We start from the raw sequence: 141198 nt of genomic DNA on the forward strand, positions 1-141198 counted from the left end.
GTTTCACGTCTCTTTGTCAAGCTTGTTTGAGCTCCTACCAACATTTTATGAATAAAACTAGAGTCCCAGTGCATGGATTCATGCACTAGTAGGGTCCCTGGGCCTGGCTGAAACTGGCTGACAACCCCCGAAGGGTCCCAGATTATGAGAGGGCATTTTTGGGGTGATACACACTGGAATCAGGCTCCCTCCTCAATGGTTCTGGGTGCATCACCAGAGACCTATTCCTGCCAAGTTCCCACAGCTCAGCAGCCCCTGTATTGACCATTTGCCCCCTGGTGGTCAGTATGTATCATAACTACTGACTGGTAGGTTGGTCAGCCTGTCAGCCAGTCACTTAGACTTTTATATATAGATATAGATATAGATATAGATATAGATATAGATATAGATATAGATATAGATATAGATAGATAGATACTTTCAGGTATGGAAAGACAAAAAATCTCAACCATAAATTCCATAAGATGTGAAACTGTCATTCAAACGCAAAGCAAATTTGGAGTAAAATGAATAGATTTGAGAGCATTATGTTAAGTGAGATAAGCCAGCCATAGAAAGACTAGTACTGTGTTCTATCACATATGTGGAATCTAAAAAAAAGTCAAATTCATAAAATCACAGAGTAGAACCATGTCTGCAAGCAACTGGGAAGTGAGAAAAATAGAGAGATGCTGGTAATGGGGTACAAACTATCAGTTAAAAGGTGAAGTAATGTCAGGGGATATATAACATGGTGACTATAGTTGATAATGCTGTATTATGTAATTGCAATGTGATTAGAAAGTTCAACCTCAGCATTCTCACAACAAAACATAAAGAGGTAAATGATGGATGTGCTAATTAATTCCATTAAGAATCCTTTCAATTGTCTGTGTGTTTCTAAACAACACATTGTTCAATATGAATATATTACAATTTTATTTTTCAATTATACCTCAATAAAGCTAAAAATTAGTGTTTCAAAGAATAAAGATGAAATAAGTACATTCTCACATGAAGGAAAGCTAAATATTTGATTGAGCCTAAACCGGTTTGGCTCAGTAGATAGAGCGTCAGCCTGCGGACTGAAAGGTCCCGGGTTCGATTCAGGTCAAGGGCATGTACCTTGGTTGTGGGCACATCCCCAGTAGGGGTGTACAAGAGGCAGCTGATCTATGATTCTCTCTCATCGATGTTTCTAACTCTCTATCCCTCTCTCTTCCTCTCTGTAAAAAATAAATAAAATATATTTTAAAAAATAAATATCTCAATTGGCATTTTACACTTGAGAATGGTCAGGGAAATACCTTCTATCAGAAAAGAATGGTGAAAGAAGAAATCTGGGAGAATCCAAGGGGAAGAAAGAATAATGAAAGCATCAGGAACATGGAGGTCTAGAAACTGGCTAACTCAGAGATTGCTAGCAGAACAGTAAAAGGGCACAGACTCTCTGGAAAACTGTTTGCAGTTTCTAAACATGCCATTACCATGCAACTAAGTATCTGAACTCTTGGGAAATCCAAACTTACATTTACACAAAAACTGCTACATGAAGGGTCATCAAAAATGTACCTGCAATACTGAAAACTGGAAACGTTCCAGATGTTCTTCAACAGTGAACCACTATACAAAGCGTGGTACATCCATATACCATGGGAAAGTCCTCAACAACAAATAAGAAGGAAGAACCGGTGCATGACACAAGTCAACTGCATATCATGGGACTTAGGCTGAGGCAGGAGTAGTTGTTAAAAGGTAAAGTGATATATTTGAGTGGGAATGGAAATGTTCCATATCTTGAGTGTGGTGGTGGAAATCAAAGCTACTCATGTGACAAAATCAAACAGAGCTAAACACATAGGCACAAAACAATGTAATTAAACAAGAGAGATCTCAAAAAGTCTGTGATTGCATCACTGTCAATATCCTGGTTGAGGTGTTGTGATAGTTCAGCAAGATGCTATCATTGGGGGAAATTAGATCAACTATACTTAAGATGTCTCTGTATTGTCTCTTACAATTGCATGTGCAGTTAAAATGTACTCAAAATAAAACTTTTACTTTTTAATTAAGTCATTTTAACTTGATTTTTTAAGTAGGAAAATCTACCTCTAGCTCATATTAAGGTTATTAATAAATCTACATTTAACAGTGATATTTGGAATATGTATCATTACAAACTCACCAACATCAGAAAGGATGAGGACACGTGAAATATTTTGATCACAAAAGTTATTTCCCAAGAATGGTGGGTTATTCATCATCTGAGAGTTTTGTTCCTGGCTGGTCAGCACTCTGTCCCTTCCTATAAGGGAAACATATTTCAAATGCTATAGGAAAGAGCTCCCAAACTCATATTCTAGATTCAATAAAACAATACTTCAGTAATGAAGTGAAAATAAAGATATTTATACACAAAAGAAGTATTTGTCATCAATTCATGTTTTAGCATAGCTAAAAGAAAATCCACAAACAGAGAAGATACATTGAAAAAAACTCTCAAGCATCTAGAAGGACAAAGAACAAGGGAAAGAACACGAATATAGATGCAGACAAACTGCATCCACTCATATATTACAGGAGGGAATGGAAAATGGCAAAACCACACTAGAAAGCAGTTTGTTACTTTCTTATCCCAAACTAAGGACCCAATTACCAAAAGACCAGAAATTGCACTCTTGGGAATTCCACTCAAAGAAATGTAAACTGTGAGAAAGAGTGAAATGAAGCAAGATTTTAAAATTCAGATTTTATTTAATAGTGAACCAATACACGAAAGAGTAGTATGTCCATACCATGGTGTCTCCTCAACAAAAAAGAAGGAACTACTGATGTATGCCACAAGTCAGATAAATATCCAGGTGAACAAGTGTTATTAGTAGCTTTACTCATTCCCAGAGGAACCTCCAAAAATTTTAAAATATGAACAATAACTATATCATGGACATAAATACCATGAAACACTACTTTGCAATAAAAAAAAAATAAGGAATAAGTGATACACACAAGGACAAGAGTGAGTTTCTAGGAAATTGCCCTGAAGGAAAGAAGCCAATCTCAGTACCCTAGGATTCCATTTATACAACAACGTTGAAGGGGAAAATTATAGATCTGGGGAATAGATTTATTCTTTAGAGCAACTAGAAAAAAATGAGCAGCTGAATGCAGACAGGGGAAGGGAATTGGGAATGAAAATGTCAACCTGAGGGAGGTGTGTGTGCTTATAAAATAGCATTTTAGCAGTCATGGTGGTGATCACACTGTTTGAGGGCTTCACTATGATAGAGGATGTGTGATAAAATTGTATAGAGGTGAACACCCACATTAACAGACGTGAAACTGGGGACATCTCAATACTATTTGGAGGGTGTTAGGTCATTTAACTAAATAGTGATAAATTTTTACCATTTTGCAAGTTCATATCATTGGGCTAATTTGTGTATGGGGACACAGAATGTTTTTGTATCATTTCTTACAACTGCAAATGCTGCTAAATATATCTAAAAGTGAAAACTTTATTTAGAAAATTCTGCCACTATCTTCCTCACTAAGAATGTTGATAAATCTAGATTAAAGGTGCTACCTATCATCATTTCAAATCCTACAAAACTGGTATGAATATAGCAACAAACTGAGGAATTGGTTAGCTAGTGTCCTTTTTCAAGACAACTGATCATTTGTTGTCTCGGGACTCTTTGCAAAGTTGGTTTGAACTTCTATCAATGTTTCTATATGAAAAATACTTTCAGGTATGGAATGACAAGAAATGTCAATCATGAATTCCATACCAGGTGAAACTAACACTCAAAGACCAAGCAGATCCTGGCAACATGGGTGGACCTGTAGTGTGTTTGCTAGAGACAAGTTAGACAAGGAAAGACAAATACTGTATGATATCACATATGTGGTATCTGTAAAGAAAAAAAAAATTCAAACCAATAGAAACACAGAGTAGAATGTGGCTACCTGGGGTGGAAATGTGGGAAAAATAGGGAAAGGATGGTAAAGGGGTATAAACTATCAGTAAAAAAGTGAACTAACAGCTGAGGATGTATATACATGGTGACTATAGATGACAATATTGCATAATTTAAAGTTTTATAGAAAATAAAACTTCATCAATTTCACCACAAAGCATAAAGAGGTTAACAGGAGAAATGATGACTGTGTTATTGACCAGTAACTGGGTGGTGAGAAGCCTTTCACAATGTAAGTGTGTATCAATTCATCACATTATTCTCTATATACATTAAAATTTTATTTGTCAATTATATCTCAAAAAATCTTACAAAATAAATTAAGATTCATTTCTAAAAAAGAAAAAAAAACATGAAATAATGACCTCCCACAACAGAAAGATAGATAGATAGATAGATAGATAGATAGATAGATAGATAGATATGTATATACATACATACATACATATATCACTAGGTAGTTTCCACTTGAGGAAGGCTAGAGAAATATTTCCTATCAGAAAAGAATGATGAAAGAACAAATCATAGACTAAGAAAAAATAAGAAAAGGAGGAACATGGATATTTAGAAACTGTCTTGAGTCACCCATCACTGGCAGGAAAGTAACATGGTACAGTCTTGACAACAAAATGTTAGCAGTTTCTTATAACACTACACATGTTTTTACTATACCATCAAGCAACTGTACTCTTGAGTATTTATCTATGAAAAATCAAAACTTGGGTCCACACAAAACATGTACTGGAATGGTCATCACAGTTTTAGATGAAATACTGAACACTGGTAAAAATGCAGATGTTTTTCAACAGTGAAACAACACACAAACTGTGGTACATCCATACCATGGAATAGTTCTCAACAATAAAAACAAGGAACTATTGATGCATGCTACAAATCAGATAAATATTCAGGATCTTAGGCTAAGGAAGATGTGGTTGTAAAAGGTCAAGAAGACATATCATATTGGAATAGAAATGTTCTGTATCTTGACTGTGGTGGTGGAAATCAAACCTACTGATGTGACAAAATCAAACACAACTCAACACATACACACAAATCAATCCAATTAAAAAAGAGAAATCCAAAGACAATTTGTAGATTGCATCAATGTTAACATCCTTGTTGTGGTATTGTGCTATAGTTTTGCAAGCTGTTATCATTGGGGGAAACTGGATCAACTGTACACAAGATCTCTCTGTATTGTTTCTTACAATTGCATGTGCAATTAAAATTTACTCAAAATAAAACCTTTTAATTAGTTAATTTTAACTGATTTTTTAATTAGGTAAAGCTACCTTTAACTCACATTAAGAGTATTAATTAATCTACATTAAACAGTGATATTTGGAATATATATCATTTAAAACTCACCAACATCAGAAAGGATGAGGACACGTGAAATATTTTGACCACAACAGTTATTTCCTGAGAACAGTGGGTTATTCCTCATCTGAGAGTTTTGTTCCAGGTTGGTCTGTGCTTTGTCCCCTTCTATAAGGAAAATATTTTTCAAGTGCTGTAAGAAATGACTCCCTACTTCATATTCTACATACAATGACACTATCCTTCAGTAATAAAGCCAAAATAAATATATTTACAAACAAAAGAAAACTGAAAGTATTTGTCACTAACTGATTCATGTTTTAGGATGCCTAAAGGAAAATCTTCAACACAAAAAAATAACATAGATAAAATCTTGAGCATCAAGAAGGACAAAGAACAAATGAAAGAAAACAAATATGGACTTAGAGACACAGGTCCATTCATACATTGCAGATGAAAATGGAAAATGGGAAAGCCACACTGGAAAGCAATTTCTCAGATATTCACACACACACACACACACACACACACACACACACACACACACATATGGTTGCTTCTAGTTTCTTGGGATATATTCCTAGAAGTAGGTTGTGACATTGTACTACAGTTTTGTAAGATGTTATCATTGGAGCAAATGAGTCAACTATACATAAGATCTTTTTGTATCATGTCTTACAATTGCATGTGCAGCTAAAATGTCCCAAAATAATCCATTTAATTTTAATTAATATTTTTATTGATTTTTAACTAGGAAAATTTACCACTAGTAAACATTAATAGTGTTAATTAATGTATATTAAAAGTTTTGTTCATCATTTCAACCTCACCAACATCAGAAAGGATGGAGACATGTGGAATATCTTGACCGTTGTTGTTATTTTCAAATAATGGTGGGCTATTCATCATCTGAACATTCTCTTGAGGGTTGTTCTGTGGAATGCTCATTTCTACAAGGAAAATAATTTTCAAATGCTGTAAGAAAAGACTCCCTACCTCATATTCTATATCCAATGACACTATCCTTCAGTAATGAAGCCAAAATAAATATATTTATAAACAAAAGAAAACTGAAAGTATTTGTCACTAATTGATTCATGTTTTAGAATGACTAAAGGAAAATCTTCAACACAAAAAATAAGATAGATAAAACTCTTGAGCATCAAGAAGGACAAAGAACAAATGAAAGAAAACAAATATGGACACAGAGACACAAGTTCACTCATACATTGCAGATGAAAATGGAAAATGGGAAAGCAATTTCCCGGATATATTTATATATTTATATATATTTGCTTCTAGTTTCTTGGGATATATTCCTAGAAGTGGGTTGTGTCATTGTTTTGCAAGATGTTATCATTGGAGCAAATGAGTCAACTATACACAAGATCTCTTTGTATCATGTCTTACAATTGCATGTGCAGCTAAAATTTCCTAAAATAAACCATTTGATTTTAATTATTTTCATTGATTTTAATTAGGAAAATTAACCACTAGCAAACATTAATAGTATTAACTAATGTATGTTAAACAGTGTTGTTCATCATTTCAACCTCACCAACATCAGAAAGGATGGAGACATGTGGAATATCTTGACCGTTGTTGTTATTTTCCAATAATGGTGGGCTATTCATCATCTGAACATTCTCATGAAGGTTGCTTTGTGGAATGTCCATTTCTACAAGGAAAATATTTTTCAAATGCTATAAGAATAGATTCCCAACTTCATATGCCATATTCAATGAAACTATCCTTTACTAATGAAGTAAAAATAAAGATATTTACAGGCCAAAGGAAACCAAAAATATTTGTCACTATTGAACTGTGCTGCAAAATGGCTAAAGGAAAATCTTTAAACAAAAAATGTATTATGGAAAAAATTCTAGAGCATCAAAAACAAAGAACAAAGTAAAGAGTGGAAATACAGATGCAAATAAACTAATCCACTTATACATTGGGGGTGGGAATGGAAAATGGTAAAGCCACACTGCAAAGCATTTTGTCAGTTTCTGATCAAAAACTAAAGTCAAGCCCTGGGTAGTGTGGCTCCATTGGTTGGAGCATTGTCCTATGCATAAAAAAGTTTTGAATTCCATTTGAGTTAAGGGGTTTGCCCTAGTTTTGATCTCTGGTTAAACAACAGATCTCTCTCTCTCTCTCTCTCTCTCTCTCTCTCTCTCTCTCTCTCTCTCTCTCTCTCTCTCTCTCTCTCTCTAATAAAAGATAAAATTAAAAACATAAACACGCCAAAACCGGTTTGGCTCAGTGGTAGGGGGTCGGTCTGCGGACTGAAAGGTCCCAGGTTGGATTCTGGTCAAGGGCATGTACATTGGTTGTGGGCACATCCCCGGTAGGGGGTGTGCAAGAGGCAGCTGGTTGATGTTTCTTTCTCATCGACATTTCTAGCTCTCTATCTCTCTCCCTTCCTCTCTGTAAAAAAATCAATAAAATATATTTTAAAAAAAACACATAAACACTCAGGATGCATTCACAAAAGGACCAGAAATTGCACAATTGCACTCTTGGGCATCCATCTCAGGAGAAATAAAAAATGTGAAAGAGTGAAATGAATGAAATGAAACATGATTAAAAACTATGAATGAATATTCACTTCATAACATCTTTACTCCTAACAGCCCCAAACAGGAAACCAAGAGATTTTGAAGAGGTGAGCAGATAAATGTAGCATGGCATACCCATACCATGAAATATTACTCAGCAATAAAAATGAAGAAACAAGTGATATAAAAAAAAAAAAACATGAGTTAATCTCCAAGGAATTAGACTGAGAGGGTAGGGGGAGCCAATCACAAATACCACGGGAATCCAGTTAAATAACAATACTGAAGGGACAATTTATGTATCAGTAGAATAAATTTGTTGTTACCAGTATCTAGGCATATGTAGTAAGGATAGGTGTAAGGGAATATCACTGAAGGGAGGTGGGTATGCTTATAAAAGGGTCATAGTAGTGATGGAACTACTATAACAACATTGAGTAGACGAAAATGGAAATGGTAAAGCCATTGAGTAGTGATGGAACTGTTTGGAAGCATGCCTATGGTAGAGGACCTGTGATAAAATTATATAGAACTAAACACACATTAACACAAGTGAAACTAGAGACATCTCAATAATATCTGGATGGTGTCATGTCATTGATCTTAGAGGTGATAATCTTCTACCATTTTTCTAGTTCTTATCATTGTGGAAATTTGGGTATAGTGGGGACACAAATTTTCTCTCAGTCATTTACTACAACCGCAAGTGCAGCTAAATGTTACAGAAAATAAAAACTTAAATTAGAAAAAAATCACTATTTTTTCACTAAGGATGTTGATAAATATATATTAAATATGCTACTTGTCATTATCATTTCAAACCTACCAAAACAGGAATGAATATAGCAACAAACGGAAGAACTACTCTTGTTTTCCAAGCAGAATGGATCATTTGTTGTCTCAGGGCTCTTTTCCAAGGTGGTTTCAACTTCTACCAGCATTTCTATAAAGAAAATATTTTCAAGTATGGAAAGACAAGAAATCTCAACCATGAATTCCCTATCAGGTGAAACTATCCTTCAAAGACCAAGCATATTTGTGATAACCTGGATGGAGCTGGAGGACATTATGCCAAGTGAAATAAGCCAGACAAAGACAAATAGTATATGGTATCACATATGTGGAATAAAAATATAAAAAATAATCAAACTCATAGAAACAGAAAAGAATGGTGGGTACCAGGGCCTGAGAAGTGAGAAAAATAGGAAGAGCTGGTTAAAGGGTACAAACTATCAGTTAAAAAATTAACTAAGGTCCCCCTAGCTGGTTTGGCTCAGTGGATAGAGTGTCAGCCTGTGGACTGAAGGGTCCCGAGTTTGATTCTGGTCAAGGCACATGCCTGTGTTGCGGGCTTGATCCCTACCTACTGTGGGGCGTGCAGGAGGCAGTCGATCAATAATTCTCCCTCATCATTGATGTTTCCATCTCTCTCTCCCTCTCCCTTCCTCTCTGAAATCAATTTAAAAATATTTTTAAAAATAAAATTAAACAACCAAAAGAAAATACAGGAATTTTTTAAAATAGTGAACTAAAGTCTTAAAATGTATAACATGGCATTTATAGTTGATAATGTATTGTATAATAGAAATTTGCTTAGAGTACAACTTTAGCATTCTCACCAAAAAAATATAAAAAGGCCAATAGGGTAATGATGGATGTATTAACTCAATGGTGAGAAACCTTTCATGATGTATGTGTATCAAAGCATCACATTAAATATATCATTGTGAAATATATTACAATTTTGTCAATTCTACCTCTATAAAGCTGGAAAAAAAGAAATGAGTGTTCATACCTTAAAAATGAAAAAACAAAGACATTCTCCCACACAGGAAAGCTAAAAGTATATCTCACTAGGCAGATATACACTTGAGAATGACTAGAGGAATAGCTCCCATTAGAATAGGATGGTGAATGAACAAATCTTGGAGCATCTAAGACTAAGAAAGAATATGAAAGCAGGAAGAACATGGATGTCTAGAAACTGGCTAAGTCATCCATCAATGGCAGTCTCTGTGGAAAACTGTTGGTAGTTTCATATAACACTAAACATGCTACTACCACTCAACCAAACATCTGTACTCTTGGTCATGACCTAAGTGAAATAAAAACTTATGTTTACATAAAAACCTGTACATGAATGCTGATCACAATTTTACTTGTTATACTGAACACTGGAAAAAATCCAGATGTTCTTGAACAGTGAACAAATACACAACGTGTGTTACACCCATGCTATGGAATATCCTCAACAATAAAAAGAAGGAACTACTCATTCATGCCACAAGTCAGATGAATATCCAGGGACTTATGCTGAGATGGGTGTAGTTATAAAAGTGCAAAGTGACACATCTGCATGGGAATGGAAATATTCTGTAACTTGACTTTGGTGGTGGAAATCAAACTCACTCATGTGAAAAAAATCAAATAGAAATAAACAAATCCACATAATACAATTATCGAATAAACTGGGGAATTTTAATAAAATCTGTGGATTGCATCAATGTCAATATCTTGGTTGTGATATTGTATTATAGTTTTGTAAGACGTATTGTTCCATGAAATGATTTTTCTTTATATTGCTTCTTATAATTTCGTGTGCATCTTGAATTACTACAAAATTGAAAGTCAAATTTAAAAAACGACTTGTATGCATGCATATAAGCCTAACCAATGGACACAGATAACAGGGGGAAGAGAACATGAGTGGGGAGGTTGGGGGGTAAATGGGGGGATGAGGACACATATGTAAACAAATGTAATACCCTAATGAATAAAAAATTGTAAAAATAAATAAATAAATAAAAAACAGCTACCAATGGCTCACAGTAATGATGTTGATGGGTCTAGATCAAACAATGCTATTCGTAATATGCATTATTTCAAACACACCATAAGAAGCTGGATAGTGAAAGTTGAAGAGGGAGTAGTACCTAGATCACTGTCATCTTCCGATGGATCTGAATGAATTTCCAAGTCAGTTTCTTCATCTCCCGGAACTTCAACAACTATGTAGTGTTCACCTTCTGAAAGAAAAGAACTCTCAATTCAATGTGAAGCCAAACTATCCTCCAAGGAAACGGGTGTATTTAAATACAATCTGAAATAAAGGAAAACTGACTGTCCCCAGCTGACTTACACATACAGAAAGGCTAAAGAAAAGCTTCTAACAGAAAGGATGTGATGGAAGAAGGAAATCTGGAGCATTTGAAAGGAAGAAAGAACAATGGGAAGAACAGAAATATGAACTTGGAGAAACTGGATCACTCATACATTGCTGGTTAGAATGAAAAATGATACAGCCTCGCCCCAGGTGGTTTGGCTAAGTAGATAGAGCGGTGGCCCGAGGACTGAGGGGTTCTGGGTTAGATTCCAGTCACAGGAACATACCTCCATTGCAGGTTCAATCCCAGCCCTGCTCAGGGAGCGTGCAAGAGACAACCAATCAATGTGTCTCTCTCACATTGATATTTATCTCTATGTGTCTCTCCCTCTTCCTTCCACTCTCTCTAAAAATCAATGGAAAAATATCCTTGGGTGAGGATTAACAGAAAAGGAAAAGAAATCAAAGAAAAGAAGAGAGAGAAAGGAAGGGAAGGGAAGGGAAGGGAAGGGAAGGGAAGGGAAGGGAAGGGAAGGGAAGGGAAGGGAAGGGAAGGGAAGGGAAGGGAAGGGAAAGGGAAGGGAAGGGAAGGGAAGGGAAGGGAAAGGAAGGGAAGGGAAGGGAAGGGAAGGGAAGGGAAGGGAAGGGAAGAAAAATGGTTCAGCCTCTCTGAAAACTGTTTAGCAGTATCTTATAAAATATTATATGCTATTACCATAAAGTTCATCAATTGCACTTTTGGGATTCATGATAGAGAAATTAAAACTTATATTTATTTTTAAAAAACACTAGTACATGGATGTTCACAGCAGCTTTACTTCTAATACCAAAACCTGGAGTGAAATAAAGTAATACCCTTCAATAGGTGAATCGTTGAAAATAACTATTGCAGTGAATACATGGAAAACTACTCAGCAATAACAGCAAGTACTGATTTATTCAATAACCTGCATGAATCTTCAGGCAATGGTGCTGAATGAAAAATAAACAACATTCAAAGGTTATGTAGCATACAATCCTCTTTATGTAACACTAGAGTAAGGTGACCAGATTTTAACATTGGTAAAGCGGGACACCATTGACCGGGAGGGGGCGGCAGTTCTTGATTAAAAATTTGGTCTATATAGAGCAACAAAAATTTTCAAAGAACGAAAAATAGTAAGTTCCGTTTTGTAATATATTTTTATAATATATTTTTTTAATTTCAACATAAGTATAATTTGCAAATATAATAAATAAAAAATTATGTATAGTATTATTTTATTCTTTGGCATATTTCTCATTTGAGTGAATTTTTTTTAGTAGATTGCTGTCGTTTAAAAGGTCATGAAATATCAATGTCAATACCCTGGTTATAGTGTTTTATGTACTATAGTTTTGCAAGATGTTATCATTGGGAGAAAAAGGTAAAGTATAAAAGGGTCTCCTTATACATACCTTACAAATAGATATGAGTTTAAATGCATTTAAGTTTAATTTTCAAAATGAGCTACCACTAGCTTGCATTAAGGATGTTGATGCATTTAGATTAAATACTATTACTTTTAATATTTATCATTTGAAACTCACCAACCAGGTGGGTGGTGAATAAATGAAGAACATTGGGCATTATCAATTTTAGGTATTGTTAGGCAATTCATTGCCTCAAGGTTGTTTTCCTGGATGTTTTCTGCTATTTTTTGCATCTCTACAGGAAGAACATTTTTCAAGTGGTTAAGAAAATAACTAGCCGAAACTGGTTTTGCTCAGTAGATAGAGCTTTGGCCTGCAGACTGAAAGGTCCCAGGTTCTATTCCGGTCAAGGGCATGTACCTTAGTTGCGGGCACATCCCCAGTAGGGGGTGTGCAAGAGGCAGCTGATTGATGATTCTCTCTCATCAATGTTTCTGACTTTCTATCCCTCTCTCTTCCTCTCTGTGAAAAATCAATAAAATATATTTTTTTTAAAAAAATAACTCTAAACCATTAATTATATACAAAGTTCAACTTTTCTTAATGTCTGGGAAATAAAGACATTCTCATAGGAAGGAAAACTAAAAGAACTTGTCCCTTGAAAGCTTACCATTGAAGAAAGGTTAAAGGAAAGTCTTCTAATAGAAAGGATATCATGAAAAATAATGGATCAAAAAGAAAGAACAATGTAAAAAGAAGAAATATGCATGCAGAGAAATTGTATCATAAATTATAAGTGAAAGGTAAAATGGTATAGCTCCTCTGAAAAAAAAAACAAACAGTTTCTTATAAAACTAAACCTAGTATTCTGCCGGGACCGGTTTGGTTCAATGGATAGAGTGTCGGCTTGGGGACTGAAAGGTCCCGGGTTCGATTCCGGTCAAGGGCATGTACCTTGGTTGTGGGCATATCCCCAGTAGGGGGTGTGCAAGAGGCAGCTGATCGATGACTCTCTCTCATCGATGTTTCTGACTCTCTATCTCTCTCCCTTCCTCTCTGTACAAAATCAATAAAATATATTTTTTTAAAAAACTCCTTTTAAACCTAGTATTCTATGGGATGGGGGACAGGGGCAGGCTAGAAGGGTCAATGGGGGAGAAATGGGGACATATGTAATACTTTCAACAACAAAGATTTAAACCTAAACATAGAATTATCATATGACCCAGAACTGTCCTTTTAGGCATTCATCTCAAAGAAATATAAACTTAATATTTATACTAAAACCAATACATAATTGTTCATAGAATTTAACTTGTAATAGCCAAAAATTGGAAATATTTCAGATGTCCTTCAGTGGGTGAATATATAAAACAAACAGCTGTATATCCATCCCATGGAATATTACTCAACAATAAAAAGGAAGAAACTATTGATACATGCAACAGTTGGTATGAATCTCCAAGAAATTGTGTTAAGTAAAAAAATAAAAACAAACCCATGCCTAAAAAGTCATATAGTATTTATTCCATTTAAATGACAATATTTAAGTGACAAAATTATATAAAGAAAGTTTCATTTACCACTGGCCAGAGGTTTGGATGGGGCAGGGTAGAAGGGAAGGGGGACCAGAGGGAAGTGGTTGTGGATACGAAAGGACAATATGAAGGGTCCTTGTGGTGATGATGGACATATTTTGTATCATCACTGTGATGGTAGACAGATTCACTGATTCATTAAATAAAACTGCATAAAACTAAATACATACATACATACACATACATAATCACTGTCAGTATTTTAATTGTGATATTTTACTATACTTTTGCAAGATGTTATTGGGAGAAATGGATAAAGCAAAAATAAGATATCTGGATAATTTCTTACAACTACACATAAATTTAAATTTATTCCAAAATAAAAACTTAATTTAAAAAGAGCTACCACTGACTTGCATTAAGGATGTTGGTAAATCTAATTTAAACAATGCCACTTGTAATATGTGTCATTTCAGGCTCATCAGATTTTGGAAGGTGAAGAGACATTTTGCCCACTGTCATTTCCCAATAAAGTTGTTCAATACATGGTCTCATTGCTGCTTTCAAGGCTGGTTTCTACTTTTCCTGGCATTTTTATGAATAAAAAAGTTTTCAAAGGCTGTACTACAATAGTTCTTACCCACAGATTCTATCTTGATGAAATTATCCTTCAGTAAGGAAGAGGAAATAAAATACATTTTCACAAAAAGGAAAACTAAAAGATTTTGTCCCTGGAAGACTTACTCTTAAAGAAATGTTCGAGGAAAACTTCTAATCAGTAAAAATATCATGAAATAAGGAATTATGAAACATCAGAAGAAATAAAGAACAATAGAAAGAGCAGAAATATGGATTTGGAGAAGCTGGGTCATTCATACATAGCTGGAAGGAATGTAAAATGGTACAGCCACATGGAAAACAGGAGTTCCTCATAAAATTAAACATGCAATTAACATATAACCAGATATTTCATTTGAGTATTTGTGCCAGAGAAATGAAAACTGTTGTTTGCACAGAAATGTATAGATGAATATTCATAGCAGCCTTACTTCTTAGTTAAAAACTGGAATAAAAACAAACCAAATTTTACTTTAATGGACGAACAGTTAAATCTTGGAAGATTTATACCATTGAACACCCTTCAGCAATAAAAAAAGGAAGAAACTAATGATACACAGAGAACTCAGTTTAATCTCCAAGGACTTAAGTTGAGTGAGGGGAAAAAAAGCCAGTATTAAAAGGTTACATACTCCCTTGCCAGTGTGGCTCCAGTGGTTGAGTATCACGAGGAGGTCACGATGCTATTCCCAGTCAAGGCACATGCCAGAATTGTGGGCTTGATCCCCAGTAAGGGGCATGCAGGAAGCAGCCAATCTATGATTCTCTCTCATCATTGATGTTTCTCTCTCTCTCACCCTTTCCCTTCCTCTCTGAAATCAATAAAAAAAAATTTAAAAGATCAAATACTGTATGCATCCAACTATACAGAGGTGGGGAAAAGTAGGTTTACAGTTGTTCAAGTGGAAAATCCTATATAATAAAATCATAATATGTAGCCAGGACCAGTTTGGCTCAATGGATAGAGCGTCAGCCTGCCGACTGAAAGGTCCCAGGTTCTATTCTGGTCAAGGGCATGTACCTTGGTTGCGGTCACATCCCCGGTGGGGGGGGGGGTGCAAGAGGCAGCTGGTCGATGTTTCTCTCTCATCGACGTTTCTAACTCTCTGTCCCTCTCAATTCCTCTCTGTGTAAAATCAATATATTAAAAAAATCATAATATGCAAATTGACTGTCACTCCAACCCACAAGATGACTGCCCCCATGCGGTCAAAGATGGTTGCCACAAAATGGCCAGCACGGTAGTGCAGTGTGGGCAATCAGGCCAACAGGGGAGGACAGTTGGGGAGTATTAGTCCTGCAGGGAGGGCAGTTGGGGGGACCAGGCCTGCAGGGGAAGACAGTTGGGGGAGACCCAGGCCAGAAGGGGAGGGAAGTTTGGGGGAGTAGACTTGTAAGGGAGGACAGTTGGGGGTTGCCAGGCCTGCATGGGAAGGGCAGTTAGAGGCAACCAGGCTGGCATGGGAGGACAGTTGGAGGTGAACAGGCCAGCAGTGGAGGGCAGTTAGGGGTGACCAAGCTGGCAGAGGAGCAGTTAGGCATTGAGCAGGCTGGCAGGGGAGTGGTTAGGGGTGATCACGCTGGCAGGCAGAAGCAGTTAGGGGCAATCAGGCAGATAGGAAGGCAGGCAAGCGATTGGGAGCCAACAGTCCTGGGTTATGAAAGGGATTCCAGACTGGAGAGGTTGCAGGCTGGGCTGAGGGATACCTCCCTCTCCCCTCCCCCCGCCCCGCACGAATTTCATGCACTGGGCCTCTAGTAATACAGTAATTAATAGAGAATAATATAAGAATAAACTCTGTGTTTCATGTACTCTTAACTGTAAACCTTTTGCCCACTCCTGTATAACAATTTTGAAAGGACAATGTTCTAGAGATGGAGGATAGATCAGTGGTTGCCAAGAGTAGGGAATGGAGAATGAAAAGGGCAAGGTCACCAAAGGATGGTGGGTGTGGTTATAAAAGGTTAACACAAGTGATCCCTGTAGTGATGAAATGTTCGGTGCCTTCACTTTGGTAGTAGACATACAAATCTTCTCACATGATAAAATCGCATATAAGTCTGAGCAAATGAATACAAGTCAAACTGATTAATATCTATGCATTATATCAACATCAATATCCTGGTTGTAATATTTTAGTGTAGTTTATAAGATATTACCATTGAAGGAAATTAGGTAAAGGGCATCACTCTATTATTTCTTACAACTACCTGGGAATCCATAATTATCTCAATATAAAATTCACTAGCCTGAATTGAGTGCTTTTTTAACATACAATGAAGGATGCTATTTATAATATTTGCCATTTCAAACTTACCAATATCATGGGGGGTGTGGACCGGTGATGAGGCAATGTCAGGGCCCATTCTATGATATTCTATCATCTCAGTAGTGTTTGCACGACCGGGTTCTCCTGCTGTGGGTACTACTGAAGAAGCCTGGGTAGATGAGATAACACTGTTAGTACTTTCAGCAACTTTTGCTACTAAAACAAGATGAGAGAGCAAAACCAGGACATGGGCTGAAATGTAAGATGTGTATTGCAGCTATAATGAACATGTGGAGGCAATACTCAGAAGTAGTGGATCTTCTCTATGAGAATCAGCTGCTACAGTTCAGGTAGTGCTGCTGACTGATGTGCTGTTTCTACAGGATTAGCCCTGGCATGGTTTTCCTACATTTCCACTGGTAAAGATGGGTTACAACCTCTCTGTTGGTAAGAAAACAGAATGGGTTAAGCTATTTTTTTTAATATATTTTATTGATTTCTCACAGAGAGGAAGGGAGAGAGAGAGAGAGCCAGAAACATCGACGAGAGAGAAACATCAACCAGCTGCCTCCTGCACACCCCCCACCGGGGATGTGCCCGCAACCGATGTACATGCCCTTGACCGGAATCGAACCTGGGACCTTTCAGTCTGCAGACCGACGCTCTCCCACTGAGCCAAACCTGTTTCGGCTTAAGCTCTTTCGATTCCCGAACTTTACTTTCTCCATGAGATATACAATCAAACCTCTTTGTATAAACCAGATGTGAATAAAACATGAAAATGAAAAGGTAGATAAAAGCATTCATCCCTATTTTCCATGAATGCTGAATTTTTATTGTATGTTTTTATTCCTACTTAACACTACACTGTATTGTGTTTCATATATTATAGCTACAAACATAAAATATTCAGTATCATAATAATTTCTCAAAACTAAACTTCCCCATTCTTTCAACAGGTTTAGTCTCCCATTTGCTGCTAAAGTAAGTATGGATCTATTCTCAGTTATTAGTTCTCATTTGCATCTAACTGATTGGGATATTTATAAAGTAGAAGTTTATCAAAGTAGTAAAATTGTTTTTATAACACTTACCCTGTTTAGTGAAGATTGTTTCTCTTTATTATCTTTCATATTTGAAATGATTCCACAAAGCTGTGTAACCTGCTTATTTGTGTCTTCAATAAGGTCTTGCAAACCCTATTATAATAAAAAATATATTTAATTATTCCTATTTCAAAATAAAGTAACATATAAGAAAATGCTATTAAGCCCAATTTCAACTGCTAGGAAAAGCAAGTTCTCAAGTCATCAGAAATGTCTTTCTTTCCAATTGATGCCTGGTTGTTGGAGATATATAGAGCCCAGCTGGCTGATGTAAGGAGCTCCAACTTCCTACGCAACTACTCCACGTCATACAGGCATTTTAAGAAGCTTAAATTCTGAAAAGTACATGTATTATAACTCCTATAACCCCTCACATTTATGATGGACTCATTTTACGTCAAGGAAGGTACTATTTCAAGAAAGAAATTTTCAAATCTGCTGAAAAGCATTCCAGACTGGAAAGAACAGTGAACCAAATATATCAGAAGTGATTTTGGTCTTCAAAGCAATCAACAATTAATGCCACAAAATCTGTGATTACACATCCCTATATGCTAATCAGTTATGTGACTGACAGAACCTGAGAATTTTTGAATACACAGAAATTTCATTCAGGCAGAAAATAGACTTAAATAATAGACCATAGTCATTTTCTCATCCACTCATTCAAATAAACATTTATTGAGGGCCTATCATCTGTCAGAATTACTTTGCTAGATTCTGGAAACATGGACATTAAGAAAATAAAAACAACATAAACATCTCCTGTCCTAAGGAACTCCCATTTTAGCTGGAGAGAGAGAAAAGTAAAGAAATGCTTTTAGCAGAGAAACTGAGTAGCAGCCTGGAGAAGAGGTTCTCAAAGTGTGGACCTTGGGCCAGCAGCATCAAAACTCTCTTCCTGGAAATGCAAAGTGTCTTACCCCACACCTAATAACTCAGAGTTGGGGCAGCAACGTGTGTTTGCACAAGCCCCCAGGTCCTTCTGATGTCCGATCAGGTGTGAGACCTACTAGATAAGCAGTGGAGGCTCAGTCTAGGGGAACAAGGTTGAGCTTAAATACTAGAGTTCTGACACTTGGTGAGGTTACTTAATTTCTCTGTGCTTCACTTTCTTCATTTATAGAATCAGGATAAAAAAATATCTGTGTTCTCTTGAGAACAAAGCAAGGTGCTATGGTATTATGATCACACTAACACGATAACAACACTATATGTTAATTGATCCAACAATGCTCAATCATCTATTCATATTAATATTACTATTACCAGAGGCCCAATGCATGAAAACAGTGCAATTGTAGGCCTTCCTCCCCCCAGCTGCTGGCACTGGCACCCGGGACCCCGGCTTCCCTTGCAGCCCCAGCTTTGTTTGGAAGGTCGTCTGGAAGGACTTCCGGTCTAATTAACATATTATGTTTTTATTATTATAGATGGCACAGGTAATAATAGGAGGCTAAGTGTACACAAAAGAGCAAGACCTAACCCAGGTTGGGTGGTCTTTTCAGAAAGAAAATACCATTAAAAGATGATGACGTGTTCACTAGGTAGAGATGCATGGAAGGGCATACAGGGCAGAAAGAACAGTGTATTCAAAAATGCCCAGAGAAAAAAAAACAGGAAGCAGATGTTTAGATAGTGAAGATAACTGACATTCAAAGAGCTGGGTTATTACAGGAAGGAGAGAGAAAGGATGATAGCAAAAGAGGGATAGAAAGCTAAACGAAGTCATTTTGTAAACTGTGGGAGAAGATGCTGAGTGTTAGACACAGAGGCTTAAGACACAGGAGAGAGAGGGATGGCCCACTAAGGCAGGTGTCTGAACACAGGGAATGAGGGTCAGAGGAAACCAGAAAGCTGTTACCCTTTCAGAGGAAGACACCGAAAGAGAAATGGATCCCTGCAAAGTTTGTTGGTTGTGGGGATAGGAATTAGAACTTGGAAGGGATTTCTGCTCCATGCCCTCCATTTTCTCCATTAAATAAGAGGCAAATATTGGGGTGCCTGGAGCTTGTGGGGGGTGGGGGGTTGCAATGGAAAAAGGAGCTGACTAGAGAGCTGCTGGAGGATTACCAGGCAGTGGACAGGTACCAGTAGAGACTCTCTCCTCTGCTTCCCAGCCAGCACAGGGCTGGGGGTTTTACTAAAGAAGATGCTGGGCAAGGATCAAAAAGAAAAGCTGGAAGTGCTGCACCATGTGGTCTAGACTGGGAAGGGAAGTAGTTAAAGAAAGGAGAGCTGGCCTACTAGGCGAAATAGACTGGATCCCTATGGCCCATTCCAGGCCTGTGACTGGGACCTGAGCATTTCTTGTCCTGGATGCTACATCCCACCACATCCTGCACAACTGCTCAGCAGGCCCTGGCAGAGCACTGTCCACCTAGGGCATCATGGATACTTATGTAAGGCAGGTCAGGGATAGCTCACAAAATTCTTGATAATTACACATAACTATCAGTCTCTACCAACATGCTAATTTGTACAAATTATGTCAGACATACTCTTGTAAAATAGGTAGGCTGCCATTTTTTTTTTCAATTGAGATATCTTGAAATGCATTTAGGCACATTCTGAATTTCATCCAAATCAGCCAATTTCCTTTTAAAAAGCATGTTGGAACACTGGCCTGTGTTTCTCAGTGGTTAGAGTGTTGGCCTGAGCACCGAAGGGATGCGGATTTGATTCTAGGTCAAGGGCATGTACCTGGATTGTGGGTTGGATCCCTAGCCCAGGTTAGAGCACATGCAGGAGGCAACCAATCAATGTGTCTCTTTCACATCAATAGTTATCTCCACCCCTCTCTCTGTCTCTCTGTCTCTCTCTCTCCCTCCCTTTCTCCCTCCATCCCTCTCCCCCTCCCTCCCTTCCACTTTCTCTAAAATATCCTTGGGTGAGAGTTAACAAAAAAAAAATTATGTTGGAGAAATTAAATATTGAACAATTATTCTAGATGAAAGAGACTTAACATTTTACCTATTATAAGTTGGGATTTTTGCTACAAAAGCCATATTTTATATCATATTTTTATTTTATTACCTAGGGATGATATTCTAATTAGAAATGTTTTTAATATATCACAGTAGAGTGATAATCATACAGAACTTGGCACAGAAAAAAATTTATTACTAATATAATGACATTACATGAAGTAAAGAAAAATTTTAGCCCAGTATCTTGGAAAACTATATTTAATATACAAAACTTAGATACCTCACAATAGTGTTATAGTTCCACAAGTTGGTTTTGATGTGTTTCTTTATCAAAAATTCCAGATGCATTTCTCACTTATTAAAATTATGAAAATAAATATCCAATGCTTAATAGCACTAGGCGCCAGAAAATAAGGAAGTGCTCAAAAAAAGTGGGGGCATAATAAAAGGCCACAGGAGACAACTGCAAAGAGCTCCCAATAGCCAAAGCTAGAAAATTGTACCACTATAATAATGATAATATTGCTCTATTACTCATGAAATACAATAAATGCCGTGAGTCCATATTATTAGTGTCATATTTTTAATTTTTTTGTCAATCCCCTATGGGAGGATATTTGTTCCATTAATTTTCAGAGAGAGTGAAAGGGAGGGAAGGAAACAGAGAGAAAGAGGGGAAAACAACACATGCAACCCAACCAGGGCCAGGGATCAAACCTGCAACTTAGGTATGTGTCCTTGATCAGGAATGGAACCTGAGACCCTTGAGTGAGTGGGCTGACGCTCTAACCACTTAGCAACACTTGCCAGGGCACTATACTCTAGTGAATGTTACAGGTTAAATCCATGAACTAACTCAACTCAGTGGGCAAAAAGTTGAGGACAAACAGGTTATTAGCGTAGTCTCCAAGTATTCTCCCACCCAAGATATTAATTATAAAGGGAGAAAAAAATTTACCATTAAAAATCCAGAATACACTAAGTTAACCAAATGATCCATGTTAGCATCACCAATAAAAAGATATATGGACAGCTCAGCCAGCATGGCTTAGTGGTTGAGCATCAACCTATGAACCAGGAGGTCAGGGTTTGATTCCCTGACAAGGCACATGGCTGGGTTGTGGGCTCAATCCCCAATATAGAACATGCAGGAGGCAACCGATAGATGATTCTCTCATCATTGATGTTTCTATCTCTCTCTTCCTCTCACTTCCTTTCTGAAATTAATATTCTCTGTCTAAAATTAATGAAAACATCCTTGGGTGAGGATATTAAAAACATCAAAGTCATGCAAAACAAGGAAAGAATGAGAATCTGACTGGGAAAAAAATAGACACAACTAATTTCAATGTGGGATACTGGATTGGATGCTAAACAGAAAAGGGGCATTGGGGAAGGGCAATGGTGAAATTCAAACAAGGACTGCAGTTTAGCTAATAGTACTGTACCAATGTTAATATCTTGGTTTTGAAAACTGCACGAGGGTTATACAAATACCATAATTTTAAGTTATACAGGTAAGGGAAATTCTGTAAAATGTATACACGATAACTCTCTAATATTTTTGCACCTCTTAAGTAAATCTAAAATTATGTCAAAAATTAGATATTGAAATGGTAAAAATACTATTTTGAATTTCCTATTAGACAAAGAAAAGAAGGTAATAAAATAGTTACATGCTCATTGTTAAGGAAACGTATAAATTCATGAGAGGGAAATATTTTTCAAGTTCATGACTTCAAAATAACTCTATAGTATATGAAACCTGAAAGGAATCTAAGTTATTTTATTTATGATAGTAAATATGAATATATTTGGAAATTAGCAATTAATATTATGTAATTATTCCTTAATGACACTTCCATCTTCTTTACAATCAAGTATTCATGTTATTATCTAGAGAATAAACCCAAAGAAAATATGAAAGAAATGGAAGAAAAGTTCAAGATTTGAATTTCACTCTCAAGAAGCAGCAAAGGCCTAAAGAACTTTGTCCATTGTACATAAATACTATGACTACAAAATATACTTGCAAAACTGTTTCTTCATTAACCCAACTACACTTAAGGCACCATTTCCCACCAAGCTTAACCCTTTACATACTTCAGGATATAAAGACTAGTCTTCAGTAAGCTGGCTCTAAAACTGCGAACAAAGAACCAAATACCCTGTTTCCCCTAAAATAAAACAGTGTCTTATACTAATTTTTTCTCCCAAAGTTGTGCTAGGTCTTATTTTCAGGGGATGTCTTATCTTTCCATGAGCTAGGTCTTATTTTCGGAGGATGTCTTATTTTCGGGGAAACATGGGTAGATGGCTTTTGATTTTCAAATAATCCAACAGTGACACTTTGTGGACAAAACAGGAAACACTATTCATCTTAATAAATTAATCTCTAAAACACCTTAATCCTTTTTGGAAATAAAACCTGGTATTAATAAGTAAATAGAGAGCAAATAATCATCACATTAAATTATAATATAACTCTTTGTTCTAAGAATTGAGGACTACATGAATAATTTTAATACAAACATACCAAGTAGCTACCAATATCTTTGTTTTAAACAATGTCTAGATTAGCCCTACATTACAAATTTATTACCAAAACTTGTATGGAACTATGATATAGATTAGTAATTATAAAAACAACATTGCCATCTTAACCTTGTATAGTGCTTTATGGTTTTCAAAGTGTTCTCACATAATTATGTCAGAAACCATGACTCCTAGTAGGCAATTAACATGATACCCAAAGATGAAAATATTGGAGCTGACAGAAGTTAAGAGAATTGCTTATACTACTTAGGTGGTATTACTATCCTCAATCTTATGTAAGTAAATAAATGCATTTTCTGTTCTGAAAATTTATATAGTTGAATAATCTCAGAGATTATTCAACTATTTATATAGTTGAATAATCTCTGTTATTTAACTTCAGAGGTGAAGAAGCACAGCAGGATATGATGAAAATATAAAACAGTAAAACCACTTCAGAAAACTGTTTGGCAGCTTCTTATAAATTTTCATCTATCCTGTGACCCACTATTTCTACTCCTAAGAATTCACTCAAGTTAAAGGTAATTTGTTCACAAAGAGACGCCCCTAATAATTTCATAGCTTCTTTACTCATAATAGCCAGAAACTGGAAACAATCCATAATGTCCAACGAAAGGAAAATGGGAAAATTAGGAATATATCTACAATGGAATATTACTTAGCAATAAATAGGCATGAAATATTGCTACAACTAGGTGAATCTCTAAAGCATTATTCTAAGGAAAACAGACTGTGACACAAAAGAGAACACGCTGCATGATTCTATTTATGTGAAGTTTTAGATTTGGCAAAACTAATCTGTGATGGAAAAAAGCATCAGTATGGTATTTCTCCAAGGTTCAGGAGAATGGAGACTCACTGGGAAAAGGCATGAAGAACTTTCTAGAATGATGAAAATGTTCTTTATCTTGATGGGGGTATACATATTTGCCAAAACTCATTGAACTGTACACTTAAGACCTATACATTTCACTGTATTAAATGAAAATCAGTTTTTTTGGGGGGGGAAATGAAGCAGTATGAAAAAATGAAGATTTTCACTTTAATATACAAACCACTTTATCCTGCTTTGTAACTGATGATGTTCCTTCATTGTGCAATGGAATAAACTCCACTCCCGCTGAGTCATGGTTATATATTTCTAAATTTTCTGGATAGTTCATTTGCGGAACCAGTTGGTCACCTAGCCCTGCTAAATCTTCAACTCCTGAAAAGCAACACAAAAAAGTTACTTCGCACACTTATTGCTTTAATAAATAAATATGGATACATTCTCACAATGCCAACTCAAATTGAATTGGAGTCCTGGCTGAATTTGAGAGAAAATGATCTGTGCTTACAATTTAAAAATTAACTATCTATACTGACTAAAGGAAAAAACAGAAAATCTCAGCAGACCTATCAGAAGTAAAGTGATTGAATCAGTAACCACAAACCTCCAAGCAAAAACCAACAACAACAACAAAACAAACAAAAAACTCCTAATCAGAGAGCTACACTGGTAGATTCTACCAAACAATTATTCTCAAACTTTTCCCAAAAAAATTAAAGAGGGAATACTTCCTAATTTATTCTATGAGGCCATACCTGCCCTGATACCAAAGCCAGATAAAGACAACAGAAAAAGAAAATTACAGACCAATATCTCTTATAAACATAGATGAAAAAAATCCTCAAGAAAATATTAGCCAATCTAATCCAATAGCATAGCTATTTTCAACCGTTTTCAATGTCATGGCACACCTGAACTAATTACTAAAATTCTGTGGCACACCAAAAATATATCTTTGTTTTTTGCCAATCTAACAACAACAACAAAAGGTATCATTTTCATTCATTCACTCCAGATAGCTATTGTTATGTTAGCTGTTGTCATTTTTTTTTTTTTTTGACAACCTAAGCCTAAGGGAAAAGAGGTCAGTGCCCATGAGAAATAGTCAGGTATTGTATGTTTAAAAAAAAAATTTTGTGGCACCCTGGATGAAAATTGCTGCAATATCATATTTAAAGGATTATTCATCATGATCATGTGGGATTTATCCCAGGAATATAAGGGTGGTTCAACATTTAAAAAAAAATACCATCAATGTAACACATCACATTAATCAAACAAAGTCTGGGGAAAACTACATGATCATCTCAATTGATGTAGAAAAGGCATTTGAAAAAATCCAACACCATTTCATTATAAAAATTCTCAGAGAACGAGGAACAAGGGAAAATTCCACAAGCAGAAAAAAGGTATTTATCAAAACCCACAGCTAACATCATACTCAATGGTGAATGACGAAAAGCTTTCCCCCTGAGATTAGGAACAAGACAAGGATGTCACTTTGACCACTGCTATAAATATTGTACTGAAAATTCTAGCCAGAGCTACTAGGCTGTTTAATGCTACTAAATTGTACACATACAAATGGTTAAAATTTAAAATATGATGTATGCATATTTTACCACAATAAAAATGTAACTGACCACCTATTCTTAATTTTTCTGCCAGCTAAATAAAAGGGCAAGACTATAAATATTACTCTACAACCTCCGTTTTTACTAAACATGCATTGACCTTTCCAAACTAATAGCTTTAGCTATACTACAATCACTTTAATAGCTTCTTGGTTTCCTATCATGCAAATAGGCCATGCTTTATTTAACTGGTCCCTGATTTAGGGATATTTATTTCTAAAGCTTTGCTCTTGCCGAACAGTCTTCACTCCTGCAAGTAGTTCTATGGGACAAATTCCTAGAAAAAGAAATGATAAATCAAAGGATATTCACTTTTGAAAATTCTTCTCTGGTTCATTCCCACTAAGGAAGGCTGTTTGAGTCAGCCAGATGTTCTATAACACACTAAGGAAGTGTCCTGCTGGTCCTGCATATATTTTTAAAACCAGAACAAGTAACAAATGGTATAAATAAGTTTTTGGCATCAGTTAGATCAGGGATTGGGAAACTCCAGCCTGAGAACCAAATTCTGCTGTGTGTTTTTATATAACCCCTAAACTAAGAATTTGTTTATGTTTTTAATTTTTAAAAAAACAAAAACAAAAGATGACTATTTCATGAAATTTAAAAAAATATAGGAAATTCAAATTTCAGTGTCCATAAAGTTTTACTGGAACACAAACACACTTGTTTATGTATATACTTAGAGAACCGATGCACAAGGATTTGTGCAAGAATGGGCCTTCCATACCCTGGCTTCTGGCACCAACTTCACTCCAGCTCAAAGCCACCTTTCCACCTTCCCACACTGCCCAGAGGCCCGGAGCAGCTGGGGTGGTGCAGAACACCTTCATCCTAACCTGCCCTTGACTGCTCCGTGCCTGCATATACAAATTAACCTGCCATCTTTGATGGGTTAATTTGCATACTCATTCCTGATTGGCTGGTGGGTGTCTCAAAGATATGGTCAATTTGCATCTTTCTCTTTTATTAGTGTAGATTGGCTGTTTGTATGCTTCAATTTCAGATTAAAGTGACAGAGTCCTTATGGATGCAAAGCCTAAAATATTTACTATCTGGTCCTTTACAAAGTTTGCTGACCTCTAATCTAAGCAATAACACTTCAATGTTTTAAAAAGAAACCCAATTACCTAAGCAAAGGGCAAAGAACAAGTTGTCATATAGCTACTGAAAAAATGATCTAAGGCATTACTGTCTTTTGGCTCTATATATTAGGTGAATGACCTCATTTCTTTCATTACCATGGTTGAGAAGCAACCAATGGAAGGACAAATAGCCACAGCAGTTCTGAAAGCCAGACTCTACTTTCCATGAGCTATCTTTTGGGTGCAAATATAAAAGTTGCTGTGTTTTTAATTTCAAGTTCCAATTGTTTATTGCTGGTATGTAAGAAAGGGATTGATTTTGCTATAAAGGCTTATTAGTTCCATGAGTACTTTTGTTTATTCTTTGAGATGTTCTACAGAGACCATTGTGTTATCATGGCTTTGACCCAAGCTGTTTTTCCTTTAAGTACAATTTTTCTTTTACCACACATCAGTTATAATTATAGTTGCCAGGTATAAATAATTTTTCAGAAACAGGTAATATATTCTCCCCAATGCTTTATGAAGCTACTTCCCTACCTCCTATAGAGCAAAAATGGAAAGGGCGCATGACAAAGCTTAAATGAAGGGGAAATCTAAGCACAAGTAAAAACTGTGATATTATAATAAAGCTTGGCCCTCTGATAATAACTAATTAATGTAAAAGATATAGGAATATATAAGCAATTTACTGGAAAAGGATATCAGAAACAAAAATTTGCACAGGAGGAAAGTTTTTTAAATTACCATTTGGCATTTGGGATGGTGGTTGATAATTATCACTTTGAGAATCATCACTGTCACTTTGAAAGTCTGGTTGTAAGGGCAACACATCATCAGTGTCCTCAATACACTCTGTTTCAGAATCTTCTGATAGAAAATCATCACCGTTATCGTAATCGCTGTCACCACCAAGAGTTACAATAACATAATCTAAAAATAAGCACAGACAAAGTTTAGGTTAGATATCACATTAAATAAAGTTTCTAGAGAAACCACCTTATGGCATGTTTAAAAACCATATTTTAGCTGCGAAATTATATTTAACTAGAGGCCCGATGCATGAAGATTCGTGCAAGAATGAGCCTTCCATCCCCTGGCTGCCGACACCACCTTGGCTCTAGTCGGAACTGCTTTGCCGCCTTTCCATGTTGCCCAGAGGCCCGGATCAGCTGGGGTGATGCAGAACACCTGCAGCCCATCCCACCCCTAGCTGTTCTGTGCCTGCATATGCAAATTAACCTGCCATCTTTGTTGGGTATATTTGCATACTCACTCTTGATTGGTTGGTGGGTGCGTGGTCAATTTGCATCTTTCTCTTTTATTAGTGTAGATAGTTCCATATCTCCAATCATTGCAAGCTAGCTAAGAAATCAATTGCTTAGTATGAAGCTTTGAGATATATACACTGAGAGGCCAGATTGTTAAAATATCTGAACACATAATAATCTGGCCACTTTATTTTTTGTATATCCTATATAATAAAAGGCTAATATGCAAATTCTCCCCTCAACCAGGAGTTCAACCAGCAGGCAGGCCTGCCAACCGCCTGCCCATGTCCCCTCCCCCTGGCCAGGCTGGCTGGACCCCACCTATGCACAAATTCATGCACCAGGCCTCTAATACACACACACACACACACACACACACACACACACACATATATACTGAGTGGCCAGATTATTATGCATTCAGAAATCACAATAATCTGGGCACTCAATATATATATTTACTACATATACTATACTATAATACTATATGGGCACATATAACATTATTTCTAATACTTACAACTTACAGAGCAGATATTTTCAACCTCTTTCATTTTATGGCTCACATGAACTAATCATTAAAATTCCGCAGCTCACCAAAAAATGCACTAGATTTTTGCCTATCTGACAAAAAATAGATATAATTTGGATTCATTTACACTGGATGGCTATTATTGTGTTGGCTGTTGTCATTTTTTTATTTGACAATCAAAGGGGAAAAAGAGGTTAGTGTGCCTAACTAATCAGGTATTGCATGTTTTCAAAATCTTGTGGCACACCAGTTGAAAATCGTTGTTACACAGAGCAATAAATTTCTTCTCATTTAAGAAACATGACCACCTGAGCCATGCTATTACATGTTCAATTATATGTTTTTAAATTTTAAATGATCCAACTCATATTGCATAGCCAGACTTTGTGGTGACCATGAATTTCCAAATTGTTCTCTAAAAATTAATATTAATCTTTACAATAAATAATGCAGAGGTGAAGTATAAAAGTAATATCATTATGAAACAAATTAAATTTCAATTGAATCTCACAAACTGTTAAAGAGGTGGCCACAAATAAACTAGGTGTGAAATATCAACTGGGTAAACCATTTTAATAAATATGAAAAGTAGCACATTATGCAAAATACTAGTATATGACATATACATGGGTTTGTTTGTTTATTTTTTAAGTTGGCCCCTAAGAAAAGAACATGTCTAAGCTTGAAGTATTACATTTCACACACCTGGATTCAATACATTTATTTGAAATAGACCAAAAGATTAGAATAAAGTAATTAGCTAGTGTGAGGGGGTATGGTGGTATGAAAATGATACTAAACTGGAAATCAGATAATGGAAGTTCCAATTCAGGTTCTAGATCCATCCAGAAATATGATCTTTGGCCAGAATAATCTACTCTTTTGCCTGTTTTCACATCCATAAAACATGGAGCTGGTTTTGGAGAGTTACTGTGAACTCTACTTAATACTGTTGCTGAAACTGGTTTGGCTCAGTGAATAGAGCGTCGGCCTCCGGATTGAAAGGTCCCGGGTTCAATTCCAGTCAAGGGCATGTACCTTGGTTGCGGGCACATCCCCAGTAGGGGGTGTGCAAGAGGCAGCTGATCGATGTTTCTAACTCTCTATCCCTCTCTCTTCCTCTCTGTAAAAAATCAATAAAATATATTTTTAAATTATATATATATAGTTCATGGAAAAAAAATGGAACATTAGAAACCACCTAATTAGCCAAATAAAAGAAAATTGGTTATATAAATTATGGTATTTCCACATGATGGAGTAGTACATAAACAATGAGAAGCATATTCTCAAATAATATTTATTAATATTAAAAATGCTTATGAGCCAAAACTGATTTGGCTCAGTGGATAGAGCGTCGGTCTGGGACTGAAAGGTCCTAGGTTCAATTCCAGTCAAGGGCATGTACCTTGGTTGCAGGCACATCCCCAGTAGGGGGTGTGCAAGAGGCAGCTGGTCGATGTATCTCTCTCATCGATATTTTTAACTCTCTATCCCTCTCAATTCCTCTCTGTGTAAAATCAATAAAATATATTTTTAAAAAAAACGCTTATGAGCCCTCGCTAGTGTTCTCAGTAGTTAGAGCATCGGCCCACGTACCAAAGGGTCTCTCTGGTTCCATTCCCTGTGAAGGGCACCTGGGTTGCAGGTTTGATCCCTAGCATCAGTCATTGTGCCTTTGGGAGGCAACCAATAGATGTATCTGTCTCATGTCAATGTTCCTCTCTCTCTCTCTCTCTCTCTCTCTCTCTCTCTCTCTCTCTCTCTCTCCCTCCCTCCCTCCCTCCCTCCCTCCCTCTCCTCTCTCCCTCCCTCTCTTCCTTCCTCCCTCCCTTCTACTCTCTCTAAAAATCAATGGAAAAAATATCCTCAGGTGAGGATTAACAAAAAAATTCTTATGAGAATAATGTTAAAGGAGGGAGACAGATTGAAAGCAGAAAAATACACTAAAATCCTAACTGTGAGAGTAAGAGAAAATACACCAATGGTTATCTCTATGTCACCATCTCTGGGTACAGAATTATCTTCATGAGACTACTCTGAATTTGTTAGGATTCTCTACAATAAATTGCAGACTTTATAATCAGGAGACAATTACAAAGGTAATTGAAATCTTCCATGCCTGCTCCAGACCCCATCCTGCCCGCTGCCCAACTGAGCAGTCATTTGATAGAAAAGGCTTTTAGCATCTCCCATGGGGATAGCTTCCTTGTCTCCTCTACCTGGCTCTCCCTGGTTTTGGACAGTTCTAGAGTTTTATGACACGGAGTGTAAAACTGGTTTAAGGTTTGCAAGGAGTGGATTACGCACACCTTTTCTGCAGGGTGTTCTATAAAGTCCAGCAGGGACTCTAGTCGGTTGTAAGCCTTCCCACAGCAAGCACTGGGTAATAGGATAGCTTGAGCAGCACTACTGACATTTTTGCTGACCTTAGTCTCTAACATTTGCTATGGACAACAGAGAGGTTGCCCTGGCAGAAGATATAGAAAGAGATTGTTCCGTGTGTTGACACATGGTTTTGATTTTTAAAATTTGGAGAGGTCTGGGCCATTGTAATCTTCTGTTTTGCTGGTTATTCATGCGGGGGGGGGGGCGTCTTCACATCTACATCTTTATTTTCTTTTTCCTCATTTAAATATAATAAAACGGTGAGGCTATTTTGATCAAAGTGGTCATCAATGCCTGAAAATCAGCATCTGGATCTCAAAAGAAGTGATGAGGGATCCACTTGCTAGTTCATTAATTCTTCAAACTCAAAAGGATGTATATAGTCTGAGAGTCTTGGTCTTTCCTGGGATCCTACCTCCTCCAACTGACAAAGAATCAACTCAGCCGAAGCTGGTGTGGCTCAGTGGATAGAGCGCCAGCCTGAGGACTGAAAGGTCCCAGATTCGGTTCCAATCAGGGGTATGTACCTTGGTTGCAGGCACATCCCCGGTGGGGGGCGTGCGGGAAGCGGCTGATCAATGTTCATCTCTCGTGGATGTTTCTGACTATCCCTCTCTCTAAAAAATCAATAAAATATATATATTTTAAAAAAAGAATCAACTCAGTCTGAGAAAGTCAGCACCAAGTATGCAATACAAGGCAAAGAATAGCTCACTGGTGCTGGTGGGCACGGAGCAGGGGGCGGCGGGGGGACGGGGTGGGGGGGAGGAGGAGGGGGTAGGTCAACAGGGAGTAATATCAAATCTCACTCTGCTGAAATGTGTGATTTCCCCCACCAGGCTGTGCCCAGAGTGCCATGAGACCTTGAACAAAAGTTTAAGGAGAAAGTGCCGCGGTGTGGACCAGCTCAGACACGGTGCTTGAGGGGCACATTCTTGGAGCCCAAAGGGCTGGTCCTTTGCCGCCGCTAGGGGGCCCGATGGCATCCTGGCACCCCCACTCAACATGCTGCTCCGCGAAGCCCAGGACGCCATGACACCCTGAGCCCCGGGACCCCGGGGACCCCCTGAGGTAAATGCCGAGAGGCCCGAATCGGTTCAAGTCCCTGGGACACCATAAACCCGATGGATGCCATGAGCTCCAGGGTCATCTAGAGTCTCTCAGACGCCCTGGGCCACACAAGGCCCATGAGGCCACGAGCCACTATGACGCCATGAACTACCAAGAGGCCGCCACGCCCTGGGCCACCAAGCCACTGTGAGGCGCTGGACTACCAAGAGGCCTCGAGGCCCTAAGAGGCCTCCTCAAACCCCTCAGGAGCCCTGGATCCAAGGCCAGAGACGCTGCTCACCCCAACTGAGCTCCCACGTGTCTCCTGACCCCCTGAGGAACAGTGGGCATGGGCATGGGCCTTGGCCGTCGACCAGCCAACTCCACCCTGGCCTGCTGGGCGGGAATCCAGTGGGAGTCTTTTCTCGGACCCATGAGGAAAGGGGTGGAAGCTGGTGGGGTGGCTTTGGGGGGGAGGGCACCTTACCTTGTTCCTCAGACATTGTGAGTCCAGAGCCGCCTGAGACGGCGACTGTGCACTCGGGGTCCTAGCAGCAGACTGAGGCAATAAACGCTAGAATGCAACACTTGTATCCTAAGGGACCTTTAGGCGGCTGCGCAGTAGCGTCTGACCGGCAAGCACCCGGATTGGGGGGGAGGGGCAGCGACAAACCCCGTATGTTGCCTTGTCTACATCACCTTATACCTATATTCATATTATTTTTAAGTGTACTTTTTTAAAAATGTGAACTGGTATCTACCCAAATACTCCCTTCCCCAAATGCTCTTCATGTACAACACATTATAGAAAAAAAAGGGTAGAATATAAGAAATTTGAATTTAGACTTCATGTCTTCCAGGTTGTATACTCATGTCCAGTGCCAGCTTTGGGAGTCAATGTGAAATAATCCAGCTTTTAAAATGTGCCCTTAAGAAGTCCCACTAAACCATGCCACCCTGCCCTTCAGCTGCCATGCTCTTTACTTGCTATTTTCCAAACAGCCATGTGCTTCATTTCTCCATAAATAATGGCTACAATTTACCAAGTGTTCACCACAAGCCAGCCACTTAGCAAGTCTGACCTTATGTGGTCCTCAGTGCTAAGTTGATATTATTGTCCCATTTTACAGATGAGAACACTGAGGCTTAGAGGGTTTAACTTGCTGAAAGCCAGTGGCAGAGTTATGACTTGAATATACATAAATTTTCACATCCTTCAAAGCCTGTTCCAGTGGGCCATCTGTTCTAATAATACCTGCACCGAGACACGTTTCTACAGCTTCCTGGTAAGAATGAAGAGCTTCTTCTCTAGGATTCCACAGCAGGTTACCTTCACCTCCTTTAGCACTTAAATCACTTTACCTGATACTAGAAATCTTTGTCAGCATGCCTCTCTCCTTCTAAGTTCCTGGAGAACGGCACCTCTTCTCATATTTAAAATAGCACTTCACTCATAAGGTTCTAAGAAGTAAAAGTTATAAAACAGAAAGCACCCAGCGCAGTGTCTGGAATTTTGGTTATTTTTCACTGTGTCCGTTGTACAAACGACTCTTAGCACTGTGAGTCTCCTTTGGGCTTGGAGACGTGGGGGAGTTTCTTCACCAGCCAAAAGTAGAAATGTAGAGCTCCTTAAATGTTGTGTGGGGAATCAAAATGTGTGCAGGAGGGAGCGTGGGGAGCTGAGCAGTAGAACAATGCACTGTGCTGGTATCCATGCATTCTTCTCAACTTCAGATTCACCCCTTTGCCTGCTCTGTGGAAATGCTAGTAGCACGATTTTTATCCTTTGCCATTAGCTCACTTAAATTACAGTTACGGGAGAGAAAATAAAGAAGAAATGAGTTTTGCTTTCTTGTTTCCATTTCCTCTCTAGGCAGGCTTCTGCAGAGTGAAACACACACAAACCCTACAGGGAAAATTTCTAGCAAGTTCCAGAGGGTTGATTTATAGCAAGTTCCACCAGTGCAGCATCACAGTGACTTGAAACATTTACAGAGTCATAGTTTTCTTCTGTGTACTATCTCAGACCTAAGGGTAGTGGCTGTTTTTGGTTTTTTTTGTTTTCTTGTTTTGTTTTGTTTTGTTTTTTGTTTGTTTGTTTGTTTTGTTTTATAGCTGCTATTCCTTTATTGTTTAGAGTTTTCTTTATTTCTTTTTTTTAGTTTTTTTATTTTCTTATTAAATTATTATCTGTATACATATTTTAACATTGCCCTCCCCCTCCCATACATACCCTCCCTGCCCAGAGTTTTGTGTCCATTGGTTGTATTTATATGCATGTATACAAGTCCTTCAGTTGATCTCTTATGTCCCCCAGATCTCCCTACCCTCCCTGCTGTAATTTGACAGTATACTTGTTGCTTTACTGTCTCTATATCTATTTTTTGGTTCATCGGTTTATAATGTTCTTTATTATCCATAAATGAGTGAGGCCATGTGGTATTTCTCTTTCATTAACTGGCTTATTTCATTCAGCATGATGTTCTCCAATTCTATCCAGGTTGCTGCAAATGATGAGAATTCCTTCTTTTTTATGGCAGCATAGTATTCCATTGTGTAGATGTACCAATGTTTTTGGATCCAATCATCTGCTGATGGGCACCTAGGCTGTTTCCAAATTCTAGCTATTGTAGATTGTGCTGCTATGAACATAGGGGTGCATATATCCTTTCTGATGGGTGTTTCTAGTTTCTTGGGATATATTCCTAGGAGTGGGATTACTGGGTCAAATGGGAGTTCCATTTTCAGTTTTTAGAGGAAACTCCATACTGCTCTCCACAGTGGTTGCATCAGTCTGCATTCCCACCAGCAGTCACGAGGGTTCCTTTTTCTCCGCAACCTCGCCAACACTTGTCGTTTGTTGATTTGTTGATGTTGGCCATTCTGACAGGTGTGAGATGGTACCGCATTGTTGTTTTGATTTTCATCTCTCGGATAATTAGTGACTTTGAGCATGTTTTCATGTGCCTCTTGGCCTTCCTTCTGTCTTCTTTTGAAAATATTCTTTTTAGGTCCATTGCCCATTTTTTAATTGGATCATTCATTTTCCTTTTATTTAGTTGTATAAGCTGTCTGTAGATGTTGGAGATTAAACCTTTATCAGTGATAACATTTGCAAATATGTTCTCCCATACAGTGGGCTTTCTTGTTGTTTTGTTGAGGGTTTCTTTTGCTGTAAAAAAGCTTTTTATTTTGATGTAGTCCCATTTGTTTATTTTCTCTTTAGCTTCCATTACCCTAAGGGCAGTATCAGTGAAGAAGTTCTTTTGGCATATGTCTGAGATTTTGCTGCCTGTGGATGCCTCTAGTATTTTTATAGTTTCCCATCTTATGTTTAAGTCCTGTATCCATTTTGAGTTTATTTTTGTGTATGGTGTAAGTTGGTGATCTAATTTCATTCTTTTGCATGTGTCTGTCCAATTTTCCCAACACCATTTATTGAAGAAACTGTCTTGACTCCATTGTATATTTGTGCCTCCTTTGTCAAATATTAATTGAGCATAGTGATTTGGGTTGATATCTGGGTTCTTGATTCTATTCCACTGATCTATATGTCTGTTCTTGTGCCAGTACCAGGCTGTTTTGAGAACAGTGGCTTTGTAATACAGCTTGAAGTCTGGTACTGAGATCCCTCCTACTTTACTCTTCTTTCTCAGGATTGCTGTGGCTATTCGGGATATTTTATTGTTCCAAATGAACTTTTGGAAAGTTCTTTCTAGGTCAGTGAAATATGCCATTGGTATTTTAATGGGGAGGGCATTGAACCTATAGATTGCTTTGGGAAGTATGGACATTTTGATGATGTTGATTCTACCAATCCATGAACATGGTATGTTCTTCCATCTGTTTACATCTTCCTCTATCTCTTTTTTCAGTGCTGTGTAGTTTTACGCATATAGGTCCTTTACTTCCTTAGTGAAGTTTATTCCTAGGTATCTTAATTTTTTTGGTGCGATGGTAAATGGAATTGCTTTTTTAGTCTCTGTTTCTGTAAGTTCACTGTTGGTGTATAGAAATGCCATAGATTTCTTGGCATTAATTTTGTATCCTGCTACATTGCCAAACACATTTATTAAGTCAATTCGTTTTTTAATGGAGTCTTTTGGGTTTTTCATGTACAATATCATGTCATCTGCAAATATGAATAACTTTGCTTCTTCTTTTCCAATTTGGATGCCTTTTATTTCCTCTTCTTGTCTAATTGCAATGGCTAGCACTTCCAGTACTATGTCAAACAGGAGTGGCGATAATGGGCATCCCTGTCTTGTTCCTGTTCTTAGAGGGAATGGTTTTAGTTTTTGCCCATTGAGTATGATGTTGGCTGTGGGTTTATCATATATAGCTTTTATTATGTTGAGGTATGATCCTTGTACTGCCACCTTGTTGAGAGTTTTTATCAGGAAAGGGTGTTGGATTTTATCAAATGCTTTCTCTGCATCAATTGATATGACTATATAATTTTTATCTTTCAATTTGTTTATGTGATGTATCACGTTTATTGATTTGCAGATATTGTACCATCCTTGCATTCCTGGAATAAATCCTACTTGGTCATGGTGTATAATATTTGTGATGTTCTGCTGGAGCCGATTTGCTAGAATTTTGTTGAGGATTTTGGCATCTATGTTCATGAGGGATATTGGCCTGTAATTCTCTTTCATTGAGTTGTCTTTATCTGGTTTTGGTATTAGGGTGATGCTGGCTTCATAGAAGGAGTTTGAAAGAGTTCCTTTCTCTTGAATTTTTTGGAATAGTCTGAGGAGGATAGGTTTTAGTTCTTCCTTGAATGTTTGGTAAAACTCTCCTGTGAAGCCATCTGGCCCTGGGCTTTTGTTTGCTGGAAGCTTTTTGATGACTGTTTCAATTTCTTCCCAAGTCACTGTTCTATTGAGATTATTAGATTCTTCCTGATTGAGTTTTGGAAGGTTGTACTTTTCTAGGAATATGTCCATTTCCTCCAGGTTGTTCAGTTTGTTGGAATAGAGTTGTTCGTAGTATTTTGTAACAATCCTTTGTATTTCGGTGGGGTCTGTTGTTATTTCACCTCTTTCATTTCTGATTTTGTTTATTTGAGTCCTCTCTCTTTGTTTCTTGGTTAGCCTGGCTAGAGGTTCTATATTGTTTATCCTTTCAAAGAACCAGCTCTTGGTTTTGTTGATCTTATGTATTGTTTCTTTGGTCTCTATGTAGTTTATCTCCACTCTGATTTTTGTTATTTCCTTCCTACTGCTTACATTTGGCTTTTCTTGTAGCTCTGATTTTTGTTATTTCCCTCCTACTGCTTACACTTGGCTTTTCTTGTTGCTCTTTTTCTAACTCTTTTAGTTGTACAGTTAGATAATTTGTTAACTTTTTTTTTTCCTTGTTTTTTGCAATAGGCTTGTAGAGATATGAACTTCCCTATCAAAACTGCTTTTGCTGTGTCCCATAGATTTTGGATTGTTGTGTTTTCATTGTCATTTGTTTCCAGGATGTTTTTAATTTCTTCCTTGATTTCTCTGGTAACCCAGTCCTTGTTTAATAGCATGCTGTTTAGTCTCCATGTGTTTGATTTCTTTGGATTATTTTTATTGTAGTTAATTTCAAGTATTATGCCACTATGACCTGAGAAGATGCTTGACATGATTTCTATCTTCTTGAATTTGAAGAGACTTTGCCTATGTCCCAACATGTGGTCTATCTTTGAGAATGTCCCATGTGCACTTGAGAAGAATGTATATTCTGTGGCTTTGGTGTGGAATGTTCTGAAGATGTCGATTAATTCCATCTGGTCTAGTGAGTCATTTAGGATTGATATTTCTTTGCTGATTGTTTGTTTAGATGATTTGTCCAAGGGTAACAGTGGGGTATTAAAATCTCCTACCTTATTTTCCTGCGTATAAGACGACCCCCTAATTTTACAGTTAAAATATAGGTTTAGGCCTATATTCGCTGTATAAGACTACTCCCCACTTCAAAGAAAAGACTTACTTTTCCATCAAGATCTGCAGGTAATTTTGTGCAATTTTGGTCTTTTGCCCCCGATTTTTGGTTGACTTGTTTTTCGTTTCAAAAGTTGCCTTATACGCCGGAAAATACGGTACTATGATTGTATTGCTATTGATCTCTCCCTTAATGTCCTCCAGCAGTTTTTTTTTATGTATTTGGGTGCCCCCATATTGGGTGCATATATGTTTACCAGGGTTATTTCTTCTTGTTGGATTGCTCCCTTTAGTATTATGAAGTGGCCTTCATTATCTCTTTTTATGTCCTTCAATCTGAGATCTAATTTGTCAGGTATAAGTATTGCTACCCCAGCTTTTTTTTTTTCATTTCCATTCGCCTGGAAAACCTTTTTTCATCCTTTCACCCTCAGTCTGTGTGCATCTCTTTTTATGAAATGGGTTTCTTGTAGACAACAGATATATGGGTCTTATTTTCTTATCCAATATGTTACCCTATGTCTTTTGATTGGAGCATATAATCCATTTACATTTAAAGTTATTATTGATAGGTACTCATTTGACGCCATTTTTATTCTATACCCCTGTGTTCCTTCTTCGCTTCCTATTTATTTTTACAGTAGACCCTTTAGCATTTCTTGGATTGCTGGTTTGGTGGAGATAAATTCCTTTAGTCTTTTTTGGTCTGTGAAGCTCCTGATTTCCCCTTCAATTTTGATTGATAGCCTTGCTGGGTACAGTATTCTTGGATTCAGACCCTTCCTTTGCATGACTTTGTATATTTCATCCCATTCCCTTTTGGCCTGATGAGTTTCTGTTGAGAAATCAGTTGCTAGTCTGATGGGGTTCCTTTATATGAAACTTTCTGTCTCTCTCTGGCTGCTTTTAAGATTCTTACTTTGTTGTTGGTGTTTGCCAATTTAATTACAATGTGCCTTGGCGTCAGTCTTCTGGGATTCATCATGCTTGGGACTCTGCGAGCATCTTGGATTTGTGTGGGTTTTTTCTTCTCTATCTCAGGAAAGTTTTCTGTCATTATTTCTTGAAATACGTTTTCCATGTCTACCTCAGTTTCCTTTCCTTCTGGAACCCCAATTATTCTAATATTGTTTTGTTTTGTATTGCCCCAAAGCTCCCGTAGGCTCTCCTCTTGCTTTTTAATTTTTTTTTTTCTAGAAGCTGCTCTAATTGGGTATTTTTTTCCATCTTGTCTTCTAGCTCACTGATGAGGTCCTTTGCTTCTTCTAGTCTACTCTTGATGATTTCTATTGAGTTCTTCATGGTAGCGATGTCATTTTTCATTTCTTCTTGGTTCATCTTCATTTCCTCTTGGTTCTTCTTCAATTCCTCTTGGTTCTTCTTCAATTCTTCTTGGTTATTCTTCATTTCTTCTTGGTTATTGTCAAATTTGTCTTCCATTCTTTTTAGCCATCTTATGATCATTACTCTTAATTCCTTCTTTGGTAGATTGCTTGCCTCTAACTCGTTTACTTCCTTTTCTGGTGATGCCTGCTTTTCTTTCATGTGCGGCTATTTCTTTGTCTGCCCATGGTCTCTCTTTTCAGGATGTCTGGTTATGTGGTTTTCTTTCTCCTCATACTATTTCATAATACTTCTGAGATGTAGGGATTATTTTTCTCCAGGGTTGGATGAACTGATCTGAGGTGCCACAACTTGTTAAGTGACAGAGACCCAAACTGTGAGAAATGCTCACCTGTCCAAATTCAAATATCAGACTCAGAGACCGAAGTATGGCAAAAACGAGTTTTAATATGTCCTTGCAAGAGCAGGAGTCTGTCCAGTTGTACCGGCCCTGAGTTTTCTTTATTTCTTACTGCCAATCCTTCATTACTTCATCTGTTATCCTATATAATAAAAGCCTAATGTGCAAATTGATCAAATGGCAGAATAACCGATCCCTGTGACATGCACTGACCACTGAGGCTCCCTGGTGGTCAGTGCACTCCTACAGGAGGAGCACACTCAGCCGGAAGCCGGGATCAGGGCTGACAAGCACAGTGGTGGTGGCAGGAGCCTCTCCCACCTCCACTGAAGGTGGGTGGTAAGGAGCGAGGGGTCCCAGACTGCGAGAACCCCAGACTGCAAGAGAGATGTCTTGCATCCCCTTGGGGGTCCTGGACTGTGAGAGAGTGAAGGCCAGGCTGAGGGTCCCCCAGCCCCACCCCCAGTGCATGAATGTTGTGCACCTGGCCTCTAGTACATAATAATACTTCACATTTAATTCTCTCTGTTCAAATTACTGTGGTTTTTTCTCTTCATCCTGGATCCAGACTGATGCACTCACTCTTTCGGGTCTCCTTCCAGCATCTAGTACTCATTAAGTATATCTAACCTGTTCCTGGAATGTAACCGAATACAAACAGGTGTTTGACAACCTCTTTACTTTCAGTAATGTTCAGTAACTATGTCCAGTCAGTCCTCTCAGTCCATTTATTTGACCCAACTTCTCCATGGATAGATGTGGACTGGAAGGAGGAAACACTTCCTTACTGTCACTCTTAAGACTATTTTCCCCTCTTCTACCTAAGCTGCATCAACCTGACTAGGACTGAAAATAGTGTCTCGAAGCACTAAGAGAAGTGAGATAAGATGCTAGTAGTGTCGTCTACCTGTCCTTAGGTAAGAGCTGAGCCACAGGGGCTGTGGAAAGAGTAGATATTTCTATCAACACCTGTGCAGTCATGGGAACCAGGACTTCTGCTTCCTGTAATAGTAGACTAACTAATGCACAGCAGACATGTCCCTAAAAGGCAACTAAAGAAGCTTAATGAAATGTTATAGTCACAAGAATATGAAAAAGCTAACAAAATAATGACCAAATTGTGAGCTAAGAGCTGGAAAAGACAAGAAACTTACACAGGTGTGAGAAGCTGAGAGGACTGATTTTGCTATGCTCTAGAACCGTGGTCGGCAAACAGCGGCTCACGAGCCACATGTGGCTCTTTTGGCCTCTTGAATGTGGCTCTTCCACAAAATACCACAGCCTGGGTAAGTCTATTTTAAAGAAGTGGCATTAGAAGTTTAAGTTTAAAAAATTTGACTCTCAAAAGAAATTTAAATCACTGTACTGTTGATATTTGGCTCTGTTGACTAATGAGTTTGCCGACCACATGTACTGATATAGAAACAGCTGAAAGAGATCAGGATGTGTTTCTTGTGGCTTTGTGGAACTGAGGAACAAAAGGGAGAACCTCAGGGCCCATTGAAGGAGTGGGGCTGGTAAACTAACCCTTACCTTGGAACAGGATGAAAAAAGTCATCCCTTAAAAAAAAAAAAAAGTGATCCAGTTAACCACATAGACTGTAGTTTAGTTTCATGTCATTCATGGATTTATTTAGCACTCCCAGGTGCCCAGCATAAGCAAACAAACATTCTTTCCTGTGAAGATAACAAGTTATTTCTACCAAAAAAATTAAATATAAATAGAATGTACAAAGTGAAATATTAGCAGGTATAGGAGAAGATAAGATAGCAGAAGAAAGAAGCAATATGAACATGAGTATTTTGGGAGGACAGAGCCCTCTGTTGCCATCGCCACTGCAGCCATCCCAACCTACACAACCACAAGTCACTTCTGCACATAGTGGTTCTGACCCTGGCATCTGACTGGAGACCCGGTCTCTGTTGAAAGCTAGACTGCAAGAATTATACATCTTGGGAAAGATCAAGATTGAAAATCCCCAAGGGCTCACATTTTCAGAAAGGAGCTTCCCTGCCCTTTAGTAACAGAAAACTCTGTTCCAGCAAATACCTGCAAGAGAGGCTCAGGGCCCAGGCCTCTCCAGCTTCCCTCACAGGATGATACAAGCTGGGGGGAGAGACGCTACATGCTGCAGTGCATGCCGCTGAAGCCACAACCTCAGTTTGGAGGGGACATGAAAAACTGAGCAGGAAAAGATTGGTTGGGTTCTTGGAGTGGAACAGAGAGAAAGACAGAGGTTGGGTCCCCAAGTGAGCTGGAAGAGGAGTGGCAGGTAGGCTGGGGAGCACAGACTCCAGCTGCTAACCACGAGGGAGGGCAGGCAAGGGGGCCAGCTGTGTTACCACCAGCATTGCCTGTTCTCCACCCAGGCTGCACCTGGAATCATGTGGAAGCTGCAAGAACTCCTGGTACTCGGGATGGGCCCCCAGAGACTCCCATGTCTGGACAGGGGGCTGGGGAAGACACAGTGCTGACTTAAAATTTCCAGAGGATTCTCACAGGCATCAGGCTGAGGTGCACTGCTCTGTATGCCATGTGGCGTCGGTCACAGGATGGTCACACTTCATTCTCACACCACCTGGGTAGGTCATGTTACCGAGCTGGTTTATGTGCAGCAGAAGTGAGCAGGCAGGGCCCAGGGTACAGGCATGTAAAGCATGTGAAGTGACTTTAATGCACCCTCTAATGTGTTTACCAAATCTTCCATCTCCTCCTCCTCTTGAGAAAAAAACTCTACCTCTTTTGCTCTTAAGCAGAGCCACATGACTAGTTCTACCAGTGGTCTAAGTAGAAGTGTCACAGGTCACCTCTGGGCTGAGGCAACAAAGTGAGTCTTGGAGGCCATGTATTACATGGGCAAGGCCACACAAAAGCAGCAGCAGCTATGGAGAATCAGATTTTACCTGGGAGAAAAGCAAAGGCTGTGGTTTGTTTGTTATGCAGCATAGCATAGTTTATCCTGACCAATACAAGCACAATGACCAAAACCACATCCTAGTCAGGCAGATTACTTACCACATAATCATAAAGCTTAAGTCCTTCACATGATTGTCATAAGTATGTACATTTAGTAGGTCATCCAAACATATGACAGTGCCTGAAGTGGAACTCAGTGCTGATTGCCACCATTTCCACAATGGCTAGAGCTTCTCTACAGTAGCCTGATAGAGGGAGGCTCATATGTCAATGATTAACTCAGTCATTCCAGGAAGGGATTCTATCAAGGTACTGTTTTCCAATCAGTCATTTCTTATGTACCTGCACTTTTACTAACAGAAGCATTGCTGTTGATTTTTCCAGCACCTAAGTAACTTTTGTAATAAATTGATACCTAAAATAATAAGCAAGATGCAACATTAGAATCCAGCAACCCTCACTCAATGGATATTTCTAAATGATTACACTCAGGTGCTGATTATACATTACAGATATATTTCCATATAGACATGAGATGTACATACAGAACTTCCCCATAAAGATTATGCAGGAACGCCTATGCTTCCTGGGAGCTGGCCTCATTCAGTCATACACAATCCCTGAAAGACAAGTGAAAACAAGACCCAGGCACTCCATCAGAGTAGACCTAAAAATAACCACCAGAGCAGGTTGCACATGTCAAATATTTTATGCACTAAGGAAAAACTGTATAATTTTCTCTTCAAGGAAGAGACTTCACTCCTTCAAAATTTCACTGGGACTTTGTGCACAGATTTTCACAGTTCAGACTTGAAAGATCATGACTTTAAACAAACAAACAAACAACAACAAAAACAAATAAGAGATAATAAGCATTTCCTAGGGCAGTGGTCGGCAACTCATTAGTCAACAGAGCCAAATATCAATAGTACAACCAATGAAATTTTTTTTGAGAGTCAATTTTTTTAAACTTAAACTATATAGGTAGGTACATTGTTATTAACTTAATCGGGGTACTCTTAAGCTGGCTTTTGCTAAAAACTCAAGGGGCCAAAAAGCTGCATGAGGCTCTCGAGCTGCAGTTTGCACGAGCTGCAGTTTGCAGCCATGGTCCTAGGGCAACATACATATTTTGTGGTTGTTGTCAGTGGAGTAAGGGCACCAGGATAACGGTTTGGCAGTGAAATTGAGAAAACAGAAAAATAACCAAGCAGAACTTATTGCCTTTAATTAAAAACAGGGAAGACACCATTGCTTTAGTTACAAATTGCTGTATAACAACAAACATTTGTTTTCTCACATTTTCTGTGATAAGTCACTTAGGAGTGACTTAGCAGGTTTCCTCTCTCTCTCAAAGCCTTTTGTGAGGTTGCAGTCAAGCTGTCAGGTGGGGCTGTGATCTCAACTGAAGGCTCGATGGGTGGTGGAGTGGAAATTCACTCCCCAGTTCACTCACAAAGTTGTTGGCAGCCCTGGGACCTCACGCATGAGACCTTTCCTGAGCTGCCATGTGATGTGGCAGCTGCCTTCCTGAGAAGGTGTCTAAGACAGAAGCCACAGTCTTTCAAATATAATCTCAGAATTGACATCCCATCACTTCTCCTGTATTTTGTTCATTAGAAAGTAGCAAGTCCATCCCAAACTCAGTGGAAGGGGCTTAAATACACATGGGTGTGGGTACAGGGATCATGGGGATGGTTTAATATATTTTTAATGGGGTTTGTGGGTTTAATGAGGTGAGAGAAAGGCCTGAGTACAGAAAATATTAAATATGACTTGGCTGGTATGAAGTGTGGGCCAAGACATAGCAAGAAATTAGATTAGCCAGGTATGGGAGAATTATATTATAGTTCTGAGGAGAATCATAATTATAGTAAATATTAAATATGTACTCAGCCAACATAAAAATTTATTTTAGATTCATGTTAAATAATATCCTGGGGATAATAGGAATTATTTATCATAAAAATGATGTAGCAAGAGATGATGTCAAAAGGGATTGGCAAAATCAGCTATTTGGTGGAGAAGGAAACAACATAACCTGATAATTTTTTGTCAGGGTGCAGTGTGTGTGTGTGTGTGTGTGTGTGGAGAGAGGAAGAGAGAGAGAGAGAGAGAGAGAGAGAGAGAGAGAGAGAGAGAGAGAGAGAGAGAGAGAGAGAGAGAGAGAAAGAGAGAGAGAAAGAGAGAGAGAGAGAGAGAGATTTGATACCTACTTTATGCTGCAAGTTGAGATGTTCAAAGGGGCTCCAGTAAATATCACTCCTCTTTCCCCTGCCCCCAGATTCTAAAATGTTGAGAAATAAAATAAAGATAGAGGCTACAATAACGTCTTCCTCTTACTAGAGCTAAGTTGGAAAACACAGCTCAGTGTGACAGGCCAATGAGGCTGCAGGTAGATTTCAGTGTCAATTGGACTCATCTACCTAGAAATACCACCCTTGCAGCAGTCTTTCTCCATGACAGAGCTGCTAGATTGTTGCCAGTTATTCTTCCCAAAATCACCAATTAAGGGGGGGGGGGGGGGAACCTACATCCCCAGGGATAGAGTGAACAACATGGGGACAAAGGCTAATAATGAAGCTGCTTTCACTGTAAGGAAAAAGTGATGACCCTACCCCCAGGACAGTGTGTGCAGCCATCCATACAGGTGGCCGTCAACATCCACAGAAAGAGAAACAAGGACCAAGACTGCACAACTAGTGAACTGCCAGTAACTCCAGAACCTATACTGAAAATTTTCTGAAAGACGCACTAAAAGTCTTCCTTAATATCAAGCCACACATCTGCCTTCCTGGGTTCCTGTATAATGGGGTGAGCTGTGAACAGGATGTGGAAAGGGGAACAACAGGGACTGAGGTGAAGGCAAGTCAGAATAGAGGAGCACACATGTTCATCCCTGGCCCTGTCCAGCTGCTTCCTCAGCACCATCGCCCTGAATTTTTCAAACCGCTAAGGGAATGGGTGACCCTTGACTCTGAGAGCTAAAGCAATGGGATCAGTCACACAGACAGAAATTGGCCTGTGAGATGCATGTGTCTAAGCCCAGGTCTCTTGGCTACATCTTTCTATCTCATTTCTCTTTGTAACTTAGCTGGAAAAATTCTGATACTCCTGAACCATGAGATGCTCAAAAAGGAGAGGAAGGAAAGTGGCCAAGGTGGCACAGGAGGTTCCTGACCTGAGGACATGGAGCCCCAGTACAGCCAATGGCCTGCACAGTCCCCCATGCCAAGGACTCTACCTTGGAGCTTAGAAGGTCACCTTCTATTTATGTCACCCTCTCCCATTTAATACAGATTTTGTAGCAATTTTAAGTCCATGTGCTGACTTTCCATCCTAGGTTCATTATCCATCACTTCTCAGGACTGAGCCCCACTGGCTGCTGCCCATTAACTGTGTGTACCCAGGATAGCTCCAGAAGCCTCACAAACATCCCCTCTAGCTCCATGACTTATGTCATTGCAAAGAGAGGATGCCAACCACTGGACCCTGTCTATGACCAGCCCAAGAGCTCCCGTCAAAGCAGATCAAGCCTCCTCCTTCTACTGAGCTTGAAGCTGGCACAAGTGAGGTCCACCACATCCAGCCCTTTTGCCTCTAATATCCCCTTGGGAAATTTGTCCTCTGAACACCTCCACTCTTCTTCTGGCCTGCCAGTATAAAGAAGCAATTTTCAACTGGTATGCCACAAGAATTTTTAAAAATGCAATACCTGACTGTTTATTCAGGGGCACTGACCTCTATTCCTTTCCAGTGGTTCTCAACCTTTCTAATGTCGTGACCCTTTAATACAGTTCCTCATGTTGTGGTGATCCCCAACCATAAAATTATTTTCGTTGCTACGTCCTAACTGTAATTTTTCTACTGTTATGAATCGTAATTTAAATATCTATGTTTTCCAATGGTCTTGTGCTAGGTGCCAATATGGAGATAAGGGACAGAAGGAAACAAGCTAAGGAGACTCGCTGCCTTAATGAAGAGTTCATTCTAGTGGGGAAAGACATCTAATGTACAAATAAAGTCTCAGAAAGTGCATCAACCATATTTCACCATATTTTTGAGCCATAGTATTAAGTCCAAAAAAACCCCCAGTAACTTACAACCACATGCCTTTACATCTGGCTCACATATTCCATAAGAAGTAACAGATGGCTGGGCCTAGTCCCATGTGCCTTCTTGCTCCAGAATCAAGTCTGAAGGAGCAGCCCCTACTTGGCACACACTGTGCTCATAGCAGAGGCAATGGATGAGAGAGATGATCAAGAAGCCATTGTGAAGCTCCTACTGGGATCTGATGTGTTTCACATCCACTTACGTCTCATGGGCCAAAGCAGGGTTCAGGGACAACAAATGGGTGGGCACTACATTTTGCCTTCAGGGAGGTTCTGCAAGTCTCATGACAATGGATGGGTTGCAAGGTCCTTTTACAGGGAAGGGAAGAGTCAAGGACTGAGAACAATAATATAACCCATCCCAAGTTTAAACAAAATAGAGAAAATAAAGCAGGGATAGTGGACTGGAAGAGCCAGGTGTCTGAGTATAATGAGGTAGGGAATATAACAGGGAATTAAGAAATTTCAAATAAGTACTAATGTGTTATGGTTTGTTATTAGGATCACAATGCATGATCAAGACTGCTAGCTGTTTACCAAATATCTGCTTTCCCTTTTTTCTAGGCACACACTTTTTTTTGGTCAGTATTATAGTCTGGTATGGCCACAAAACTGAGCCTGACAAAAAAATGGAAAGAGAAGTATGCCATGCCCCCTACCACTTGAATCAAGGATCCCAAGGCCCCAGAAGAAGATGCAGCTACATGATGGAAGGAGTCTGGGTTCCCAAACCAACACAGACACGTGGGACCTCTGCTTGGGATTGTGACCAAGAAATACACTCTACTGTATTGGAAACAAAATACATTTTGGGTCTATTAGTGCCAACAGCCTAGGGCATCGTGTCACCTTCCTACACATCCTAACCTGGCAGATACTTTATTTGAAGCACTTCAACCCAAAGAAAACTTAGAAGAGGGTGTGACACAAAACTTCCAATTCCCAAACCCAGTCTAGCACGTTATGTAACAGTGATGTCAACTGCTAATGTAGTGGCAAGAATAATTAGGGCACCTAAAACAAAGACCATGCTCTTAGGAAAAGTGGGCAAACTATCAAGGTTATAACAGGAAATTCATGATGTGTAGAAAGCCACCTCATAGTGCTGTCATTCACAGTAATGTTAATTTAAGTGGACTTTCCAGGAGGGAGCTGTGAACACAGGATATATTGGCAAAAATTAACCCTGAGGAGCTTTTCAGGTATATGCAGGAATCAGGCTTGTATCTGTAAGTCCTGTCATGCTGATCCAAGGAATGAGAGGGCTATGGGACAGGGCACAAACCAGGGCCATCCTTCAGAATGCATGGTGGACAGTGTTCTTCTACTCCTTCCTGACATTCCCCCCCTTATCGAGCAGCTTAATGGAACTGAACCTTGAAAGCATCTCTCCCCAGTGAATGCAGACTCAGTTCAAGCTTGCCCACGTTCCCCACTACAGGAGAAGCAAATCTGGTGCTATGGGACCACCTTCCCTGGCTTTAGCAGTGCCATCATGGCTAAGGGGGGATCCTTAAGACATAAGTGGGAAAAGAAGGGAAATGAAATCAATCCCTTCGTCTAAAAAGCAAACAACATTAAGAGAAATAATACTGGAATAACCAAATGAAGAGAGAGTCCTAAAAACTTTGAAATAACCAGGCTTGGTGCTTGGAGGAATTCATCAGAAGGCTCAAGAGGAAAAGAGGCAGCTTTGGGGGAGGGTTGTTAATGATTCTGACAATTGATTCTTCCAGAAAAGCACCCTGAGATTATGTCATAAACTGATGAGTTTTAGAAACAACTGTAAGTTCATTTAACAGAATGGCAGTCCTGCCACACTGTGCAGTGTATCCTACTATGTTTCTTCGGGTTGTTTTGTTTTTTTTTAAATATACAAAATATTTAATTACTGAACTAGGAACAGCTGATGTTCTCTGTGTCTATAAAACTTCAGACCACATAGCTGACTTGTTAAATCTAGTTCATTCCATCATACAAAAAAAAAAAAAAAAAAGTTTTAGGTAGCTTCATTCATCGATGCCTCATCAAAGTTTTCTAGGACCATGAACATCTTCCTCACCAGTGTCTTCTGGTTTGGGTGGTCACAACTGTCACCACTACCCAGTACATTCATACACTGATGTCTAAGAGCTTGTCTCTTATGTAAATCTAACATTGACACATTCAACCTGCTCCCAGTGGATTAACTTCTGTACCTGGTGGAGCATAACTCTCCCCATCCCCTACATGTCAAGGGACTTGAGTGGCCCAGGCCTCTCCAGGCAGGTGGAGAGGGGAGGCCAAAGGTGGAGTGGGGCCTGCAGAGGCTATAGCCCTGCCTTGGCTGCCCCCTTACCTCTGAGAGGTTATTCCCATAAATCAGTGTTTCCCAAAGTGTGGTACGTGTACCCCCAGGGGTACGGGAAGAGTTTGGTGGGGGTACATGTTGCACCGGAGATTGATGGGGATATGCACTGCACCGTGCTTGGCTGCGCCTAATTCTATGTTCTCATGAGTAGGAGGGGTACTCAGCGTTACGAAAATTATAGAAGGGGCACACATATGTCAGAAGTTTGGGAAACACTGCCATAAATGAATGAGCTTAATTGGGTGCTTTAGTTCTTGTTCTAATGACAGATTTGACACCACTCACAATCCCTTGGAGCTCACACATGCTGTAAGCAGCCTGAGGTTCTCCTTTCCATGAACGTTGAATAACCTCAAAGATGTGCGAGGCAGCTTGAGGGGAGGAGTGGGGCTTCTGTCTTCAATCTCTCTCCACAGTGATGATAGCACTGCTAAAGCCAGGTAAGGCTCACTGGTTTAACTTCTGACTGTTCCCCTGTTCTCATTTCAGGCCCCTGCAAGAGACCAGTCTTTGCCTCTATGAATCTGTTCACCCATAGAATGAGGTCAAGTGTTAAACTCAAGTATTTGGACATATAAAACCACAAACTTACTAGAGTGCTTCTTTTACAACATACCCAATTCATACATAAATGTAACAAGGTGAAAGCAAATCACAATTGAGGCTCTGACACCAGTTTTTGCAATTATTTAACTTTATTATAGTTTAAAATCTGATAACTGTAAAACATAGTATTTGTATAAACACCTGAGGACTGTTCAACTGGACAGAGTATCTTCACCCAAACAATTTGAGAGAAGACCAAGATTAAATTAAATTTTATCTTATAACACAAAAGAAATAACATAGGTGAAACCACCCTTTAAATAGTTGCATTCTTGTATAAAGTACATTTGCTTTTCTAAAAAATAAAATGAACATTCTTGCCCCTGGTGTATATTTCGTTGGCATTTTCAACAAGTGGATAATACTTTTAGCACAAATTCTCATAGCTTATAAACATTACTCCAAAGTTATACAAAGTAATAACAATAAACATATAGCACCATTTCCCCCTGAAAGTTCTACTTTAAAATTAAAGCCTAAATGATGTCAGAATTACTGCATCTTCCAAAATTTAGCAGAATAAATGGCTCAGAACTAAGCAAATTAGAAACATTGCATAGGACAGAGAACTTCCCTGTAGGGAAACCAATCTATGAATTGTTTCTTATCCCCTGAAGACTAAGCTGAGAGGTACTAATGATAGCAAATGATGCACATATTCTTTTACAGAATAAAAACGTCTGATTATATAAATAGTTATCATTACCTCTGTGGCAGTGTAAAGTGCCATATTAAATTCAAAAACAACAGATTTATTTCTTTGTACACCTACAGGTATAGAATAATATATAAATATGGTATAGTATCCATATGAGGAATAAACACAGACAATAAAACATATATCTTGTAAAAATTTGGGCATGGCTGTCTTCAAATAGAGATTTGAGAAATGAATGCCTACTTATGTTTTAAAATAATAGGTATTCCATTGAAAAGAAATTAACCAGACTCCATCCAAGACACCCTTTTAGTATAATATCTCCTACATAAAGCAACTATTCTATCTAGCTTATAATTGTTTGAAATGTATCAAAAACAGATAAGAACACTTTATGAAAACACTTTATAAGCTTGCTTTTTTCTTTAAATACAAACAAATATAACATACAGAGAAATAACAAAAGGGTAATAATTTATATGGTTATTCCCTTTCTGGAAACTGGTAGAACACGAACAGAACACTGGTATAACAGACAAAACATTTGAGAAAGAGATGATTCTGCTGTTGTATCTTTAAATTCTCTTCTAAGGACAACTTCTCATGGATTTTATTAGAGAACTTGTCAATCCCTGATACTTTCCCCTTTGGAATTTAGCTGTTTTAGTTCTATATATAAACATTTACTGAAATCAAAGGTGTTTCTCTGTTTCCTACCTGAAGTATTCTTGTAAACTATATGATAAAATAATAAACTATAAAATAATAAAGACATACAAAAGTTGCCAATTTGAATATCCTAATACTAGTACTTAAAATGGCATTTAAAGATGTAGACCGGACTGTAATGTAGCTCTGCAATTCTGCAATACATTCTTTTTAGAAACTGTCTAGAAAACTAAAACTGCTAAGAGAATAAAAGTACTTTTAGATTAATAAATTATCAGGACAACTGAGAATCAGGGCTAATAGAAACTTATACATTTTTAAAACTGGGTTTCCCTTCTTTAAGCTTTTCAATGTGGTAGCATAACTTTAGAGCTGGCCCCAACTTCAGCCCCATATACTTCATTACAACATCGCTTTTGAGTAGTAGCAGAGCCTTTCCATCAATTTCCTATAGAGAGAAAGAAATTATAAAAATTAATAATGCGTTCATATTTTGTCAAATTATTTACACATAAGAACATTTAAAAGAGAGCAGCTGTACATTCCCAATATATTGTCTGAATAGACATTTATTCCCTGAGAACTATATAAAATATAATTTATATAATAAAGCATCATTTGATCATTTTTAAATTCACTTCAAATTTTAAGGAAAAGGAAATTGAACCCAGTATCTTTTTTTTTTTAAATGGCCTAAGCATCAAACTAGCTAATTTTAAATACTGTATGTTGAATAAAATACTACATTATCTGTGACAAAGGGCAGAAACCTGTAAGCGGTAGAAATGAATTTCAGACGTCCATTAACTATTTTAGACAGGCTGGAATATGAATATGTCAACATCAACGCAAACTGTAAATGTGGTATACAGGGTTGTGTTTATTTTGAAAGCTAATCAGTTTGTTGTAATCAGTAATTTTCTTACAATATTGAAAAGGATACATCAGATATTTGGTCACAAATATGATTTATTAGAAAATATAAACATATTATTTAATAGACATAAGGCATCCTCCTAAAATTCTTTATTTCTTTAATTACCAATTTATGTCACAGAAGCATATTATTTGGTATTCATAAAATAAAGCTGCACTTAATCTTATACAGTTGCTGAATTCATTGGGCATCAAAACAAGATGGACACCCTGTTACAGCGTGTGGTCACCCCCTCCTACTCATGGTCCTGGGGCTGAGCAGGCAGCAGGTGGGGAGGAGGATCCTGGTAGCTGCCGTTACAAAGGAGAAGACACCTGAGAGTGAGTGACCATGCTGAGTCATCTTCTCTTGAGAACTTGAAGACTTGTAGTATTTTAGGTACTCGGGTACCCATTTAAAGTACAGATCCAGCCTCTACCACTTAAGGATCTAACTTTGAGCAAGGTAACCTTTCTCACATATGGAAAAATCAGTTGATAGGGTTCCCCACCATCCACACTAATCAGCATCCAACTGAAGAGCCTGCACAGAAGTCATTCAAAGGCAGGAAAACCGGATCAAAAGATACATTACATGTTGCCTGAAGAGGTCGGCGAGGGGGCCTGATATCTGAGGATCTTTATGTTTCATAAACTGTATCACTTCATCCACACACCAGGTTGAAGGGTCCTTAGAGAAGCCTTGCTTCAGGACACTGGGGTCAGGTACAGCTATATAACTTGGAGCTTCAATGGGGGGAAAAAAGACAAATCATACTTGACCTGATTATTATCCTGAAAGAAGAGATGTTAGGTAGGAAGTAATGGCCTCATTCCTGGAACCATCTGTTAGGTACCCTGGCAAGGACCCAGGACTCCAAGTGTAAAATCCAGTGAAAGTTTAGATAAAGATGATGTGAGGATGGGTACCCATGAGCGTCCCATCTGACTGCCCACGAACAACAACAGCAGCTTCCGAAGTTACTGTAAAGCTTCAAAGCTCATAAAACAGACAGCAATCCAAGGTCTCTTTGGCCACAGGCAAATATAGTAAAAGATCAGTTACTTGGGTTAAATTAGGTTCATCTAAGCTAACCTATTACTCTCTAAGTATTTCAATGAATTTCTCTCTTCTTTGTCTATACTGAGTGGCCAGATTATTATGATCTTTGAACACATAATAATCTGGCCACTCAGTGTATATCCTATATAATAAAAGGCTAACATGCAAATTGTCCCCTCGACCAGGAGTTCGACCAGCAAGCAGGCTGGCCAACTGCCCATGTCCCCTCCCCCTGGCCAGGCTGGCCGGATCCCACCCATGCACAAATTCATGCACCAGGCTCTAATACACACAAACACACACACACACACACACACACACACACACACACACACACACACACTGCTGAGTAGCCAGATTACAGATTATTATGCTTTCAGAGATCATAATAATCTGGCCACTCAGTGTAGATTAGGTTTATTTTACTAGCTAAATACAATGGGAATTACCCAAATTTAGTTTATAATTGCTTAAATTTATTCACTTTAATCAATGAATTTCAAAAACCCTATTATCTTTGAGAATAACTGAATTAGTTCTTTCACTAAATCTCTACCATGTATTTAATATGGACATTTTTAGCATTACTTTATTCTTTAAATTCCTGTCTCTCAAGGCTTAAATGCTTTTCTGAATTTTGAATAAAACAACATTATTTTCTGTTTATCCATGTAAGAATAATTTTAATATTATATTGAGGTATTTAATATAAAATACCTCTTTCAAGTTTATTCGCATAGTAATAGATATACATAAACATTAACTGAAATCTGGTTGAAGGTTTATATGTTTTAAAAAAAAATAAGTAACTAAGACATGAAACAATTGAAATGCTCATACCTCAAAAAGTTTTAGCTATGATGTTCACTAAATCATGCTGACATCCTCTGTGTCATTTACTCAACCAGAACACTCAACTTTCTATAGTGTGTGAATACACAGTGGGTTGTATTTTTCTTATTTTTTTAATTGAATTTATTGGGGTGACATAAATAAAATTATACAGGTTTCAGGTAAATAATTCTACAATACATCATCTGTATACTGTATGATTTACTAGGAAGATTTATATTATGTCTCTAAACAAGAACTGTCAATACAAATTTGATCTTTTTTGCATAAATTAGCCAAAGGTGTACCTTTATTTCCTATTATCTGGACTCTGGACACTGTACCTTTATTTCCTATTATCGGGACTCTGGACACTTAAGGGACATTTTGAGTATATACTGAGGACAAGGGCAAAGAAAACAGAAGATAAAAGAAGTTACACTGGTCAATTTTTATGTATGGCCTAGAATTTTCTTTTTCAATATCACAACGTTGATGTGAAATAAAACCTCTTTACTAAAATGTATCTTCTTCTTCCACTAGTCAGAGATAAAAAATGTTGGTCATATCTACCAAGAAATGCTACTGGGCTGAATCAACCAAGGTAAAAGTGATGATGATATAGACCAGTGGTAGCCAACCTATGGTCCGCAGACCACCAGTTGATGACTGCTGGTGTAGACCATATCATACCTAAGATATTCTAATAACTTAAAACAAAGTTTTTTAACTGAAGAAAGGTTCAATTTAACATAAACTTATTGGCAAGTTGAATCATATCACTAAATTAACTTATGTTTTATGGTATTTCTAATTTCTGTCACAGAATATGATATAGTTATGTCTTTTTTTTCCATTTACAATTTACTAGCTCTTTCACCGTGATAAGGGAGTTTCAGTGATCTTACATGATGAATAAGAGAAAAGTTGTACTTATAACATATTGAACAAATGTCTAAACTTAATTAGACTATTAGTATAGTTTTGGTCTGTTGGTAATGTGAAGCAGTTTTCCAACCAAGTGATATTGTAGTTCACAGAGGGGATATAGTTATGCATTGTTTTGTCATTGTCTATTTCTGTTTTGTTTATTTTATTTTTTTACATTCCACATATAAGTGAAATCATAAGGTATTTGTCTTTCTCTGTTTGACTTGTTTCACTTAGCATAATACCATCTAGTTCCATTCATGTTATCACAAATAGTAAGATTACATTCTGTTCTATGGCCAAGTAATAATTCATTGTATATATGTAAACTTGAATAACATAAAACTAGTTTTACAGATTACTACAGATATAAGTAAAGATATGATTTTTGGTATAAAACTCTAATATATTAAAACAAAACATCAATAAGACTATCTATTTTTAATCTATTATGGAAAATTAATGTAATTAGGCCCATATCTTCAAAATAATCAAAGAATATTGCAAACATTAGGGTTATTCAAATAATTACATGAAACAAATTATGTAAAAAATTAAGTCCAGCCATGCTTTCCTCCTGAATAGCTTTGCCTTATAAATAGTAGGATATCAGTAACTATTTCTAAAATAAAGTGAAAGTACTTTGATTTTTATCCCCAACAATGTTATTGAATTTCTTTCCTATAATAAAAATCAACAATTTATTTCATTCAAATAATGGAGCAGGAGGTTGTGTGAGCAACACCAGCAATCAGGGATGAATTCAGCTTTAAGTAACAGTCCCAATACCTTAAAGAAAAGAATAAGTAATGACACTTCTAAACAATTTTCAAGTGAAATGCTTACCTATTCTCTGGAGATGAGAGCAACATGGCAGTTAAAAGTATGACCATGCAGCCAGAGTGCCTGGGGTCAAGAACTGGTCCAGCTACCTTCACCTTAATCAACTGACTACACAGATTTTTCACCTAAAATTGTTTACCAGTACCCTACATCACAAGAAATTATTATAAAGATTTAATGTATAAGGCTATGCAAAATATTATGTGCTGGGCACATAATGGCAGATAGTGATGAAGATAATGATGCTTTTTATTAAGTAACTACTATTAAGTAATGTTATTACTACTAGTCTTTCCCTTCCTAGGAAGATCGGCGGGTAGCCTTCTCAAGCCCCAATACAGGCTACTTTGGCATGGTAGTGTTAGGAACACATTTGGAAGTAAGATATTTAGTATTAGAGGCAACCTTTTAGAGCCTTGTACTAAGAAGGTCTGTCTTCAAAAGCTCATATTCTGTGAAAATCCCTAAAAATTCAGGATAAACCACCCCTTTATAAAATATACATCTATCTCCAGACTCTGCAAATGTCACTTAACAGCAGAGGTAATCTTAGCATCTGTAATGGCTTGGCCCTCACAGAGATGTGGAGTTGAATCAACCTCCTCAATTTGGCACTTTCTCCAATGTGATATACTCTCAGGGGATGTTGTTAAACATGGCAACCTTAAGAGGAAAGAGAAACACAATGATTTAAAATCACTGTTTTTAAATATACCTTCACTGTTCTTCTGCATTTGGAATTCAGGGGGAATGCTCTGGTTAGATGATGTATCCACTAGTGCTGAGCTTAAGGAGACTGGCATGTTTTCAGAAACACTCTTGCAGACTACTGTATCGGTGCTTATAGGATCGCCACTGGCAGGATTCAAAGAATATTCTGGACTTAGTGGTGGCTCTTCAGGAAGCTTCTCCTCTTTAGGCATGATGTTTCCCTCAGAAGACAATGGTTCTTCTAGAAGAAAAAAGACAAAGGCAATTATCTTCAACAGACTTATAGTTCAAATACTATTAAAAGGTCAAAAATCTCCTAGTCTTCAATAGTAATTCACTTAAGCCATGATATTCTAAACCACAAGCCTTTAACACAAAGTGTATGGCCATCCCCTCCTTGATATTTATAGTCATGGACACTGACCTGAAATCCAAATTTATTCTATGACATCACCTACAGTTGCTGTGAACACCTCACTAAAGCATTCACTTTCAGAAAGCCCTTCTTCACAAATATTTGTTAAGATCACTCAGATGGTTTCTAAAATTTGCCTACTAGTTTGGCACTTAAAACTTTGGCTGGAGAGACTGTCAGATCTCAGAGGGAAGAGGGGTGCAGGGACTGGAAGGCAGATGGGGGGTGTGGGGGTTGGGTGGAGAGGAGCAAAGGGGGCCGAATGGGAGACATCTATAATAGTGTCAACAATAAAAAAAAGACTTAATAAAAAATAGAATCACAAATTCAGTAGAGTTACAGGATATTAAGTTAAAAAAAATAACAACACTAAGTTGGAGAGGTTAAAAACCCCCACACATGGTGATTATTATCAGAGGGAAGGGGAGAGGGGGGAGGTAAAAGGAGAGGGGGAATAAATAGTAATAGAAAAAGACTTGACTTGGGATGGTAAGCACATAATATAATATCCAGAAATTGTATTATAGAATTGTATACCTGAAACCTGTATAATTTTATTAACCAATGTCACCCCCAATACATTCCTCTTTCTAGTATCTTTTAGTAGTATAAAGCTGAAGGAAAATTTTTACTGTAATTGTTTGTTTTTAATCTAAGGAGAAAAGTAACTGTGTCCTTCTGAAGTGCTCAACAAAGCTGCCAAAGTAGTAGCCTAATTGCCAAAATGAATTAGGCAAATACACCCCCTGCCCTCAACACCACCATATGTATGTGGTATAGAATGACCTTTCTTCCCAATCTTGGGACACGTAGATACTATTTACCTTGAGAGGCATGCATCTCTATTTTGGGGAGCTTAGGAGAGAGAGGAGCAACATCAGATAGAGGCTGCTCAGAAGGTCTCTTGGTGGTTTGTTTTTCAGTTACATCTTCCTCAACTGTTTAAAAAAAAGTGTCTGTTATAACTAAAATATTCTAGCCTTTTCATATCATCAGCATAAACACTTGTTTCTCAATCATTTTTCTACTATGACTTCATCAATAATGTTTTAATTATTTGATTGTTTATGAATAACATGTTCATTTTACCCTATTAAATATTTCAGTGACATCATATTCAAGAGTTTAAAGCATTATGTCTAGGCTTTACTTATTCTAGGGCCATCAGATATCTGTAAATATCTCAGGAGGTAACCAATTATAATGTGTCTAAAAATGCTTAGGAAAATTGTTTCCATAAGCAAGAAAAGTTAAGAATTCAGAGTGGTTAAGAAGATAGTGCACAATAAATATCCCATTTTATAGGCAATAATCCTGATCTACGGCTACCGTTACAACAACTGCTGGTTATTTATCATTCAACCAATTGTATTTCTAGTTAAAGGACCGTTCTTGAAGGCATGATCCTGAAAGTAAAGACAACTCAAATTATCAATTATATTCTAAATATTAATTGCTATCTTGATTTAACCTTCAACTAAAAGGGAAAATAAAGTATAATAGAAATCTTAAAAGTCTGATAATAGACCTCAAGAGAGAAGAACCAAGGTCAAACTTCACCTGGTTCAAAATGGTTGGAGGCTAAGGCATGCCTCTCAAAATCATCTGATGAGCAACCTTTAGCCATCTAGTTAATGATTGACTACTAACAAATCTAAGAGAGCTATTACCACTTGATTTTATTTTTGATTATGGACTATAAAACCAACAGGGAAAACATATTTTAGTGAATGACAAATATGTCTATAATTAGAACATTTTAATTATAAGAAAAAATTATTTTTTTCATACCCATGCAATGATATAGAAAATTTGAATACAAGTATAGTTTTCCACAGATATTTACCTCAGAATCTTAGCAAGTCTTTACTTATCATTTACTTGTAATATTCTAATGCTTTCTGCATGAAAAGTTTATGAAACTAGTATATGGTCTACTATCTGGTGCTGATACAAACATAATATTGACTCTTGATATCTGCTTCTGGGTATTAGAGTAAGTTCAGGCATAAAATTATTCCTGCAGAGATAACTAGAAAAATCCAGATAACTAAAAAAAATACTTTAAAAAGTCATTATAGAGAGGCACTTTCCGGGGGACTGATCAAGGATTTTTGAAAATTCACTCCTTTATAAAAATAATGAAAACACTGGAAAAATCAACTTTTTTCAAAACTCTGGATATTAACTAGAGGATTACAGCAATCAAAAAATAATTTATTCAAGAAAAAACTGGTTGAACCTCAAAGAACAGTAGTCATTTTAACTTCCCTAATACCATCCCCTTAATCCCAGTTTTGCAGCAGATTTGCAAACAAACACCTTCACAACTATAGTAGCTATGAAAACCAGTAGCCTAGACATTACTGGAGAGGGCATGATAAATTTGGAACTCTCCAACAGCCACAGCCACAGAGAACTGTCACTATTTGAACAATCTTGCAGATAAGTTAATAGCTCTGATCTCAGAGATTGTTGTATTTGACCTGAATCAAAACCTGCTCTGTCTGAACAGCACTATCTCCAAAGCATTAAAAAAAAATACATTGGCCAAAACCAGTTTGGCTCAGTGGATAGAGCGTCGGCCTGCGGACTGAATGCCGGGTTTGATTCCAGTCAAGGGCATGTACCTTGGTTGCGGGCACATCCCCAGTGGGGGGTGTGCAAGAGGCAGCTGATCGATGATTCTTTCTCATCGATGTTTCTAACTCTCTATCCCTCTCTCTTCCTCTCTGTGTAAAATCAATACAATATGTTTTTAAAAAATACCAATGTATTTAAACTGTTTAACGTTGCAGCTGCTTAAAGCAGCAGTACAGGTTGGGGCTAATAAGGAATTAATCAAAAAGCTTGAAAAGAGAAACTAGAGAAAGATGTCCATTAGGGTAAAAAGCACTGAGATGTTCCTGGGAATCTAGACAGCCTTATGCATGCTTAGCAAAGTACAGAGAAGGCCCTAATCTTTCCTTTCTAGCTGATCTTAAGACTCTGCACAAAGCAGACTTGTAAACTGCCCCTGGAGTACTGAAGATAAATCCCAATACACACTAAAAAAAAACCAAAAAACTCCAAGGTCCCAAGACACTCACACATAAATTCCTATGGCTGGGAGACATACCAGTTCCAGACATTTAAGGGATTCCCTGACCACTAAGCTAACAGAAGATTTCAGTAGCCATACATGACAAAATTAGCTCAGGAAAAGTTATTAAATTAGTCCAGGAAAGTCACTATATAAACAACAACAGCAACAGCAAACCCTATAGATTGGGAGAAAATTTAATTATCAGAATTACTGCATTATATAATTTTAAAATGCCCAGTTTTCAATTAAAAAATTAGGAGACATGCAGAAATATAGAATATGGCCCAATACATAGGGAAGGGAAACATCAATAGAAACTGCCTCTGAGCAAGTTCAGATACTGGACTTATTAGACAAAGACTTTAAATAACCTATTTTATATATGTTCAAAAAAATTTTTAATCATGTCTAAGGAAAGTATGAGACTACCAAATAGAGACTACCAATAAAGCAATAAAAATAAGTGAAAAGAAATTTGGGACTTTAAAAAAAAAGTATAATAAATGAAATAAAAAAATTCACTTGCTAGGCTCAACAGAAGATTTGAATTAGAAGAAAAAAGAATCAGCAAATTTAAAGAAATGTCCATTGATATTATATAGTTTGAAAGAGTCTCAGGACAGGAAAGCAGCAGAAAGAATATTTGAAGAAATGTTGGGTCCTAGCTAGATAGCTCAGTTGGTTGGAGTGGTGCCTCAGTACATCAGGGTTGTCGGTTCCATTACTGGACATGGCATTTATAAGAATCAACCAATGCATAAATAAGTGGATCAACAACTCGATGTCTCTTTTTTCCTCCCTTCCTTAATCCTTCCCTCCCTTCCTCTTTTGCTCTCTAAATCAGTATGTTAAAATGAAAGAAAGAAATAATGGCTAAAAGTTTCCAAAATTTGATGAAAAACATTAACCAGCATATCCAAAAAAGTTCAACATCCAACAAAAATAAATTCAAAGATATCCACACCTAGAAAAAAACTGTCAAAAGCAAAAGACAAAATGAGTTTTGAAATCAACAAGAGAAAGCAAATCATATAAGGGAGTCTCAATAAGATTAGCAACTAACTACAAACTACAGAAGGAAGTGGGATAACACAACCAAATCTCTACATTCAGCAAAAATAATCTTTAAACAATGAAGGGGAAAATAAACTCTCCATAAACAAAAACTGAGACTATTCCCATAAGCAGTCTAAGGTGGCCTCTAAAATGTTTCGCTATTCACTTGACCCACAAAATCATGCAAATTAAGAGGTTCAAATCTTCGTGTTTACTATAAGAACCCTACTGAAATTGCTCAGGTCATCAAGGATATGCATATCCAAAAACCCACCAAGTATCTGAAAGATGTCATTTTACAAAAAGCAACATATAACATTCTACTGTTATAATGGTGGAGTTGGTAGGTGCGCTTATGCCCGTGGTCGGCAAACTGCAGCTCGAGAGCCACATATGGCCCTTTGGCCCCTTGAGTGTGGCTCTTCCACAAAATACCACGACCTGGGAGAGTCTATTCTGAAGAAGTGGCATTAGAAGAAGTTTAAGTTTAAAAAATGTGGCTCTCCAAAGAAATTTCAATCCTTATACTGTTGATATTTGGCTCTGTTGACTAATGAGTTTGCTGACCATTGGCTAGGCCAAACAGTGGGGCTGGATGCAAGATCAGTGGCCCAAAAAGATCGATGATTTTTGCTGTGTATGCTTACGAATGCAGAGAATAATGCTGAACATAAGGGTTTTAGCTTTAGATTCTCTGGTCAATGCCCACATCCAAGTGAATAAATCTCCCAAGATGTGGTGCAGAACTTACAGAGCTAATGGGCAAATTAACACATACATGAGCTCTCCCTGCCACATGGAGATGATCCATACTGAAAAAGAAAATTTTTCCTAAACCAGAAGAGGAGGTTGCAAAGAAGAAAAAGTTATTCCAAAATAAAGAAACAAAAACTTGTGACCTAGAAGTAAATTCAGCATCAAATAAATGCTAATAAAAACAGAGAATTCCACAATTGCAGAGATACCCTACAAGAAATCCTAAAGGGACTACAAATTGAAATTAAAGAACCCTAGGTAGTGCAAGAGTCCCCTCTTATCCATGAAGAGTACATTCCAAGACCCCTGGATGCCTAGAACCATGGACAGTATCAAACCCTATATATAATTTTTCCTATACACACATACCTATGATAAAGTTTAATCTATGAATTAGGCACTGTAAGAAATTAAAAACAATATCATAATAAAACAGAACAACTATAACAATGTACTATAAAATAAAAGTTATGTGAATGTAGTCTCTCTCTCAAAATACCTTATTGTACTATACTCACCCTTCTTCTTATGATGATGATGTAAGATGATACAATGCCTATCTGATGAGTTGAAGTGAGCTGAATGACGTAGCACTGTGATGTAGCATTAGGCTACTATAAGAGTTAATTGAACACACACAAGCACAGCGACACCATGACATTAGATCTAATAACTGAGATGGCCATTAAGTGAATAGTTAGCAGGTATTATATACAATGTGGTCACACTGGACAAAGAGATGATCCCCATCTCAGGTGAGGCAAAGTGAGATTTCATCATGGTACACAGAATGTGCAATTTAAAATTTAAGGATTGTTTATCCCTGGAATTTTTCATTTAATATTTTTGGACCACAGTTAACCATGGGTAACTTAAAAATGTATAAGGAGACTGTATTGATAATTTATAAAGTCATAGAAAGTAAAGATACCTTCAACTATTATATAAAGTAAAACATCTGTTGTGCCAAAACAAAAACAAAAACAAAAATTAATTCAAAATAGATCAATGACCTAAATAGAATAGCTATAAAATTCTTAGGAGACAATACAAAAGTAAATCTTTGTGAACATGATTTAAAGCAATGTTTTCTTAGATGTGATATCAAAAGTACAAAAAACAAACAAAAAAGATAAATTGGACTTCATCAAAATTAAACACTTTAGTGCTTCAAAGCACACCATCAAGAAAGTAAAAAGAGCCCTAACCAGTTTGGCTCAATGGATAGAGCGTCTGCCTGCAGATTGAAGGGTCCCAGGTTCGATTCTGATCAATGGCATGTACCTTGGTTGCAGGCACATCCCCAATGGGCTGTGTGCAGGAGGCAGCTAACCAATGTTTCTCTCTCATCAATGTTTCTAACTCTCTATTCCTCTCCCTTCCTCTCTGTAAAAAAAAGAAATGAATAAAATATAGTGAAAAGACACCTATAGGATGGGGGGAAATGCAGGGTGGGGCAAAAGTAGGTTTACAGTTGTGAGTATGCAAAATAGAATTTATTCTTTTAATATCATTTAATAATTATTGTATTATTTTTCATAATGAACAACTATAAACCTACTTTTTCCCCTCTCAATATATGCAAACCATATATCTAATATGGAACTTGTATACTGTATGTATAAAATATCCTTTGTATATTATACATATGTTTAACAAGTAAATATGTATATAATATATAATAAAAATAAACAATTTTATTATATATTATATATATTTGTTTTATTATATATATAATAAATATATTTACAAGAAATAAAGAACCCAATTAAAAATGGGCAAAAGATTTGAATAGATATTTTTCCAAAGAAGATATACAAATAGCCAATAAGCAGATGAACAGATAGATGTCAACATGCAAATCAAACCACAATGAAATATCTTCAGGTTTTGATTCTCAAGGTCATTATGAACACAAAAAGAAACTGCTTTCTCACTTTGAATGAGCAAAAATCCTATATAATAAAAGCCTGATATTCTAAGTGTCTGGTCGTTCGGTCATCCATTCAACCAATCAAAGTGTAATATACTAATGATATGCTAAGGGTGCTCAACCACTCACTGTGATATGCACCAAGGGGCAAACAGTTGACCGGTTAACCAGTTGCTATGATGTACACTGACTACCAGGGGGCAGACGCTACAACCGGTAAGTTAGTTTGCTGCTGGGGTCCAGCCAATTGGGACTGAGCGAGAAGGGCCAGACATACTCTAGAACCCTCCCAGGATCCCTCAATGGCTGGCCAACCTCCCATGTCCCTCCCTAGCTCCAATCATGCACTGGTGGGGTCTCTCGACCTGGCCTATGCCCTCGCCCAATCCAGGACCCCTCGGGGGATATCAGAGAGCCGGTTTCAGCCCGATCCCACAGGCCAGGCCAACAAACCCCACTGGTGCACAAATTTGTACACTGGGCATCTTGTAACTATCCTATATAATAAAAGGGTAATATGCAAATTGATCCTAACGGTGGAACGACCACTTGCTATGATGCACACTGACCACCAAGGGGAGACATTCAATGCAGGAGCTGCCCCCTGGTGGTCAGTGCACTCTCACAGGTGGAGCTCAGCTCAGCCAGGAGCCAGGCTGATGGCTGCAAGCTCAGCAGCAGAGATGGCGGGAGCCTCTCCCACCTCCTTGGCAGCACTAAGGATGTCTAAATGATGGCAGTCACATATCCCCTGAGGGCTCCCAGGCTGCCAGAGGGATGTCTGACTGCCAGCATAGACCTGATCCCCTGGGGAACAGGCCTAAGCTGGCAGATGGACATTCCCCGAGGGGCACCAGGCTGTGAGAGATCGAAGGCTGGACTGAGTGCATGAATTTTCGTGCACCGGGCTTCTAGTAATATTTTACATGTCTAATTATCATTGTAGATAAAACGTTTACTCTGAGGAGGACACAATGAAAAACTTTGCATTAAACAAGATTCTTGAGTTAATTATAATTCGTAATATAAAGCAGAAGCACATTATAAAATTTTACATTTTCTCTTACCTGGTTTATTTTTATCATCCTCCGCGGTACTAACAATATTACCTCTGCAAGCACTAAAAGGCTGACTACTCAAAAGGTTATCACAGTGCAGGCTGTGGCACAGGTTTTCAAGAAAGCGAAGAGCAAATGATGCACTGTTCACTGGAGGGAGCTGGAGGGAATGAGTTTCCCCATCAAAGGAGGCTAGTGAAAGAAAAAATAGGTATCAGAATTACATCACAGAAAGATGAGAATTATGATTATCAAAAAAAGCCATCATGTTACATTTAGGAAATGTTAATATAACTATAATTGTGGGAATTTTGTAATTTATGAAGGAATCATCTTAAATTATAACAGTTCCTCCCATTAAAACCTAACAACCTATATTTGTGAAATCATTCCCATTTAAAAATATCCGTAAAACCACAGAAACCCACTCACTGATCTATAAAAACACTTTCTACTATTTCAAACATTCCATGTATACAAATGTCATAGTATCTAATCCCAAAATCATTAAAGCTGTATTTATCTTTTAACCACTTCTTAAATCACATTTAGAGCTTCTTATGAATCAGTCCATTTTCTAGTATATGTGCTGCCGAAGCGAGCACTGTGAATCAGTCTGTTTTTAAAAAAATTAAAATATATTATCATTAAGGTACTGTGTACATAATGAGCTTAACAAAGCAGGTAAAAGAAAAAATATCTGTACCTTTTATCTCAAGTTACAGTATTACTCTGACACTGTCTATTTCAAAAGTAAAGTTAAACTGGGTTACAAGTCTATAAACATGTAACTATAATAAATATTCTATTATAGCAATATAATAAATATCCTAATATTATAAAGTTAAAAGAATAGAAATATTATAAAATAAGTATTATAAAATGTTTGCCTTCTGAAAATCAAATTAAGAAAAAAAGCTGAATAAAGAATTAGATGAGCATACCAGTTATTACTTCTCCTCCACGATTATCTGCCTTAAGGAATCCAAAAACAGTCTTACTGTCAATGCCACAATCCACACAAGCCTGCACAGTCCGCCGGAGCACCACGTTCACAGGGCCCGGGCCAAAGTGGTCAGGCAGCCGCTGGATTTTATTCTGATCCAGGTAAGGGCCACAGTCTCCATGTTTGTTTACATAAACACACACTTGAGAAAAAAAAGTGTATACAAAAATAACAATTAAATTAGTTAATAAAAACATAAATATATACTCAATTATGTATATAATTGAACAGATTGATGGTTGCTAGATGGGAGGGGAGTTGGGAGGCTGGGTGAAAAGGTGAAGGTATTAAGAAGTAGAAAATATCCCTTACTGCCCTGGCCAGTGTAGGTCAGTAGTTAAGGTGTCGGGCAGAGCAACAAAGAGTAGCAGGTTCCATTCCTGGTCAGGGGCTGTACCTGGGTTGCATATTCCATCCACTGCCTCAATTGGGACATGATATGTCTCTCTCATATCAATGTTTCTCTCTTTGTTTCTTGCTCTGCTTCTTCTGCTTCTTCTTCCCTCCTTCCCTCCTTCTTCCCTTCCAGTCTCTCCAAAAATCAATGGGGAAAAAATTCTCATGTGATAATTAATTTAAAAAATGGCCATTACAAAGTAGTCACAGGGATGTAAACTATAGCATAGGGAATATAGTTAATAATCTATAATAATAAAAGCATAATATGCTAATTAGACTGGATGTCAAAGCCCAGGCTGTGAGGGGCGAGGCAAGCCATGACCAGCATGGCTGCAACAGACCAGTGGACTGCGGCAGGTGTGCGGGGCCTCCCTCTGTGAGGAAAGCCTGGTTCCCAGGTGCCAGAGGGAAGCCAGTGCAGGCAGCTGGGGGAAGGAAGGCCTACTCTCGCATGAATTTCATGCATCAGGCCTCTAGTGTTGTTGTAACTAAGTATGGTACCAGGTGGTACTAGACTTATTGGGGGACTCATTTCACAAATTATAAAAATGTCTAACCACTATGCTGTATACTTGAAACCAATATAATATTGAATGTCAATTGTAATTGGAGAAAGCACTCATATTGGACTGAATTTATTTTAAATCAGCAATACTGTACCTTTATTTCATTTTCTAAAGTAATCAGATAACTTAAGACATATGTCACGATAAATTCTAATGACCTAGAGAAATGTTTTTATTAACTTTAAGAAAATAAAAATATTCTTTATATATATGTCAAGGTTCACTGAAGAAAATTTAAAAATAAATGCTTTCTTTAGTATAATAAAAGCATATGATTTAGAAGCAAATCACCTATACTTACAGAAATGTCAATTTTTGTTCACTGAGACTAAAAAAATCAACAATGTCACAAATGATGGCACATTACCAAACAAAAAATCAATCACATTATTTTTATTCGTTACCCACTACTTAAATTGTAAAATTTATATATATACATAGTCTAATAAAACAAAAACCCTTAATCTCACCTTCGCTATGTTGAATTTTATAATTCAACTTTTTGGCAATAGAGAGAAGATGGACTCTCTCAAAAAAATAAACAATAAAAAAAAAAAAACTTAACCTCCTTTGCATTATACTCATTTTACTAGTCTTTCCTAAAAATCAGAAATAATAAACTGATAAAATGAGGTATGTTACAATAATCATTTTTAAAAGTGATTTTCATTTCAAAAACTTAAGATTTAATTTCTCTTTAGTCAGGAAAGAAAAATTGTGGTACAAAGTCCAGGGAACAAAAAAGCATAGGAGGGTTATTAAGAATCTAGGAGAGCCGGGACCGGTTTGGCTCAATGGATAGAGCGTCGGCTTGGGGACTAAAGGGCCCCGGGTTTGATTCCGATCAAGGGCATGTACCTTGGTTGCGGGCATATCCCCAGTTGGGGGTGTGCAAGAGGCAGCTGATCGATGACTCTCTCATTGATGTTTCTAACTTTCTATCTCTCTCCCTTCCTCTCTATACAAAAATCAATAAAATATATTTTTTTAAAAATCTAGGAGAGCCGAGACTGGTTTGGCTCAGTGGATAGAGCGTCGGTCTGCGGACTCAAAGGTCCTGGGTTCGATTCCGGTCAAGGGCATGTACTTGGTTGCGGGCACATCCTCAGTGGGGGGTGTGCAAGGAGGCAGCTGATCAATGTCTCTCTCTCATCGATGTTTCTGGCTCTCTATCCCTCTCTCTTCCTCTCTGTATATTTTTTAAAAATAAACAAATAAATAAAAATAAAAAATTTAAAAAAAGAATATAGGAGAGGAAGCGGTAGAGCATGCTTTAAAAAAATAGAAAAGGAATAAAAATGTGTAGGAGATGACAGATAGAAGAAATTGATTAGTCTGGGTCTGGTCATTTCATACTCTTCACAAAGCAGAGAACAATTTAAAGGCATCATGCCCCTTAACAGACAATAATCTGTTAAGATTTTGAAAGGCACTAAAAAAAGGCTTGAGGTAGCTTTTTAAAAATACAAGTAGACAATAGGACAAATTGTGAAATGAGAGAAAGGAAAAACAAAAATAAGTGTGACAATGTGAAGTTTATAAATCTTATTAAGATGGATAAAAACTTTTAAGAGGGCTGAAACTGGTTTGGCTCAGTGAATAGAGCATCAGTCTGCGGACTGAAAGGTCCCAGGTTTAATTCACGTCAAGGGCATGTACCTTGGTTGCAGGCACATCCCCAGTAGGGGGTGTGCAAGAGGCAGCTGATCGATGATTCTCTCTCATCGATGTTTCTAACTCTCTATCCTTCTCTCTTCCTCTCTGTGAAAAATCAATAAAATGTATTTTTTTTAATTAAAAAAAAAAGTTTTAAGAGTATTGAGTGACTCATGTATTTAAACAGACTATTTTTCACTAGCATCAAAATGAACAATCAGAATTTCAAAAAACATGAAAACTGCTTAAAGAAATGTTTATTATTATTTTTTCTCCTATTGTTTTACTTCCAGGACTTCAAATATACTGAAAATAATACATAATAAAAGATTAGTGATTTTATAGTCTTTTAAAAATACTAATTTACCTGTAGACATCATTATTTTAGATGACCCAGGACTGGGTTCCTTATATTCAACACCTCGGCCTCTGGTCAGCATCTTTACAGAAGTTGTAGATGTGGAGCACACAACAGGAATAGCTTTTTCCTGCTTAAAAAAAAATAAAAATCAACAAAAAATACCCAAGGATGCATTATTCTTAAAAAAAAAAAAAATTCCCACATAGTAAGTGCAGAAAAGCACTGACATGATCAGTTGCCAGTTCTGAGGATTGGAAACCCCTCTGTGTGTGTGTGTGTGTGTGTGTGTGTGTGTGTGTGTGTGTGTAACTGCAGTACTTTCACACTGTTCTCCTCAGAGGAGCCCATGATCTGGTCAAGTGGGAGAAAAAGTGACCAAGAAGCTGAGATTCCCAGTGCTACTGCTGCTCCAACTGGTCACACCTTAGCCAAAATAATTTAGCCAAAATAGTTCACTGTAAAACTTGTTTTACTTTTTGAGGTTCTCTATAAGACAAGTTTTCTCACACTGCTGAAGAAAACTCTGTAAATACATATAATCCAGAAAGAATACATTTGGAGGTGAAGGACTTCAACAAGACAGACCACAGAGTTGTCTTTAGAAAGCAGTCACACATCTGGCTTTTACTGTATCTAGTCTGCATTTCTCTGTATTATATGACTAGAGGCCTGGTGTACAGGACCCCTCAGGGGATGTCTGACTGCGAGTTTTGGCCTGATCCCAGCAGGCCAGGCCAAGGGACCACACCAGTGTACAAATGCACCAGGCCTCTAGTATGCATATAAGTTCTTTGTTTTATTTCTTCCCACATTTCCTCCTCCTCACTTAGATTCCTATCAGTCTGTTCCATGTTTCCATGCCTGTGCATTGAGCGTCTGCCCCCTGGTGGTCAGTGAGCATCATAGCTACCAGACGAATGGTCATTTAGGCCATATATTGTATATATATATATTTCTGACATTTTAAGTGGCTTGTATGTAAAATTATGCCTATCTATACTAATAAAAGGGTAATATGCTAATTAGTCCAGATGTCCTTCCGGACATAGCCATGTGGTGGGAGCCAAGGCAGAGGAGCAATCAAGATGGCAGGAGAGAGCAGTTAGAAGCTATCAGGCTGGCAGGGGAGAGCAGTTAGGAGCCAACGGTCCCAGATTACAAAAGAGATGTCTGACTGCCAGTTTAGGCCCAATCCCTCAAGGGGTCCTAGACTGGAGAGGGTGCAGGACGGCCTGAGGGACCCCCTTCCCCTGGTGACTTTCATGCACCAGGCCTCTAGTTGTACAGTATATAAGAACCAAATGTACTCTGGGCATTATTAAACATCACTGATACTTTATTTTATATCAACTTTTGAGGTTTCTTAGGAGCTATTTCATTGTGTCTATCTGCTATATTGTTATGCTTAATCCCTTCACCTTTTTAAATTCTATCTTAGAGATATCTGACTGCCAGTTTAGTCCACTAATCCTATCTAATAAAGACATAGTATGTAAATTGACCGTAACTCCGAGATAAAGATGGCAGCACCCACAGTCAATAAGGAGGGGATATGCAAAATGATGCGACAAGGAGAGAGGTGGAAGGCAGCTCTGGCTGGAGTGAAGGCAGCTTCAGGCCTGAACGAAGACTGAAAGGCGGCTCTGGGCCACAGCGAAGGTGGTGCCGGCAGCCAGGGGAAGAAAGGCTTATTCTTGCACGAATCTTCATGCATTGGGCCTCTAGCTTTTTAAATAACTATTAATGTGTTTATGTCTGGATCTACTGTCTTCTGACTGTGTTTTGCTCCTCCGTTCCTCCTTATCTTTTTTTTATTTCTTAAATGTTTTTTTAGCTATGCCTCTTTGCATTTATATTTTTAGAATATATCCTGGGGATTACAATGTCCAATCCATATAAAGTTAATACTGTACTACTTAACATAAAATGTTGAAGCCTTACATTGATACAAATCCACGTCCCCCAACCCAAAACTTTATACTATAACTGTTTTATGAATTATATCTATATATGTTATAAACCCCATAAGACTATAATTATTGCTTTAAACAGTTACATTATTTTAAAGAAACTAAGAAGAAAAATGTCCAAAAGTAAGTCATGTGTGTATTTACCCAGAGATAAGCTTTCTTCAGCTTTTCTTACAGTGCTTGACTGCCAGTGATGAATTATCTACGTATGCTTTATCTAAAAATATAATCTTTAGTTTCTCTTCAGTCTTAAAGGGTATTTTTGTCAGATACAAAATTTTGTATAACACCTCTCCTACTATGTGTACTCCACTCCACACACCCCCCCCCCCCGCCAGAGTCTGTCAGTTTCCATTCATTCTCTAGTGTCTTCAGCTAGCTGCTTTTTCTATTTCCAGGTTTTAGAGTTGCTTTCTTTGAGGAAGTCAGTTGAATATAGATCTAGCATCATTAAATTGACCACATTGATTTCCCCACTCCCCCCAGTTTGAGGTATAATTTATGTACAGTAAAATTCACCTCAGATTGGTTTGTAAAATATACCGAGTTTTAAATAAACTGTCTAAAGATAAATACGCCATGCAGTCCTTTCAAAGTGGTTTTGGAGGTTCTTTCCCACAGTTTAATTGCATTTATTAGCAAATATGAATGCAGCATAGTGGGGACAAAAGCTCACAAACAGTCCATACGGTTTTATAAGACACACTGCAGGAAAAAAGTGACTAAGGGTCAATAGTGCCCTAGGGTCTTGGTGGACTATTCCTGGGGGAGATGGATTTCTTCATCCCTCAAGCTGGGAGACGCCCAACTGGTTATCCCATGACTGGTCTCAAACCAGGTGGAGAAGCAATAATGAATGGAGGTGGGGTTGCTTTCCCCACTGATGTGGGACGGAGGAGAGTCCCTGACTGGTGGGTACTGAGTTGGGACTCCAGCAATACTGGAAGTGGCTGCAACTGCAGCAGCTGCTACACTGTCTCTTCTATGTGGAGTCATTACCTGTTGGGATGGTCTCCCAACCCCTTAGACAGAGCCTGGCAATCCAGCAGGAGCCTGGGGAATTGGAACACCAGCTGGTACTCCTCTGTCAGTGGCCCTGCCAACCCCAGCACTTCCTGCAGCTCCAACAAGTGGCAATCAAGCAATGCCAGTACCTTTGGAGGGACGTACCTCCACACTCATGGAAACCAAGTTCTCCCCAGGCACATACACCAGACCCCAAACCCACTTTTCTTCACATTCTTTGGGTTGATTTTCCTGAATTCATCGCAATCACAGAGGATCAAGTCCATATGTTTTTGTCTAAAGCCTTGAAGGTGCCAATGAAGATTTGGCCATCTTGAAGGATATAATTTACTCTATAGTCGATGTTCTGCAGCATTTTGCTGGTCTTTCCCACAGTCATGAGTGCCATTCCACCAAATCAAATGTCTACATTAAAGTTTCTACATCCTTAAGAACAAATGGTAGGCTATGGACAAAGAGGTATGGTGCAGATTCTGCTACAAACAATGCAAGCTAGGGGCAGAAGCTTCAAACAGTAGGTGGAGCCTGGATTTTTGCTTGGAATCATCTACCTGGGATGTTGCAAGACTGCTTTAACCACCTCCTGGCGTGTTAGCTAAGAATGCCTGCCCCAGTTCCACCTCAAAGTCCACCATAGGCACTTGCTGCTGCTGAGATGGCACTTTCAGTTGTTCAATAGAGGACAGCCTCTACGTTTGTCCTCTTACGTCGGAATTGGACTTCCACCTCTGGTACATGCTGACCCGTAGTCCATCTCAGTGTAAACAGTCCCTGGACCATTCCATCCCACCAATGGCCATTCCTCAGAACACAATATCAGGTATCTGCCGTGGCCACTCAGCTCTGCGCTGGATTCACAGCTGCAGTGCCAGCTAATCTCCATGTGGTTTTGAAGAGGTCGAACACTATTCAAAGTTTTCCTTTTCCCCAAGAAAAGAAATAGCAATCTCAATGGCTATGTAGGCCGTAAAGAGCCGTGTGTGTGTGTGTGTGTGTGTGTGTGTGTGTGTGTGTGTGTTTTCTTAGTAAACTCTTAAAGGACTTCATCATACTTTTAGTAAATCCGAAACTATATGCTATAAATAATAAGGCACTACAGAGACCTATAATACAAATTAGTAGAAGATACAACTAACCTTTTTGGGAGCTTTTTTCTTTTGTGTGACAGTTTTAGCAGAACTTTCCTTCTTGGGGGCTGGAGGACGTGCAGGTTTGACCCGTCCTGACTTCCTGGTCGGCTGTGCTGGGGGTGCTGTGGCACTTTTCTTTGCAGGCTTCATTGACTTGCGGATTGGTTTGGAAACGAAAGACTGTTTTTCACCTGTATTCTTTCTAGGAGCTGAGTGGGGAAAACACAAAAATAAAATTAAATGACATAATTAAGGTATTGTCTCTTTACTACTCAAAATTAATATAAATTAATCTTTAAAAACATGCCAAAAGTAAATCATTGAAAACCACTTAAAATAAAGGTATGATTTAAAATTATGTTTTAGGTATTTAGGATTTCTTATTATCAGGAAATAATGGAATTCTCCAGAAAAAAAGTAAAGAGGCTTTTATAAGAGGAGCCAATAACTTTAAATTTAGTGCAGTGAAAATTTCTAACTACCTTTTGTCTGCTTCTCATATTTTTAGCCCTTAGCATAGAAAAGAGTTCCTCCTTCATAAAATACTATGCAATTATGCTACTAATTATGCTATATGCAGGAATCACTTTGCCTATCATACAGAAGAACATAAAACAGCTACCAATGGCTCCAGCTTTATCTTTCAGAAGCCAGGTGAGTCCCCTGCACTTGATTTTTAATGGCTAAGGCACATTATCTTCGTATATGTATGTCTAATAACAAAGCTTCATATGCTACAATATAGATGCCACATTAACATTGTCATAGAAGGACCACTATCAAGCCCGAGTGATTTATATCTACTAGTTATTTGGAAGTCCAACCCAAACTGTCTTAATATTTCAAATGGCTCACAAACACTCCATACAGTTTTACAAGACACACTGCAGGACAATTACCTGCCTTGTTACTTTAGTCTAGGTTCACAATTAAATATATATTTTTAGTATTATACCTTAATAACTTCATTTACAAATGAATTGTACACACAATAAGGAGTACTAAGGTCAAACAAAAGTTTTTTTACAGGATGAGTTATATAAATAAGACATTTATACATCTATGAAAAAATCAACTGCTTTTATTTTGAGAGCTTCATTTTACAACTTGAAAACCAATCTACCACTTTGTTCCTCCCAGATTCAAGGACTAAGTGTACGTCTGACTGACCTTCCATGAAGAATACCACATCTTCCCTACAGCCTTTTTATCTACCTTCTATCACCTCACATGTCAAGGAGAGGGAAAATTCTTCTCTTGGATGACAGAGCAAATGGAGAACCACTTAACTGTCACCATCATTCCTCCTTATCCCCATTTAGAGTAATTAATCTACTGACAACAGTCTCTTCTTACTTCTTTACCATCATCCATCTCATTCTCCACTCTCACTTCCACTTTCTTCAGTAATCAAATTCACATTATGTCTTCATACACAGTCTGTCATCATCTTCAGTAATCTAACCATCATATTTTTCACACTTCATCATCCTAATCTCATCATTAGATATTTCAGCCCCTCCCTAAAATGGTTATACTTAGCAATTTCTGGAACTCTTCTATCTCCAAGATAACCAACTGTACCTGCTTTCCATATCTCCAGTATCCTTACTTGTCATCTTTGCTTCACATCAACTGATGGTGCTTTTATTCCCTTTTTTATCCTCCTTGGAGGATATGTTTATTTTAGACAGAGAGGAATGGGGGTAGAGATAAAGAGAAATAGAGCAAGAGCAAGAGAGAGCAAGAGTGAGAGAGAAACATCGATTGGTTGCCTCCTGTATACACCCTGACTGGGGATTGAACCTGCAACCTTTTGGTATAAGGGACAATGCTCCAACCAACTGACACACCTGCCAGGAACTAAGCATAATTTTCATTCTCTTTGAAATATAGCCACAAGTCCTGTCAATTTCAGCCCTATCTTTTAGCTTTCTTTTGGCTTTACTTTACTCCCTATCAACCTGCATCCAACTGTCCACCTCCACCAATACCCTCTAACTAGTATTATTTACTTTATTACCCCTTAATCTCTGACAACATCCAGCAAGTCAGCTCCCACATCTAAATCACACTAGCATTTATTTTCTCTGGGTCTGTGCTATACAAGGGTCAGCAATCTTCTTATAAGGGTCCAATAGTAAATAATTTAGGCTATAAAGGACATATACAGTCTCTGTTGCATATTCTTTTTTATTTCTTCATTTGCTTGTCTTTTTAAACCCTTTAGGAATATAAAAACCATTCTTAGCTCACAGGCTGGAAGTGGCCCATGGGTTGTAATTTGCCAACTCCTGCTTTAGAACATTAGAATATCAATGATTACTATAAAATCCACCCTTCTTGGGACCAAGCCTGCAATCCGGGCATGTGCCCTGACCAGGAATCAAATGGTGACCTCGTGGTTCATAGGTCAATGCTCAACCATTGAGCCACACCCACTGGGCTAACTCTTTACTTCTTGACAACCTATTCATCTCCATAGTTCTGGTCCAAGCTGACTGAGCAGAACATAATCATAAAAGCATCTCTGCTGCGTAAGCAGTTGTACACAGTATTCCATTCATAGTAGCAGGGACACTCTGTCCTGGTCAGACACTGCCCACACCTCAATCTTGCCTTGCACAGGTCTCTGCCTATCACTTTTCCTTTTATCACCACACACTCTACAATACTGCTTCTTACCTTCTCAGTTTCCTACTGTGCCCAAAATAAGCATAAAAGTCCTTTTTAAGCCCCCCTTCATTTAAAAAAGATTTGTTTGTCAACTACTCACTACAAGGGAAAGGATGGACAACACTAGAAATGTTACAAAGTTACAAAGGAAAACAAGGTCTCTAATTTATAGTAGTAGCTGTACCAGTTTTATGGAAATGAGACTTGCCTTCTCATCTTTTAATCCTCTGGGACCTTGCACCAAGTTACCTATTCTAACCTGCGCAGTTCCCTGATCATTTACTAAGCAGAGATGGTTTGGTCAATGTCCAGAGTCCAGTGGTGTGACTAAGTCCAGCCTGTTCCTAAGGTCCTCCATTGTCCTTTCTGAGTCTCCATGATAACCCATGTAGTTTTCCCTCTCAATACCAAGAAACCATAGTTTTACAGAATTAAAAATACCTTGGGCGTATAACAAAAGGTAACTCCCACAGAGAAATAAATAACTCATTAACTTAAAAAAGATCTGCCTTTGGGGTCTCTTAGAATATCCCAATTTGGGAAGTGGTGCCACGTCTTTCCTAGCAGCTTTAACAAGATGATGTCTGGACAATTTAACCAAAATCAAATACACTGAAAGGATCTGAAGCTTCAATCCACTCCCTCTCCCCCTTTTCAAGACAGGGCACAGAGAGCTAAAATAAACAGATTTTAAAGACCGGGGGGGGGGGGGGGGGGGGGGGGGGGGGGGGGGCGGGGGGGGGGAATACCTCTTCATACACCTTATAAAACATACCTTAATTTCAACAGAATATTCTCTTATGGTTATTGAAAAGTTGTAAAAATGTTACAGAAAAGAAATTCCCAAACACAATTAAAGGTTAAAGGATAACTCTTTAACTTAAAACACAAAAGTCCAACTAAGTTGTTTGACTCTTTTCTTGGCATACATGCTAAATTAAAATAAGAAAATCGAATTTAGGAGTTACATGGTTTTCTTATCCTGTTAAATAATTATACCTCATAAGTATTCAACCTAGAAAGGAAATCATAAAAATGAAGAAACAAGCTAGAAATCAGAATTTAGAAGGGCTTTAATTTTAAGTGTTTTTAAATATATTTGTTTTCTACTTGGCCAATCATAGATGCTTTGTACACTACTCCCTTCAGCTTCATGAGGGTGCTCCCCATGAAGGCCTCTTTTTTTTTCCTTCCCACAATTCCTCCTCAGAGCTGCTCATTTCAAAAGAACCAAGATTTTGGTCCCAATGATATTATTAAAAAAAAAAAAAAGATGACCATTTCCAAAACCTTTAATATTTTCAGAAAAAAAATGTTCACATGAAAAGAAGCAACTTCAGTTGTTTCAGGTCAATTCCTATCACCTAAGCCTTTAAAAGCCATTCAATTTTTAGACCAGAATATTTTTCTTATTGAATGATTTCTATGAGTGATTTCCATTATGGTATTAAAAACAATCATAGCAATCACTGCTATACTTTCCACAAAGCACATTAAATGTATTGACACAATGTTTACTTGGTAAAATATGGTATCCATATTTCTGTGTCATAAATATATTTTTACTAAGTCTCATGTAATATCAATGAAAATTATGTTATATTCCTCAAAGCTACAGAAAAAAATCGGCAACATTTTTCATTATAAACTGTAGATTTAATGGTCAAATCTAACTTACAATCGGGTTGTTCCTTTTTTATTTAAATAATTTTTATGGTTGAAATAACCAGACTGACTTTTCCCTTGTATCATAAAACAATTTTTAAAAGTGACTAATCAAATAATAGTGCTAACAAATTAATAAGTAATATTTAGAATAAAACAGGGTTTTTGAGATAACAGAAATGACTGGGATGTTTAATATACAAAAGCTAACAAAGCAGACAATGACTTTCTTTAACCACACTTCAACTGCAATATGAAGAAATTTTGAGGGAAATCCCACCTTTGGAAATATTCCAGAGAACAAATTGTTGCTGCACTTACCATAAAGGTGATTTAGGTTCCACTCATGGGCCTCCTCCCCTACCAGGAAGAAAACTGCCTTTCTGAAGAAAGGAAGTCAACAACAAAGCCCAAGTTGCCTGAGGAAGCCTGAATTTCCAGCAAATGGGGATGAAGCTCTTTGCATTTGTTGATTTAAGGGGGTGGGAGTGGGAGGAGGGGACTGAGAGGACTGCTAAAGTCATTCACATATTGTCTGCGGACCCTATAGGCACTGATCATCAGTCACCTGTTCAAACTTCCTTCACTGCTGCCTTCACAGAGGATCCAAAGGTTACCCTGGGTCAGGGAATTTGGAAAGAAATGAGAAGACGTGCAAAATCTAACTGCCAACTCATTGCCTCTGTAGACAAAGTTACCCCTGCTGGACCACATGTCCTAAAAAACAAGACATTTTAATAGTCTCAAGAGAACTTGTTAAAATCTATTATAGAACAGAGACAAGAAAGAAGCTCCTGGTTCTGCTGGCAATTATTTAGCTGAAGCACTTAAAACAGAAAAAGGGCATTTGTTGTGTTAAGATACTTCTTTGCATCATAATAGCTGTTCATTAGCACAAGCAAAACATTTATTGCAAGCTCTGCCCATGAAAAAGAAAATATCAGCTGTTTTAAATTTCATGGCCCTTGAGTGAATAATGTGTTGATAGCATTCCGAACTACTTCATGTAGACCAAACAAGATCACTAAATAAGCTTGTATATTAGTCTATATTTTAAGCTATGTTGACAGTAAAAATTCAAACAAATGTTTACTGAGCTTTCTAGTGAGACTGGAACTCCTTGAGCTTTTTTTACATCCTTACTTAAAAATACTTCTGTTACTTTTATCCCACTATAACATAGAAAGGAAATGTGCTGCTTTATGTGGTTTTTACTAAACATACACCAATCATATTTTTAAAAGGGGGGAAAGTTAGTAAACATACATACTAAAAACTATAAAATCATCATTTTTAAATTTAGAGAAGTACCAGATACAGATGCCACATACTCCTCCGCACAAATCTGAACAGAGCAAAAACAGCCATAATTTCTCTCTCTCTCTCTCTCTCTCTCTCTCTCTCTCTCTCTCTCTCTCTCTCTCTCTCTCTCTCTGTGTGTGTGTGTGTGTGTGTGTGTGTGTGTGTGTTTTATTAAGAATGAAGTGGGATGGGGAGTAAAACTACTTGTTTCTCAATGGAGGCTTTCAAATATTTCTCAAAAGACTAACTTTGAATCAGTTCAAAAAATATTATATAGGAAGAGCTTTATAAAATAAGAATACTATATAAACTAACTAGTTAACTTTTAAGAAAGATGAGAAATCTAGATTTTAAAGCCCACTCCTATAAAATTTTAATTAAAAAAATGAATCATACACACACTTGCACACATACATAAAATAAAATAAACCAGCATTCAAAGAAGCAAACAGTGTCTAAAATTAATTACATTTAAATCTAGTTAAAATTTTTTTGAAAACAGTTTGTATTCGTGAAACTTATGTCTGAATTAGCAACAAAATAAATCTAATATGACAGTTCTAGCTAATATTCATTATCAGAAATGTTTTACAAAGTGTGAACAGAATGTCATATTTACCAGTGAGTTCCACTTATAAATTAAGGCTGTTTCCCTGAGAGGCAAGAGGAGTATTGAGGGACTCAACAAATGAAAGGCTTTAATCAAGAAGACTTAAGATGGTCGCTGATGGCCTCTGGTGCCACTACTCAGGAATGCTTGGCTACACCTTCCTGATCCTAGGTTTTTCCCTCCTCCACAGTTCCCTTCGGACAAGAAGAATTCCTCTATACCCTCGGGATTCTGCAACTTTATACTCAAGGCATCTGGGAGTTTGCTGCCCTCCTTACTGGTCTGTATGGTCATCACTGTTTAAAGAATTAAGCTATAAGATGACAGACACTTCACATCAGTGTGGTTCATTCATTTACAACCAATGATGCATAAACCTGAAAGTAAGTTAAATAAAACCATTGTGTTCGAAAGTTTAATTCATATACTTAACTTTAAAAGTATTTAAGAACCTTTAAAGCCAGGCAGAATGGTTTAAAATGCAGCAATTTATTTCTTAAAACTGTTAATATCCCACAATAGTAGAATAAATAATGCTGGGGCAGCTTTTTTTTTTTTTTTAATACTCTGCTTCTCATAGCATATGGACAGACAACAATATGCTGAAGGCCTAGAGGAAGCGGGGGCAGGGTAGGAGAGGCCAAGGAGGTGAACTGGGGGGCATCTGTAATAGAGTCAACAATAAAAAATGTATCTGCTTCTGAATTTCTCAAATAATGAAGAAAAAAACACCTACATTTACTGTGTTCATAAATAAAATTATAGAAAGAAATGTTTTTAATAAACAAAAACAAAAAATAAATTAAAAGGTCAATAAATAAAATTATAGAAACAAAATAGAAACTTATTTGTTTATAAATTTACCCAAATAAAAATAGTAAGAAAGAAAAGATTTTTTTTTAATTCGCCTTTAAAATTATGGTAGTCCCAGTTCTGATTCTAAGTTGCTGGATTTTAAGTTTTGCTCCTTCCTGTATTAATAAATATTTGGACTTGAATGACATGACTGGCTGTAATTCCTCTACTGTATATGCTGGAAACAAAAGAAGGGCTTGCAGGGCATTCCTAAATATCACTTTTTAAGAGAGAACTAGGATATAAAAGGGGGGACAAGTTGAAACAGAACAGCAAGATCAACTGAATTCTTCACGAAGATAACCTACAATGGGATTTGTTTTCGTTTACTTGGCTCAGCCTTCTTTAAGTTGCCAAGGACACAGCAGCACACATCTTTCCTCCTCCTCACCCTGGATTGGTCTCCAGAATAAATCTGGTGAGCTGTGACAGCACCAACCAGAAGCAAAGGGCCTTGAAAGATTGTAAGGTCATAACAAGAACCAAGAAAGGAAAGCCTAAATAAACAACAGAGAGAAAAAGCCACATAGCTTGCTAAATTTCTATCTAAGGAATGCTTCTCAGTGGATTTTTCTACCAATGATTATTAGCCTGATAGAACTTGGCTGTTTCTGATTATAGAAGTGTTAGCACAAGGAGGACATTTTTATTTTTAAAAAAGTTTTATAGTAAATTAAACTTTATTACTGTTCTTAAAGAGATAACCAGTAAAGCTTAAATAAGTAGTTTTTAATGTAAATTCAAATCAAGTGGCATTCATGGATGCCCCACTACATTTCTTTAAGAAATCATGTAAGTGAATTGTCTTTAGTCATTAATTATTTGAAAAAGTTTTAAATGATATGTCCTAAAACTAATGTTGAAAAAGCAATTATATAAAGGTTGAAAAACAAACATTTCTAATGGGTTCAAGAATATTCAAAATTAACAAAAAAATAAATATTTTAATTTATGAATTGAATGAATTTATTATTTATAGCTTCTTATATTACCTAACTCTTAAGGCCCTTAAATTATTAAATATTCAAGTAAACATATTTAATATTTCTGTATGTTTTTAAAGACCATTTAAAGGTTTCTAATTTTTACTTTAACTGGTGAAATGTCTAGTGGGATAGAGAACAGAGCAGGCAGATCTAAGAAAATACTGGTGAAACCACATTTTTAAAAACACTCTGCATCTTCTATTTACTCACCTCTCTAAAATCTGGTTTTTCAAAGAAATCTATTAAACACTCTTTTACTTAAGACCACTAATGAGTTCCCTTGACTTTTATGCTGCATTTGATAGTATTGTATACTGACTCCTTAAATATTTTCCTCTCTTGTTGGTGGAACCAATCTCTCTTACATTTATGTATACTTTTCTAAATTGGCTTCTATTTTCTAGTCATCTCATTTTTGTATTTTTCAAAGTTTGGGCCTCTAACCATGTGCAGCGGAAATACCTGAGCTTCACTCCGGACCTACTGATTCAGAACCCATGGATATGAGTTCCAAGCTCCCCCACATGATTCAAGTGTCAGAATTACTGTTTTAAATGTTGACCCAAGCCGTGGCCTCCATGGCATGGTGACTGAGTGTAGATCCATGAACCAGGAGGTCACAGTTCTATTCCCAGTGGGGGCACATGCCTGGGCTGTGGGCTTGATCCCTAGTTAGATATGTGCAGGAGGCAGATAATCAGTGATTCTCTCTCCCTCTCCTTTCCTCTCTGAAATCAATAAAAATATATTTAAAAATATAAATGTTGACTCAGCAAATCCTCTTCTACTTCTATCTGTTACACGTGCACAATTAAAATTACACCCAAAATTTCCACTACTTACAGCTATCAATAGGATTATAAACTGCCATCCTTCCCCCTGCCAGCACCTATAATCATACCTGACACAAAAAGTATTTTTTTATGAACATGAAGACTCTCAAACCTGCTTTTTCAAGCAAGATCTATCCTTTTTAGGTGTCATACCTGCACATGAAGCTCTCCAATGGACATGTCCACCTGGTTGTCCTAAAGCTATCCTGAATCAGTTAGCATTCAGTTCAGATAACAATAACAGAAAAGCCTTAAAAAATAGAGGTTTATATAACATAGAATTTTTATTTCTCTCAGATAAAAGTACGGAACAGGCTAGTATAAAAATGTTGTCCCACCAAGTACAGAGACTCTGCCTCCTTTCTACTTTCCACTCCACTATGCCTAGAATATGGTCCCCGTTTCATGGTCTGCGATGGAGCTCCACCCAAAACAACCACAGCTCTAGCAGCAGGATAAAGCAAGAAGGCAGAGGAGACGGGTACATTCATCTCTCTGTAACACACCTCCTGGAAGTAGAACACACTACTGTACTTTTCTTCATTGACCAGGACTTAATCTAATGATCACATCTAATTGCTAGAGAGGTTGTAAATGTAGTCTTTATGTTAGGCCAGTGGTTGGCAAACTCATTAGTCATCAGAGCCAAATATCAACATTACAACGATTGAAATTTCTTTTAAGAGCCGAAAACCGACTTCTGTACATGGACCATGAAGTTTCAATGGCACTGTATGTCCACGTCCACACAGGGTATTTGTGGAAGAGCCACATTCAAGGGGCCAAAGAGCCACATGTGGCTCATGAGCCCCAGTTTGCCAACCACTGTGTTAAGCATCCAACTTGTATTACTAAGAAAAAAAGGGAGACCAGATACTGGAGGACAACAGCATTTGCAGCCACACATTCCAACGTCACTGTGTCACAAACTGAGCTGTCAGTTTTTAAGATAAACTGTAATTTTAACCTTTGGGATGTGTCTACTCTATCTTTAACTCCATTCCCCTTGACAAACTTTTTCTCCTCTCTTAATAGTCTTATCATGAGTCTTTTTGTGAAGCTTTTCTTTAACCAACCACTTTTACCTCCAGCCTAAACAGACTGGATACCTTTGAACCAACTTCATATCTAGCATACATCTCTATTTTTACATTTTTAATTCTGTATCATCTTTTTAAATCTATCCCTCCATTCATTCCTTTCCCAATAGAAAGCAAACTTCTTGAGGACAGAGACTATGCCTCACTTATCTTAGTATTACATGCATATAGGTATGTATCATACTAAATTTTACAAAAACCAATCATTAATGTCTGCTTCCTACAAATATGGCAGTAAGAAACTGGTAAGAGGTGTCTAATAAAAAGAACATCATGGTATGTAGTATTATATTAAAGTCCCAAATTACAATAAATTCCCCCTTTATCTGTGGTTTGCTTTCCATGGCTTCAATTACACATGGTCAACTCCAACCCAAAATATTAAATAGAAATTCCAAAAATAAACAATTCAGATGTTTTAAATCATGTGCCATTCTAAATAGCATGATAAAATCTCACATCATCATCCTCCTACACAACCAGGACATGAATCATCCCCTTGTCCATCATCTCCATGCTATATACGCCACTCACCATCAGTCACTTAGTAGCCATCTCAGTTATCAGACTGACTGCCATGGTACCACAGTGCTTGCGTTCAAGCCGCCCTTATTCTACTTAATAATATCCCCCAAATACAAAAGTAGTGATGCTGGCAATTCAGATATGTCAAAAAGAAGCCACAAAGTATATGTATGTATAGGAAAAAACATAGAATATATTTTGCCAATATCCAAGGTTTTAGATATCCACTGGGGGTTTGGAACATATTCCCTACAGATAAGAAAGGACTAATGTAATACAGCTACATGCACTTATCTCCACTCCCCTCCTCCATGCAGCTTACCTACAAATTTTCTACACCATTTTTCTCTTTTCTGCTATAAATAAATGTAGTGAGGTAAATTTTAAGTATGTTTACATTTGATTCCACTAATAAGTTTATATTTAACTAAGGCCAATGAATGGGTTATGTGCATGGACCCCTCTTAAATCTCAGCAGCTATTCCATTCTCAGAAAACAGGTTAGGCATGCCTACGGCCTTAGAAGAGTCACCAAAAAAAGTCCAATGTTTTTATGACTTTTCTCTGAAAAAAATATCCGGAAAATCATAGTATTCAACTTATGAAACACAACATCACAATGGATAAACCCATGACTAAAATAACATACTAATCTATGATGGCTTCCATAGGGTCGAAATGTTCACTGATGTGTAGATTTTACTTAAGACTATCAATATCAATTTAATTGTAAAATGACCAAAATTATGTAAAACGTGTATGTAATAATTGTTATGCCCAACCTTTTAAATTCTATCTTCTAGATATAAACAATGGAATACCACATGTAATTTTAAGTTTAATATCAACTATCAAGGAAACTGAGAACCCCAAAGTGCTTATAGCAGCGAGGCCTCAATGGTCCAAGAATAGCTCCAGCTTTGCCCATATCTCCAGTGTAGACTGTCAATTCAGGCTATGATACTGGGTTGGACCTCAAGAATTCTAATCAAAGTCTTCTTTTATCTCCAGTTCTCTAGCCTGGACAGTACCCTCCTTGCTCTGTCTGTGGCTCCAGTGGGTATGAAATGCTAACCTCAATGCCAATAGCAGTTATATATCATTTCAATAAAATAAAAGAAGATAATAAAATAAAAGAAGATGTAGTTACTTTTTTTTCTCTCTCCATAGGCTCCTGGTGGTTGTAATACATCCCCTGCCAGACGACACCACCCAACTGGGAAAATATCTCGGCAATAGTACTTGCACCAGTAATCAAAAGCTTCACTCCAGCCATCGAATGTGATATGAACTTCGTCTCCTCTCACACCTCCAATAGTTGCAGGACAAATCATATCCGGGTTCTTTTTGTCTACAGCTTCTAGTTTCATCCCCACTTTAAAGTTATTTAGAGGTGGCATTGGTGGTTCCTATCAAAACATTGAAAACGTTTTCATTGTTTAGATGTATTAAGAAGCATTTGTTCAATTGATTCTTACAACCTGTAGCAACCAAAAGTTGAGTTCTGTGCATATCAATTAAAATAAAGGAAGAAAACAGTTTTTACAAATCTCTCTGCAGCTCTGCTCTACAACATCCCACTTACTCGGGAGCAGAGCCAAGAACCTGGAAGGAAACAAAATCAACCTGACAGTAATTTAGACATTCATTTACTCATTCATTCAAGAAATATATATTGTACACTATGTACCAAGAATTCAGGATTCGTTGGTAAACAAAAATATTAAAGATGCCTGTTCTGGTAGAGCTTAAATTCTAGTGGTGGTAATGATAGGATTATGGGCTGAGTGGGGACAAAGGGAAGAAGCAATCAACAAGAAAGTTTAAAAGATGGCCGAAACCGGTTTGGCTCAGTGGTAGAGCGTCGGTCTGCGGACTGAAATGTCCCAGGTTCGATTCCGGTCAAGGGCATGTACATTGGTTGTGGGCACATCCCCGGTAGGGGGTGTGCAAGAGGCAGCTGGTCGATGTTTCTCTCTCATCGACGTTTCTGGCTCTCTATCCCTCTCTCTTCCTCTCTGTAAAATATCAATAAAATATATTTTAAAAAAAAAAAAAAAAAAAAAAAAAAAAAAAAAAAAAAAAGAAAGTTTAAAAGATGGAGTCAAACAAATCAACAAATATAAAAATTATAGGTGGTAAATCTATAGAAAAGTCAGACACAGGAACATGAAAGTCATATATATCATATATATGATATCCAATCCAGAATACTTAAAAAAAAAAAAAAAAGTATGCCTTAGTTTCAAAAGTTAAAGCATGCAAATGCTAGCAGGATTCTTAGAAAGCCCAAGTGCTATGTTGAAGGCAACATCTTTTCTTTCAATTTGCATTTTATCCTAGTAAATGGCACCATCAGCTCCCTAGTCATTCAAGCCAGAAGCCTGGAAATAATCCTAGACCAGTGGTTCTCAGCCTAACTGAACATTAGACTTACCTGATGGTCACACCACAAGAGAAAGTATTAAATTGCTCTTGGGTGGGGCCCAGGCACCAGCAACTTTTAATTCCCCGGGTGATTCTAATGTCCATTCAAGGCTGAAAATCACTGTCCTGAAGGCATCCTTTTCCATTAAAACTCACATTCAAAGACCACAACCTGCCAATTCTACCCTCTAGATCTCCAGAAAACTAACATTAAATGCTAACCTCCAATTAGTTAGTATATGACAAGACACTGTTTTCTATATATTAATTTAATTCTTACAATACCCTATGAAGTCAGTGAAATTACTACCCTCATTTTATAAGTGATAAAACTTATGCACAACTGCCTAAGAATACACCATAGTATCATAGCTAGATTTTAAATCTAGGCAACCAACTCCTTGCAACACCTTACCCCATCATCTGCCTGGCCAACTCCAACTCATCCACTTCCAAATCCCAGTTTTCTTGGTCTCTTAAGGCTTCCCTGACCAACTCCTTCCCACTCCTAGGCCCACCTCAGAGGCAATCTTGCCTTCAATAAAGAAACTACTGTTGGAATGTGTTCACTCCTCTATGAGATGAATGGATTCTCAAAACAGGTACTACATCTTATTGATGTTATTTCCAGCACAGGACCCAACAACAAGCAGTTAAAAATATGAATGAACTAAGAAATCACATGAAGAACAGTAAATAAGCTCCCAAATAATTCTTTAACCAAGATATAATTTAAGAAATATATCGGGTAGGTTGGTCCCTTTTTAAAATGCCTCTTTAAACCCATTTCATTATCCATATTTTTCCACTGTTATCCTTTACACCTTTGCAATTTGAAAGCTCCTTAATTATTAGCCCTCAACATTCTTTTAATTACATACTCTTAATTTGATTATTTAAAACCTCCCTGAAAGTAGACAGAACAAAAATTAGCTTGAGCAAATATCAAAGTCTATATAATAAAAGCCTAAGCCATCATTATGGTGGAACGACCAGAATGACTGGTTGCTATGATGCACACTGACCACCAGGGGGAAGACACTCAATGTAGGAACTGCCCCTGGTAATCAGTGCACTCCCACAGGGACAGTCCCGCTCAGCCAGAAGCCAGGCTCACAGCTGGAGAGTGCAATGGTGGTGGCGAGAGCCTCTCCCGCCTCCGAGGCAGTGCTAAGGAGAAGCAAGCTGAGTGGTAAGGATCCTGCATCTAAAGAGCACTTAGCTGAGCCATAAGGAGTGAGCAGGCAGGCAGTAAGGAGCAAGGAATCCCAGACTGTGAGACAACTGTTGACTGCCAGCTTAGGCCTGAGCCCTCGAGGGAGCCCAGACTGCGAGATGGCACAGGCCAGGCTGAGTGACCCACCCTCCCCACCACCAGCGCACGAATTTCATGCAATAGGACTCTAGTATTTAATAACTAAACAACTGATAAAAAACAAGATTTACATATTGCCACTAAAAATCAATTATCTATTACCATATATGGGGTAAAGGGGGGTATATTTAGCAAAAGACAGCCTTGGTAGTTAATAAATTTGTGCTGGACATTCACAGAATACAGGAAACATTCAAGGCACACATAAGAATCCCAGGACCTTGCCGAAACTGGTTTGGCTCAGTGGTAGAGCTTCGGTCTGCGGACTGAAAGGTCCCAGTTTCGATTCCGGTTAGGGGCATGTACATTGGTTGGGGGCACATCCCCGGCAGCTGGTCGATGTTTCTCATCGATGTTTCTAGCTCTCTATCTCTCTCCCTTCCTCTCTGTAAAAAATCAATAAAAGAAAAAAAGAATCCCAGGACCTTAAAATGTCATATGACAGAATAAGAGAGACTTTCTGTAGCAAAGCAAATTAAGTTCAAATGGAAGTACAAAGTTATTCTCCAAAGATTTTCATACTATTTATTAATTCTTCTAAATTTTATAAGTTTACTTATCAAATTTACTTACATCAGTATACCCATACAAACAAATATTAACAGGCTCTGAAAGAAAACAAATATTTTTTTAGTTTTTTTATTTTATTGATTTTTAGAGACAGAGGAAGGGAGAGGGAGAGAGAGAGAAACATCATTGTGAGAGCAAACAGTGATCAACTGCCTCCTACATGCCCCAACCAGAGATCAAGCCCACAACTCAGGCATGTGGCCTGATCAGGAATCGAACCAGCAACCTTTCAGTGCACAGACAATGCCCAACAAACTGAGCCACGCTGGCTAGGGCACAAATCTTTACTTTTGAAAAAGAAAACTGCTCTTTTTGTGTAACATAGTAAATTAAAGGGCTTTATCTCAAAATAAGGTACCTCCAGATTTAGATAATTAGCAAAATGGTTCCCTCTGCTGTCCATGAAAGGTAATGATGTTGCTTTTAAATGATTTTAAAGAATATGCTTTGTCAACATCAGTTCTTGAATGACTTCCTAACATAAACATATAATTTGCAAAAGCAATAGTAAAATAAACAAGGGGTCATTGTCTTTTCTTTTACTGTGATAAAAAATGATTCTGTTCAAGAAGGTGGCAGTAAAGAATGCTTTTTCAACCTCCTTCCTCACTTACCTACAATATGGTTCTTAAAGGATATTTCTTCCCAAATCCCACCAACTCTGAAGCCAATCTCAGCATTACCTGCATTACTCCTCTGCCTGAAATATTCTTACCCTTATAACCTCATGGTTCATTCTCTTCCTTTCTTCAGATATTCACTCAAATGGCACCTTCTTAGCAACACCTTCCTGACTAATCTACACCCTCCCTTAACCTTAGTATACATATAACTATGAAACATAATATATGCATACTTTATTTAACATGGTTTGTTATACATTCCCCAGCTAGAAGGTAAGCTTTATAAGGGCAGGAAAGGTATTTTTTTTATTCTTTTGTTTAAAGCTGTATTCCCAGAGTCTACCTCTGACCACAAACTCCTATCCTTAACTTCTATTTCCTTACTTTTAATCAACTATTTCTTTGACCTCATCAAGAATTCTAGTCCTTCTACCTTCATTTACTCATTTACAAATATATACTGAGTGACTACTACATGCCACACATTACTGGAGGTTCTTGATATACAATATATTAACTAGCAAAACAAACAAAACCCCACCCTTGTGGTGCTAGTAAAGAGAAAGATAAGAAGCCATGATAAAGTAAGTAAAATATATTCTATGTTAGAAATAAGTGCCATGCAGAGAGAGAGAGAGAGAGAGAGAGAGAGAGAGAGAGAGAGAGAGAGAGAGAGAGAGAGAGAGAGAGAATAGAGAATAAGGGAGATCCAAAGAACATTGTATAGGAGAGGTAGTGTGATTTCAAATAGGGTGATCAGGACAAGCTTCATACAGAAGGTGACAGTAAGCAGAAACCTGAAAAGAGGTGATTATTAACCATGCAGCTATCTAGAGGAAAAGTGTCCCAGGCAGAACAGCCAGGATCTGAAATGTTCGAAACAGCAAAGAAGCAAGTACGGCTAAAATGTAGTCTGCAAGTATGAGAGCAGTAGGCAGCGAGGTCAGAGAAAGAATAAAGGGTCGTATTATGTAGAGTGGTAGAGGCAACTATAAGAACTCTAGCTTTTATTGGGAGTAAAATGGAGAGCTCCTGGACGGCTTTGAGCAAAGGATTGATATAATCTCACCTTTTTTTTCAAAGGAATATTCTGGTTGCTGTGTTGACTAACAACTCTAAGGTTATAAGTAAAGAGACCACTGAGGAGGCTACTGCAGTAACCGAGGAGAGAGAGAAAAGTAGCTTTACCAGTCTGATAACAATGGAGATGTCAAGAAGTGGTTGTATTTGGAATATCTTTTGAAGATCGAGCCGATAGGATTTCCTTATGAACTGGATACAGTGTGTGAAAGAAATAATCACCAAGGTTTCTGGCCCGAGGAACTAGAAGGATAGTTGGGAAAGGCTGCAAGAGGAGCAGTTTGAGATATATATTAGACATCCAAGTGGAGATGTAGAGTAGGAAGGCTGAATATACAAATCTGAGTTAGGAGCAAAAGGTCTAGATTGGAAACACAAATTTTAAAGTCACCTGCATATAAAGTGTATTTAAAGAGAGAAATTAGATGAGATCACCAAGAAATTAATAAAGATCAGAGTTTCTCAACATGGGCACTATTGCATTTGAGGCAGAACATTCTGTTGTGGGGCTATCCTGTGCATTGTAGGATGTTTAGCAGCATCCCTGGTCTATACCCACTAGATACAGGTGGTACCCCTACACAAAGTTATAACAACCAAAATTGTCCCCAGATATTGCCAATGTTCCTTGAGGGCAAATCGCTCCCCTTCCCAGCTGAGAACCACTGATAAAGATTTAAAAAAAAAAAAAAAAAAGAAGAAGAAAAAGAAAAAGAGGACATGCCGACACCGGTTTGGCTCAGTGGATAGATTGTCAGCCTGCGGACTGAAAGGTCCCAGGTTTGATTCCGGTCAGGGGCATGTACCTTGGTTGCGGGCACATCCCTAATAGGGGGTGTGCAAGAGGCAGCTGATCGATGATTCTCTCTCATCGATGTTTCTATCCCTCTCCCTTCCTCTCTGTAAAAAAAATCAATAAAATATATATTTTTTTAAAAAGAGGACCAAACATTCTATCACACCTTTTCATTTCCAGGTTAGCCCTGTCACCACTTTCTTCTCGACACCCAAAACCAACTTATTGCATGGTGCTTGCTGTTATCTCCAACTCTTAGTTCAATATCATATCCATTTTACCTATATATACTTAGTTGCTGAGAACTGCAGAAGAAAAGTCCCACTGAGCCAAACCAGTTTCGGTATGAACTACTTTATAATTTTTAAAATGAGCCCGGCTGGTGTAGGTCAGTGGTTGAGCATCAACCTATGAACCATGAGGTCACACAAGTTCAATGCCCAGGTGCAGGCTTGATCCTGGGCAGTGTGGGGTGTGAAGGAGGCAGCTGATTGATGATTTTTTTCATCATTGATGTTTCTATCTCTTTCTCCCTCTCCCTTCCCCTTTGAAATCAATAAAATATTTTTAAATGAAAAACCTAATGTGTATGTCAAGTGGCTTGTGACTAGCTAATAAAACAATTTGATATGTAAATAAATTCAGTGGCTTTTCTAAAGCCACCACCCAAGCTAATAGGTGTTTAATAAAAACTACTGCTAGCCTTTACAGTGTGGCTAAGTGGTTAGAGTATCAGTCCACACACCGAAGGATCTAGGGTTCAATTCCCAGTCAAGGGCACATACCTGGGTTGCAGGTTCAATCCCCAGCCCCAATCAGGGTGCATGTAGGAGGCAATTAAGTGATGTGTCTCTATCACTTTGATGTTTCCTTCTCTCTCTCCAACTCCCTCCCTTCTACTCTAAAAAATCAATGGAAAAATATTCTCATGTGAGGATATACAACCAAAAACACCTACTGCTAAACATCTCCTGTGATTAGCTATTCTTACATTTACTTTACATATTGCCCAAAGTGCTTGCAGCATTTACCTGTGCTCTTTCCTTGTAAGGCAGCCCACTTTTAGTACTTATGATGCTCAAAACTGCACTCAACTTTTTTTTTGCAATGCACGAGTCATTTTTTTAAAGAGAAGTTTATTGATTTTTAGAGAATGAGGGAGAGAAACATCCATGTGAAAGCTCAACATGGACTGGCTGCCTCCTGCACGCCCCCTACTGGGGATTGTGCCCCCAAAGCTAGGCATGTGCCCTTGACCAGGAATAGAACCAGCAACCTCCCAGTGCACGGGACAATGCCCAATCAACTGAGCCACACTGGCCAGGGTGCAGGAGTCATATTAATTGATGTGTCACATCCTTATGTCCTTAATTTTTTTCAAAAGTTTTTAAAAACTATAATCAATGTTTATTATTCTTGATATGAATAGTTGTAATAAAATTTAAGTGACTAAGAAAACAATTAGGACAACAGTTGAGAAAGAAATATTTGACCCATAATTTAACTAAAGCTTGGCTTTCATTCATTGTTCGCTAAAATAGTGTACTCTTCAACAATTTCTCAAGAGCATAAACTAGTTTTGGAACTTTCCCTTTGTTATTTAACAAGTATTTCCTTATAACAAATTCATTCTGATGACTGTGTTTAACATTCTTTTACTTCTAAAAACAAATCTCTCGGGGTAACCTTCAAGTAATTTTATTTCCCCATCATCATTTTCCTCAATATCAAAGGGATGACTAACATAACTAAGTGAGGGGGAAGCTTCACTTCTGAAAGTAAATAAAAAAACAGCAATGAACATCTGCTTCCAGTAGAACACCCCTTTCATATCTAAGGTCGACAAAGAGGGTACTCATTCATTTTGGCTAGTGGATGATTACAACTGAATAACTTTTTTTTTAATAACTTGCTGTCATGGGCTGAATTGTGTGCTCCCATCAACTACGAACCAAGGAGAGGGGCCTCAAAGAAACCAATCCTGACAATACCTTGACCTCAAACTTTTATCCTCTGGAGCTTTGAGAAAATAAATTCCTTTTGTTTAAGTTACTGTTATGGGCTTACTATGTCCTCCCAAAGTTCATAAATTGAAGCCCTAATCCCCAATATGACTATTTAGGGCTAGGACCTTTTAAAAGGTAATAAAGGTTAGGTGAGGTCATAAGGCTGAGGACTGTTGTCCTTATAAGAAGAGAAAGAAAAACCAGAGATTCCTCTCCGTCTGTGCATGTCCAGCAAAAAGGCAGCCATCTATAAGTCAAGGTGAAAGGCCTCACCAGAAACCAACCCTGATGGCACTTTAATATTGCACTTCTGACGTTCAGACTGTTAAAAAAAAAAAAAAAGTTTCTTTTGCCTAAGCCACCTAGTCTGTAGTACTTTGTTATGGCAGCCCTAACAAACTAATAAATACACTTTCCAACCATTAAATTTAAAAAGCATTTTTGTTTTTTCATATTAGAGAAGGCGAAGTATTTAAGTACCCCATTAAAAAAGAAAACCATAGCCCAGCTGATGGAAGTTCTTCATAAATCCTTTCTTACCTCCTTGAAGAATGTGGCAGGTGCCATTTCAGATCCATCCAGTGTTCGCAAAAGAAACATAGGCCAAGATGATGTACTCATTTTGTATCCTATTTTAAAAATTAAATCAGATATCATGAAAAAGCCTCCGTATGAAATTACAGCAAGTTGATATTAAAAATAGCGTTCATTTACTATTCTCGAGAGAATAACTTTCTTATCGAGGAACTCAGGAATTGGGCCAGAGGAGTAGCTACATTCTCCAACTGGTGCTACGATAGCCACTGTATCATTTGGCAACAATGCTACAGTGGAGTAGAAACTCTCATTTTAGAGAAGCCAGTAGCGGGAGATCATCAACATACATGTATACGTTGGGAATGGGCCATTACACTTGGGTAACCCAAACCAGAACTCAGGAGAGCTTCCGTTTCTTACCAACAGCCTCACAAGCAGGGCAAAGGCTGCAAAAGACTTCCAGGCCCTCTTTCCTCCCCTCCCCCCCCCCCCTTTATTTTCTTTCAGATAAAGACAGTTTTCTGTCAAACTCAGTCAATGTACACTAACAATGGTGCATTTCATTTTATGTAAATTTCACCTTAAAAAGCTGCATAAACACAACTCTAGTTAATGATATGTATGCTAAAGTATTCAGGAGAAATGTAATAATGTCAATTACTCTCAAATGTATTTTCAAATAAGATGGATTAGTAAATCCATAGAAGGGCAGACGGATAGATGAGTGATAAAGCAAGTATAATAAAATGATAATGACAGAACCTACGTAATGGATAGGTGGGTATTCATCGTAAAATTCTTTCACCTTGTATGTTTGAAATGTTTCATACAATATGTTAGAGAAAAATACAACTCTCACTTTAGCAGTCCTTGCACACACTACATAAACATGATCTTCTCTTAGAATATATATTAGTTGCTATTAAAATAGGTATAATTTTTAGAGATCTTATAATTAATGGTGACTATAATAGCATCTGGAAACAGGGATCTGCTGGTTTTACTGCATTCTGGGGACACTCTGTTTCAGGCAGCATTTGCCTGCCTTGATACCAGAACTGGAGAGAACTTGTCATGTATTCCTGATGAATACATGCAGTAAGACAGGGAGGCATATGAATCACTGGCCACAGGTCCATCAGTAGGGTAAAGCCTACAAAAAGAGTTTAGCTAGAAAGTTATCCCATAACAATCCTGTACCAAAACCCCCTAATATGATTAGGGAGCTAATTGTTGCTTGGGAAAATGGGGGAAGGGAGATTTATTACATACTCACTCACTATTATTAGTGATATATAATAAGGTTATCCACAGCATATATTTTCCACACTGTGGTCAGAATATTGCATAAGAATCATTCCCTGTTCCTTAAGCCTTTCTCTTACCCCTTACCTTATCTTATTGCATCATGTACCATGATTTTTCTAAATTTAACATTTTTCTTAATTCTGTAAGTCCCTGAAGTCAAACATAGATTAAAAGGCTAAAAAATAGGTTAAAGTGCATATAAAACTCAAACAGACAAAACCAATATATGATGTTAGGAAGGCTAGGCAGTGGGTTAACTTGGGAAGGGGGTGGTTATGACTGGAGATCAGCAGGAATGGAGCTTCTGCATTATGAGGGCAATCTGTTTCAGGCAGCACTCATTTGCCTTGATACCAGAATTAGAACTTGTCGTATATTGATAATAATCACGTATCTTGATAATATTCACATATCTTGATTTGGGTGGTAGTTAAACAGGTGTTTTCATATATAAGCTGTACACCTATGATTTATACACTTTCGGTTTTTATGTTAAAACTTTAAAATATCTCTTAAGTAATAACCTTTAAGTTTTAAATAAACCCATTTTAAAAGGAAAATTAAATAAGTTGTGTTATATTAAAATGGAAACTAAACTATTCAAAAGTGCCTAATGAGCAAATTGGCAAAAACTGTTTATTTTTATATGCAGTGTGAAAGTATACATTAATTATCATGTGTTTTTATATATTTCATATTTCAGTTAACAAATTATAAATGTAATTTGGAAAATAAATAATCATAATTTTGGCTATACTTTTGAAATGCTATATTTCTTTTCAAAAAAATGGAAAACATATTATCATATTATAAACAGAAATAAAATCCAAACAGGAAAACACTATGCCTCAGGTTTACACTTACATCTCTTACAGAATTCTGTATGATTCCAGAAATGTTATAAAAGTAAACAATAAAAAAATATGAATGATATAAAGGAAAAGGGAGAAAAAGCAGAAAACACACACACCCTTAACCACCTTCTTGGAATAACACATTTCTGATTAGTATTTTTAAAAATATTTGAAGCCAAATTAAGACTAATTAACAATTAGAGCAAGAACAGTATAAAAATACATCACTAAGAATAGTTACTATTAATATATTAAATTTTTATTCTCAGGGAATTTTTCACCAATAGGAGACAAAAAAATCCATTTTTTCCATTGAGCTTTATAATAGGGAATTTTCATTTTCAGCACTGTAAAGAAGAAACAAAAACAAAAACCCACCATTCACTCAGAATAAAAAAAAAAGTGATAAATGAAATCACTTATTTTCTGTAGAATATCATGGTACACCTAAATAATAAAAGAAAAATTTTGCCCCAAATTAGTCACACACATTTTATGTTTTAAAAACTTGGTCAAAATGAAGAACTTTGAACTTAAAAACCTTTACTGGTAAGTTCCATCTATCTCCTCCTTTTCAAAAACCTAAAGGTACTCACCCTTCTCTCACTGAGATTTCTTCCCACTATAACGGAAATGGAATTCCCAGATTTACATCTAGAACCTGGATGTGGAATACCCTATGCTCACCCCCAAACCAAAAATGCTGAATGGCTCAGTGGGCAATACTGAGGGAGGAAGTGACTTGTATCAAATGCTATAAACTACTCCCCCAGAAGGGCTTCTGAATCTGCATGTGTAATCTAGTAGAGAAGCTTCTGAAATTTAAAGTTTGAAGACAGCAGGAGTCTTTCCCTGGAGTGGAAAACCTTTAGCACACATAAACCAAATGTGTACATAGTGAAACTCTGTAACCTATGGTACTGATGAATTCCTCTCTTGTATATTTTCCACAGTAACCACCTGACCATCTATTCGTAAGAATGTCTAGGAGAATAGGTTTTTAAAAGGCCATTAAACCTATTTCTACTGAATATTACTAGTAAGAATATGTTATTTTAAAAACTGTTTATCCTTACCCAGTGGAGGCTGAAGTAAGTCCCCTTGCTGTTCACAGGTTCCAATGGGCTGTATGTCTGGAGAATCAACTAGTCTCCAAAAATCATTTTTGTCATCACTACCATCAAGGCGTAAACGTAACCTGGCACCAGTAACTCCAATAATCGTGGCAATACATGTCGAAGTCGTATTGCGAGGGTCATGTGCTTCTAATTTCATACCAACTTTGAATTCATTAGTTGGTGGAATCTTAGACTATACACACACAAACACAATTTTGTTAAAGTGAATCAACTATAAGAAAAACAAATGGTCCGTTATGTTACCAGAATACTTGAGGAGCGTTTTAAGTAACGGTCACAGCAGATGGTAAACAAAGTTAAGAACTATAGGGGTCAAGAAGAAGATCTTCAAGCCCTCCCCTTGGCTTGATGTGCAGCATAAAAACACTGCCAACTGCCGGTTTTCCTCATTTGCCCACTTCCAGGCACCTAACTGTGGCCTTTAAAATGCACCCTGAGTGGCTTTCTAAAATAAGAATCTGATTAGGCCACTCCCCTTGAAATAAGCCAAATGGTAGCTCACCACTGCTTAAGATAAAAGTCCAAGTACTCATTACAATTTAAAAGCCCCCACAACGTTAACCTCATTCCCACACTATTGCCTCTACCCCATTCTGTGTTTCAGCCACGCCATCCCTCCCACTCAGGTTCCCTTACACCCATGTGCCTTTGTTTTAGATGTTCTCTCTGCCTGGAATATCCTTCCCTTCATTCCAACCATCTCAGATAGCACCTCTTTTGTGAGCCCTCCCAATATAGAGTAGTCACACTTCTCATAATTAATTATGTGCATGTGTATCTTTCTGACATTCTTAATGAATGAATGCAGAGACCAGCTTTCTTACCTGGCACTACCACAATCTCACCATCTCCTCACACCACCTGAACCTAACAGTCACAGGGACACCTTCCAACGATAGTTTACATTAATATATTCAACATCTACAGAATTTTAGCATACCTGTCTGAAACACTCTACAGGAGCACATGAAGATCCAGTCTTTTTCAAGTAACTGTCCCATTGGAATTCATCTGGAAATACATATACAAAATAACTTTTAATATATACAATATGTATACTAATTTTCAAGAATAAAATGGGCTTTGGTTCCATTTTCTCTTTAAAAAATATTTTCTAATTAAGAGCAGATTCAAACTTCCTGATGTACATTTGATTAGCAGTATAGGAATAAAAAATAAGACAACTTCATTATAATAATGGCTATGGTATAAATTACAAGCCAGATCTTCTCAATGTAATGAGTACTACAGCACAGTGATTCTAAAAATGTGGATTCTAGAAGCTACAGGATGTTTTATAGAGTGAGAGCAAATTCTACTCATCTGGCTCTAATATAAATTTACTCAAGATGTGTTTTTACCATTTCATCCCATTAATGTGATGGTGCTTTGTTTTTCACGGGGAGCTAAAGGTGTTTAGGTGTGTGGTCTAGCAGAATTTTACGGAAAGAAAAAATCTGAGAACCAGAGTTGTTCCTCAATTGACTAGTTGATCTCCATCCAGTTGTCAAGAATATGATGGCAGAACAAAGCAGTAAACCAGTCATCGGTACAGTCACTGATATAGATTATTTTAGTGATGTACATTTTTTACACACTCTTGCCATCCTTTCTCTCACTTAATCTTCATAATGCTAGAGCACAAGGTCAGAAAGCAGAAGTACTCTGCCTGGCCTGAACTCTTCAATTCACTGTGCCAGTCAGATGCCAAAGGCACTGAGAGAAAAACTTGATAGCTGTATTAAAAGCAGTATTCATTCATACAAAGTTTAATTCTCATCAACCATGAGGTTTTTCTATACTCTCATTTAATTTTGTCACTATATAAATATTGGTTTTGAGCCTGGCCGGTATGGCTCTATGGTTGAGCGTTGACCTATGAACCTGGAGGTCATGGTTCAATTCCAGGTCAGGGCACGCGCCTGGTTGCAGGCTCAATCCCCAGTGTGGGGCGTGCAGGAGGTGGCTGACCAATGATTCTCTCTCATAACCTATGTTTCTATCTCTCTCTTCCTCTCCCTTCCGCTCTGAAATCAGCACAAACATATTTTTAAAAAACACTGGTTTTGACTTTTCCCCTTCCTGGGGGAATGTACATTACTAACCTCTTATATATCCTTTAACGATATATAACACACTGAAACACACACACACAAAGTGCTGACAAATGATTAACAGCCAGCTTTTCAGAAAATACAAACAAAAAGCCTGAGTGGCAGTGTTGGTAGTCTTCTGCGATTTAAATACTACCACCATACCTGATTACAAGGTGCCAAGGAGAAGTCACTAACCACAAAGTTGGAAAGAGTTGTGTGCAAATGGCTCTCCGTAGCTGGTGTGAACCAGCTTCAGCATGCCATCAATATATGAGTGTGATTTTACACATGTATGTAGTAATATTATGTCATACTTAACACTGTGCACCCTGCTTTTTAAACTTAACAATAAATCTAAGAGATTATTCCATTAAAAAGAGACTGTGTTTAAGTCCACTTTAGATGACGGGAAGTGAATGTTACCACACTGCTGGAAGGTATGCAGCAGAATGGTGAGACTATGGGCTCTGAAGTCACACCTGCCTTCTTCCAGCCAGGCTCTGCCTATTTCTAGTTGTGTGATCCTGAGCAAGTCATTTCATTTTTCAGCCTCAGTTCCTTCCTTTATAAAATAGGGGATGTAATAAATATGGTACAAGGTATTTTGAGAATTAAGTGAAGTAGCATACATGTAAGTCATTCAATAAATGACAAGTTATTATAAAACTAAATGTCATTATTGTCATTGGTTTATGAATACTGAATAGCTTTTTCGTAAGTGAACACTAAGATCCATGGCTCCAAAATTCAACTGGGCAGGATATTTCAGTGACCTCCTAAGCACTAACTAAACCATCAGGAGACCCAGGGTTTGAACTGAAGCTCTACCAACATATAGTTTTGGAGAGCATTTTTTTAAAGCACAACAACAACAACAAAAACATGAATTGGGGGTTGGGGGATCTGGCTAGGATGTCCTAAGGAGGTCACTGATATATCCTGATCAGTTTAATTTAGATTTGACACATCTACAATACCACAGCTGAATTCCCGACCAGGAGCCAAAACAGTGCTCTGGTTATTGTTTGCACATGCCCATGGTTCCTTCTTGTTTGATTTGCACTCTATTCTAGTCCGTTATTTGTCCAAATATCTTTTTGGCAAGCGGAACATAATCTATGTGAGCCCCCTGGTCTTCTCCAGAATAAATCAGAATCATAATGTCTTCTAGTGTGAGGCTGGAGTTCAGAGTCTAGTAAAGATGGGGGAAATATCTGGAATCAGAAACTTCTCAGCTGAACGATCACTGCACCACTACTTCACAGCACTCATCACAATTGTAGTTGTTTATTTAATGTCTACCTTTCCTCCTAAACTCAAAGAAGGGAGGGATCATGTCTGTTTCATTCATCACTGGATTCCCATAAAAGGTAGCCAGTATGTGTCAGGCACTGTCCTAGCTACCGGAAATTCAGTGGTTAATAAAATGGACAAAAACCCTGGCTCTCATAGAGCTTAAACTTTTAGCAGTCACTCACTGATTTCTAAAATAAGATGTTAAGTTCAGGACCATGGCTCCTTCTTCTTTGACTTATACTCTATTCTAGTCCATTATTTGTCCAAATGTCTAAAATAAGATGTTAAAAGCAGGTCTCTCAGAAATATCTGCAGATGTCTGTCAACCTGATCAATCTCGTTTTTTTAAATCATAAGTTTGAGAATTTTGAAAAGTTACTAGCTTCAACCTTCAAGAATATATTTTATTTACTTTTATGAAATGTTCAGGATAGCTAAATCTATAGAGACAACAAGTAGATAAGTAGTTGCCTAGAGCTGGGGAGGGGAGAAGCATTGGGAGAAAATGTGGAGTGATTAATAACTGGGTACAGAATTTCTTTTTAGGGTGATAAAAAATGTTCTAAAATTGATTATAATGATGGTTACACAACTCTGCGAATACACCGAGAACCACTGAATTGTATACTTTAAATGGGCGAATTGTTTATGTAAACTACATCTCAACAAAACTGTTACGTATATTGTAAAAACAGATGGAATTTGTAGGGATAAAGAAGAACATTCTAACCTAATGGCCTCCATTTTCTTGGAGGGTTTTAGAGGTTGGAAAGAAGAGCTGACGGACAAATAAGGCCAATGGGAAAAAGAAGGAAGTGCTGGGGGCCCAGCATTGAAAGAGAATGATTCCATGGAGATTACCTATAGAGGCAACCTTCCTGTGAGAACAGGAAGCCATATATGAAGGCATATATGAAGTATTACAAGAGTGGGGAGGGCAGAACAGGTCCAACAGAAAGACAAAGGGAAGGACAAGAGGTTCATCTGGGAATCTCTGGTAAACACAGTAAGTTTGTCATTTTTTTATTCAGCCTTTTGTGTTCATATGACTCATTTTCTCATTTTCCTTAAGAGCAGGTGCAACAAGTCAGATGTACCTCCAGTGTCTCTGGTGCAGTGCTATATACATGCTGTTTACAATAAAAATTAATTGAGTGATAATAAATAAAATTAACATCTATAGAACATATACAATATACCTAGGAATTATACTAGGTACTTTATATTCATTTTTTAAATTTAAATTCCAATAATCCCATGAGGTAAGTAGTAGGATCCATAGACAAAGAATGTTTAGTAATTTGCCCAATGTCACAAGGCCATTAGAGTGGCTCAGTTGACTGGAGCATCATCCCACACACCAAAAGGTTGAGGGTTCAATTCCCAGTCAGGGCACATGCCTAGCTTGCAGATTCAATCTCCCATCAGGTCACATACAGGGGGAATCAATTGATATCTTCTCTTATCAATCAATGCTTCTCTCTTTCTCTCTCTCTGTCTCTCTCTCTCTTCCTCCCTCTAAAATCAATAAAGCCATATCCTCAGATGAGGATTTTAAAACAAAAGAAAAATGAGACCAGGATTTCTAGAAGAGGTCTGTCTGACCTATCAATGCCTAAGCTTTTATCTACTTTTATCAACTATCTTTTGACCATCAAAAACAGAGTTTCACATTGATTGTAATGTAAGGATGTTTTTTATTCATAATAAAGTTATTTTAAATTGGTAATACGTGGTACTTAATAACTAGATATCTTTAATTTGGCAAAATTTGCATTGAAATACATGGTTATTTTTTAATGTAATGCCATACCAATTTATCTCTAAGTAAAACCAAAGTAAAAATTTCAAAATAAAAACTATTTCCTGACCTTTCTTATCACTTAGGTTTCATATTTACAGGAGTTTGCTGTACAGAGAGTATATAAAAGCAATAAGAGTTCATATTAACACTGACTGAGGAAAAAATATGTGTTTAAATACTTTAAAACCTACCATCTTGTTTAGATGTGTCCGATTGAGAAGTTTTCCCTTTACTATCCTTCTTCACATTCATTGAATCTAAAAAGAAAACAGTAAGCAATATCAGAATACTATAGCAATAGTCTGAAAGAGCACTTAATAAAACTATAAACTAAAACTATTTTCTGATAGGAGCTAGTTTTAATTTTTTATAATTAATATTCTCTCTCTCTTTTTTTTTTGCACAGGACTTCATTTTCTAACATGCTGTGTACCTTATAATGTGCTTATTTATTTTGTTTCATTTTATGTCTCACTCAAATGTAAGCTCCAAAAGAGCATGGGTTTATTTAATTTTGTCTGTTTTGTTCACTGCTATAGTCTCAGGGCCTAGAATAGGACCTGGTATGCAATGACACCCTCAAGGATTTGTTAAATTAATGAATAAATAAGCCAAAACAAATTGCGCTGATCCTTACAATATTCAAATTAACATGCCCTAGAAATAAAGTGGATGTTTTTGACAGTTTAAAAAATAACAAGAAAGCTAGACTGTAATATAATTCAATAGACTAGGCAGAGTTTTATGCCAAACTGAGGAGCTCAAACAGTGCTGGAACTTATAACTACCCAAATCTAAGATATTATATTATTTTGTCCACATATATGTCCAGTATATGTCTTAAAGATATATAATTTTAAAAGTCATTCACTATATTATTATTATTCTGAAAAATTAAGTTTAATTCCTTAATATCAAATAAGCAGTCAGTGTTCCTACTTCCCCAATTGTCTTAATTATTTTAAACTAGAGGCTCGATGCACAAAATTTGTGCAAGGGGTTTGGCCCTCACAACCCCAGCTTGCCTCAGCCCTCACAGACCAGGCTTCGTCCAGATGGTCGTTCAGCTGCCGTCCAGTCTAATTAGCATATTATGCTTTTATTATTATAGATGTGTCTGTTTGAATCAGGACATGAATAAAATCCATACATAGCAACGGTTGATATGTCTCTTAAGTCTATTGATCTGTAGGCTCTTTTGTCCCCATTCCCCTAGCAATTTTTTTGCTGATGATACCAGTTTAGAGTTTTCCAATCTGGATTTTGATGACTATTTCCTCATGGTGCTGAGTTCTTCTGGTCCTTATATTTTTTCTAAATTGGTACTGATATTTTGATCAAGAGCTTAAATAGATGCAGATTTGGCTTTGCAGGGGTGGGGCAGGGGTTAACAGAAGATGACTTCATATGTGATGTGGGTACTTCTCACAGGAGGCTCATAATTAACATCTAGTTCTTTCTCTTTTTTGTGATATGACTAACCATAGATGGCTACTGCCTATATCTGTGGTTGGCAAACTGCAGCTCACGAGCCACATGCGGCTCTTTGGCCCTTTGAGTGTGGCTCTTCCTCAAAATATCATGGCCTGGGAGAGTCTATTTTGAAGAAGTGGCGTTAGAAGAAGTTTAAGTTTAAAAAATTTGGCTCTCCAAAGAAATTTCAATCGTTGAACTGTTGATGTTTGGCTCTGTTGACTAATTAATTTGCTGACCACTGGCCTAGATCCATTAGTTCATGGAGGTATTCTAATTTTATCATCCTGTCTTTATTAACCAGAAAAATTCTGTAGAGAGAAACCTCCCCTCTTTAACCATTCAGTTACCCTGAGGTACAGATCATATAGAAAAGTCGCAATCAATATTTTATTTTGTTTACTTTCTAATTTTCAAAATAAGTTGGATCCGTAGCATTCTCCATAAATGACCAATAGGTTTTCTTTTTTATTGATAGTATCATTATGAACTCATGTATTTAAACTTCCATCTATTGCTATTTTACCCTTGACCTGTCAGGTGACAAGCTTCTTAAAGAAGGACCTATAAGTCATGTCAAGTGTACCATTTAAGGTAACAGATCTACTTTCTGGTTATAACTGAGTAACTCTTCAAGATATGTGAACACTTGAAGGAAGTAGATGGAATGCTTTGTATTTAAATAATTTGGCTAGTAAAAAGAAAGTACATATTTATGTTTACTAAATAGTTCTCCTTAAGATTTTCTATTAGGAAAGAAAGTAAAACTAAAGACATGATTCCTGCTCTAGAGAAGCTAAAATGAAGTTCCAGAGACTACACTAAACTAATGCACTTGATAAAATTGTGAACATCAGAGAATAACATTCAGTATTCAGCCAGAGAAAAAGTCATGGGAGACATAGGATTTGAACTGAGTCTTGAAGTAAAGACAGGATTTAGCATAGCAAGGTGTGAAGTATGGGGGGGGGGGGGGGAAGCACAACTCAAAACAGTGCAGCCGAAACCCGGTTTGGCTCAGTGGATAGAGCGTCGGCCTAAGGACCGAAAGGTCCCAGGTTCGATTCCGGTCAAGGGCATGTACCTTGGTTGCGGGCGCATCCCCAGTCGGGGGTGTGCAGGAGGCAGCTGGTCGATGTTCCTCTCTCATCGATGTTTCTAACTCTCTATCCCTCTCTCTTCCTCTCTGTAAAAAAAATTTTAAAAAAATCAATAAAATATATTAAAAACAAAAACAAAACAAAACAACTCAAAACAGTGCAAATGAGTGTGGCATATTCACCGTACAGTGAGCAGCCTTCTCATTAGAGTAAGTCAGGATTAAGTACTTTTTTAATCACTCCTATTAGAGTTAGAAGATTTAGATTCTGATTTTGGCATTGTCACAGATTGTTATATGACCTCCCTCAGAGTCAGTTTTCTTATTTATAAAATTCGGAAGGGATGACAAGATTATTGTTAATAGCTCTTCAGTTCTAAAATTCCAATTCTAAGCACCTAACATCTTGCTTTACTTTTATTTTTAAAAGGACTTACAAACATTCAGTCTGCCAGAAGATACTCATTCCAAATAAATAACAAACAAACATTACCATTTTTATGTAAGTAAATTTTACCTCCACAGGCTGTTCGCCCCATGGTATCCCCTTCTGATGTTCCTTCCTACAAGGAGAAAAATCAATTAATGCTTCCTTTTTAGCATACTTCTGAAGGGTCATATTAGAAACTGGGTATAGAGTTAGTAGTTGCTGAAGGCAGGGGAAGAGGGACTGGGGAGTGATTGATTACAGGTATAGCTATGGGTAAGGGATTTCTTTTTTGAGGTGATCGAATGTTTTAGAATTGGATAGTGGTGATGGATGCACTGAACTGTGTACTTTAAAAGGGTGGATTTTATGATTAAATCATTTTAAAAAGCAGATGGTAAATTGGTAGAGTTGGGATTCAAACTGAGGCCTACCCCAAAACCCCACTTATGCATCTTTTATGGGGAGGTGAAACAATCATGACTGTTTTGGTGAAACTTGTAAGAACTGCAAAAGTCTAACAAGATAATTACTTGTTAGAAGGCATGTATAGTTTGAAGCCATTAATTCATTAATCCAGACTTTTCCTGCATGTCCTCAATCTGACATGTACTCTATAACAAAGATAAATAAAATACTGTCCTTGCTCTCCAACAGGTCCACTAGTCAGAAATAAGCATATGAACAAAACACACGATTTTATTTACAGATATTAATTTACAGACTCTGGGCATAATTGCATTTATCAAGGGTTTATGCACACAAGAATAAAAAAGGCCAGGCCTCTGTCCTCTGGGAGTTCCCCTGCAGGGTTTCCCAGGATGTTTCTACCCAACAGCGGATATCAAAGCAAGCCTTATATAATACAGGCTGTTTACCTGTTCACTTCTCATCACAGGTTGTAAAGTAATTGAGAACACAGGCCACACATTACTCTCCCTTGTAGCTCTCCCAAAGCTAGCACAAAGCATTGTGCTTAAAAGTACTCAAATGTTCACTGATTGTAACTAATAGTGACTAAAGTTCAAGATATAGGTCTGAATAGAATTATATGAGTAAAAGATTTAAGTATGGAGAGAAACATGGGACATGTGCTAGCTTGTGAATAAGGCTTAGCTGGGATGGTAAAGATGGTGGTGTATATACTAACTGGGAGGGGGAAGGGGGTAAAAGAATGGTATCTTATAAATATCTCCTGTGTGATATAATTCTATATGTGTAAAATTGTATATAAGTTTGCATAATGTAATACAAAACTATTTTGGTGATACTTCTTATTTTGCACCACAGGTGGTGAGATTTTAAGTGACCTTTATTGTCTTCTTTATATTTTTATGTATTATTTGAACTCTTTATAATGGTATATGTTAAATAATCAGACAAAGTTATTTTCAAGGGGGGAGGGAGTGCCCTGATAGTTTAATAATCCCTGAATGTTCTTATATTATTAAGGAGCTCGATATATGCAATGCTGGTCTATCACACTTAACAAGTTATACATACTATTAAAGAAAAAATTATACTGTGATAATTACTGGCGGCTATATCAATTACATATAAATATTACTTCAAGTGCTTAAAGCCGTTACAAGTTACTTAATCTCTCTGAGTCTTGGTTTTCCCATATTTAAATGAAAACTAATACCATCTAAACTTCATACTACAGTCAAGAAAATTAAAGGAAGATAGTATATAGGTAAAGCACCTAGCATAGAATTGTGAACAAGTGGAAACTCAAAGATTGTTTTCTATTATACCCCATCTTCCCTAATTAAAACTCCCTGGGAAGAGTGAGTTTCAGCATTAGCCCTTAACATTATGTTCTAAAATGAAACTATATTCCTACTTTGATTCCTGACCATTACTTAATTACTTTTTCAAAGTATGGACCAGCCGGGACCGGTTTGGCTCACCAGGACCGGTTTGGCTCAGTGGATAGAGCGTAGGCCTGCGGACTGAAGGGTCCCAGGTTCGATTCTGGTCAAGGGCATGTACCTTGGTTGCAGGCGCATCCCCAGTAGGGGGTGTGCAGGAGGCAGCTGATCAATGATTCTCTCTCATCGATGTTTCTAACTCTCTATCCCTCTCTCTTCCTCTCTGTGAAAAATCAATAAAATATATTTTTTTAAAAATAAAAAAATAAAGTATGGACCAAAAAAGATGTTTAAAGAGATAAATGCTCCAAATATATGGTAACGGAAGTAAACCAGATTTGGGGTGGTGAGCACACCATTGAGTATATAGACACTGTACTGTAATGTTGTACACTTGAAATATTATTAACCAGTGTTACCCCAATACATTTAGATGAATGGATTTAAAAAATTAGGCTAGCACTCTTTTAGAATGCCTGACATTTAAATTTCCTTTACCAAAAGGACAGTTACACTAAATCTAGCAGGCTTTGACCAAGCATAGATAACCTGGAATCTTTTACAAAACCATTTGTTTTGCTTATTGTAACTTGTCATAGATTTAAGAGCTAAAAATGCTTTATCCATGCGTTATACACATATGCATATAAATTCTTTGGTTAATATCTTCCCGCTTCCCCTCCCTGAAGGCCTGGGGGGATCAGGAGAGGGTGAAGGGGTTGATGGAGGGGGAAGAGAAGGAGACAGCTGTAATATTTTCAACAACAAAGGTAAACTGTTTTAATGGTTTGAAAAGTCATGCATTGTTTTAAACCATTTTCTCAATACATTTAAACAACATAAACAGTAAATTAATAGTGGAACTATTAAACCTAAAATTCCTAGTTGCACCTATCTGATTCTAGAGAAAATTCTAGCTTTTTAAAGAAAGACTGTTTTAAAGGACTATTTAGCAAGTTGATGAGTCTATAATTCTACAATTACAGAATCCTTCCATTATTTGCTTGTTTGAGATTTTCGTTTTTCCTTCCCTTGTTTTTGTTTTGAAAATACAGTAATATACCTTGAGTCTCTAATTAGAGACTACTACCTGAGGAGTAAATAAGGATGACAAGAACAGGGACTAAAACAAGTTTAACAAGCAAGAAATTTCCCAGGGCCCTTTGCATTTCTGATGTTATAAAATAGATGGAGAATTACGGCACCTCAACGTGAGAGCATAAAAATAAACTAAACGCAGATGTTGAGCTGAAAAAATAAATAAATGTGCTCCCATACTAATAGCAAGGTTTGCTGCTATATTTCTCAGACAGAAGTCCCATAGGTGGGAATATGTCCAAACTTAAACATTAAATGATTAGACTTATTCAGAGCCTCCCATTTCGCAGATATTAAAATCCACTACTTGAAAATGTAAAATGACCTTAAATTGAGATAACGTGTAGAAAAGACTCTCAACTATATTATATATTTACCAGACTAATCATTTCCTAATGATCAGCAGGGTTTTGGTAATAAATATGATGACACCCATAATACAAAGTGTTACTGTGATACCTCACTTTCTGCCCTCTAGCTTCTTCCCTCTTCTCCTATATCTGCTTCCAAAACTTCAATTACTTCCCAGACATCAACACCCATTTTGGTGTCAATCCCCTTGACACTTCAGGAGCCCTCTGTGATAGGTCACCCCTCATTTCTGACACCTCTCCTCTTTGAGTCTCAGGCATATGTTATTCCCTGGTTGTCCTATCTGTATTACCCCTCTGTATCTATGTCCTCCTTCTGTCCTAGCCATTGATCTTCCCTAGTCACTCAATCTGTTCCTCTAGCTTCTAGAAATTTGAGTCTAGAATCTCATTCTAGTCCATGGCTGGTATAACACTACTATATGTATGACTCATATCAGCATCTCTAGTCCCAATCTCTCTCCAAAGTTTATAGTCTAGCCCAGGTGTCGGCAACCTACGGCTCCAGAGCCGCAAGCGGCTCTTTTGAAGCTTTACCGCGGCTCCGGCAACTTGCAAGCCTGTGTGAAAATGAAGGTAACGTCTTACAGTCCTGATGTGCTGACACTGTGCACTGAGTTCAGTTCAGGAGCAAAAATCCCATTAACCAGGTAAATTAAATATTTTAATTAGCTATTAATTTGCAAAAATATATTCTACATTGTTAAGTGAAAAAGTCCTTTTTTTCTTCAGATTGACAGCTAACTGCACGATCCGGTATATAGCATTAAGGTAAGAAACAATATATGCAGTGTTATATTTGTTTTAAATGTCGCAATGGTTTTGCGGCTCCCAGGTGTTTTTTTTCCTTCGGAAACGGGTCCAAGTGGCTCTTTATGTCTTAAAGGTTGCAGACCCCTGGTCTAGCCAGTTGAACATCAGTTTGAATATCTCACAACCTCCTTAAACACTACATATTTGAAAAAATCAAACTCGTTTGCCCTCCAAAAGGTGCTCCTTTTTCTCTGCTTCCTATTTTAATAGGCACTATGAATTCCCAATCTTTCTGAATTAAAAATAATCTTTTGTCCAATATCTTATCAGTTACCAAGTTCTATTGATTCTTGAAAATCAGAAAGCTAGTAGTGAAAGAAAATTAATTCAAACCTAGGTTTGTCAAGACACCAAAAGACGGGGATCCAATACACTGTACATACTCTGAAAGGCAGAAGCAAAAAGATATACCATGCACCCTGGACAGAATGGATCCATGAGGACAGGAGAAAATAAAAATTATGGCCCCTGGGGTCTAATGATGGTGGTATTGGCAGTGGTAATAATAAATACTAAGAGCTGCCACTCACTGAGCTCTTGCTAAATGCCTGGCTCCCTATTAGGGCCTTTCAATACAGTTTTCTTATATAAAGCCTATTACAAGCCTGTTATTAATTGATACTATTATTAATGTTCATTTGAAAGTTAAGGATACTGAGGCTCAAAGATCTACATAAGATCACACAGCTAAATTTGAACCTAGGTTCATGAATGCTTAACCATTATGCTAAAATTGCTTCTATTGTATTTGTGTGCATGCCTTATCTCCCCTTCTAGACTATGAGCTTTTGCGGACAGTATCAAGTCTGGTTCATCTTTGTATTCTCTAGGGTCTAGCCAGTGTCCACCACATAATAGGGCCCTGAAAATGTTTGCTTAACAAGTAAATAAAATCTGCTACATTTTATATACTCCAATACTATATAATAAAATCTACCGGCTACTGATATAGTACCAGAACATTGTGGTTTAAAAAAAATTTGGTGAGATTTTTCTCTTGGCTGTCATCATTGTCTTCTCTGTTCCTTTTTCTAATGTCTTAATTTACATACAATTCTAGGTCAATAGGCCAAGGAGGAAATTCTTTGAGACCTGAAATAGTCCCTCACTCCCCATATCTCTTTCCCAACATTTGCCAGTCTTTCGTGTTTTTACTCTAAATTTGATTTATAGGATGGTTTAGGTCTCAAAAAGATACGCAGCAGCATAAATAGATTAGTATTACAGGTATTCTTTTTCAAGAAGAACTAAGAATAACTTGTATCAGAATTCAGTTTATGAATTCTAATTACACTAGAGGCTGAGTGCCCGAAATTTGTGCACTCAGGGAGGGTCCCTCGGCCTGGCCTGTGCCCTCTTGCAGTCTAGCCCTTGGGGGATATCCAACTGATGGCTTAAGCCCGCTTCTTGCCTAAGCCAACACTCAGACATACTTAGCACTGCTGCAGAGGCGGGAGAGGCTCTTGCCACTGCCACTGTGCTTGCTAGCCATGAGCCCGCTTCTGGCTGAGCAGCGCTCCCCCTGTGGGAGCGCACTGACCACCAGGGGCCAGCTCCTGTGTTGAGTGTCTGCCCTCTGGTGTCAGTGTGCATCATAGCGAGCAGTTGTTCCTCCATTCAGTCTATTTGTATATTAGCCTGTTTTTATATAGGATGACAGTTGGAACCAAATCACGTGTTTAGACCAACATTCAAACAAAAAAAAAAGACACAGTCTTTACACAAAAAATAATCTAACTACAGAGATATTTCATTCTATCCCCTTGAATATATCAGTAATATACTAGTAAATGTGTCAAGGCTAAGAGATAATTCATAAATATTTGCTGGCAGTTAAAGAAAATGTTGGGCTGAAACTGGTTTGGCTCAGTGGATAGAGCCTTGGCCTGCGGAATGAAAGGTCCTGGGTTCGATTCCAGTCAAGGGCATGTACCTTGGTTGTGGGCACATCCCGACAACCTTGGTTGCGGGCACATCCCCGGTAGGGAGTGTGCAAGAGGCAGCTGAATGATGATTCTCTCTCATCAATGTTTCTAGCTCTCTATCCCTCTCTCTTCCTCTCTGTAAGAATTGAATAAAAATATATTTTTTTAAAAAAAAAGAAAATGTTGGAATAAACTATGGAAATTACAGTACACACGGATAACTCACCAGACACTATTAATGAAATAGCACAAGCAGGGTTTTTTTTTCTTTTTTAAGTCTATCTCATTATAAAGACACTGCTTTCAAACTTGAATAACAAAAAAGTTCTTTATGATCCAGTCAACATGCAAAAGGATGATAGAGAAGTCTGAGTTAACTGAATAGAATAACATCTTTAAGTTTTTCATTTTGACTGGAAAACAGTTTATTTTATTTTGAAACTTTGGTTTCAAGAGCACTTCACGCCGAAATCGGTTTGGCTCAGTGGATAGAGCGTTGGTTTGCGGACTGAAAGGTCCCAGGTACGATTTGGTTGCGGGCACATCCCTAGCGGAGGGTATGCAGGAGGAGGCTGGTCGATGTTTCTCTCTCATCGACATTTGTAGCTCTCTATCCCTCTTCCTTCCTCTCTGTGAAAAATCAATAAAATATATTTTTTAAAAACATTTTTTTAAAGAGCACTTCATATTTATACCTAAATGCAAAAACACTTATTTATTTAATTCAAATGCATTATAGCTATATATTTTCCTTTTACAAAGAGAAGCTGGCTCTTTTTTTTTAATATCTTTTATTGATTTTTTACAGAGAGGAAGGGAGAGAGCTAGAGAGCTAGAAACGTCGATGAGAGAGAAACATCGCCTCTTGCACACCCCTTACTGGGGATGAGCAGGCAGCCAACGCATATGCCCCTGACCTGAATGGAACCCGGGACACCCCAGTCCGCAGACCGATGCTCCACCACTGAGCCAAACCTGTCTAGGCGAGAAGCTGGCTCTTTTAACTAAAATTTGCTTCTGGTAATGGTGGTTATCCTCATAAAGGATAGAAATGTATATCTATCCATTGTACAGCCACATATAATTTGTTAAATTGGACATGATTCACCACTTTAAGATTTCACATGTTATCTACTTAATCCATTCAAGTAAATAATCAAATTTCCATTTTCTGCCCAGTTGGTGTGGCTCAGTGGTTGAGCACTGACCTATGAACTAGGAGGTCACACTTTGACTCCCACTCAGGGCACATGCTGGGATTGCAGGTTCGATCCCAGTTCTCTCTCCCTCTCCCTTTCTCTCTGAATTGGATAAGAATATATTATAAAATTCCCATTTTCTGATATATGTATAAACATAATCAGAAAACAACTAAGCTTTAATTTTGCGATTGCCTTTAAAAATAAATTTTCATCCCTGAGTTGTGTATAATCAATATTAAGAATGAACATTTTTGGTAGTTATTTATCATACCAAGCCTTCTGGAGAAACTAAGGTTTCTAGAGGAGCAATTTTAATTATACTTTACTAAAATCAGCTGCAACCAATTAGAAATTAAGCTTTGTGTCAAACAAACCCAAGGGGGAGGAAACTATTTTGAAGAATTTTTAATTTATCTAACAATTGTAGCCTACAAGTTAACATAATTAATACCTACAATTTTAAAATAATTTATGTGAAAGCTATTTATTTAGTTAGGAAGTATGTTATATCAGAAAACAGATCAATGAAAGATATGTTAAGGGTTACCAAAACCCATGCTTATAACTGTCAATGCCTAAAGTTCTAAAGCACAGCCATGGGCTAATTTTCCAAGGACCTGCTGCCCACCAGCATTTGCAGAGGATGGACTTAATAGCAGGGCATGTCAGTTTACTACAGGCAGTTCTCCATGCAACATTTTGACAAAAGAACTGGGTCAGGTTACAGCCTGTGCCTGTTATCACAGCGGTCTAGATTTATGGTTTCTAACACCAGCCCTCCAAGAAATAATGGAAATTATGACAATAACAATTCCTGCTAGACAACAGACTGCAGAAAAGCATGCAATAAAACACAATCTGAAGTGACCAGAAAACTAAACATCCCTGACAATGCTTCAAACATGAGGCAGGTGTGTCAGTAAATTATCCACTTAAATATTTCTACAAACTCAAAAAAATCTCAGACCAGGATTTCTAGTCTAAACCAGGCAACATATAAACGTGCTTATTATTACTGAGTACTATATTTTCTTTTAATAACCAACAAAGACAATGTGTTTATTTGTTTATTTTTAAATATATTTTATTGATTTTCCACAGAGAGGAAAGGAGAGGGATAGAGAGCTAGAAACATAGATGAGAGAAAATCATTGATCAGCTGCCTCCTGCACACACCCCCACCGGGGATGTGCCCGCAACCAATGTACATGCCCTTGACCGGAATCGAACCCGGGACCTTTCAGTCCGCAGACTGACACTCTATCCACTGAGCCACACCTGTTTCGGCAGACAATGTGTTTATTTGAACAGATTTCTTAGACTCTACTGAGTTAATAAAAAATAAAGATAATGCTGATCATTATTGTACATTTCAATAACTTGAAAGTGTATTAAAACTTACTTCAAGTAATACTTTAAATCTATCAAAAGAATAAGAAGACCAATTTCACAGCAAAGGGCACATGTTTACAACTGTATTCAGAGGCAAGAGAACTGGAGAAGAAACAGTTGCTTCACTCACAGCTTAATTTAAAACTGAATATATCATCAAAATATGAAACCAGCTAAAAATGATGAAAGATAGAAAAAGTGACCAAATGTTTGTTTGTTTTTAAATAACCTTGTCAATACATGTGCTTAAAAGTCTAGGCAGCCGAAGCCAGTTTGGCTCAATGGTGGAGTGTAGGTCTGCGGACTGAAAGGTCCCAGGTTCGATTCCGGACAAGGGCATGCACATTGGTTGCAGGCACATCCCCGGTAGGGGGTGTGCAAGAGGCAGCTGATCTATGTTTCTCTCTCATAGACGTTTCTAGTTCTCTATCTCTCCCTGTTCCTCTCTGTAAAAAATCAATAAAATATATTTTTTTTAAAAAAGTCTAGGCAAATGAAGCTGTTTGTGTCTGGAGAAACAGAGGTTGAGATAAATCAAACATGTATTCTAAAGACAAGAAGCAAAGAGAGCTTCAATAGCCTTTCCTTGAGAAAAGAAAGCATCTTCAAGGTATGCCCTAGAATTGCAATCTGTCCCCTCTGAAGTTTACAATGGCATGTCACCACAAAAGGTGGGCATGCTCTTTCCGCTATTACAACAATTTGCTCCTATAAACTTAGGAAGGGGCAGAGCCACAGCCATAAACGCACATCACAAGTAGTAGGTAATCAAATGCTCTCCATTATCGAATGTTTCCCAGCTCTTTACTCGTCTAAGCTTATTCTTTCTTCCTTTTTTTTAACTCCTTGGTTAAATAAGGAATTTAGACTAGGTCAGAAGAGTATGAAACTAAGTTAACAGCACCATCATATAAACTGCTAATAAGGAACCTCAAATCTTTTGCTTTAAACCCAGTAAAATACCCGTTTCTTACATTAAAACATTTCCATCAGCATGCCCAAAAAATAAAAGTAAGGTAAAGATTTAGGGATACATGTTTAGTAGAAATCACTTAACACAAAAAACACTAGTATTATAATTTATAAGTTGGGTATGGTTTAGTTATATTAGACAACAGAAACACAAAATAAGCAAAAACGCCTTCCTCATGAAAAACCAAAGAACATATGCACATTTCAAACCCTCGTTTCGGAAATATTCTCAATTTACCCAGCTTTCAGAATCACCATCTCTATCTTTTTAAGAATGAGATGCTATCACTACAATAAAGGCATTTCTAGGCTTAGAATAACCAAAGCCCAAACTGGTTAGAGCCTGGAAAACTCAACCACTAAATTATGCCAGCCCATTTTAATCTAAGATAAACAGAGTGCTTCCTTTCATCTATTTCCCCAAGGTAAAAGGATCATAAATATTAAGACTCCAAGCCAGGGAAGAATGAACTTTTTCTTTCTAAATCACCAATATTTGCGATTTTAAAAATTTCAACGTTTTTGGTTCCTGAAATCAACAATCACTTCAAATCCTAAGCTATTATGTAGTAATTTTCAGGCATTAAAAATGTTCCTACAATTCCGAGGGGTGCTTGATTTGCTCACTCCAAACTACAAAACACCTGGCAATGCCAGACCAACATTGGCGCCAGAGCCTGGGGGCTCTAACATAGAGGGCTGTGGCAGAGCTCACTTTGTATATCCTAAAAACTAGAACCTACTATGAGGAAACAATGAGAGTCCCGGGGAGAGGAGTTAATAGAGGAGATGGTATCAGATTTCCATTCACAACTGGAATGAGAATAGAGAGGAAATAAGTTACAGACCCCGTTACCTGGGAGGAAAAAAAGGGACTAGAGGTGACTAATAACTCAAATAGCAGATCCCTTGCATCAGCCAGTGTTCCAGTTACTAAAGTTACAAGTGATTTCTATTAACCCAAGGAGAGGGGCAGTAAAACCTTCAAGTGAAATTTGCCTCCTCTTTACCCTACAAGAGCTCAAACTAAAATTGTGCCTTGGGTCTTCCTTAAATGGAACAAGGGACTATGTCTTTTTCACTCAAAAGACGTGGTATTTATTCAGCCTATTCAAGGCACTTTACTATATCATCAATTATTTCTCAGTGAGGCAGCGCAGGATTACCCCGACCATTTCAATGATGCGGAAACAGACACCAACAGCAAAGGGAACAGGGGCAGGAAGGGGGTGATAGGAAGCATCTGGGAGGAACAGGCAGGCAGCTAAAAAGGAACAACCCCGAAAGAAAATGAGAGTCACATCTGGCTTATAGCTGACCATCGTAACCCTTGTTATTTTTGAGCTCAGAGAAATTTCTGAAACATCTTGGGGAAAATGCTGTAAATGATCAGTCAGTTAATATCTAGTTAACAGCCTACTTGGTCATAGAAGTAAAGGATGTTTTTAGCATTAAAAAAACGCAATGTCCAGAGCACATTCTGATTTCAATGTATACCAGTCACTCCTTTTCCCCCTTAAGTGTTATCTGACTCAGAAAACAATCTCTCATAAAAACGTATACTTCTATAGAATCAGAACAAGAGAGTCATAAAGTTAACATCACATAACCCAGAATTTCATTTAGCGAATTACAACCCAAATCCCTGAATTTGCCTTGAAATAAAAGGACATTCATATTAAGTTTCTAAACTATAACCTTGACCTTTTCAGGAATAAAATACTAATGGGAAGCCTTAATCACTTAGAAACCAGCACAAATAGCAGCCTCTGAATACTAGTAAATGCACATTGAACTGAATCCATAAGGACAGCACAGGCACTTAATAAAGATGTGCTTATTGAAGGGTAAACCAAAACGACTGACCAACTGCCTCAAGAGAAAAACTCATATCACTTTAAGATTGGCTCAAAGGTTTTTTTGTACCTATTATGACACCCTTAGCTTTAAAGCATCCTCACCCATAATGTATTCAGTTGCATTAATCTTTTTTTCCCCAAACCATCGATTTCAAAACAAATCAGATTCTCTTAGGAAACAGGTATACACCTTTAAGAAGCTTATATGGTTGTTCAATAAATATGAAATTTATTCAAAAATCCCAAAGCCATTTTAATGGCGTTTGACTGAGTTTTTTAATTCCATCATACTATTTTGAAGATTATGGATAAAGCTATAACCAAACAAATGCAAAACGTGGGGTCAGTGCTCATAAACTCACTCCGTTCTTGAAATCCCAATTGGACTAACTTCCAAAAGCTTATTTTGCACATTTCTCCCACTTACATGTACAAACCCACAAACAGAATAAAAGAACAATCACCCTTGGAAATACACTTAATGAGTAATTAAGAAAATAATAGCAAGGAAGCCAAGATTGTCTTTATTGAAAAACATTCCCAAGCACTGCTGTTGATAAAAATTATACAATTGCTTATCATAGGAAGCCATGTTCCATAAATGTTACACATCTTAGAATACTCTTTCCCCCAAACAGATATATTTATAAATAGCTCTGGGATCACTAAAAATACAGGAGTATCTGCAGTGGTTTGGGCAAAGAAAACTTTAATTCTGTAAATCCTGCGACCATAATGAAGCACTCACTTTCTCTGCCTTAGTTTCCCCTACAGATAAGTCATAGACGCTAATCTACTTCTTCAAAGTAGAGACCAATTTCCACTTGTAATCGCACGTTACTATGAATGACAAACGTTTCACAACCTTTCTCTTTAAAAAAAAAAATCAATAGCCTTCAATGGGAACTTGTACCTAAATACATGTGCTGTCAAAACATTCTGGGGAGGAGGAACCGAGTACAGTGCAGCCCTCAAAGCAACGAAGCACCTCAAAGCGCAAAACCCAATCAATTCACCTACCAGGTCTACTTCGGACGAGTCCCGCTAGGATGGAGCACAATCACGCACTGGGAGGAGAGAGAGAGAGAACGCGGTCTCAACACCAAGGCAGCAAAGGTCCTGATCCCCGTCGAGCCCGCGAAAAGCACCTCGCCTTGCCGCCTCGCCGATCGCAGGAGCCGCGCACTCCGCTACCCACCCCCTATTCCGAGAGCTGCCCCTCCAAGCCCCCTAGACAAGCCAAGGGTGCTCCCGCCAGCTCCTCCGCTCCCGCCAGCTCCTCCGCTCCCGCCAGCTCCTCCGCCCCCCTGCTCCCCTGCCCCCCCTGCTCCTCCGATCTCCCCCCCTGCTCCTCCGATCCCCCCTGATCCCCCCTTCCCCCTACTCCCTCCTTCCCCACACACCAGCCGCCACCGAGCCCCCCGCGCGAGTCCGCCGGGCACCTAGCATCAGCACCCAAACCCGCGCTCCGCCACCGGCGCATCCTCCCGAGCTGGCATTTCCCTCGCAAACTCCGAAAGTTCCTTCCCAAGTCCGCAGAGGGCAACCGGGCGAGTTTCGGCCCCGAGCCCGCAAAGTCAGCCCCGCTGCCCCTCCGCGCGCCCCCCGGGCCCAGCCCGGCCCCACTCCCCGGGAGGATGGATGCTCGGGACGGTGCCGCCCGCGCTGGGGACCAGGGGAGCCGGGGGAGCGGCCGGGCTCCCAACCCCAGGGGAGCGTGAGGGGCGCCGCGACCCAGGCTGAGGGCACTCAGCGGGGCAGGGGGACCCCGATCTCAGGATGGGGGGTGTGGGTGAGGCCGCCGAGGGCGGGCCACGGGGGTGCAGGGCCCGACGAAGGCCCGACCCCGCGGGGCGGTGGAGGGGGGCGTTCCGCGCGCGGGTCCCGCCGCGAAGGGCTCCCGGCCGCCCGCCCGCCCGAGATCACGGCCCGACACCGGACCCCCAGGCTCCGCCCGTCTGCCCCCCGAGGGCCCGGGGGATGGCCACCTACCCGGCGTCTCGCAGGCGAAGGCAGCGAAATCCCCGATCGCACCGGTCCGGGATCCCCGCGAACAGGCACGGCTCTTCACACCGCTGCCGCCATGTTTGAGAAGCCGCGCGCGGAGCCGCGCATGCCCCGCAACCGCCGCCGGCGCCCCGCCCCCTCCGGCCGCGTGCCCCGCGGTGGCCGCGAGCGCGCCCTCTGACCGCGCAGTGCGGGGCCCGGGCCGGACCCGCTGCAAGCTCGCCGGGGGCACCCACCGCCAGCCCTGGCAAGCCCCGGGCGCCTTGTCCTCCTCTTCCTTTCACAAGCCGCTCTCCCGCCAAAATCAAATAAATAAATGCATGAATAAATAAATAAATAAATACCCGTACCCTAACCGGGACCCCAGGGTGCATGTCAAGTTCCTTCCCTGGAACTCGCTCCCCTAACCTGGACCATCGCCTGGGATTCTGGGCCACCCACCAGCCTGGCCAGGAGCTCCATAGGCTGGCCCTTCCCTAGGAAGTCTAGCAAGTTCCATGAGCGAGGGCAAAGCATCTCCTGGAGCAGCTGGAACAAAACCACTCCTTTGGGAGGTGCAGCATGGTCCTGAAAACAGCCACGTCCCACCCCTCAAGAGCTTTTGCCATGCATTACCCTCCAGTTCCACATTCTGCATGAAGTTGGTCCTCCAAACCCAGGCTTGAGCTAATGGGAACGGCATGAACCCTAGGGTGTTGGGGAGCATCGTGCATTTTGGGGTGTCCTCTGCTCCAACCGCCTGGCCCGGTTCTGAGCTGTGGTGCAGGTGGAGGTGCACCTAAAAGCAGGCTTACTCATAATCGCCCTCGAATGTCTCTGAGCAAAATGTGGAAAACCAGAGAGTTGAGCGGAGCCCTCCTTGGAGCTGTAGCAGCCCTGGAGAACATGGGCTGAAGTGAGCAGAGGCTGGGAACAATCACAGCAGTTAGGGTTTGAAGGTCACAGGGAGGGTGTGAGGACTAGAACAGGCAATGGGCCAGCTGGATTGACAGCTTCATAAGACCACTTCAGCAAATGTGGGTTGTTTTTTTTTTTCCAATTGAGCTTTAAACTATCTGCAAAAAAGTGCACAAATCATAAATGTATAGCTCAATTAATTTTTACGTATATACTGACACTGACATCAAAATATAGACATTTCCAGCACCTCAGCAAATCTTATGTGTCTTCCCAGTCAAGAACACAATTTTTCTGACTTCTGTCATTATAAATTAGTTTTGCTTGTTCCTTGGTATCTTATCAATGAATTTACTAGTATATAGCACTAGAGGCCCAGTGCATGAATTTGTGCATGGTTGAGGTCCTTAGAGTATCCTGTGGGGATCAGGTCCCAGCTCACACCCCCAGCCTTGCAGCCCCACAGCCCCCCATGACACTCCACTGTGACCTGGCGTTGCTCCCTCACCTGCTCCACCATCCCACCTGTGGGGTGATGTGTCGGGGCTGGGCCCCCACACCCAGCTCCCTCAGCACCTGAGAGCTGGGTGGTGGCCCCGCCACCCACCACCCTGCTGGCATTCGGGCCTGCTTGCACCTGCCTTCACCTGGCACCGTCTGCTCATAGCTCCATCATCCAGCCACAGTCCCACTCTCTTCGGAGCCCATTGGGGCCCACAGCACCTCCACTACCACCCACTACCAGCACCGTGTCGCCAATGCCCACCATGTTCTGCGGCATCCCTGATGTTTAGTGCATGTCATAGCGAGCAGTCAAACTCTTGGTCAAACAACCACCCAAGGAGACAATTTGCATATTAGGCTTTTATTATATAGGATGTCTTCTTTTGTGTCTGGCTTCTTTCACTTAACATTATGTCTCCAAGATTCATCCCTGTTGTTGAAGCATCACCCTCATTCTTTTTTTTTAATATATATTTTATTGATTTTTTTTTTACAGAGAGGAAGGGAGAGTGATAGAGAGCTAGAAACATCGATGAGAGAGAAACATCAACCAGCTGCCTCTTTGCACACCCCCTATTGGGGATGTGTCCGCAACCAATGTACATGCCCTTGACCGGAATCGAACCTGGAACCTTTCAGTCTGCAGACTGACGCTCTATCCACTGAGCCAAACCGGTTTCGGCAACATCACCCTCATTCTTAGCAAGTGTTGCAGACATCCTTGTTCTTCCCCTTTCCCAAAAGCTATGCTATGTGTGTTTTTTGGTGCGCGCGCGCGTGCGTGCGTGCGTGTGTGTGTGTGTGTGTGTGTGTGTGTGTGTGCATGTGGGGGGAGGGGGCTAAGGCTATTGTAAATTGTCTTCCAATTATTTTATCCCCCTTTTTATAATGAATACTTTTTAATTTTGGCAGTGATGTGACCTCTAATTATATTAAATCTTAGTTACATTGATAATGAAAACTTTGTTTTATTCAAAGTTAAGAGCAGATTTCACTTCATACCTCTTCAGCATACTGTGTAAGTAAACTATTGATCCTTCTTCAATTTTATGTCCTCTGACTAAATACAGATTTGTAAACCAACATGGTGGCTGGAAAGATGAACATTTAGAGGCCCTTTGCATTCCATATATTTCATAGATTTGGGCAGTGGGTTTTGTTTGTTGTTTGCCTCTGCTTTGGCAAAAACAAACAAGCAAAAAATAAGGCAAACAACCAAGAGAAAATGATTAGAAAGGTATAAACTGACATAGCCACTAATAGAAATAGTGACTATCATAGTCACTATGTTAGTTTGACTATCATAGTCAAACTAACATAGTCACTAATGGAAATAGAGGCAATAGTATCTGACAAAAAGAAGAATAAACTAAGGGGAAGATGAGGTCAAGAAAACTGGGAATACATTCGATAGAAGTGGTTACTTGTCTGCCCTGCCAGGCCAAAGTAAGCAGGAGCCTAAGAGATAGCACACAGCACAGCATTTTTTTTTTTCCCTCTCTGAAGCACGGAATGTTCTTTGCTCCTTGACTGGTTCAATTCTCTTGTGCATATTGATATTTTTGCTGGTTCACCTCTTACACTTCCCTAGGGCCTCTCACACCATTTGTTTCCCTTGCAGTCCTTGTCTTTCTTGGGCTGGCCTTTTTATGTCTTCTCCTGTCCTTATGACAGCTTGATGAATGGCCCCTCTCACTTCTGGTCTTGATGATACTTTTACTCTGGCTGTGTTACCACTCCTAAATGAGTCCAACTTTCACCAATCTAGGTTTTTGGAAATCTCATAAGTCATAACACTTAGACTTAACTATGTGTTTTTTTTCTTGTGTGTGTATGTATTTAAATTTTTTTAATACTGAAAGAATAGTATAATGGGCCCTATGCACCCATCACTCAGCCCCCCAAATTATGGGCAATCCTGCCTCATCCATACTCTTCTCCAATTTCTCCCACTTCCTATTATTTTAAAACAAATTCTAGATAACATATCATTTATTTTGTAAATATTTCCTTATGTATCTCTAAAAGATGACTTTTTATAACATAATTGTATTAGTATTCTTGTGCTGCTATAAGTAATTATCAAAAACTTAGTGGCTTAAAAAATAGAAGTTTATTATCTTACCAGAGGCCTGGTGCACAAAATTTGTACACTGATAGGGTCCCTAGGCCTGGCCTGTGATCAGGGCCGGTCTGTGGAGTAACAGTGGGGTGATTGGGGGGTGGGGGGGAAGACGGCTGGCACCTGCCTTGGCTGGCCTGGGGCCTGTGGGCTGGGGGCAGCTTCTGCGTTGAGCGTCTTCCCCCTGGTGGTCAGTGCACATCATAGCAACCGGTCTTTTCACTGGTTGTTCTGCTGTTCGGTAGTTTTGCGTATTAGGCTTTTATTATATAAGATAGTTTCAGAGGTCAGAAGTCCAAAATAGGTTGGGAGAGCTGTTTTCTTTATGGAGGCTCTAGAGGAGAATCAGTTTCTTTGCTTTTCCATCGCCAAACATATATCTATCTATCTACCTAACTCTATCTCTATCTCTCTCCCTGACTTCTGTTTCCATGGTCACCTCTTCTGATTTTGACCCTCTTACTTTTATAAGAACGCTGTGATTACCTTGGATGCACCCAGCTAATCCAAAATAATTTTCCTATAATGATTCTTAACTAAATCACATTTGCAAAGTTTTGGTGTGTTTTTTGTTTGTTTGTTTGTTTGCTACATATTCATGGTTCCAGGGATTATGGTGTGGCATCTCTTGGGAAAGGCATTATTCTGTCTACTTACAGAAAAATAACCATAATATCACCTAAACAATTAGAAATAATTTCTTTATATCATCAAATATCCATTCATTATTCAAATTTCCAATTGTTCCATAAAATATCATACCTTTTGTTTTATGGCTTTAGAAAAAAGAAAAGATGCAAGAAAGGTCCACACATTGCAATTGGATGACATGTCTTTGATAGTCTCTCTCTTTTTTTTTAACCCTCATCTGAGGATATATTTTACTAATTTGAGAGAGGTAAAGAAGCAGTTGCCTGCTCTATGTGCCCCGACTGGGGATCAAACCCAAAACCGAGGCACGTGCCCTGACCAGAATTGAACCTGAAATATTTTGATGTACAGGAAGATGCTCCAGTCAACTTAGCCATCCGGCAGGACCTTTGAAAGACTCTTTTAATCCATAGGTTCCTACTTAATATCTCTTTTTTCCCTTGCAATTTTTAAAATAGATTTTATTGATTTTTTTACAGAAAAGAAGGGAGAGGGAAAGAGTGTCAGAAACATCGATCAACTGCCTCCTGCACACCCCCCACTGGGGATGTGCCGCAACCAAGGCACATGCTACTGGCCGGAATCAAACCCAGGACCTTTGAGTCCGTAGGCCGACGCTCTATCCACTGAGCCAAACCAGTCAGGACTCCCTTATAATTGTTAATTGAAATATCTCGGTTCCCAATGGTTGGGATTTTGCTAATTGTCCCCATGGTTTGATATGTTACTCTGTCCCCTATATTTCCTACAAATTGGTAATTTATAACTTGGTAAGATTTAAGTTCTTTTTTTTTCTGCAAGACTGATTCCTGGGTAGTACATAGTGTGTTCTTACATCAGAAGGCACATAATAGTTGTCTCTTATTTTATGATGTCAGCAGCTGTTAATGGGCAATGCCTAAATTTATTAGGTCAGCAGTTCTCTAAATATGGTCCCCAGACCAGCAGCATCTGCCTTACCTGGGAACTTAGCAGAAATCCAGCCTCAGGCCTCCTCCCAGACCCACTGAATCAATAACTCTGTGGAGCCAGCAATATGAGTTTTAACAAGTCCTCTAGGGGATGGTTAAAGTTTGGGAATCCCCACAGTTAATTCATCAAGGTTGCCCAGTGCCGAGATTTTAAGACTAACATTAACTTAAAAGGATTTGGGCAAAATAAAGTAAGACTATGTTCAAAAGAGACAGCTAGAAGAGCAAACATGTTCTTAAGTGAGGAATTGAAAGGATGTATGTAGGCATGCAATCAACACTGCTTAATTGAGATTAGAAAAACTGAACTCATAGATACAGAGAACAGATTTGTGGTTGTCAGAAGTGGGGGTAGAAGAAGGGGTAGGGTTTTGGGGGAAATGGGTGGAGGTGGCCAAAAGGTACACACGTCCAGTTATAAAATAAAAAAGTTCTGGGAGTGTGCTGTACAGCATAGTGACTATGACCAATAATACTCTGTTGCATACTTGAAAGTTTCTAAGAGAGATCTTAACAGTTCTCATCATAAGAAAAAAATGTAGCTGCCGAAACCGGTTTGGCTCAATGGATAGAGTGTCAGCCTGCGGACTGAAAGGTCCCGGGTTCAGTTCCAGTCAAGGGCATGTACCTTGGTTGCGGGCACATCCCCAATAGGGGGTGTGCAAGAGGCAGCTGATCGATGATTCTCTTTTATCGATGTTTCTAACTCTCTATCCCTCTCTCTTCCTCTCTGTAAAAAAATCAATAAAAATATATTTAAAAAATAAAAATAAAATGTAGCTATATGTGATGATGGATGTTAACTAGACTTACTGTGGTAATCATTTTGCAATATATCCAGATAACAAATCTTTGTGTTGTACACCTGAAACTAATATAATACTATATGTCAATTATACCTCAAAAATTTTTTTAAATGGAATAGAAAAAGGTTGAGAAACAAGTGGTCTAATCCCACTTAAAAAAAAAATCAAAACAAAACACACATTAGAGAAACTCAAAAACAAAGGCTTAAGAGGATGGGAAGAGATCAACCAAAGACTATATATGCATATATGCATAGCCCATTGACATAGACAATAATGTGGTGAAGGCATAGGAGGGGTGAGGGGCGGGGGAGAGGAAGGTAAAGGGAAGGAAAACGGGATACAACTATAACAGACTCAACAATAAAAACAAAAACTTACCCTTTTAAAAATATTTTTAAGTTTTTGAAATAACAGATAAGAATGCCTTAGAATCCACACAATCGCTCATCAGATTTAGGAGGGATTTAAAAATGAAGAACAATAACAACAGCAATGTTAAGTTAATGGACAAGAAGATGCAGAGATAAATGGCAATGCTCCGGGCACTTTAGCATTCAATGGCTTGAGTTCAGAGAGCTACAACCACAAGTCAAGCATCCTGTGTGGGTTTTATAGCAGTACCTTCATTTTCAACATACACGAATTCTGAGTAGGGCTATCATGTGCGTACAGAGAAAGCAAAGCTGGTGATATTTGGCACTGCTTCTTCCTGGGACCGGGACTGGGGCTGATTTAAAGTGCATCGGACTCTAAAATGAATGGAAAACCACTCCACCAGCCAGCCATAAGCTCCTCTAGAACAGGTCCAGACACTATCTAAAGGCAGCACCTGGCATTGGAAGGCACCTACATGACACCTTCTGCATATCTATTTCTTATTCAGGCAGGAAGTATTTACTGAGCCTACCACACACCAGATGCTATGCTAGATGCGAACAGTCTGCAGACAAATAAACAAGTGATCTTAACGGTAAAGGCTATAGATGAAATTAACACATTGATCATGGGCACCAACAGGTATATTCACTTGTTAAGGACGTAGGCTCTTAACATGGTTTTGTATATGAATAAAAATAAGCCTTCAGCCAAGACTGGTTTGGCTCAATGGATAGAGCGTCGGCTTGGGGACTGAAGGGACCCGGGTTTGATTCCGGTCAAGGGCATGTACCTTGGTTGCGGGCATATCCCCAGTAGGGGGTGTGCAAGAGGCAGCTGATCGATGACTCTTTCTCATCGATGTTTCTAACTCTCTATCTCTCTCCCTTCCTCTCTGTACAAAATCAATAAAATATATTTTTAAAAATAAATAAATAAAATAAGCCTTCATGCAAAATCCTGTAAACTTTGAATATAGGACATAGTGAATATTTTCCTCCTTTTCTTAAAAACTTTCTTTAGCTCCTGGCTTTGGGAAATTTCCAGCAAACTCTCCTTCACACATTCCCGGCAATTTGTCATTCAAAACCTTGTCTCTAGGCATCCAGAGGGAGGGGCTCAGTCACCCACATGGTCTAAAGCTTGGAGTCCAGCAAGCCTTGAACAGCATAGCACTCTCAATGGCCTCTCTTCTCCCCTCTAATGCTGGGGACCTCAAGCCAGGTGCCTACAAAAAGAAGATGGAAAGTTGTGGCTTTATGGGATACGTTGTGTAAACCCACAGTGTGCAAACCACTTTTATTAGATAGCATTGGCTAGAAAAGGAGAAAACACATACCAAGCCTAAGTCTGCAAACTTCCAAAGCATGACACAACATGTTAAAAGGCTCAGGGCCATGAACAATCAGGTCCTTGTCGTCTATCCATTTGCTAGCACCGTTTCCACAAGTAACAGGGGATTTCTAAATTTTCATAAAACGTTTGGCAGCACAGGATGGGCCAGCTTTCTGGCAGTCTCTCTAAGAAAATGACTGACTGCAAAGGTTTTGGTGTGAACAGCCTTAAGTGTTTTAAATCCTTAGTAAACAAAGGTGTCAAGAGTCCCAAATATGTTTTTACTATTTCTGAATTGGACTTTCAGGATTATTTTAGGGGGAATTTTTTTTTCAACAACAAATATTTTAATAAATGCGTTATCCTAATCCCCTTTCTTAAATGTTGATGACTTTGGGAAATTTCATAAATTAAAAACAAATTCTAGTAGTCAATTTGCAGAGGTTGAGATACATAAACATTTCCTAGAAAGCACACTTTGAAGCCAACAGGACTCCATTAAGACTTCCAGGAAAAATACCAGGCATAGGCCCACAGTTTTTGCTACATGAGAATACTGATTTCTAAATCGAAGATTTGAGAAACCGCACAACCTACTAATCCGAAATTAGAAAATTCTATAGTTCTTTCAGCAAGTTATTTGGAAAGATGGGTGTTCTAAATCTGGCTTCCATTATGGTAGACACTAGCCACACGTAACTACTTAAATTTAAATTAATTAAAATAAAATAAAATAAAAAATTCAGTCCCTCCTTCACACTAGCCTCGTTTCAAGTGTGGCTAGTGACTATGGTGTTAGTGCAGAACATTTACATCTCAAAGAAACTCCTATTTGAACAGAATTGTTCTACATCCTTACTACCCAAAGAGTGAACCAGCAGCTCAGCAGCATCTCAGAGCTTGTTAAAAAGACAGAGTAGGCCGAATCCAGTTTAGCTCAGTGGATAAAGCATCGGCCTGCGGACTGAAAGGTCCCAGGTTCGATTCCAGGCAAGGTCATGTACCTTTGTTGCGGGCATATCCTCAGTAGGCAGCTGATCGATTATTCTCTCTCATCGATGTTTCTAACTCTGTATCCCTCTCTCTTCCTCTCTGTAAAAAATCAATAAAATATATATTTTTTATAAAGACAGAGTAGGAGGTAATGGGGGAGAAGGACACATGTATAATACCTTAATCAATAAAGAAATCTTTTAAAAGACAGAATAAATAATTAAATAAATAAATAAATAAATAATCTCACTCGTTTGTGGATAATAAAAAACATTATAAACTGATGAACAAAAAGATAGATACAGAGGCAGTAAAGCATCAAACAGACTGTCAAATTACAGCGGGAAGGTTAGGGAGAGGTAGGGGAGATAAAAGATCAAACGAAGGACTTATATGCATGCATAGAAGCATAACCAATGTACGCAAAACTCTGGGGGGGAGAGCATGTATGAGAGTGAAGTGGGGGGGGGCAATGGTAAGATATATTCACATATAATACCTTAATAAAAAATAAATAAAATGTCAATTACTAAAGAAAAAGAAAAAAAAAAATCTCATGCCCCACACCAAACCCACTGAATCAGAATCTTCATTTTTACAAGATTCCCAGGCAATTTGTGTGCATACTAAAGTTTGAGAAGCATTGGTCTAAATCAGTGTTTCGCAGATTAGCTTGATTTAGAGAACTCATTAATCATTCAGAAAGTAGGGCCTTCCTAGATCTTCTAAGTCTGACTCTTCAGGGCAGGTGCTTAAGAATCTGTATGTTTACCAATCGCTCTAGGTGGTTCTTATTACTCTGGAATTAGGCACTGATTTTTTTCTTAAATGCCCCATGATTCTGATGGGCAGTCAAGGTTCAGAACCACTGCTCTAAATGATTTTATCTCAAAACTGCTTCTGGTCATAAAGTTGGATATTTGATTTTAAACAGAGGTAAAGTGATGGATTTACAAGTAAATCTAACAGTTTATGCATCTTAGAAACACAGCTAAAGATCTTATCATATATTACATGAGCTAGAACAAGAAGTAGCAATGTAAGATTTTGACTATTTTGCTATTTTTGTTACATAATCAGACAGAATTCTATATGGTATTTTGGGAGTTTTGCTGTTTGCCCTACTTTTTTATGTATTGGCTTTCTGAATAAAACTATTAGCTCCTTGAAGATGAAAATAAGGTTTTCTGTTTTTTTGGACCCTATAACTACTACCCTAAAATATACACTTGTTGACTCAAAATAACTGATAATGAGACCCAGATAAAACAAAGTATTTTAACAGCAACAGCAGCAGACAAAAAAAACTCCAGAAAAAAAACACCCAGCTATGAAGAAATAAGAATCCTATAGAGATAAGGAATAGGGTAACAAAAACAGATGTGGCAAAATATGCTATTAATAAAAGAAAAGTGAAAAGGAAGTTTTCTAAATCAGAAAGCATCAGATAGGTGGTTGATCCTCAGATATTAATAATATTATTATGCTTCATAACTTAACTTTTATAGCCCTAGATGCCTAGAGTAAAAAATAGAAAAGGCTTAAAATTAGTTAATTGTCCAACTTAAGAAGTTAAAAATATAGAATAAACTCAAGGAAACAAAATATAAAAACAACTGAGAATATCAATGAAATTAAAAAAAAAACAGAAATAAAGACTAACAAAGCTAAAAGTTTGGTTCTTGAAAAAATATGTATATTTAGAAATGATTCACATTTTCAATCAATTCACCCCAGATTAATCTGTAGATCCAGTGTAATTCCAATAAAAATTCTAGTAGGTTATTATTTTTTTTAAGAACCCTGATATGCTGATTCTAAACTTTATTTCAGGGTTTCTCACCCTTGACAGTGATGACATTTGGGATTGAATAACCATTGTGTTGTGCAGATAACTGTTTCCTAATTTATATATTTAGTTAGTTTCCACTTTCAGCCACTCTCTAGACTCTTTCTCCCTCTCATTCTATCTTTCTCTATCTATAATTCCCTTCCTACAGATAGCTACCCAGGATACACCACCACCACCACCCCTCCCACCACCCCACCACCCCCACTCCTCAGGCATACAACTCTCCTTCTCTCCCAACTGTGCCAGACTAGGGCTTTGATCCCCTCACACGTGCCTGCTTTGGGCTTACCATCTCATCTCATTGCCTGTACAGGTCATTGGGGCCAGAACTATGCTCTTTAAATCCATAGCTCCTTCTTTGTCCCCAGCAACCACATCTCCATTCCCTATTTCTTCACTCCCGAGAGCCAGGCTTATTCCTTTCCTCATTCAACCAACATTTACCAGCCACTTTCACTCTACCCAATGCACTGAATTAGGTACAATGGGTAAGGTGACCAGAAGCCCCGATTTTATGAAAAATTTCATGACCTTTTAAACAATGACAGCAATCTACTAAAAAAATTCACTCAAATGAGAAATATGCCAAAGAATAAAATAATACTATACATAACTTTTTTATTTATTATATTTGTAAATTGCGAAAATTTTCACAAGAATTTGTTAAATTATATTTCACACATAAAATGGCTTTTAAAGTCTCAACATTTAATTGTGATTTTTCTGATGTCCACACTTTATTTACCGTAGAAAAAACGCGGGACGCTGGACAAATTGTTAAAAAACAATCGGGGACTGTCCCGCCAAAAGCGGGACGTCTGTTCACCTTAACAATGGGAGATATAATAAGGTGAACCAGAGAAAGCCCTGGCCTCAGGAACATGCAGACCAGTGGAGGAAGTGACATATACTAGTCCTCAGCAGAAATAACTATAAGGGAGAAAGGAATTTGTCAGGTCTTGCCCACATCTATAAAATCAACACCATTCTAGATCCCAAGATGAATTTGACCTACTGCAGGAAGCATTTAACAGACTCCAGCCCCTGGAAGTAAGCTTGACATAAGCACCCGGCTGCCCTTACCACGTGGTTCTGACTGTCACTGCACCCAAGTTCCTGTTCTGGAAACTTGCTTAATATCTCAGCCCCCTACTTGGGGGCTCCAGATCTTATCATTGGATTCTACCTTGGCCTCTGCCTCTTGTATTTGATTCTAGTAACTTTTACAGTATATTATTATTGTTATTATTTTTTTAAATATACTTTATTGATTTTTTACAGATGAAGGGAGAGGGATAGAGAGCCAGAAACATCGATGAGAGAGAAACATCTACCAGCTGCCTCCTGCACACTTCCCACTGGGGATGTGCCCGCAACCAAGGCACATGCCCCCAACGGGAATCAAACCTGGGACCCCTCAGTCTGCAGGCTGACGCTCTATCCACTGAGCCAAACCGTTTTTGGCTATTGTTATTATTTTTATTGCTATTATTATTTTGGCCTGTGTTCCTTACATGAACCAGGGAACTGCTCTGAACTGCTCTGAACTGCAGCTACCAGATGGTGACTTGATTGTTCTTGATGATACTCTCTGATGCCACATATCTGCACTTTCAAACCTCACCTTACCAGGATTATCATGTCTTACTGAGGATGCTGGCTACTTTACCCTGGGTCCCTATCCCACTTCTGTCTGTGACTCTATGCTAATTTGCTCTTAGAGCCCAAACTCCTTCATATGTCCACTCTCACTGCCTTTCTAGCTCTCCCAAGCTGTTGTCCCAGTTCCAAGTCCTGCCTCCCAGACAACCAGGTATAACTAACCCTGCCCCACCAAATACTGGGGTATGACTGTAGATGCTGGAACAGGCATAGATCAAGTGTTTACAGAGTTAATTAAACAAAGGAATAGAGGGCTTTCTTTCTAGGAAAAAAATGATGTATTGGGGAAGAGGCTCTGAAAGGCTTTTTCAGGCAAAAGCACAAAGGTGAAGAAATTTGAGATACACATGGAAAACAGGAAGTCATTTAATTTGGCTGGAGCTAAGAGCGCAGAGCACAGTGGTTTGATAAAAGTGGGCTGATTCCATTTCGTGGAGGGCCTTGAAGGTCAGGCAAAGGAGTTTGTGCATTATTCCCCAGAAAATGGGGAGCCACGGTAAGTTTCTGAGATATAATTAGAGCTACACTTCTCCAGGTATAAAGTCGTGTATCTGGAGTATATGTAGAGACTAAGATCTTTAATGAGTATCTGATTGAAGGAGTTACAATAGGAAGGGGAAAGGAGGGATAATTACAATATCATCATAGAGTAGATAGAACTAAAAGATAAGATGCCATAACTCATACTTCCCTCTTCTTTAGTTTCAGTGTTCAAAATGACAGATTTGTGACTTGCAAACCAGGAGGATGGAACTGTGTATTTGACAGAAATGAGCCATGCAGGTAACTGGGGTTCTGGTCACCAATTTCAATGTATGTGGGGAGGTTCCAAGCTCTTGTACCAGCTGGGTGTCTTACAATTTAACTCAATTCTGAAACTGGCTACTGAGGAGAGATAGCATTGATTCTACAGGTTAATAGTTGACTCAAGATGCTAATTCAAAGTCCAGGTTGTTACCTGTACTTCTGTCCAACCGGTGATGGATTGGGGTATCCAAAACTCCCCCAAAGTGTACAATTGATTTGCTAGAGCATCTCCTGGAACTCAGAGAAACATTTTACTCAGTAGACCACTGGTTTATTATAAGAGGATATAACTCAGGAAAAGTCTGATGGAAGAGATGCATAGGGTAAGGTGTGGGGAAAGAGTGCAGAGCTTCTGTGCCCTCTCCCAGAGTGCCATTCTCCCTGCAGCTCCGTGTTCACCACCCAGAAGCTCTCAAAAAATGCAGTACCACCTCACACTTGTCAGAATGGCTATCATCAACAAATCAACAAACGACAAGTGTTGGCGAGGATTTGGATAAAAAGGAACCTTCGTGCACTGCTGGTGGGAATGCAGACTGGTGCAGCCACTGTGGAGAACAGTATGAAGTTTTCTCAAAAAACTGAAAATGGAACTCCCATTTGACCCAGTAACCCAGTATACTCCAAGGAATATATCCTAAGAAACTAGAAACAATGATCAAAAAAGATATATGCACCTCTATAGCAGCACAATTTATAATAGCTAGGATTTGGAAATAGCCTAGGTGCCTGTCAGCAGATGATTGGATCAAAAAACTATTTTACATCTACACAATGGAATACTATGCTGCCATAAAAAAGAAGAAATTCTTTTTTTTAAATATATTTTATTGATTTTTTACAGAGAGGAGGAGAGAGGGATAGAGAGCTAGAAACATCGATGAGAGAGAAACATCGACCAGCTGCCTCTTGCACACCCCCTACCGGGGATGTGCCCGCAACCAAGGTACATGCCCTTGACCGGAATCGAACCCGGGACCTTTCAGTCCGCAGACCGACGCTCTACCACTGAGCCAAACCGGCCTCGGCAAAAAGAAGAAATTCTTATCATTTGCAGCAACCTGAATGAAACTGGAGAACATTATGCTGAGTGAAATAAACCAGTCAGTTAAAGAAAAACACCATATGATCTCACTCATTTATGGAAAATAAAGAACATTATAAACTGATGAACAAAAATATACATACAGAGACAGTAAAGCAACAAACAGACTGTCAAAGTACAGTGGGGAGGGGAGGGAGATCTGGGGGAGATAAGAGATCAACTGAAGGACTTATATGCATGCATATAAGCATAACCAATGGAGGCAAATCTCTGGGGAGGGAGGGCATGTATGGGGGGCAATGGTAAGATATGTACACATATAATACCTTAATAAAAATGAAAATAAATAACTTAAATAAAAAAACCTTTCGGTTTTTATATGGAGGCTTTATTACATAGGCATGGTTGTTTAAATCATTGGCCATTGGTGATTGGCCCCTCCCCTCCCTGGAGATTTGGAGGTGCTTCAGAAAAGTTCCAAACCACTAAGCACAAGGTTGGTTCCCCTGGCAATCAGCTCTCATCCTTCAGTGCTGTCCAAAAGTTACCAGTAACATAACAAAAGACACCTTTATGGCTCTTATCACTGGATATTTTAAGGGTTTTAGGAGCTCTGTGCCAGGAATCTGTTGAAATCCAAATATATATTTCTTTTTAAAAATACGTATTTTATTGATTTTTTTTTTAACCAAGAGGAAGGGAGAGGGAAAGAGAGTTAGAAACATCAATGAGAGAGAAACAACAATCAGCTTCCTCCTGCACACCTCCTACTGGGGATGTGTCCGCCACCAAGGTACATGCCCTTGACCAGAACAGAACCTGGAACCCCTAGGTCCGCAGGCCGACACTCTATCCACTGAGCCAAACCGGCCAGAGCCAATATATATTTCTTATTGTAAATCACAGTTATCACAATAGGAGAAGGAGGATGTGGAAGAAAACTGCCAGCTTACTATTGATCTTACAAAACTGTTATCTTAGAAAAAGGTACAAGTGGAGCCAAAACCAGTTAGGCTCAGTGGATAGAGCGTCAGCCTGCGGACTGAAGAGTTCTGGGTTCAATTCTGGTCAAGGGCATGTACCTTGGTTGCTGGCACATCCCCAGCAGGGGATGTGCAGGGGGCAGCTGATTGATGTTTCTAACGCTCTATCCCTCTCTCTTCCTCTCTGTAAAAAAAATCAATAAAATATATTTTTTTAAAAGAAAAAGGTACAAATGGAGATATCAAATTGAAAGTCATGGATTTGGGAAAGATTTATAAGGGAGGGAACAAATTCAGAAATAGAGTCCAGTCAGGAAATGGGAGCCACACCAGTGGTTTGAACAGGGAAAATTAAATATAAAGAATAGCAAAGGGGTGTGGGGAAAGGGAACAAAACAGGAACTTAGAACATGTGAGGAGGTCCCCCCCCCCACACACACACACATACCTCTGCAGGGCTGAGGTTCAGACCTCTAAAGAGATGGTGTGACTGCTGCAGGAACACCATCCCTCGCCACTGGAGTGAATAGGAAGCTGAAGGTGGCACGGTAGAACTGTAGGAGCAGCATGCCACAAGGAGAAAATAGCAGGGACCAGTTGACCACGAAGACAATCAAACGAATTGCAACAGTGGGAAGAAACAAATAAGTACACACAAAGCAGAAACGTGCTCCCACACTCCCTATGGGCAGAGCCTGACCTCAGTCCCGCTCCAAAGGAGACAATGTAGTCTGCAGAGACCCTCTCCAGTATTGCAAAGCTGGGATAAACAAGGGTGGGTTTAGAGCCAGGAGCTAACCAATTCATAGCTGGGGGCACTGACATTTATTTAGACTTAGAAAATAGGAAAAAGGGAAGCCAGACAAACCAACAGGATACATTTTGTCAGAACTGAAGTAGGAGGCTTTGACCACCAAGCACAGCCTGAGAAAACTCTATATTCAGAAAACTCTGAGTTTCTCAGAGACATCTGGATTGTTCTTTTTTTTTTTTAATAAGTTTTTATTGTTCATATTATTACAAATGTTCCTTTCTCCCCCCCCACCATTGCTCTCCTCCACCAGGTTCCCACCCCACCCTCTGCCCTTTCCCCTCTCCCCATTGTCCTCATCCATAGGTGCACAGTTTATGTTCAGTCTCTTCCCACACCCCCCTCTCCCCTTTTCCCCAAGAATCGTCAGTTCACTCCCCTTCCATACCTCTGATTCTATTATATTCAATAGTTAATATTGTTCATCAGATTTTTTTAATTTCCTTGGTTTTTAGATTCACTTGTTGATAGTTACGTATTTGTTGTTCATAATTTTTATCTTTGTTTACTTTCTCTTCTAAAAGAACCCCCTTCAGCAATTCATATAATTCTGGTTTGGCGGTGATGAACTCCTTTAGCTTTTTTTTATTAGTGAAGCTCTTTATCTGGCCTTCGATTCTGAGTGATAGCTTTGCTGGGTAGATTATTTTTGGCTGTAGGTTCTTGCTATTCATCACCTTGAATATTTCTTGCCATTCCCTTCTGGCCTGCATGGTTTCTGTTGAGAAGTCAGCTGACAATCGTATAGGTGCTCCTTTATAGATTACTACCTTCTTTGCTCTTGCTTCTTTTAATATTCTCTCTTTGTCTTTTGCTCTTGGAATTTTAATAATGATGTGTCTCGGTGTGGTCCTCTTTGGATTCCTTTTGTTTGGAGTTCTGTGCGCTTCCTGGACTTGTAAGTCTAATTCTTTCACCAGGTGGGGGAAGTTTTCTGTCACTATTTCTTTCAGTATGTTTTCGATATCTTGCTCTCTCTCACCTTCTGGGACCCCAATAATTCTGATGTTGGTTCGCTTGAAGTTGTCCCAGAGGTTTCTTACATTATCTTCAATTTTCTGGATTCTCTTGCCTTCTAGCTTCTGTGGAGGAGTGTCTTCTGGCTCTTTATGTTCCAAATCTTTGACTTGATTCTTGTGATCTTCCCTTCTGTTTTTAGGACTCTGTAAAATATTTTTTATTTCAGACAATGTATTCTTTATTTCTTGTTGATCCCTTATCATTTCTCGATGACTCCTTATTAATTCTAGTTGATCTCTTTTCATATCCTCATAGGCCTTATCCATCTTTTCTAGGAAATTCTTGAAAAACCTTATAAGCGTAGATTTGAACTCTATATCCAGACGCTTTTTGTCCTCCATTTCTTTCGTTTGTGATCTATTTTGTTGTCGCATTTCGCAGTTACAGATGGGACAAGGTTTCAGGGTGGAGCCTGCAGCTTTGGCTTCCGTCAGCCCCGCCCTATGCGGGTCCCTCAGTGCTCGCTGCCAGCGCCTCTGAGAGAAAGGTGCCCTCGATTTTCGCCTGCTGTCAAACAGTCTATGCTCTCCCACAATGAGCCCGGTATTGGGGTTCAGTTCAGTTGGAAGTGGAGTTGGAGGTGGCGTTCAGAGCAGTCTGGAGCCCCAGTCTCCTTCCCGGCAGGGCAATCCCGCAGCACAGCCGACCGTCCCTTCTCTGCAAGCAGTGTGCGCGCCTCCGGGACCTCCTTTCGCCTCTCCCCGGGGTTCCGCCTTACAGCCCGGCTCCCTATGGCTGAGCCTGAGTCCCCGGGTCTGGCTTAAAACTGGGGATCAGAGCAGTCGGGGGCCCAGCACAGTCGGAGTTTTATCTCCTTTCCGCTCGGGAACGCCCGCCAGGCACTCGGCCTCCCTCCTCTCCGGCTCCGTCCTCTCCGGGCGCTGCGTCTCTGTACCTTGGCTTTTCCAGCTCCTCCGCACCTCCTTCTGGTTTTCTCCTTGCTTCTCACTGTAGAATTTCCAGTCAGTCAACCTTCCTGTAGTTCTGGGCAATGTCCGTTTTATATTTTAGTTGTATTTTATTGAAATTGTTGTGTGCGGCTGCGGCTAGGTGTTCACCTGGGCGCAGCCATCTTGGATCTCCTGGATTGTTCTTTACAAATGTTCTAAATATATATATTTTTTCTATTGACAAGATTGTAAGAACCAGGTGGAAATATAAGATAAAAATGTTTAAAAATCAGGGGGGTAAGTAGGGTGCTTTTTGCTACTTTTGTTTTAAAAGCATCACGAAAATCACTAAACTAAGTTGCAAAGCATGGCTTTTGTTTTGAAAGCCAAAGGTGGGAGTCCAAGAGGACGCCCTAGCTATATTAAAATGGGACAAGAGTGAAGCAGAAGTAAATATGCCACCGCTTTTACCTCCAGGAGCCTGCAGGAATGTTTGTCTTGGCTCTGAAAGAACAGATGAGAAAAATAATACAAAACTTGATAAAGAAGTTTCATTCACAGGTTGGCCCATACAGGGAATTGCAGCCCAAGCTCACATCACGGGATTGTCACCAAAGACCTCAAATCATGAATGTAGTAGTGCCATCAGATACTAGACTCCTAATCCTCGTTGCCCCAGGCAAAATAAAAACAAATCCTCATTGAAGGAAGTTACCTTCATCTAAGACCATCCGGGAATCCTCACAAATAAAAGTTGAGGGGCACCAACCAGTGCCCGGACAAAGGTAACCAAGCACACAGGAAATAAGTCACCTTGAACAAAAAATAATAATTATTTAAAAGAATGCCAATTATATACTAATTAAAAGGTGTTAAAAATACTGATAGGTTTGATAATAATGTGAAGCATAGGCACTCTCATACGCTGCTGGTTGGGAGTATAAATTGGTACAGCCTGGTGGGCGTGGCTCAGTGGTTGAGTGTCGACCTATGAACCAGGAGGTCATAGCTCAGTTCCCAGTCAGGGTACATGCCCAGGTTGCAGGCTCGATCACCAGGAGTGGGATGTGGGAGGTAACCAATCAATGATTCTCTCTCATCATTGATGTTTCTCTCCCTCCCTCTCCCTTCCTTTCTGAAGTCAATAAAAATATATTTAAAATATTTCATGGTATCCTATCAAATACAAAAAGTCTGAGGTACCTCAGTTCCCTAGTTCAATGAAGGTGTCGTCGGTGGAAAACAGGTGCTTCCATGGGATTTCAAGGAAAGCATTTCAAGGATGCATGCACAGGAGATTGGGGTGTGGCATGGTTTATTTGTAATTCAGTATCAAAAGAGTTCTCCTGGCTTTCCACTGTCCCATATCTCTCCATCCCGCCATGGAAAAAGTTCAATCATGTCTCCAGCAGAGCCAAGACAAAGGCCAGTGCCCCAAGTTTCTGCTTCATAGTCCTTCAGAGCCTTTGTGGCCTTCCACAGGTCCCAGGTGGCCACTAGACCCATATGGTCAGTGCTCCCACATAGTACACACATGAATGGGGCATGCAGGTCAAGGCCAGGAGAGAGAGCTTTTTCAAAATAATCAATGAGCTTCCCAAACTTTTGTGGGCTTGCTTTGCCCCTGCCTCTCACCCCCCCAGCCAATGATCTTTTTCCCAGATTAGACTGATCTGCCTCTAAGGTTGAACACCTCCCCGTGAGCCATTTTGACTTTATTGTGCATGTCCTTATCTCCTCTTTGCTCTATCCCTTCCCCCATAATCTGCAGGGAATGGACTGGTGATTCACTTGGGACAGACTTTGAAACTGTAGCTTTCTGGTGAAGCTAACAGACTCAGTATCTGAACTCCCTTTTTCTTCCTTTCCCTCAATATCTAGCTAACTATGATAATAGAGTTACTTATGTGTGGCTAGGATTAATAAAAATTAACATGAAAAGATTCCTAAACTCAGACCCAACATAAAAAAGAAATAAATACTATTAGAAATTTACCAGAATATAGACTCCCTGGCTGACAGAAAAAGTCCTATAGTGTGATTTAAGACAGGTTGGTTGATACAGAGATTACAATCTTTTCTCAGCCCAAAATGTAAATGAAAATTTCCAGTAAACTTGGGAATTATAACATTTTATAATGACAAATGCAATCAAATAGAGTGGATCTTATGGATTCTTTAACAAAAGAGGAGGCATGAATAATATCCAATTAGAGATAAGACTTCACCAGATATCAAAATGTTCTCTAAAACTATATTTAAAAAACAGTATGGTACTAATAAAGAAACGAAGTCAATGAAACATGATAGGAAGTTTGAAAATAGACTCATACAGTACATGATAAATTAATGTATGATAAATGTGGTGTGTGTTTTTTTTCAAATCAGTGGGTAAAGGACAGCCTGGCCAATTATATGTGTTGAAAGAATTGGCTATCCATTAAGAGAAAAAAATATCAGTATTTCACATGATAAACAAAAGGAAATTTCAGATGGATTAAGAGAATGACTGTAAAAAGAAAGCCTCTAAAAATATTAAAAGAGCTTGGCCTGTGTGGCGCAATGGTTGAGCATCAACTGATAAGCCAGGAGGTCATTGTTCAATTCCACATCAGGACACATGCCCAGGTTGTGGACTCAATCCTTAGTAGAGGGCATGCAGAAGGCAGCTGACCAATGATTATCATCATTGATATTTCTATCTCTCTCTCTTCCTCTCCCTTCCTTTCTGAAATAAAAAATATATTTTTAAAAGAACCATTAAACAAAGAGAAAAAATAGAAACAGCCACTTAAGCATAGACTACCGTATTTTTCGGACCATAAGACGCTCCGGACCATAAGACGCACCAGTTTTTAGAGAAGGGAAATGAAGAAAAAAAGATTCTGAAACAAATAGTGTCCTAAAATATTTTATGTGCATTAAAACCCAACATCACAGTCATAAACACATGTAATCAACCCTGTAAAGTAAACAGCAGCATTTAGAACCATTTTAGAGCCGGGCAAGCACACAGAGACCACACAGAGCAGGGCAAGTAAAAAACCTTTTTTTTTAAAGTATATGTGTAGGCTATATTTGGACCATAAGACGCAGGGACTTTTTCCCCCCACTTCTGGGGGGAAAAAAGTGCGTCTTATGGTCCGAAAAATACGGTACTTACATACAAACTTTTATCCTCTCCTGTGAATGCCAGACATTTGTATTCACCCTCTAATTGACATCCCTTGGATGACTTAAAGGCTCTTCCAACTCCTAAGGACCAAAACTGAATTTATGATTTTCCCAAACATATCTGGTCGTCTCCAATATTATTTTTTTCCTGTGAAAAAAATCAACCTATTATTTTTGTTTTTTCAATTGACAGAATTGATTGATTCTACCAGTGATCTGGGAATCAATCCTATTAATTCTTTTTATTTTAATATATTTTATTGATTTTTCACAGGGAGGAAAGGAAAGAGATAGAGAGGTAGAAACATGGATCAGCTGCCTTCTGCACACACCCTACTGGGGATGGGCCCACAACCAAGGTACATGCCCTTGACCGGAATCGAACCTGGGACCTTTCAGTCCCCAAGCCAACGCTCTAGCCACTGAGCCAAACTGGTTTTGACAATCCTATCAATTCTTTTCCAGAAAGCAATCTATCAGAAAGCTGAGTTAACCTTGACATCTCCCTCTCTGTCATATATCATTTGCAATCCTTCACCAAGCCCTGTCTAATAGTTCTTAAGTCCATCCGCTTCACTCCATCTCCATCACCACCTCCCTTAGCCAAGTCACCTGGCCAGGGCTTCTGCTCTAGCTTCCTACTCTGATCTCTTATATTCTGTTCTCACTGTAGTCTAAGTGATCTATTCAAAGGCAAATCTACTCATAGCACTCAGACTGTGGTCTTTAAATGCTAATTTCTATTAAAAAGAACTGGGGCTCCTTTGAGAAATGGCTGATTCTGGCTCTGGGGCTTTAAATGCATGAGATGACCCCTATGCTGCCAGGTAGCAAGAAAGTTATCAAAAACTAGTTTAAGTTGAGTCAAAAAGGAATAGGAACTACCTCGAGGGGCCTTAGTGGCATAAAATGGGGCAATCCTATCTAATAAAGATGGAATATGCAAATTGACTGTCACTCCACGACAAAGATGGAGGTACCCACAGCCAATAAGAAGGGAATGCAAATTGAAGCAACAAAGATGTTGGCTGCCAGGCAGGGACACAGGCATTCTGCCCTGCCCCACTGCTTTGGACCTCTGGGCAGTGCAGAGATGCCAGGGTGGGGCAGGACACCTGCTATGAGGGGGATGGGTAATGAAGGGAGCTACAGGAGGGCAGCAGGGCCAGAGTGAAGGCCCGTGTCTCTGGTGCCTAAGGGAAGCCAGTGAAGTCAGCCAGGGGAAAGAAGGCTTATTCATACACAAATCTTCGTGCATCAGGCCTATAGTTGGGGAATAAAATATAATGACAGAATGGGTTAAAACACACACATACACACATATATATGTAAAAGCCTAGGCGACCAGAATGACTGGTCGCTATGACATGCACTGACCACCAGGGGGCAGATTCTCAATGCAGGAGCTTCCCCCTGGTGGTCAGTGCACTCCCACAGCTAACCTTCCCTGGCTGGCCAACCTCCCACAGTCCCTAACCCTAGCCCTCATGCTGGGATGGGGAATCAGGAGTGGATGGCGACAAACTTGGCCCCTTTCCCAGTGGGGCTGGTGGCCACCTCCCTTGCCCTGTCCCTCACCCCTGGCCATCAGGCCCCAATCAGTCCGCCACCCACCAACTGGGGTGGCAGCAGGGCAACAAGGGAATGAGGAGAGAGGAAGGTGGGGAACCACGCAGTGGTGGGGCATTGACAACGGTGGCAGAGGCATCTGCTCCTTCTGCACCCAGCCCGGGAACCATCACTTCCTCTCTGGCCTGGCTTGGTCTGGCCCCAATCGGCCCTAATCGCCGGTTAGGCCTAGAGATCCCACTTGTGCACGAATTTTGTGCACCAGGCCTCTAGTTGAATATATAAAATCCATGGGTTCAAATTGATAATAGAAGAAGAGAATGCCAAAACAAATAGTTTTAGTTTGTTGTGTAAGAAAAGAATTAAATCCCCCAGGGCTCCCCACCAGCTTTCATTCACAGGTGGCAAGGTGGGCCTAGAACTCTGGGTCCTCCAGCTGCCCTACAGTAGCCAAAAGCAGCTGCTGGGGAGAGAAAGGACGTATCTGGCTACTTTCTTGCCTGGGAGGCCAGACAACACAGTGCAGTGAAGGAGAAAGTAAAGAGCAGGAGCTGCCGCTGTAATGATTGGATGCACAGCTAAATCTAGTTTCTATAGCTGCAGTGGTCTCTTGACACCCATCAGGCTGACTAGACCCCAGTTCTTATACATATAAACCTTGATGTTTTTGAGTGGTCTTGCTAGCAGTAGCACTGAAGCAGCAGAAAACGGCTTCCACCTCATTTTCACCTAGGACAGTGGTCGGCAAACTCATTAGTCAACAGAGCCAAATATCAACGGTACAACGATTGAAATTTCTTTGGAGAGCCCAATTTTTTAAACTTAAACTTCTTCTACGCCACTTCTTCAAAACAGACTCACCCAGGCCGTGGTATTCTGTGGAAGAGCCACACTCAAAGGGCCAAAGAGCTGCAT

General features: G+C 38.6%; 2 protein-coding genes and 1 pseudogene across 5 annotated transcripts in view; all 3 read right to left on the reverse strand.

The window, feature by feature from the left end:
• The window catches only part of BEND2 (BEN domain containing 2), an 86777-nt gene extending 84531 nt beyond the window's left edge, over positions 1-2246 (reverse strand). Inside the window, exon 1 of the mRNA XM_036440076.1 lies at positions 2168-2246. Within this exon, the coding sequence (XP_036295969.1) occupies positions 2168-2246 (79 nt within the window). The remainder of the gene's footprint in view (positions 1-2167) is intronic.
• A 47621-nt stretch (positions 2247-49867) lies between these two features.
• On the reverse strand, positions 49868-117887 carry SCML2 (Scm polycomb group protein like 2). 4 transcript variants are annotated; one of them, XM_045582297.1, is made up of 16 exons: positions 117799-117885; positions 116827-116873; positions 104391-104436; positions 101493-101558; positions 97046-97116; positions 96043-96277; positions 92808-92896; positions 84541-84799; positions 72845-73047; positions 68719-68839; positions 65669-65872; positions 64734-64916; positions 57661-57774; positions 56426-56662; positions 52639-52790; positions 49868-51576 (listed from the first exon to the last, which is right to left on the reverse strand). In XM_045582297.1, exons 3-16 carry the CDS (start codon positions 104410-104412, stop codon positions 51436-51438), a joined length of 2097 nt encoding a protein of 698 aa, XP_045438253.1. In that variant the 5' UTR covers positions 104413-104436; positions 116827-116873; positions 117799-117885; the 3' UTR covers positions 49868-51435. The 4 variants fall into 4 exon arrangements, with proteins under 4 accessions (XP_045438253.1, XP_045438252.1, XP_045438254.1 ...); XM_045582296.1 differs by having other exon boundaries at positions 68719-68842; XM_045582298.1 differs by lacking the exon at positions 57661-57774 and having other exon boundaries at positions 68719-68842; positions 117799-117887.
• LOC118719913 lies at positions 71996-72493 on the reverse strand (annotated as a pseudogene).
• Positions 117888-141198: the final 23311 nt, after the last annotated feature.

The sequence above is a fragment of the Pipistrellus kuhlii genome, unplaced genomic scaffold, assembly GCF_014108245.1.
Source record: "Pipistrellus kuhlii isolate mPipKuh1 unplaced genomic scaffold, mPipKuh1.p scaffold_m20_p_16, whole genome shotgun sequence".
Lineage (NCBI taxonomy): Eukaryota > Metazoa > Chordata > Mammalia > Chiroptera > Vespertilionidae > Pipistrellus > Pipistrellus kuhlii.

Coding starts and splice junctions, on each gene's coding strand:
- SCML2 (XM_045582296.1), bottom strand. CDS start 104,412: ATGGGGCGAACAGCCTGTGGAG. Junction 92,897..96,042: donor CTTACTTCAGCCTCCACTGG/GTAAGGATAAAC, acceptor TTTTTAAAATAG/GATACAAAATGAGTACATCA. Junction 68,843..72,844: donor AGAAAAAAGCTCCCAAAAAG/GTTAGTTGTATC, acceptor TTTTTTTTTAAG/CAGGAAAAAGCTATTCCTGT.